Here is a 133,943-nt window from a genome sequence, read left to right on the forward strand (position 1 = left end):
TTTTTTTCCAAGTACCCAGTCTCTTTTCAAACTTTTCCACAATTGGATACCGGAACCGACTTTCTTTTGGGTTAGCTCCTGACGGAAGACCCAAGTAGGTTAAAGGCCAACGAGACATGGAACACTCTAGAGAACCTGCTACAGCCTCTACCTCCCAATCTTCCAAATTGATTACCGCCACTTAAAAAGAAATCTTTATTCAGTCTTTTTTTTTATCATAAAGGAGATCGTATTAAGGAAATTATAAGGATACATCAAGGTGGAAAAACTCCTCCCTGAGCTAACAAAAAATTACAATTTTGCCCAAAACAATTGATGCCTAAAAGCCCCTTGTTTAGCTAAAGTATCTGTCATTCCATTAGCAGCTCTCCTCACCCAATTAAAATTGACAGTTAGCACCCCTGCTATGCTTTCAATCTCCTGGATGGTGTGTCTATAGATCCAAGGGATTTGGGTGTTACTTCTTGTCCAAGAAATGACCACCTAAGAGTCCCCTTCCACCTCTAACTCTTTGAATTCAAGCTGCTTTGCAAGCTTTAGTAGGGAAGAATAAAATAGGTTTGTTCTCTACAAGACCTGTTGACTCCTACTTGTATTCAGACTTCAAAAAATAGAAACTTCCTACTTATAAAAAAAAAAAAAATGTTAACCTGATCCTGCAGGTAAGGATTGGGTAGGGAATGATTGTATAGGACTTAATTGTCACACATGTTTTAAGGGGTGATCATTCCCTGGTTATATCACTTACTTAATATTCTTGTTTATATAATGAAATGTTTTCTGAAACCTTTCAAAAAAATCTTCAAAATAGGATACTTCTATAACTTTCTAACTAGTCAGGACCCGTGTGATGCACAAGTTTTTTGGGGGATGGAAGGGGTAATGATGTATAGCTAAACATAGTTGTCAAAGTGTCTCCTAGGCAACAGGGCACCCATGGTGGGATTCCCAGACTTATCTTTAAAAAGGTGCCAATCTTGGTGATCTAGACAGGACAATCACAAGGTGAGTTTCTTATTTTAATAGTATTACTATAGGCTGCATCTTAATTGTATTTTGATAATTGTATCATATATTATAAATATTTCATATGTGTTGTTTATGGCTCTCTTGAAATATAGAAGGATAAATATTTCATTACTACTACTACTACTACATTAAAAATATAGGGCTCTTTTCCTTGCTTTCTATTTTAAATTTTTTTATATAAAATTATTACCTTCTTTAGGTTTTAATTAGACATGAAATTACTCTATTCAATACGTATTATACTATTGTGTTTACTTTTATATATTATTTTTTTTTTTGAAAAAATGAGATGATTCCAAAGCAAAGCCCACTGTGGTAGTTAACCACAGTTAACCAACACTAGAACAACCATTGCAATATTTACAACTCCCACCTTTGGAAACTAGTCTCCAATAGAAATGGTTTCTTGTTGCTCCTTGCTTAGCTAACAAATATGCCAAAGCATTTGCAGATCTTCTTACCCAAACTACTTTGTTACTTTTAAAACATTTTAAATTAATAGATTTGAAATGTTATTGTCTTTTAGATACGGTGATTTGCTACTGGGAGGAAGTTAATGTTATAGTAAAGAGCATTACTACTTTTTTCAATTTATGTTCATGCTGATTGTTATGTAAAATTATGGAACTAACCTAAAGCTTAACTTTCATTCTATAATTTAAGTCATGCCCAGTTCACTGTTGCCTTGAATTGCCTATATGCCTAAACAACCATGTAGCTTAGGTGAAAGATATCAGGTGCACATGAGAGAGAGAGAGGGTGGGAGGGAGGGAGGGAGGTAGGGAGAGAGAGGATTACATCTCTTAAACTATTTGAATATTTACCATAGTTTTCTTTGGCTTTATTTGTAGGTGACATTTCTTCATAAAGGATTCGATGAGACACGCCGGCTTGGTCTGCAAAGTGAAACGGAGCAGGTGCTTAGATATTACCTCCTCTTCTCTTTCTATTTTATTTGTTCTCATATATTTCCTTTTATGTTTCATTTTTTCAAAATTATTTATATGACCTTTTGTTTTAGAACAAGTATACTTGAATCATTTAAATGTTAATCTGAGGTTCATTTCCAAATTTTTCACTCATGTTAAGTTTTTTGTGGCTTACAGATGGTTAGGCATGCATCTCCTGCTGGTGAGACTGGAATGCTTGTTGTTGATTCTGTGGTGAGTGTTCCCTCTTCTGCATATTGGTTGTGGAGAGGGCTCCAAATCACTAAGTAAAATTCTATTAACTCAAGATGTTCATGTTCTGATGATTAAGGTGATATAGGCTTATCATTTTATCCACTGCCTTTATCCAAATAAAGGTTTCAATTTTTTTTTTTTTGAAGGAAAGCAAAATATTATTATTAAGAAACTATGCTTGAAGTACATGATCAGAGTAACAGGGACATATTTCTCCTACTACATTAAGGGGCTGCACAGAAGACCTCCAATATACACAGAAGACTGCATACTGCATAGAAAGCATGGGGATCAGGGATCCCCAATTACAGTGTAAATAGATTCTCTGTTTAAATCAGAGTGAACTGGAACATTATGAAAGCCTTCTCCAGTATTGCCCAAGAACAAATCCTTCCCACAATCTTTTTGAGGGTTTCTTTTTGTGAAATTTTCTTCTCAAAGATTCTTTTGTTCTTTCCATCCAAATAGACCACAAAATGTCAATGGGTATAGATGCCCAGATATACTTATCTCTACTACCAAACCTTTCACCCACCAAGATTCTGTTGTTTCACTTTTTAAATTTTGATCTATTTATTAATTAATCCTTTCTTTTTTTTCCAAGGGTGAAGGTTTTGCTTCTCCATAACTGCTTTACATTTTTTTTTTCAGGAGATTGAGCATTGTATTTCACGGATTTATGTACTTTTATAACTTCTGACCAAAATCTACCTTTTTTAGGTCCCAGGAGGCCCAGCACACAAGCATTTGGAGCCTGGTGATGTGCTTGTTCGGCTGAATGGGGAAGTAAGTTATTCTTTCAGAAAATGACAATGTATTTAAGCTCAATGATGCCTTTGTTCTGCTCTGGTGATCTTTGGCTTTATATTGTTTACTAATTTTGAAAACTATTACTTGGTATATGATTTCTCCATTTGTTTAGACTATCCTAGTTTAGGACTTAGGAATGCTTGATGTATGTGATGTTTATGTGGCCATTTATTGAATTAAAATATGCCAATCTAACTTTCAAAAGCATTTGTTGCTAATACTTGGCATATGCATGAAAAATCAATTACTTGCCTCATTTATAATAGCAAGTTTATTTCTGTACCCACATAGATAAACCTAAAGTTGTGCCCAGCTACTTGGTATGGGAAAATGATTGGATATGCTTAAAGTAACGTTATTATTAATTTTCACTATTAAAGTATTATATTTTTCGCATATTAGAGCAAAATAATAATACAATAAAATATTATAGTACTTTGCTTAGGAATCAGTAACAAGTTAGAAAAGAATTCATTTGCAAATAGATGTGATGAGAATAAAAACTCTACCCCCATTGGAATGGGCAAAAACAACCATGGGTTATGTACATATATTGAATGAAGTACCGTAGAACTACTAGCTTAACGATGCTTTCCCCCAAAATACAGATTCTACTACTCTTCATGCCAGGTTACTTGCAAATTTTAATTTTTACACAGAATTAGGTGTTTGTATAATTTAATTTTTTTACCTTTCTAAAACTATTTGAATAATTATAGTTCTTTAATCAAGAAGAAAAAAGAGAAACATCCTAGAGAAACAGATTTATGTTACCACAGTGTAGAATTTTAAAATCAGATAGTAGATCCCTCCAACCTCCATGCTGATTGTGAGATCAGGTTGGTCTCTGATTTTGTGAAGAGTTGAGGACTGGTTTTAAATTTCCATATAGTATATGAGTTTCTCATGATCTATTGTCATTTAATCTAGGTGATTACTCAGTTTCTGAAACTGGAGACTGTACTTGATGATAGCGTTGATCAGGAGATAGATTTGCTGATTGAAAGGGGTGGCACTTCCTTGACTGTTAAATTGCTGGTATTGTTTATCTTCCAGTATTCTGTTTTTCAATTAGGTTTATTTATAAATGAATGCTTCTTTTACTTAATGTTGGGTTAAATGATAATTGTCAAACGTTATAGAGATAAGAAATTGCCATGGTGGTTCTGTTTCTCAAGGTTTCAAAAATCAAATTTGCAGTGAGGTTGGTGGTTTGATAATTGGGAGTTAGGAGGAGGATGAAGAGGAAGGGGGGGATCTCATTTTTTCTTTATTTTTAATAAAAATCTTTTATATTAAGAATAATAAAGATGCAGAACATTAGTTGAAAGGGGGGTCATGTTGAAGCGGCCGAAGGGGCAGGGGGCAAACCACTTTCTTTCTCCTTATCTTTTCCTTTTTTTTTTCCTTTTCTCTTTTTTTCTTTTCTTTCTTTTTCTTTTTGTTCCCTTTCCTTTCCTTTCCTTTTTTTTCTGTCTTTTTATATCAGATGTGCATGAGGCACATGAGGCGTACGCCTCTAGCACGCGCCATGAGAAAAGCACAGGAGGCATATGGCTCAGAGGTGTCAGCGCCTCTGGCATACGCCTCAGGGCGTTTTGGGAGCGCCTCGCCTGGAGGCGCGCCTCCAGGCGTATGCTTCCCATGCCTTTTAAAACACTTGGGACAACCATCTTCTCCCTAAAAAAAGAAGGAAGGAATAAAAAAGAGAAGCAACAAAACTCCTTTAGTTTATGTATAGAAGAAAAAGGACCTCCCCTGCTTTTATACAAAGTAAACAGAGATGTTTTTATAGTCATACACTTTATAGGTTGTGAGAGACACAATCTATAAATAAATAATAAAGCCAAAAACAAAGTAACAGAGATGTTTTTAATAGTCATAAACTTTATTAATTATCAAAGTGTGTATGCAAGATGTCCTATATGTTGTGAAATCTGGTTGTCCAAGACTCCAAGTTGAAGAAATTCAACTAAATTGAGCTTGGGCCTCCTGGGTAAAATCTATGTCAGAGAATTTTTGAAGGAAAGAATAGGTGTAAGGAATTACTGATAGAAGGGATTATGATAAAAGTGATCTCATGGGTAAAATCTATGGGTTTATTCTCAAACTTTACTGTGGATGATATAATCAGGAACTAGAGGACTGTAGCATCCTCGTCATCAGCAAAAAAGGTGTTAAGAAGCTGGTATCCTCCTGAATCTGGATTCCTCAACTTAAACTTTGATGGGAGCAGCATTGGCAACCCGGGTGTGGCTGGAATTGGTGGGGGTCACAAGAGATGACATGGGGAAAGTAGTGGGGCTGTATTCGGGCCCTATCGGATGGGGAGACTCCATTACAGCTGAACTAAAAGCAGTGGTCTTTGGAATACAAAAAGCCATGGAAATAGGTGTGAGAAAGCTGGTTATAGAAGGCGACTCCAAAGTAATTATAAGCTGGCTAAAGCAGAACGGAAAGACTCCATGGGTGTTCAGAAATGAAACCTAAAAACTTAATCACATTACCAAGCACATGTAGTTATTATTTCAGTGGATTCCAAGAGCAGCAAATGGGTTTGTGGACCAGCTAGCGAAGCAAGGGGCTGATAGGGAATATTGTTTTTGGGCTCAGTTGTAAGGATGTAAAGCGAAACCTTAGGTGGAATTTTAAAGGATAATGGGGTAGCCAAGGCCACTCAATTTCTGTACTAATTCTCATATCATTTTCTTAATAAAATCACTTTTACTGATAAAAAAAAAGAGCTTGGGCCCCTTTAAATTTGGCAAATGCTCAACTCAACGCAACCCAAGTTGCACTCCAAGTCCTATATGAGTGGAAGATAATGGTCTCAACTGTAATGAATGAAAATTAGAATTCCCTGACCCAGAATAGGGATCAGTGGTAGTCTCCTACATGAGTTTAGCATATTAATGGTAAACCAATGCCATATGATGATCTCTTCTCCTGTAAAAGGCAATTGTCTTCGTCCACTTAGACTGTTACCAAAAAAAAAAGAAAAAAGAAAAAAAAAAAGAGTTGGCATTGCATTAAGACCTACCTGAACATGATGTTAATACTGTATGACAAGGTTCTTGCCTTCCCGGTTATGTATTATGTATTCCAGTGGCCTTAAGCATCCTTTTTGTTCTTGTATCCACCATAAAAGAATCTGTGGATTAGAGATGGGTCTGCATCCACCATAGGGATCAGTGGTGTCTGATGGGTCTGCATCCCCAATTACACTTTTAGTTCTGTTTGCAATGCAAATCTGAACCACTTGCAAATTCTGCATCTCATTCAGATTTGCATCTGTTAATCTGTAGCCACGATTTGCTCTCTTACCTGATGCAAAATTTGAACTCATTGGCACAGCAAATTTTGCATCCCAAAAACTAATGCAAAATTTCTACAACCTTCCTCCTACCTTACTTTTCCCTCGTATAAGGTGAGGAGTGAGGACCATATCATCATTTTACTTCTATTTTACTACTCTCAAACAAAGAACCTTCTCTGTACCTTCAATCTCTCTCATATAAAGTGGGGACAACTTCATTTTATTAATTACATTTGAATCTAGAGAATCTTTGATGATTACAGATTTATTACTAAGAAATAAATGATTAAAATAGTAGACAGTAAAAATATTTCAGCTGGACATGGACTGAATTTTCCTGAGATGTTAAAGGTCTTTGATCATTCAAATTTTAATTGGATCAGTGCTCAGCTTGAGATAAGGAATCATTATTCAGCTGACTTTCTTTATGTTTGCTTTGTATTTCTGATTATGACTTTGTCTGATGATGGTTCAGGTTCAGGATTTGCATTCGATAACTCCTAATTACTTCTTGGAAGTAAGTGGTGCAGTTATTCACCCTCTTTCCTACCAACAGGTAAGTTGTGTTTATTGTTGTTGTTTGTTCTGAGAACTAGTATTTTGTTGTACTAATAGGCAGAAGGTCAATTTGGTCTTTTCATCATTTTTTTAAAAACATACTTAATATAAAAGTGTTGTGGGGCAGCACCACATACCCAATGCTTTGCTTCTTTCTCGCTTGTGCTGTCTTCTTCCTTCTAGATCTTCTATAACAAATGAGATGGTATCAGAGCACCATCTGTCAAAGAGGAGATTAGATCTTTCTTTCCTCTTCTAACTGTCTTAATGAAGGAAGCATTCTGCACAAGGATTTGACAATCAGATCTGATGTTATGAGCCTTCTCTTCTTTTTATTCTATTCTTTCTGGGTCATAAGACCTAGGTTTATTTTTTCGGTTATTTGAACTGGTGATTGAAGCATGTAGGGCTTCATAGAGTGCTACGAAAGAAGCCTTCTGCTTGTGGAGGATGTCTGTGGCTGTGGTGATCTATAGTTTTGTAAACCTACTGCTGTGGCCCTAGGGACTGCAGGTAAGCATGGCGATCACTTCTATCCGTGCTGAGAAAAGTTGTTTGAATGAGCTGTTCCTGTTTGGGTGAAAGAAGTGGTTCTGTTTGGTAGTAAATGGTGTACAGAGGTACAACAGCAGTAGTAGTGTTGCATGTGTATATGACTGATTCCTCTTAATTTCTTATGTGGATTAGTGTTGATCCACCTAATACAGCAGTAATGCTGGAGTTGTGATCAGTTCCTTTCTTTTCAGTTGTGGGACTGTTAGTAGTTGAAAGGGAGTTTAACAGGTCTGTGTATGTGTTCTGTAATCATGGTTGAACATGTACAGAAGTGGCCAGCAGTGGTGTTGGGGTTGTTTACCATGACTTCAGAAGACTCAACTACTTTCATATTTTCTGGGATTCAGTCCCTAACTGGTGGTGGCATGGACAACATGCACTTCCTGTGAAGACACTTGATGCATTGTATTACTATAATCCCTACTGTCTTGTTCTTTTCTTATTCTTTGTGTGTGTGTGTGTGTGTATTGGCTCATTGGGGTGGGAGTAGTGTGTGCAAGGCGCAAAAAAAGCACAATGGCCAATTTGCATCCGAGGTGCAAGGCAAGGCACACACCTTTTTGAAGCAAGGCACAAAAATACAAAAAAAAAGTTAAAACATAAAAAAAGTCAGAAAATTAAAAAAACAAAAAATATCTAAAAAATGTAAAAAATAAAATATATTAAACATAATATTAAGAAAAATTATAAACTTAAATTTGAAAATAAATTTTTATAAAACCTATTATCTAAAATTAAAATACATAAACACAACATGTAAAGAGTATTCAAATGAAAATTTAAAAATAAAATAGAACATATAAATCATTTTCAAGCATGTAAAACTCACAATCTCTTTTTTTTTCTATAATTGTGTTACTTCAAGTAGCTAAAGTGATGTAAAACATATTGCATTCCTGATTCTACAAGCTGCCTTTGTACCATGCCCCTCGAGGCAAGCCCAAACAAGTCCATGTTAAGGTCTTCAATTCTTAATTCTCACATAAAAATACAATGATTTTATAACTTTAATTGCCTTTTAAGAATATATTTTATGAATTATGTGTGAATTAAGAATTTAAGACCCTAACATGGACTTGTTTGGGCTTTGCCTTGAGGGGGTGTGGTTAGGGGTCCGGGGGGCGAAGCCCTTAGCCCAGCCACTAGGTTCATACATAGAAAAAAATGCATGGAATTTTCAAAAGGTGCACGCCTCGACTGAGGGCAAGGCGCATCAGGCGCACGCATTGGAACACCAGGTGTGCGCTTTTTGAAAGGGTTGCGCCTAGTACCTTGGCGAGGTGCATACCCTAAATGCGCCTTGCCAGTGCACCTAGTTACGCCTTTTAAATCACTGGGTGGGGGTTGAGTATTCAGATTAGACACCCCTAAAACTCTTGCTCCTCTCTTCGAACTGATAGGTTGACACTTCCCTAATCCTTGTATCCATTGCTCATCTCTATTGTTCAAATTTCTTGGAATGGTCCAAGGATGTGAAGATGTTCATTGGAAGAGAGGGGAAAATTGGGGTATCTCACTAGGAAGATCAAGAAACCCATTGGTAACAGTGATGAAACACTGTGTTTTAAAAGCGCAAGGCGTAGGGGTCAATTTGTGCTTGAGGCGCAAGGCGCAAAAAAAAAGCTAAAAAATTAAAAAAAATGCCAAAAAAATTCAAAAAACATGCAAAAAAATAAAAAAATTATTAAACATAATATTAAGAAAAATATAAACTTAAATTTTAAAACATTTTCAAGCATATAAATTCGACAATCACTTTTTTTTTCAATTGCATTACTTCAAGTAGCTAATGTGATGTAAAACATATTACATTCCTGATTCTACGAGTCGCCTTTGTGCCACGCCCCTCGAGGCAAGCCCAAACAAATCCACATTAGGTCTTAAATTCTTAGTTCTCACAAAAAATAATGATTTTATAGTTTTAATTGCTTTTTAAGAAGATATTTTATTAGGATGCATGAATGAGAACAACATTACCAAAAAAAGCAAAAAAGCATCAAATTTTCAAAAGGCGCACGCCTGGGCTGAGGTGCAAGGCACACCAGGAGCACAAGGCATGCGCCTTTTGAAAGGGCTGTGCCTAGGACCTGGGCGAGGCGCCTACCCTAAAATGCACCTCACTTGTGCACCTAGGCGCACCTTTTAAATCACTGGATGAACATGAGAAGTGGGAAGAAGAAAATTATATGATTATGTCATCTACCCTTTGTTAAGAATTATTAAACCAAGGTAATGGAAGAGGTCACATTGATTTATCCCTTGGTCTCAAATTCTAAGTTTAATCCGGTTTGCACTCCTATTATTAGGTTTACATTGTATACATTTTGTTTTAATCCTGCAGAAAGTGTTAGAATGGTTTGGAAACCTCGATCTTTTAACAATCTGAAACATAACTTTGACGGTAGCTCATTGGGTAATCCAGGAAGGGCCGGGAATAGGAGGTGTTTTTAGAAACCACGAAGGAGTGGTGGTGGCATTATTTTCAGGGCCAATTGGGTTTGGAGGTTCAGTACAAGCTGAAGTGATGGCTCTCTTACATGGATTAAGGCTTGCTGTACAATTTGGAGTAAGGGAATTGGAAGTGGAAGGAGATTCTCAGTTAGTCATATCTTGGTCCAAGAATATGAGATCATCTACTTGGAAATACAGACATGCTTTTAGGGATAAGGTCTGCAAATGGAATGGCAGATATATTGGCAAAGCAAGGGGCTGATAGAGATGGCTTATTTTGGGCTAATTTGTAATCTGATGTATTTTGTGATGCTGGCAACTTATTGTCCTTTTTGGGATTTCTTTGTAACTGTAATTTGATAAGCTCTTGGGGATGTCATCCTTGTCATCATATCGTACTGCTACAGCTTTCTTTAAATCTAATAAAATAATTTCTTCTGCTGATAAAAAAAAAATTGTTTTAGTCCTACTTATTTTAAAACCTCTTGTTTCTAATGTACTTGTCGAGAAGCCTAATCTTGCATTTAATCCGTTGTTAGTTTCATCAATTAATACTATACCATCAGCAATGGAATGGATGATACCTTAGCCAAACAAGGAATTGACCAGGGACAGTTATATTGGGCACAATTATAAATCTCTTTGTTTTTCTTTGGAGAGGTAGCAGCTCACTCCTCTCCCGGGGATGCTTGTTCTATTGTATACATCTCTTTTACTCTATTTTAATGAAGTTTCTTTACAGTTGTCTAATAAAACAAAAAAAAAAGTCATCAGCAAACATCAAGCACCATGGGACCTCCTTTTGAATATAATATGGTCCCTTTCATATTGGATGTATTTAACAAAAGAAATTTGAGGACATCCTTTAAAGCACTAGAACATGGGACCAGTGGAAGGTTTACGATGTTGCCTATTAGCTCTGTGCCCCTTGGATCGCCAATTACTTGGTTGAGTACATCCAGTGCAATGTTTCTACCCAAGGATAGTACTCTCCTCTCTCACCTATGTTAGCCATCTCTCGTATTTTACCTAAACTAATACTTGCTTAATTCATATGTAATATGAAACAAGCAAAAATATCTTTAAGCTAGGGTGTATTTTTTTTTTGTCTCAAAGAATTGTTTTTGTATATTACTATTTAAATTAGCATTTGTTGTTGTTGTTGTTGTTTATTTTGCTTTAAATCTTAGCTGAGAAAGTTGTTGATCCCGTGAAGTTACGAGAACATTCAAGTCCTCAACTTTCTTCCATTTCAGTTCAAAATAGTGAGGTTAACAGATGATATGGTACTTAGGCCCTGTTTGGTTTGTGGGAATAGGGGTCTGGAATCAGAATCGGAATGGGCTATTCCGATTCCAACTGTTTGGTTGGGTGGAATGAGAATCCCATTCCCATTCCTGCTGGAATGGCATTCCCCCATTTGAGGGAATGGCCATTCCCTGCCCCTCCCTTGGGAATGAAATCCCATTCCTGTTGATTCTAATTCCCATTCCCATTCCTGTCTGAACCAAACGGATTATGGGAATGGACCATTTCGATTCCGATTCCAACTGCAAACCAAAAGGACCCTTATTTTTTCTTGCAAATATTAGTTGTTTGAGATAGAATGAGAGAATTGTATTAAATATACCACATGCATGATATAAGATATGGTGCATCTGTTGTCTTTTATACAGCTTCTTGAGCCTGAATAAAAGACCAACTCAAAATTGATACTGTTGTCATTTCTCAATTATTTGAACAAAAATGTGATGACTTATGTATGTTATTTTTCTCCTATTTAGTGCAAGAACCACTCCATTGTTATGTCTAATCTTAATTTTGTTTTAATCACCTGTTTATTTTCATTGTTTGAAATGCCTAATGCTTTTGGTTATTTTACACAGGCTAGAAATTTTCGATTCACCTGTGGTCTGGTATATGTAACGGAACCAGGGTTAGTGCACTCTAACTTACGTTGGAACTCATGAATAGTGTTTCTTGGATATCCATTTGTAGACCTGTTTGAATTTTATATAGTCAGCTATATGTGATCAATTAAATAACTAATTAATGTTTCTGTATGAGGGACTTGTTGGTAGTAAAACAGAAAACTCTATGCACATTGCTATAGACTGCATCCAACAAGTATGTGTTTTGAAGAATAAAAGAAAAAATTTATTGATAAAATAAAAAGCAGATTACAGCATTGACAGGGGTGTTAAGATAACACCCAAACCCAGTACCAACAACAGCAAGGCTTACAATGACACAAGACTAACCAAAAGAAAGACTGAGAAATCCCCCCATCCCCTCCTACATACAGCAAGGCTTACAAAGACATGAAACTAACAAAAAGAAAAAACTGAGACCCCCCCTTCATACATTGGCTAGTCTTCCGGCTCAAACGAGTCATCCTGCCCATCATCTTCCTCATTCCAAGCATTTTCTTCTTTCTGTCGCAGAATCTTCTTCAATTTCTCTTCCCTTTTACTCATTTCAAATTTTTCAAAAGCTCTTGTAACGAACTCTAAGCCTTCCCAAAAAGAATAGCCCTAAACTCTTGCCAATTCTAATCTCCCTGTCCACCAAGGTCTTAATCTCCACTTTCTCCCCCTCCTTGTCAGCTTGTTGAGACAAAGTAAGGCTACTTTCACCAGCTTGACCTCCCTCTTCCTTCTTATCCCCTGACCCTGGTCTAACCTCCAACCCTTCTTTTGTCAGGGTTGACTATCTCCCCTATGACAACTTGAAGCTCCTCCTCCCTCCTTTCATCACCCTTTTTCTTTGCATCTAAGCCTTTTAATCTCTTCCTTCTGTACACTCTTATATTTGTTAGAAGGACCTACCCCAATCGAACCATCTTTTAGCCTCGAGAAGACCTTAGACACATGGACATGGCACCACTTGCTTGTTTCTCTAGCCTTTTTCGCTCATATAGGTCCTAAGGCACCCTCCTTGTTTACAGTTCTTCTCCACCCTAGATGTACTCCAATCCTACCAGCTGAAATTTCAAACTTTTGATAATCCTCACAGTCTAGAGATGAGTCAGTTTTGTCATTCTTGTCAAAAGCCTCTTTCACAACCTCATCGCCGTGTTCAGTAGGAACACTCTTAGCATCATTCCCTCCACAGCCAGCCCTACCTAACTTTTCTTCCTTGTCCTCCCCTTCCCACCTCACTAACTCCTTCACTACTTCCCCAGAAACCACCCCCCTTCCTTCCTTATAGCCTTCTGAACAAATAACCACTTGAACCTCCTCCAGATTCCATGTCTGTGACGAAAAGGAAGAAAGCTCGACTACAAATTCACCAAAAGAGATAAACTTACCTGCTTGTTGATTAGGACTTGTCTTCTCCTTTTTCCTTTCATCGCAGTGTTCTCTTAGATTAAGAGGTTCAACGAATCTTCCACATTGGTCACTCTTCTGAAATACTTCATGAGCCATCTTGGCTCTCAGACTCCAAAGCCTCTTCCCAGAGTTTTCAAACTCAAATGTGCACCTAAAACTTTGAGATCACTTGAACTTTCTCTTGTTCGAAACCCTTAATTTGAAATGATGCTTCGTAGAGAACTCTCCAGCATTATTGATGATTGTCTTCAAAGCTTGGTCCACAATCGAACCTTCGCCTTCTTTTCCTGCCCGTGTCATCTCTCTGTCTTCTGAAATTCAACTTTTTCCTTTTCTTTCATCTCCCCATTTCTCTCCTTTCTTTCTACTTACACATGTCCCAGCCGATTCGCCTCACCACTTAAGTTCGCATGGGCTCCACCACTTTTATTTCTCTTTGGAACTCTACTTTCACTGTCCATTATGCAGCCCAAGGTAAAGACCCCAACTGAACCATAAATATTTTTGCTTCCTAAAATACCCTCGTCTACAACCTCATTCCCTTCCTCTTCTGTTTGACTATTCGTCTTTCCTCCATCATTGCCAGAACCCAACCTGATCTTCTGGGTCTCTTCTCACCACGATTCCATATTTTTGACCCATCTCGTTGGGTAAGGTCCTTCTATGACCAGTCTCAAGTTGAAAGATTCACTGGCAAAATGGAGGATATGAATTAGTCTCAAGTCAAAGAGGATGCAAGAATAATCTCTACTATAACTGTTGGCTTAGTAGAAATGGAGAAAAGAAGACACTAATGATATTCATGTCTTGGCAGAAAAACTAGAATGAATGTTGTCTTTATGAGACCTACCCATAAAATATAAAAGCAACAATTTCCTACTTGTATTTAGATTTTAATATAAACTTTGGAGATATCTGATAAAATTGGAATTTATATAGAAAATTTTAGCAGGACTCTGTGCAAAGGTGACACATGCAAATCAAGAAATGGTCCAAAAAAACCTCCTATTTCAAAGTAGGACAAATTTATAACTCTTTTAATTCTACTGAAACTAACTAAATACAAAGATAATATTAAAACTAATGTCACTATTTTAGAATAATATTAAAACTAACTAATTGAATAACCTTGAGTATTAACTGGTATCATGGCATGTTCGTAGTAAATTGAAACTAAACTCTCTAATTACTAAAGCAACATTGACCAAACTTGACACAAAAAACTATTACTATTGTGGATGATACAGCTGGTGGGGTGCTGATAAAAAAATGATACAGCTAGTGGGGTCCAATGGTCAAGCCATTCATTTTAACTTTGACCATAACCTGCAAAAGCTAAAAAATAGCCAACTAGAGGCCTTACTAAAGCACTATAAGTGTAATTTGTTCCCACTAAATTTCAGCCAAATCAATCAATGTTTGACTGGTCAAAGTCACTTCTTTTTTGGCTGGCAATGCATTCTGTAGGTCTGGCATCTGATGTCCTTTCTTCATTTCTTGCTTTGAATCCTCCCAAATGCAACTTTGGATCTCCCCAAACCAAAAAAAGGATGGACCAACTCAATCCAAAATGCCTGCTTCCCCCACAGATTGTTCCATAACTACTTTGCTCCACTTCCGTTCTTCTTGACCATTTTACCTTCCTACGGGGTGAGCATGGGTCGGTTCGGTTTGGTTCCATGGAAGAACCTGGAACCTACCCTGTTGGGGCTGGTTTCAGGGTCGGTTCTGGCCTTAGCAGGTCTAAGGTCGGTTCCAAGGCCTTGGAGTTTGTTTTAAGGAAAGTTTGGTTCCAAGGCCGGTTCCACAAGATAGGTTCCATCAAGGCCAACTAAGGCTAGGTTATTGGGTCTGTTCGGGTAGGGTAAACCCTTAGACCTTGGAACTGGCCTGGGTGGGGGCCGGTTCCAAGAATTTGGAATCAGACCCTATCATGTGATGGATTGGGTAGGGTCAGTTCAAGGCCGGTTCGAGGTTGGTTCCACTCGGTTCTGGGTAGAATTTACCCGTTTTCTCAACACTGAGTATGATGATCCTTCCAACTTTTGAATCTTTTTACTGCATTCTTCTCAAACATTTCATTTGCAGCCGTCTCACCCTCTTCTTCATCTGGACAAATCTTCTCACCTGCTAGTCTAGAGTATATAATTTCTCTGACTTGAAGGCTAATACTACATTCCTCATCTCCTTAATTTGTTTTCATTGGCTATCTCTCTTCCAACTATTTGAAAATTTTCCTAGTAGCCTCCTCTCCTCCCAGGGCGAGCAAACCCAACAACTTACTGACCTCAATATCTGTTTCCACCACATTTTCCAAATCAATTGTTTATTAATCAGGCGAGTTTTATCCATCTTTATTTCATCTGCTTGATCAGATTCATCTTCACTTGAACAAACCCCAGTGTCCACACACAATTCATCTGCCACTCTTTTATCCTCCTTTTCTATTGGAGGCCTGGTCTAAAGTTCCTCTTCCTGTTCTATACTTCAGAACTAGCTATGTCTTTTAAACTTTTTTGAGTTCCTTCTTTCTTTGCCTTCCCAACCCTCCCAAGCCCTACACCCTCCAAATGAAATTCTAAATATTTCTTGAAAGACCTCCCTTTTTTCAACAAAATTAACCTCCTGTACTGTTTCTTGAACGTAGTCTAATTCTCTTGGATCCCTCTCTAGACTTGTCTCCTTAGTTGATTTGCCCAAATTCCCTTCTTCAACTGTCGTCTGTGTCTCTTCTTTTCTTCAACTAGTTTTCCCCCTATCAACTCCCCTTTGTCTTCCATGGGAAGAAGCTTGTAACACTGGAGTCGAATCTTCAAATCATAGCTTCTTATCCTTGTCAGTTGTCAGTTGTCACGATTGAAATCTTCAATCACGACTCTAGATTCATGATCCCAATCCCTTCCTTTCCTTCTTTACTTGCATCATTCTTTTTCAGAACCTCAATGTCCTCTTCTAACTCTCCCATCTGACCCCTATAATCAGATCTGGTTGCTTGCCAAACACCAGTCATGTGCTCACTTAAGTGAGTCATGTGCCCCCCTTCGACAGGCTTAAAAATTTAGAGTGGGCTTTCATCAGTCACTAGCCCACCCCTTGTCCACTCCATATGACCTTTAAGGTAGTCATGCTCTCCAACTTGTCATGCCGGTTTGACCTGATTGGCCTGGTCTAAACCTCCTGCTTCATATGTCCTCTTGTATTCCTTGTGTCTATGCTTTCATTTAATGTGCTCGCCTGCTTGGTCAAATCACTTTGCCACAAATCACCACCCTCAGGCGTGCCTAGGCACATTTAAGGATATGCACCTTGCCTAGATACCAGGTGCATCACTTCAAAAAATGTATCCAGATACCGTAGATTCCTGTACAGTGGATAAGCAAATGATGGACCAACTCTTCCAGTTGACTGCATAAGCTACACCAGTTATCTACAGCCATACCTCTCAAAATCAAATGATCTGTAGTTAGAATTCTGTCTAGAATAACTGTCTACAGAAAAAAAGGTGATTTTAGATGGGAGACCCACTCTCCAAATCCACTTCCAATAGGGTTCAGCAGTCAATCATCTGGATTGGAAATTGTTGCAACTCACCCAGCAAAACCAGCAGCTTTTCTTCATCCCAGTCATGTATATTCCTTCCAAGTTTTATCTGCCCAAATGACCTGCTCCCCTATGATTTTGATATAATCCCTAATCAAGGCATTCTTGTCCACAGCTGCATTGAAAATTTGGGGGCAAAGCAGACTTAAAGGTCTTGGGCCACACCAGACGTCAAGCCAAAATTTCACCTGGTCCCCCTGCCCTGGTTTGAATGAGATGAATTGGGAGAAAGCTTCTTTAATCTTCATTATGCCCTTCCAAACACCAGTGCCTAGGAAATTTGGACAGCTGCAGTTTCCCATCCTAATGCTGCATCCCCATATTTATCATGGATCAGCATCCTCCACAAAGCTTCCCTCTCATTACCATAGCGCCACAGCCATTTCCCCAATAAAGCTGTATTTGTAGTGCTCAAAGATCTAACAATCAGGCTTCTTTTTGCATATCAATAACCAGATTCTGCTCTCAATCTTCCCAGTATTAACAGCCATTGTACATCTCCCTTTGGATTTCGCCACTGTCAGTAATTCCAGTAGGACTTCGTCCTTGACAGTTCTTCTCATTTGATCTTCTACCCTCTTTCTGGGCTCCACCAGGGATTCAAATGGATCGGATCAGATTCGAATTGGGTTATATCTGAATCTGATCCAATAATATAAATCGTAGATCCGATCCGATCTCGCAAAGATCGATTCAAATCCAAGTCCGTTAAGAATGTCAGATATCTGAATTTGATCCGATCTGATTTAATTTCTGAAAATTTTATTAAATTATTAAGAGGAAAAAATAACAGTTGATATAAAGCAAAACAAAAAATACAAGTATTTTTTCAACTATTTTCATCATATATATACATGTTTTTTATAGAAACATAAATAATATAAAATATTACAAAAATAGAATATAAATGATTGGATTGAATGGGGTGATCCTAATTTGATCTGATTTTTAATCGGATCCTATTATTCGATCTAATCCAAAAACCCGATAGGGGATATCTGAATATGACAAAATAGGATCAGATATCAGATTGGATTGAATCATGATCCGATCCATTTGCACCCCAAAATCGGATCCTATTATTTGATCTAATCCAAAAAACCAATCGGGGATATCCGAATCTGACAAAATAGGATCAGATATCGGATTGGATCATGGTCCGATCCATTTGCACCTCTAGTCTCCACTACCCATTCCTTCATATGTTCAAGAAACTCTTGCAAAAAGCCTGAAGACCTCCTTCCATCCTTTACTTCCTTTGTCTTTGAGGAAAACATGTTAGCTATTTTCTCCGGTTGCCGAAATGCTTTTAGAGAGCAATGAAATAGCCCTTCTCATTTCTCTTCCACATTCTGTCTTCAAGCTTTTTCATATGAACTTCCTATGAGCTGAAGCTGCATCATCTATACAATCCTTAAACCAAGCAATGACCTCACTTCCAAGGCTCCAACTTACAAAACCATTGTCACCTTCATTTCCTTGATTTCCCTGTGATTCTCATTTATTCAAGTAGTAAAAAATCTTTGATCTTCAACATCCTTCGTCAGCACAGTTAGATATTAGATTATATGTTCAGTTTTTCTAAGTGTTTTCAGGTTTGGCTGGGCCAAGGTCAGAACAAGCCCCACCTACATACATTGTATTGGGATGGCTGGATCCAGGAACACCAGCTGCACTTTTTATGTGGTTCTTTCTTTGGTTATTTCTACCACACATATGTAGCTATGAGCATTGAACCATAGATGTGCCTTAGTTATCCAATATGTCTACCACATGGTTTAGAGTGCAAAAGTGGATGCAATCTTGGATTTTATGTTAGGATAATATTTGGTTCCTAGTGGTTAGCCCAACTGGCCACCTACCACTATTTATGTTTGTTTTATTGGTTAATGCGCTCAATGGATGTAATCAATAAAGAAAAGTTTTGCTATGAATTTAAGTATTCATTAGCCAATGGATTGGATTACCTACAAATTGCAGATATATGCTCTCCAGAGCAGGAGTTCCTCGACATGCCATAATAAAGAAGTTTGCAGGAGAAGAGATATCTCAACTTGATGATTTTATATTAGTTCTCTCTAAGCTTTCTAGGGGTGCCCGGGTGCCTTTGGAATATATAAGCTACATGGATCGCCATCGTAGCAAGGTACGTGGTGCTTATACATCATTATTACCTTTCTAAATGCTACCAAATTCACTTTAATTTCTTTCCTTTTTTTGTGGATAACAGATAAAGAGACCTTAATAATGAAAGCAAAGAGACTGGATAAAATAGATGCAAATTTAGCTAAGCTGGGACCAGCCTCTTACACAAGTTGGCACTTGGCAACATAAGCCACTGATACAACACCAAACACTCTAGCTACCCCCCTCCCACAAAATAAATAAAGCTAATGAAACTGCTAGAGTTAGCAGACTTTTGTTTCCATCTAAGAGGTGTTCATGTTTGATGCCAAAGACCATTGCTCCCTAATGGGAAGAAGATGCAGCAATGGGACTGACCGACTGAGTTGTCCCCTTATCCACCCAATCACAACTTTAGAGATCCCCTTAGTTTTCAACCTGTCAAACCCCAAAAAACCTTCCAATCTCAGTCCTCATAGTGGGGATAATAATTTGGTGAGATGCAACAATAGGACTGAGTTTTCTCCTCGTCCACTCAATCACAACTTTAGAGTCCCCTTACATTTCTGATTTTCAAACTCAAAAGGACAAGCCAACTTCAATCCTAGTAGGGATAATGAAGATGGGTTGAGTTTCCCTTGCCAATGGTAGGAGCAAATAATAATTTTGAGCTAGCACATAAATAATGGGAAGTGAAGATTTCTTACAGCAATCAATCTAAGTAGATTGAGAGCAGAGAAATCAGTTCTCAGTAGCAGCCAACTAGAGAGAACAGTAGGAGAAGTTCAATTATTTTATTGCTGAAAATAGAAACACTTGAACAATAATATGTGAACAGTGGTGTAAACATTTTTAGGAGTCTTATGGTCTCCTAAAACCCTGCAAAATACCAATTAAACTGTCAATTTAATTCCCTAAAGTGCCCTCAATTTGACAAAACAAATAATAAAGACCAAACATGCCTTAAATTTCCCCAACTGAAACAACTACTATAAATCACTAACCACTGATCCAATTGACAAGAAACTTGACTACAATCTATGCTGGGAAGAGCCTAGATGTGGGGTCCATTGGTCAAATATTTGACTTTGACTTTGACCAAGTGTTGACAATCCCAGAAATCCAGCAACGATAATCTCCCTTGAAGAAAGACTTCCTGTAATCTTCTTAGCTTGAGATTTGGAGGGTCTCTTCTGAAATTTTTAACTTTAAAATGTAATAATTCCATCCTAAACCAATGGTCAGAATATAATAATTTAAGCTTAATAATTTTGCCATAGAATTACTGAAAACTGTCTGCATCAAGAATAGAGAACCAAGAGCTCACCTTCATGATTCTTCAAAGTTGATTCTATTAGCCAAATCTCCAGGATTTCCAATATTCTATTAGCCAAACCTTCCACTCATCAGTCAGCAGTCAGCATTTGTATAAATTCAGCTCTTTTTCATATCTCTTTTCCCTTATAACGTGCAGTTTTTTTCTTTTTTTTTCATGATTAATGAAATCTCGAAGATACATCTGGGTCATATGAAGTTGCAGAAGTTATTCTTCGTCATACAAAGATTATGAAGTTCTACAGTTTATAAAAGCATTTTATGGAAAAATCTTCAAGTGATGAAAAGTATCATCCTTTATGGTTTTAGCTTTTAAAAGTAATGATTTAACAAGAGCATATTGAAGGTTCACTGCTTTCTCTGTTAGGGTAATTTTTTGGGCCAATTTTTTCCAAGAGTACATAATTATGGATATAATGGGCCCAATATTATAATTCACAACATGTCTTGACTTTTTTATTGAAAACAGAAAGCTTTATAGAGTGCAGAATAGGCGAATACAATGCATGAGAAGAGCAGGTTTTCCTTCCTTATCACAGAGCATCCAGACCTTACAAAAACTGAGCAAAGAAAGTAAAAAGAAAGAATAAATGGAAATTACAGAAGGCAAGAAACTATATAGTGGAAGAGTACATGCTAAATCCTAAATATATGAAAAAGGAGCATTCTACACAACTGCACCTAATCTCCAAGGCATCCCTCATTCCTTCAGTAGCCAAAAATGTCTGTGAAAGAGTTGCCCCCATATGAAGCAGATGTTCACTAATCCCTTATTCCAAAATATCACCATAGATGGAATTTCATTACCAATAGGACCTGAAAATACAACAAAAATAACCCCCATCAAGAACTCCAACTCTGTAAGGCCCTAGATTCTAAGCCAGCAGATAGCAGAGATTGAAGTTGTACTTAACTACTCCCTGGGGAAGAGGGGGGTGAAGTCATCTGAACCATCTGCCCCCAATCAGATATGAGGGTGCTACATGGTCCACCTTCTGATAATGTCATCAATAGGGAAGCCCCAAGCTTCTCTCTACATTGTACCCAGTGGGCCATTCTATCTTCAAACTAATCAAAGAGAAGAAAACAAATTTGTGGGGTTGCTTTTCCTAAAAGCTATCTAGCATTCCTCTCTTCTCTTCTCGTCAGTGGGATCACTGCATATGGTCTTCCCTCTTTGATGTTAAGATGGTTGGGAGAGGAAGGCTGGCTCTGATAAATTTGCAATGGTTGCAAACTTGTAGGCAGCTACCATATAACCCCAAAAATGATAGGAAGTGACTCCACACTCAGATGCATAACGCAGGAGATAAGTAATGTGTGAATTCCCAATTTGTGTTACATAAGGAATTGTAAGGAATCGTGTTGATGTCAAGATGTCTAACATCCAGGATGTTGTGGCAAACCAGTTATTACACTTTGTTTTATGTAACTGTCACTTAGGCGTTCTATATGTTATTTTGATGGCTCCCCCCGCTTCTGTAGGTACATGTATTGCATGTACATGTATATGATCTATTTTGATGTTTACATTACATGACATAATTACCATGGAACATATCTGATGCTTTTGTACTGCTACTGCAGTCTGTCCTGGTGACAGTTGACTGCCATGAATGGTATGCGCCCCCTCAAATTTATACTCGTGAAGACAGTCCTGGTTTATGGACAGCAAAAGCTGCATTGCCTCCTGGATCGCTACTACTTTCAAGTGTCAATGGTGGAACAAATGACTTGGCATTCGAAACAGCTGAATCAACTACCAATGAAGTTGGTATTATAGAACATGTAAATCAAGGTAACAATAAAGAGTGGGCAGATGGCTGTACTAGCATGGAAACTAATTATGGCCATGCTACAGAGGAGCCACATTTTCAGGAAGAACTTTCTGTTAAAACAAAAAAACGAAGAGTGGAAGAGGATTCATCTGCTAATGGCATAATCATATCTGACTGTTCAATACATAAACTTGGAGAAGAAAAGTCCAAGGAGGAAAGAAGCTTGGAAAATACAGGCTTTAGTGAGGATCTAGGAACATCAGCTGCTAATGCTTCAGTTGCTGAGCAAGTAATAGAACCCACTCTTGTAATGTTTGAGGTAGGGGATCATTATCTTCAGAATTACGTTTTGCATTGTTACCTCATCATCTGGTAATATTTCTCTCAAATAGGTGTTGTTAAATGATATTATGCTATTTATTATTCTGGAATATAAGTATGTTTATTGGCTCAAGTCTTAGGTTTCTAACTCAGCTATGTGTTGCATGTGTCGTAGAAAGATTTTTGCTTTTTTATGTTAACAAGGGTCAAGTCATCATACAGAAGGGATCTATTGGTGAATCTGGATCTAGCAGGCATATTTTCTAGAAACTCTAGCTGTGCACATAATTAGTGTGTGACATCTGTCCTTCAAACATGCCTATCAGCCCACTGTGTGAAACTTAACCTGGTTATTTCTTTTTTGTGTTAAATTTTTTGAAAGTAAGACTGAAAACCCTAGACAAGTTTCTCTTTTCTCACCTCCAAGGCTCCAACCACAGCCTTGGTGGTTGTCCTCCCACTAGTGTCCTTGCCAGCCATTGATAAGATGCTTGAGAATTTTTGAACCAGAACCGAAGCTCTAATCCTGTTGCTATTTTCCCACTGGCTTCTACTTTGTCTCCCTGTTTGCAACAATGCAAGCTTTCCTTTCATTATACTAGTGAATGTGCACATCTTTGCACGTGGTAATTTTAGATAATAATGATAACAATAGTGATAACGTGTCCAATTTTTTCATATTTTTGTATTTCTGTGTATAAAAATAATTCTTTTTTATTACACATTTTTGTTTAATATGATGAATATATGTTATAATATTAAAGATGTGCCCAAATGTTTTCTACCAAATTTCAGTATTTTTTCATAGTATTTTAATATTTTAATATTTTAATATTTTATTATGCACTTGTGCCACCAAACAGTAAAACAATTTCATTTTTGGGGTTGCTTTTAAATTTTGTATTTCATTTCCATCGTCAAGAAAAACATTCTTATTTATTACACTTATTTTTGTTTGGCTTGATTAATATAAAATATTAGAGATGTGCCCAAATGGTTTCTATAAAATTTATGTTTTTTTATAATTTTTTGTGTTTTTATCTTTTCCAATTCTTATAATTTATCTATGAGCTTATGACATCGATTGTTAACGCATTTGACCCAAAAGGTTGAATTGTTGATTTGCTACCAAAGAAGTAAACAATTTGATTTTTGGGTTGGTTCTATATTTTGTATTTCATTTCCATCATCAATAAAAACAAGTCTTGTTCATCACAGTTATTTTTCTTTAATATGATTAATAGAAAATATTAGAGATGTGCCTGAATTTTGCTACAGTTTTACTTAAAAATTTTTGTTGTTTAACTATGAAATTGTTCCAACTTCAATAAAGGAAAAAGTGAAGAAAAGGATAGAAGAAAGAAAGAGAAGAAGATAGGAAGAGAAAGGAAAGGGAAAGAAGAATAGGAGAAGAAAAGAGGGAAGACAAGAAAGGAGAAATCTGTTCTCTTCTCCTTACTGTTGACCCAGGTTGTATTAACATTCTACTAAGGCTGAAATGACTACAATACCCTTAGAAAATTTACAGCAGATATAAGAGAGAAAGAATAACATGAAAATGACAATACTGCCCCTGTTAACTACTTCTAACAATTCTGACACTCCCCCTCAAGCTGGAGGATATATATCATAAAGTTCCAGCTTGTTACGTATATAGTCCATCCTTGAGCGACCCCCACTTTTAGTAAAAATATCAGCTACTTGGTCTTCAGATTTAACATAAGGTGTAACAACCTCTCCACTTGTCACTTTCTCTCTGACGAAATGGCAATCAACTTCAATGTGTTTAGTCCTTTCATGAAACGCTGGGTTAGAGGCAATATGTGTTGCAACTTGGTTGTCACAAAACAATTTAATGGGTTGACAAATTGTGATATTCATCTCCCGAAGAAGATCCTTCAACCAAACTAGCTCACAGGTAGCATGGGCTATTGCCCTATATTCAACTTCAGTGCTACTCCTAGCAATTGCGTTCTGCTTCTTGCTCTTCCAAGTAATGAGATTTCCTCACAAGAAAGTACAATAGCCTGTAGTAGACTTCCTGTCCATCAGAGACCCTGCCCAATTTGCATCTGAGTACCCTACCAGAGACATATCTCCCCCTTTCTTATACAAACGCCCTCGACCATGAGCACCCTTTAGATACTTCAGCACCCTCATAACACCATCCCAATGATCAATTGTTGGATTCTGCATGAATTGATTGAGGACTCCAACACTAAAGGAAATGTCAAGCCTAGTGATGGTAAGATAGATCAACTTGCCTACTAGTCTTCAATACTTTGTAGGGTCTTCTAATGGCTCCCCTTGACTATTAGTCATCTTCACATTGGGATCCATGGGAGTTTGAACTGGCTTGGATCCTAACAACCCAGTTTCATCCAACATATCTAAAACATACTTTCTTTGTGACAGAGAGATTCCCCACTTCGATCGAGCTACCTCAATTCCAAGAAAGTACTTCAAGGTTCCTAGATCTTTAGTTTGAAAGTGTTGTTGGATTCTGCATGTATCATTGTTAGTGAGAACAATATCATCAACATACATTGCTAGAATGATCTTCCCAGATGATGAGTCTCTACTAAACACAAAGTGATCAACACTACATTGTTTCAAGCCAAAATCTTGCACCACACTACTAAAATGACCGAACCATGCCGACTGTGATTACTTCAGCCCATAGATAGCCTTCTTCAATCGACACACCTTTCCTGACTCCCCCTGAGCAATATACCCAGGAGATGCTCCATATATACCTCCTCTTGAAGATCACCATGGAGAAACACCTTTTTGACATCAAGCTGAAATAGGGGCCAAGCAAGGGAGGCAACTAAAGAAATGAGCACTCGTACAAAACCTATTTTAGCCACAAGAGAGAAGGTTTTTGAATAGTCCACACCATAGGTCTAAGTTTACCCCTTTGCAACAAGTCGAGCTTTAAACCACTCAATATTGCCATCTTGACGGTGTTTAATTGTATATACCCATCGACAACCAACGGCCTGCTTCCCAGGTGGTAAGGAAGTGAGATCCTAAGTATTATTGAACTAAAGAGCATGAAATTCTCATCCATCGCCTTCTTCCAGTTAGGAGATGAGAGGGCTTCCTGTAGAGAACACGGTAGAGAAACAAAGGATAGAAGGGAAATGAAACGTTGATGTGAAGGAGACAAGTGAGCAAAGGAGACATACCGAGAAAGGGGGTGATCTGTGCAAGTATGCTTACCTTTAAGAAGGGCAATAGGAAGATCAAAGGAGTTGGATCAACTACTGGCGACAATTCTGGTTGTCTATCACGTCTAAAGTACACTCTGTGAGTAGATGATTGAATAGGCTCCTCCATAGTAGGCAAGGGAATAAAGACATCACCAAATTCTAAGGGAAGAGGAATAGAAGGAGAAGGTTCACGTCTAGAGAAATAGGGTAAACTCTCAAAGAAGGTAACATTCGGAGCAACAAAAGCTTTCCATAAAATAGGATCATAGCATTTATAACCTTTTCAAGTACGAGAGTAACCAAGAAAAACACATCTAATAGCTCTGGAGTCAAGTTTATCATGGCCTACACCCAATTTGTGAACAAAACACATACAACAAAACACACAAAGAGGAAGAGAGAAATGTGAGGTGGAAGGAAACAAGATAGAGAAAGGTGACTCGCCATCTAGGACTGAAGAAGGCATACGGTTTATGAGAAAACAAGAGGTGAGAACTGCATCACTCCAATAGATTTTAGGAACTGACATTTGAATCAACAAGGCCTGAATAGTTTCAATCACATGGCGATTTTTTTCTCTCAGCCACACCATTTTGTTGAGGAGTGTATGAACATGAGGACTGATGTATAATACCATGAGAGTCAAAATAAGACTAAAAATTATTATGAAAGTATTCCTTGGCATTATTTGAACGAAACGCTTTAGTGCACACACCAAATTGATTCCTTATCTTAGCATGAAAAGATAGAAAAATAGAGAACAATTCTGAACGATCCTTCATTAAGTAAATCCATGTCATTCTTGAATAGTCATCAATAGATGTTACAAAATATCTGAATCTATTATAAGGTGACACACAACTAGGATCCCAAACATCTAAGTGGACTAAAGCAAAAGGACTCAGAACTCTCTTATCATCCCTAAGAACAAAAGACACTCTATGATGTTTACTCAACTAACATAACTCACAATCTAGCTGAATTACAGACTCCAAGGTTGGGACTTGCTTTTTCAAAACACGCAGAGAAGGATGACCAAGACGACAATGCCATTGATGTGGTGTAAGAGAGGAATGAAGAGCCTTCTGAGGACCATGGTCATCCAAGTAGTATAGTCCTCTAACTTCATGACCACCACCAATCATCTTCCCCTTCTTGAGATTCTAAAAGACACAATATGAAGGATAAAATGTTACTAAACAATGATGGGTGTGAGCAAGCTTGCTTACAGAGAAGAGACTAAAGGGAAACTTAGGAACATAAAAAATCGAGTGTAAACTAAGGCCAAAACCAAGAGAGACATTACCGGTACCAGTAATAGCAGAAGAAGAACCATCAGCTAAGGTAACGGTTTGAGAGGTAGAAGGTGGTGACAAGGATACAAACATATCTGAGGAGCCAGTCATGTGGTTTGACACTTCAAAATCAATTACCCAAGGTGAAGGTGAAGAACTAGAAGCAAGACAAGCAGTACTTGACTTCACAAGTGTAGCAGTGGCAGAACTAGAAGAGGCAGATTGGCGAAGCTTTTCCTATTCCTTACGTGAGATAGAAATTGTGTCTTTATCCTTACCAACATTGGAAGTAGGAGCATCTTCAGTCACACTAAGACTCCCAAAATCACCTTCCACCATTGCTTGGTTAGTCCAGGAGGATGGAGGGCCATGAAGGTCATAACGAAAGTTGACTGTGTGACCTTCCCGTCCACAATGTGAGCACTCACAGGCTGAACCACGGTCACTGCCACTACGACCACTACCACCCCTTGCACCACCAAACTCTCTACGCCCTCCTTGTGCACCTCTAATCCCACAAACAAAACCCCTCACATTTCCTCCACCTCTACTACGCATATGTCTTACTAGGAAAACCTCCTCTGGAAACCACCATGGCTGATCTCTCTGAAGGTGGGGGATGATCACTGTGGATTTGAGGCTCTCCTTATGCGAGAGAAAACCTCAGACAAGGATGGAAGATCACTACTCCCTAAGATTTAGGCCGCACATTTTAAAGAAGCATAGTATTCTTCAACACTTTTATCTCCTTGTTAAAGAGAAAAATTGTCTTGGTACAACTGGTAAATTCTTGTAACATTGTCTTGTCCAGAGTACAATTGCTTGGCATGGTCCTAAATCTCCTTGGCTGTGTCTAGAAACATAAGGTTTACAATAATGTGATTTTCCATACTATTCCAAAGTGATGTCATAATTTAGGAATTCTCTTGTACCCATTCATTGTACCCTTCTAATTCACTTTTCAATGGACCCTCCTTAATGTACTTCAACTTGTCTCTTGCAATGAGAGGTACCTCAACCGACTTGGCCCATGGGATATAATTAGTACCATTGAGTTTCACCGTAGTTAATTGAGAAGTCATGAAATCCAATTGCACAACTACTGTAGGTTTAGTGCTACCATTTGATGAAGCCATGAGTGAGAGGAGATCACTGATTTGTCACCTAGGCAAACTGTCAAACAGCTAGTATACAACTACTGTAACACACCTTTTTCTTTAGGAAAAAGACCAAGAATCATCAGCCCTCTACTTTAGAAACACTTGGGAAAGATTGCATACTTACCACAAGGTATCACCACAACACAAACCACTACAAAATCACCACAATGAGGAGCACCTACCTCACAACTCAAAACATCACAAAGCTGCCCTCTTCGAACTTCCGAATAGAGGGCTTTTAGAAAAACACCACCAACTCACACAACACCGCAACTTGAGGCATTAAAGCCTCTTTTCTAAGTGGGCGATCAGTCCTCTTAAGTCCTTTTCCTTTCCAACAAAGAATAGAGAATATTCTCTATTCCTAGGGCACAAAAAGTTGGGACGTGAACAGTGCCGCGAACAGTACAGTCGACCTCAAGGCTTTGATGCCATGTTCCAACTTTAATAAAGTAATGAAAAAGCGAAGAAAAGGATAGAAGAAAGAGAAGAAGATAGGAAGAGAAAGGGAAGGAAAAGAGAAGAATAAGAGAAGAAAAGAGGGAAAACAAGAAAGGAGAAATCTGTTCTCTTCTCCTTACTGTCGACCCAGGTTGTATTAACATTCTACTAAGGCTGAAATGACTACAATACCCTTTTCTTCTCTTACAGCAGATATAAGAGAGAAAGAACAACATGAAAATGAATAGCAACCTTTCCCCATATAACCCATAACCATCACTTCTATCCCTCCAAAATAAATAGCAACCTTTCTAGGAACCCATTCAAAGGTCAACGAGATGTCACTTCATAAAATTCCTCTTCTCACCATTCTTTTCTTGTTCGGATTATTAAGTAAAACAAATTTTATTTGATGTGAAAAGAGTGCAAAGTATATGCAAGGTGCCAACTGGCTAGTTGGTAAGGTCTACGGATGGTTGTAGCAGAGACTTGGGATCTATCCTGCTTGCACCAGGGTTGGGGGTTATGCGGTTGGGGGATGGGCCACCCCTCATTGTGTAGCCCCATGGGGCCAATAAATCAGTTAAAAGATTATAAAATATACACAAACTCTAACAAAAAAGAAAAGAAAAAAATACAAAGTATATACGAAACTATTTATACTAGCATAACCCAACATCCCCTACATCATTTATCCCTCTCGTTTGTTATCAACAGTCCCCAAAAACAATTAGTTCGTACTCCATGGAACTAGGCAGTCTTCTCTTAACCACCTTATGATTTCCATTTTTTGATCTGTTACAAAATTTCTTTAATTAAAAACCAAATATGTACAAAGATTGACAAGCATTCAAGCAGTAGGCTAGAGATTCCTGCCTACACTTAAAAGTACTCTTATTAAGGCCACGCTTGCTAATTTACCTATCTTTTTTCTATCGATGTTTAAAATCCCAGTGAAGGTTGCTAATAGATTGGAGAAGTTAATGAGAGATTTCCTGTGGGAACCGGGAGAGGAAAAGAGGGATCATAGAGTTAGCTGGGAGATAGTTTGTAGGAGTAAGACATGTGGTGGTTTGGGGCTTGGGAATATTAGGAGAAGGAATATGACTCTATTGAGAAAGTGGTTGTGGAGATTCCCCTTGGAGAAGGAGAAGCTATGGTCTAGAATAGTGGCAAGTATTCATGGACTGGAGCATAAGTTTTCTCCTTGGAAAGCCATTCATGACCTGCTACCAGTTTTCTCCCCTAATATCAGGTATGATTTGAATTCCGGTAACTCCATAAAATTCTAGGAACAAACCTGGGTGGGGAGTGCCCCTCTAAAGGATCAGTTTCCTTCTTTGTTTGCTCTTTCTGATCTAAAAAATGAGCCAATCTCGTCTTTTACCACCCCGTCCTCTTCCACTTCTGGGATTGGGTGGAACTTGGGTCTAAGAAGGGATTTGAGGGACTCAGACTATGACAATATTTTGAGCCTTATTGCAATTCTTGATAACGTTGTCTTAGACCCCACTAGGGCGGATTCTAGAATTTGGACACCTTCTCCCAATGGCATTTTTTCTTGTGCTTCTTTCTTCAAAGTCTTAAGTCAGTCCACCAATCCTACCTTCCCTCCTTTTCCTGTTGATGAGGTTTGGTGCAGAGCAATACCTCCTAGGGTTGGTAGTTTTTGTTGGGAAGCCTATCTGGAAAGAATCAACACTGGTGATCTACTCCAAAAGAAGAGATCCAATACTTGTTTGTCACCTCAGTGGTGTGTTCTTTGTAAAGCGGATGGGGAGACTAGTTTTCACCTACTGGTGTCTTGTCATTTTGCAAGGTCAATTTGGGAATGGGCTTTGTCCCTATTTGGATGTAGTTGGAATACCCCATCAGACTTGCAAGGCCTTTTTTCCCCTTCTCTTTTTAGGTGGCGGATAAAAAGGGGAAGGACAATGTGGAGAGGACTAAGGGCTGCAGTATGTTGGACACTTTGGGAAGAAAGAAACTCTAGGATATTCTCAGAAGCTCAGAGAGGAGCAGCAGATCTGAGGGCTATCATTCATATTAGGGTGGTACAGTGGCTGAAATCTTTGGAGCTTTTCACAAATTACACTGTGGATGACATGTTGAGGAAGTGAGGTGAAATTGCAAATTGCACACAGACTAAGTCAATAATGAGGGTGGCTTGGACCCCTCCACCTAGTGGATTCGTGAAACTAAACTTTGATGGGTGTAGCAGGGGAAATCCGGGACAATCGGGGATTGGGGGTGTTTTTAGGGATGAAAATGGGGTCATTTCTGCTATGTTCTCAGGCCCAATTGAAGTGGGTGACTCCCTTAGAGCTGAGATCTTTGCAGTTATGGAAGGAGTACAAAAAGTTAAGGAGTTGAACATCAGGAAACTCTTAATTGAAGGGGATTCAGAGGTGGTGATAGGGTGGCTGATTAAAGATCACAATGGCTTATGGAAGTACAATAATGAGAGGAGGAAATTCAAATGGCTGGTGAGGGAGATGGGAAGTTAAGATACTTTGGGTTAAAAGATCGGCTAATTTCCTAGTTGACGGTTTAGCTAAACAAGGGGCAGAAAGGGATTCACTTTTTTGGGCTAAGCTATAACTATAGTGTGTTTTTTTTCTTTTTTTCTTTTCTTGAGGTTCTTTGTTGCTCTTGGAAGATAAGCGTGTTTGTCTTCCTATTGTAAATCTTCTTTTGATGAGTTAATGAAAGTGTTATTGATCAAAAAAAAAAAAAAACAATTATCCCCAAAATGACTGATCCCTGTTACCTCTTGCTAGCACATCAGCCAACCCATAGCCGATCTAGGAACCCATTTAAATGTAACCTCTAGGTTCCTAATCAGCCACCTAATTCCGTAACTTTTTGCTTGTATTTCTACAACCCCTGGTCATCATGCAGCAGTCAGCCTGTCACCACTCAGCTTTCATCATTACTCTCTCCGTGCTCATATATATATATATATATATAAGTGCTTCATTTTTTACTGTTTTTACTGTTCCATATATCCTAGAGGTTTTGATGCTTTCCCTGGAAGACTGCTATTTTGGTTGTAGAGGGTGGTATACTATAAAGAACTTTTTTGAAAAGATACTTGAATACATGGTTCTGGATATTGTAAATTGGAAAAATCATGTTATCTGTGTGAGTGTGGTTTGGTGGGGGGTATGTATTGCATAGTAGTGGATATTAATGTTTTAGTGACTTTTCATATTATGTTACTTTTGAAAGAAGATAGTTTAACTTTTTGTTGTTCTTGAGGCATTGCTTATCTCTTCTTGAACTTTTTTATTTTATTTTCTGCTTTATCTATCTCATCTTTTTCATTTACATGTAGGAGTAAAAAATTAGATGCCTTATCTTGTAATTATTACAAAAGGAAATACAATGCCTCTGGTGTCTGTAAGTACTATGGGCTGATTATAAATATATAAGCAATTATTAGACTTGCACATTAACATTATATTGACAACCCATTGCAAAGGGATATTCAAGTCTTCACTTTAATGCATTACTATGTTCTCAGAGTTGGCAGGTCATCATAATGTTGAAGTCTGTGGTTTTCTTGTTTATGATGATATTGTTAGGCTTGTAACTTATTAAGTTGATGGCCTGGCTTGCAGGTTCATGTTCCTCCATCATGTATGCTTGATGGAGTGCACTCACAACATTTCTTTGGGACTGGTGTTATTGTATACCATTCTCAAAGCATGGGATTGGTTGCAGTTGACAGGAATACAGTTGCCATATCTGTTTCTGATGTGATGCTTTCTTTTGCTGCATTTCCAGTGGAAATTCCTGGGGAGGTACATTGCTGAGACAATTTGGTTGTTATTTAAGATAAATATATCCACATGACCCATTTGAAACTGCAGGTAGTTTTCCTCCACCCTGTACACAATTATGCTCTTGTTGCATATGATCCCTCTGCTTTGGGAGTTGCTGGTGCCTCAGTTGTTCGTGCTGCTGAACTTCTTCCTGGTAAGTTTTATCCTTGACAGGACTGTTTGGTTTCCCCTTCTTGTCTCTCAGACTGGAGTTGGTATGTTTTTAATTTGGTATGAGCTTGTCTGTCAAACTTATTGTTTGTCAGATTTGAGCAGAAAGCTCTGAGATGTCAAGTGATACACAACTAATATATTAGAATTTCTCCAACCATGTTTTGGCATGCTTGACTTGGCAGCTAGGGAAATGTTTTTGGTTGGTAAGTTGATCATATTAGAAACATGATCTGATTATTAGCACTCCTTCAATTGCTTGTAGTACATTTCCCTATCTTGACGAGAAATTTTTTGTTGTTAATCATAAGAGTTATATTAAGTTGTATAAAAAGAAAAACAGTCATGTATGAGGCATAAATGTGCCTTGCACCTGACAGGCTTTATTCTAGCACTTGTTACCTGACCCTTTGGTATCTCTTTTATAACCAGTCAACCATAATCTCTCAGGTTGATAATCCCCCAAACACAGCTGATTCCCTATCTGTAACCATAATCTACCAAATTGTTATCTGATTATCTGGTCCATGTTAATGTGGTCCTTAACTCCTAGACAGTGGTAATCTGATTATGGTTTTACAATCAGTCAACCATAATCTACCAAATTGTTATCTGATTATCTGGTCCATGTGAATGTGGTCCTTAACTCCTAGCCAGTGGTCTCCTTCTCTCAATATGTCCCTATCATGCCATGTGCTTGGACTGTTAGTTTTGAGCCATCCAATTACTGTCCATGAGTCCCCTTCCACTATAATGTCTCAATAATTTAGAGATTTCCCCAATCTTAGCCCCTGGAGTTATTTGAAATATGAACTTCTTCCTAGCATCTTATTTCTTATCCACAGATATACATTTGAAAATGATGGATTTTTAATAATTGCTACCTAAATCAAACTATCTGTGAACTATCCCCCATCTCATGCATTATAAATTGCTAAGGTCTTTTTCCGTTTAGTTGGTTGGTTGATTATATGTATTTTTTTTAATTTGTTATTATCATACTAAATGTAAAGTTGTTAGAGGCACTCGATCCAGTCTGGTCCTATCTGTGGACAAATTTTTACATAATGGCGTTATTCTTATTTCATTTTCTATTGTTCTATCATAATAGGATAGGACTGTTGTACCATGATATGTTTAGTATATTGCCTCGAGGGCATTTTTGTAATTGTAAATAGTTTTTTTCCCTCCTAATGACGAATCCTTTTGTGGGCTGTGGAGTGGGGTGGGGGGATAGTTATTCGAAAACACATCCTAAACACTTCTTTGTTGCTTCTATGGAATCCTTGCAATAACAGTCACCTATGGTGAAACCATCTTTGTGGAACCGTTTATGCAACCTCTGAGAAAAGCAAGTTCTTTTTGTGCACAAGGCTTTTATGATTTTAGTGTTGCACATACTGGTTTTAACTTTTCCATATTGTTATTTTTATTTATGTTACAGTTATTGTTACCACTACTGTTGTTACTAAATACTAATACTATTTCTAGTATTATGATATCCTCCTAATGCAAATGCAGGAATTTCTATTTTGAAAAAATTGTGTAATAAGTTTTGTTCTTGCCTAATGCTAAAATCCATAGCATGTTTCTTCTCTCTTTTCTGATATACAGAGACCGTCGTATTTTTTAAAATGTTCTAGTTACATGTTTTCATTTACTATGCCAGAGCCTACTTTGCGTCGAGGAGATTCAGTCTATCTTGTGGGGTTAAGTAGAAGCATGCAGGCAACATCTAGGAAATCCATTGTGACCAATCCTTGTGCTGCTTTGAACATTGGCTCAGCTGATTGCCCACGGTACAGAGCAACAAATATGGAAGTGATTGAACTTGATACTGGTAATCAGAATTACATTACCCAAAGTAGATACTAATTGTGTAAATTGAATTTCTGGTTCTGTTGCATGGAACTTGTATTTAATAATGTTGGCAAGATCATATTCGTCTTTGTTCAGATTTTGGCAGTACATTTTCGGGTGTGCTAACTGATGAACATGGAAGAGTTCAAGCTATTTGGGGAAGCTTTTCCACTCAGGTTTGCATCAATGTCTTGAATCACTGTTGTGTGAGGTGAGGCATTTCAGTTACCGATTTGTGGCTTAATCCACAATGCATGTGGAATAAGCCTTAGGACCACGCACTTTATAATTAATAAATAAATAACAGAAATGGAAAACCATGAGAAAATAAACAACTAAATAATTGAAGCTTTCCTAATAGTTAACATCATCATACTTCTAAGTTATATACTTGAACATGCCCTATACTTGGATATTGGAGATTGGAAACTACACAGACAAATAAATACAGATATAAAGAGTTTCTGAGACAGAGTGATTGAGCACTGGGCTTATGTGAAACAACTATGCCCAATTGGTTCTGAGTACAAAACCAAGATGGTTCGTTTGATATTTCTAAAGACTCCCCTATTCCAAGTCTTCCTTGGTTACCCAAACTACACCTGTCAAAATTTAACTTAATGGAATTTGAGCTTGGGGGAATCAAAGGATGAGTGCAGGAGTCCTTTTCAAGGATGTTGTCAACACAAACTTATTTGTGATGATATAATTAATGGAGAAGGGGAGAAAGATTCCATGGACTTCAGTTCATCCAATGTGCCACCCTTACAGAATTATTTTCAATTAATGCTTCTTTAATATTTCTCTACTCTTTGGGCAATAAATGGGACTTATTCCATGCCCAAGCTTGAATAAAATTGAAACTTATATGTACACCAAACATAGTTTTAGTTCATTTTCCCCCAAAATCAGCAAGAACGGGATTTAAATAGGTCCCAGTAGTGAACCAAACAGGACTTAAAATGGAATTCAATAACCAATGAACTATTTTATAGGAAAGTGTCTTAGTATTTTATTGATAGAAAAATGATAGCAGAAAATCTCCTGTACATCTAGATAAAGGCACGTGCAGTATGGAATCATCCCATATACAAGTATAATCTTCTCAAGCTATGTACATTTTTTACGTTCAATCCTCTAAGGAGAACAAAAAATGATGTTTTCCCAATGATTACAAAATATGGGAGAAAGTCTATAAATTTAGCTAGGATTCATGATCAAGAATATGTTATACATTCCACCTTGCCAATGAGCTATGTTACAAGACACTTCAAAGTGGTTATTGCATACCCATGTCAGACATGTATGCATACAGTTGAAGGGATTCTTTTTTTATCAGAAAAAGATAATTTTATTAATTTAATTATATATGTGATTACAACTTGATGACCAATATGTCAACCCAAAGAACTGAAGGAGATTACAATGAAGCCCAAAAAAGATGTTGCCTTGTTGCCCCTTGCTTAGCAAGGGAATCAGCTAGCCCATTTGCAGTCCTTCTCACCCACTTGATTTCAGCACCTATATCTTTTGCAATCCCTTCCACTTCCCTGAGAACATGTTTGAGGTTCCACTTCCCTTCCACCTCTAGCTGTCTAAGGCCCAGTTGCTTAGCTAACCTCAGTCCTTGTAACAAAGCCATCAATTCAGCCTTCACAGAATTTGTGATGCCAAGTGGCCCTGAGGAAGGCCAAGATTCTTCTCTCAGAATTTCTGATTACACCTATACCTTCTGGGGGTTTCCATTCCATTTTGATTCTCTCCTTATCCCTCAAGGATCATGCTACTTCAGTCCAAGCTCTTGTAATATCATTGATTAAAAAATTCTGGAAGCAGTCCAAAGTCTTTACCCATAGTACAAAATCTTGGGGTAAAATCTAGACATGGATGGTTTGCACTAACTTATACATCTATGTTTTTTTCCTTTTTCAACAATTATCCCATCATTAATTTATATATTACATGAAAGACAAAAATCCTTAAAAAATGTAACTTAAAACTAAAGTATTGATGCTGAATCCCCAAACCTTATTTTTTGGGCTTGTCAAGTCCAACACCCCATATCCATGTTAGATTCTGATACTTGCACCAGTGTCCATGTAACATAGACGATGGTAGACAACACTTATTCCCAAAAAATTCTGTTGCATAGAAAAAGGTATCAAGTTCCAGAAGATATTTCCTACTTTCCATGCTTGCTAAAGCTTCTCATTGGCTATGTCTCAACTCTCAATTATGCAAGCAATGTCCCTTGGTATAACCCATTGTCTTCCAATTATGGAGTCCATGATTTGATGGCCAATTTTATTAATTATTTATTCTTTACTAATAAGTAAATGCATTTAGCCAAATTACTAAATTATAGCAAAGAAGATAATGAGGCTAACATTGGTATGTACTAAATATCCAACAACTAAGCAACCAATAAATATTTGTTGATGAAAAGAAAAGGGAATAAATAAGAAAGTACAATGATGATTAGGAGAAAGAAATTTTTCAAAAAAATGATGATTAGGAGAAAGAAAGAATGAATGAATGAATGAAAAACTATTCATTATTTTAAATTTTCTTTGTTGATTAAAAAACAGCAATAAACTTCTCAACCAACATACTGATAAAAGGAAGCTATTATGTTTAATTCTGTTTTGTATTAGTAGAGGAAAGCAAGAAGGAAAGAAAGAAGCAAAGAAATAAGGAAGAAATTAAAGGTATGAATCTTTGACATTTCATTTTAGAAAGCTACCTGATCTTAATTTTTTACTAATTTTGTTTTCTAAAAAATTCTTTTGTTTTTTCTTCTTGTTATAGGTTGGGGCAGAAGAAAGTAAAGGAAACAAAGGAAATTAGTAAGAACTGGAAGGAGGAATAGATGGAAAAAAAAGACCTCGGTTTTATGCTTTTGTAATGTTTTATTTGGAAGATATAAATAACCAAAAAAAGGAAAAAAGGGAACCAGAATTACATGCTGTTCTTTAAAAGCAGGAACAATGAGAAGGCCTATAAGAAAAGAATAGTACGAAGGGTTTTAGGGAAAATTATATGCATGGCGTTCTTGTGGAACAGAAAAGGGAAAGAAAAGAAGGATATAAAGATGGGGGACTAAATAATTGATTTATGTATACCAATTAAAATAAAGGACTTGTCTCTTCATTGGATCCTCTTCCTCTAACCTTGAAAATCTATCTTCTCTCTGTTCTTTGTCACTTCCCCCAAAACCCTTCTCTTAATAAAGTAAAAGAGTACATTTTGTCTAACAATTCTAGATCAAATAGTATAGTAACTACAGTAATACCTATAATGTGTTTATAACTAAAGATGTATAGCACATGCCACATGCTTACAACATGAAAACAATGTAGACATAAATGGCGAAGGTGAACCCCTTTTCCAGGGAACATTTTTATGCACTTCATGGTCCTTAAACACTTGTTCACAAGGCACTTTTCGAGGTGCATGTCTGTGAAGTTTGTTATTTAAAACATTGTTCTGTACTGTTGCTAATGTGCTGACCTGCACAACTGCAGCTGAAATATGGTTGTAGCACTTCTGAAGATCATCAATTTGTTAGAGGTATACCAATTTATGCAATTAGCCAAGTGCTTGAAAAGATCATTCAGGGTGCAGCAGGACCTCGACTACTCATAAATGGTGTCAAAAGGCCAATGCCTCTTGTGAGGATTTTAGAAGCTGAACTTTATCCAACTTTGCTTTCAAAAGCTAGAAGCTTTGGGTTGAGTGATAATTGGGTCCAAGTATGCTCCCTTCCTCTTGATATATTTGTATTTTTTTCATCTCTTTTGGAAAGTATGCTCCCTTCCTCTTTATCCAAGTAGGCCATTTCCCTTTTCTTTATCATCTACAATGCTACCAAGTTTGTCACATGGATTATGATATCTTCTCTGGTTTTAAACTATTTAGATAGCCTTATCTTATCAAATACTGTAGGACTATTATGTGCTATAACTTTTAACTATTCTAATCACTAGGATATTAAATTTTTCTAGTTTGATAGTGGATGTCAAGAACGCCTTTTTATAATGGCATCTAAAGGTGACATATATATATATATATATATATATATGAAGCCTCCTCTTGGCTATTCTAATGATTCCTCAGTTTATTGGCTGAAGAGATCTTTATATGGTCTTAAACAAGTGGAAAAAGGGTATGAACCAATAAGAAGTGTAATGGAGCTATCACCATCTATTGAGGTCAAGAATTGTGATGAAAGGTGTTTAAATCGAAAAGAAAAATCAATTTTGGACTAAAAGGGGCCATTACTTAGTGTAATGGTAAAATCTTGGGCTGGCAAGCATGAGAATGTGGGTTAAAGTCTGAGAGTAGCCACTTTGTGCAAAACAAAAATGCAAAAGGTTAGGACCATATCGAGTCTACCCCTCCCAAAACCCCAAGTAGCTGGGACCAACATTGGGTAATGGCTTTTGGACTATAGAAATTTCCTCAAGTCTAGTTTAATAGGTTTCATGGATGCAATTTGAAAGATTGACTTCACAAGCTCTCCCTCAGCCCCCCCCCCCCCTTCCAAATTCTAAAATCTTTACTGTTGAATAGTCAGAGAAATTCATACACTAGAAAATATTCTGTTTTTTTTTTTTTTGCATTTCTTCCTTTCTTTTTCTTAATGTTGGTTCTTTTCGCACATCTTCCATGGTTTTTTAAACATGTAGAGTGATACGCATGGTACTTTATACATCCAATCCAAGTTCACAAAAGGAAGTATGTGAAAGCATTTCATTTTATCATATTTTCTCATTTTGCAGATTGCAAATTGTATAAAGCAACATATATGGGTGCATACAATTCACATTGTAGAAATTTATTGGAAAAGTTGGTTATCATCTTAGTAATTTATTTGTTTACATATTTTAATTTTTTATTTTCTCATTTAATTTTTATTCTTTCTTCTATTCATATCTTTTTTCTGCCCTGAAAGTTTGTGATATTCATAATTAATGCTTAACAACCTGAAATTGAACCCTTATCTCTTGCAACTACTATACTGCATACCATTAATATTTTTCTTGTGTCTGTTTGTTTCATAATTTCTGTCACTAACAAAATCATTGATGCATTATTATTTGCAGGCTCTTGTCAAGAAAGATCCAATAAGACGTCAAGTATTGCGTGTTAAAGGTTGTTTGGCTGGATCAAAAGCTGAGCGCCTATTAGAACAAGGTGACATGCTCCTAGCAATCAACAACGAGCCTATAACATGCTTCCGGGACATAGAAAACGCTTGCCAAGAATTGGACAAATATGGTGATAGTGAGGGAGGACTTAATGTGACTATCTTTCGACAGGTAGACAAACTGCATATTCATTCTTTTTTTGTTTCCCCCTCCTCTCTTTTGTTTTCCATTTCCCAATGGCATGTCATTCAGCTTCAAATGAGAAGGAAGAATAGTTTGCATCATTTACTTTTCATTACTTTGTTCATGTTGTTTGGAAGGGGCGAGAAATGGAGCTTGTTGTGGGAACAGATATTAGAGATGGAAATGGCACAACACGCATGGTGAATTGGTGTGGATGTATTGTTCAAGATCCTCACTCAGCAGTGCGTGCCCTTGGTTTTCTTCCCGAGGAAGGGCATGGTGTGTATGTAGCAAGGTCAGTTTTTTTTTTTTTTTTGCTTGCTTAGGATTATAAAACAAGCAATGGGATGATATCATTAGTCATCTTAGAGGGATGTACACTTAGGGTGTCGAACTTCATTTAGTTGAACAGCTCAACTTAGTATGCTTGGCTCATCAGAACCCAAGCTGGTGCTCAGCCATGCGGCTTGCAGCCCATAACCATAGCCTGAAGACTAGGATGTGTCCATTGTCTAAGATAGTTTGACTTTATTTTAGGATGGTTGGGTTCCGTGAATGCTAATTAATTGTTAACAGTATTTTATAATGTTTACAAGTAACCATTTAATGTTAAGAAGAAATGAGGTGTAGTATGCTACTATCCAATTTCACCTTGGATATCGTAGTGTTATTAGTTATTACCAACACCCCTGGTTATCAATGCGATGATCTCCATACCCATGGATCATCTGGCTGGCAGGGTTTGAGTTCAAATGTTGCAGTTAGAAGAACTTCTCATGTGGCTGTGGGATTTTGGTGTTTGCAAACCATTTGTTGGGCAAAGTTCACTCTAGACGACCCTAATCACTCTTTCCAAGTTGACTTCCAGACAAACAATTCGTCATCTCTTTTTACCCTTTTCTTCCCTTGATATTTCATACTTCATTGTATAAGCTACCACATAAGTAATGCCACTTAATCTGATTGATGGATAGACTAGAAGCTGCACAAATTTTCTGTTGAGAACTGAATTAGTTGCAATTAATTATGGATAAACTACCTCTTCTTTCTTGTTAATTGCATAATTGGTTCTTGTAAAGTCTATAACGTAGAAAAATTACTGAATTAATCTAACCTGCAGATGGTGTCATGGGAGTCCAGTACATAGATATGGCCTGTATGCTCTCCAGTGGATAGTTGAAGTTAATGGGAACCTCACTCCAGATTTGGAAGCATTTGTTAATGTGGCAAAGGTATATGTACTATGTACTTTATTGTTACCTTTTTATGTCTTCACAATTTTAACTAATTGATTTCTTTAGCATCTTTCAAATATAGCAACTTACAACACAACATAATGCATTCTTGTCATCTTATGCTAACTGCACAAAGTGAGATAAGAACAAGAAACCTGCATGCCAGTTAACATAAAGAATTTATTGTATTTTCTATGAGCCTATGATCTATGATGGGTTATGCTGAATGTATGTCTGACTTGTTCTTGATAACTGAATTTTTTGTTGTTCTTTGTATAGTATACATGCCATGGGTTATGCTGAATATATGTCTGACTTGTTCTTGATAATCAAATGTTTAGTCCTAAGACTACATAATGCATAACCATGCAAAGGTTAACATGTAGACAACACATTTTCAAGACAACCATTTTAAGAGGACTGCAATTGATTCCTTTCCTGCATAATCCATAATGGAGAGAGATGCCACGGGCAGAGTTTCACCATTCCACGATTGAGTTTCTCATTCTCATACCAAATTTTGCTAATTTTCACAGTTGATACATGTAATATATGCCGCCTGGTACTACTAGAGCATTTGCCACCAGGTGGTATAACTATACAATTAGACCATTACCCATTCGGTTCTTTCCCTGTTTGTTTCGTCAATTTGCCTTGCACATTGGATGACTTTGACCCATCAGCATTTCTGTGTATACATTTTACCCTTGTTCTTTTTTTTATCAATAACCACAATGGAGTGCCTCATTTCATTTTTGGTTAATTTATTTCCCTCTTATTATATTCGTATTTTATTGATTAGAATCTTTTAAATAATCTGACAGGGCTTGGAACATGGGGAGTTTGTTCGAGTAAGAACAGTCCACTTGAATGGGAAGCCTCGGGTGCTAACATTGAAGCAGGATTTGCATTATTGGCCCACATGGGAGCTGAGATTTGATCCAGAGACTGCTACATGGCGCCGTAGAACCATCAAAGCATTGGACTGCAGTCTTGCATGAATAAACAATTTGAAAATATGACGGGAATCTAGAAGAAGCACCATGTTGGTACTTCAGCAGGACCTACTGGTCCTATTTATAATGGCGATTTTGTGTTAGATGAAATAGGCAGGCACAAATCATGTTTGGGAGAAATATACATGTAATTAATCTATATGTAAGTTAAACTGCTATTTGCAGATTGTAAATGACTATTATGTGGTTTAACACCTCTAAAATTTATTTACAAACATGTGTGGATTACTAAAAGAAAATTGTTTGCAATCATATTATTTTAGGCAAAGAAATTCCTTACATGCTATATGCAATTCAGACTCAGACCTCATGTATCAGCAGACAGAAGCAGAGTACCAGTGAAAGTGTAGGCACACCCGACTTGTGATATAAATTTTCTTATAATAATGGATGTTATCAAATGCTCGGTGTATGAAAGAACACTGAAATTTGCAGGATTTTTCCCTTCGCAATTGCAGCAAGTCCTGACTCTGAGATGCATCAATTTCTAATCATCCTTTGATTTTTCCCTTCAATTCATATCTCTACTCTTGTTATTGTTATTTCCTTTGCTCATTGCCTTGTTTAAGCTATTTTTAGCACAAATGTGTAGCATGACAAAGAGAAGGATTCCAAGGACAACAGAAGACTGGTGGTGCTTTAGAAAATCATTCTTATATAAAATACACATTTGAGGATCGACTGAGAGCTCAATGTGCTGGCCGAACCACACTTCCAGACTTCAAGAACTAATCAATTTCTTTGCCAAATTTAATTTGCATTGATGTAAATGCATGGAGGTAAAATGGGAAGTAAAATTTAGTCGCCACCTCATGTGACAGTGGGAGGGTTAGTAAGATATATAGTTAGATGATGATGTGGTACCCACTTTATATGAAACAACATAGCTAGAAGGAAGATGGTGCAAATTTTTCTCAGTTTTTGAAATGCAAAGTTTACACTGTAAATGAATGCAAATGAGAAAAAAAATGTATCAGAGCTCAAATCACAATTACAAAGGATGTAAAATTGAATTGGGTGCAAAATCCGTATTCAGTTCAGATTTGCACTGCAAAAAGCAGAACTATCAAAAAGGGCTCGACCTTGGCCCAAATGAAGCATATTTCTTCAATGCCTAATGTCTCAGCCATGACTCCACATGTCTATCTTGCCCACACTCGTAAAGCCTAACAGAGTTCCAGAAGGTGTTTCATCACTGATCTGCTAGTAATTCACCCAGTTTTGGTTTGGCATTTCTCAGGCAGATTGAAAAATTTAATAAATTAGTCCATTTAACGGAACTCTCCTCTCCCCTCTTCCTGAAACTCATGTAGAAGCTGGAAAGTTGACCTGATACCTACAATTTTTTTTATTGGAAAGACATTTTTTAGAGACTTATTTTGGAAAACCTTGGGATAGAATGGAATGGTTGGGATATCAGGATATGTATGGATATAATCGGGAAATCCATATAAACCTTGTAACTACATCATAATCGAACAAATTAATTGGCTATAAATAAAGTCATATCATGCAATCAACATATCAGACTTTGAACCAATTGTAACTTACATTTGTACATAAAGATACACGATTCCCCTGAAATTTTCTAAATTTTGGAGAAACTTACATTCCAAATTATATATATATATGAAATGACTACACTTGAAACCACCACTGTTGCAAATTAATATGCAAAAATATTAAAAAAACACATTATAAAATATAAATTTGTAATATATACATGAAAAGTGAAGGCTCATAAATCAAGTCATAATTCTTAAATTGGAATTAGGGCTGTTCACGGGTCGGGTTGGGTCGGTTTACTGAGGTTTTTCCAATCGATCTGACCTGGTCGAGTTACCTGAACTTGAAACCGAAACCGATCCAGTGTTAAGCAAAACCGACCTAGTCGGTTTGAGTCGGGTTGGGTCGGTTTGGGTCAGTTTCAGCTCTAAGTTCAACCATGTTTGACAGAAACTCAATTGCAATATATACGTGGGGACTATGGCACCACAGTATGTGAGGTAGTGAATGCGGGAAAAGCCTTGTTTTTGATATACAAGATATACCTCTAGTCCACAATTTGGACTTTGGAGAGGAGAAGAAGAGCAAAACCCATATATAATAACAGTAGGAACTAACTACTAACTAGGAAGTAGGAACTAACTACTAACTAAGTCGGTTCGGTTTGGTTCGGGTCGGTTTCGGTTTTCTTGTGTGAAAACCAAAACTGACCCGAACCATCGGTTTATGATGTTTTACAACCCAAAACCAACCGGTGCTGAAGATAACCCAGCCGACAGGTTGGGTCAGTCCGGGTTGGTCGGTTTGGTCGGGTTTGGCCTTCTTATGAACAGCCCTAATTGGCGATTTTTTAGAGGTGGATGCTTAATGGGCAAAGGTTCTCCGAGCCAAAAACCTGAGGCTGTGTTTGGTTACGGTGCAAATAAAGTTGCATTGATGCAAAACTATGGTAAGTGATTTGGATGCAAATAAAGCTGCATAATGTACCAGTTTTGGGTCGGACCTGTCTAAATCCAAATCAATTTGGATGGATTGAATGGACCAATAAGACATTGAATTGAATCAATTCAGACTTAATGGTCCAAACTCTAAAGTATTTATGGATTGGATTGGACATGATCCATCCGTAATGGATTTATATTGGATTGGGTCAGATTGAACCAATATCTGATCCATTGATAGAAGATAAGAATAGAAGCGTCGATGGATTAGGTTTGAGTTAGAACAAATCTAAATTAAAACCAATTTGAACAGATTGGACAGTCCAAACATTGAATTGGACTGGTCCAAAATTATTCAAAGTATTCATCAAATTGGATTGGACATGATCCATCTGTAATGGATTCATATTGGACCAAATCCGCTCCAATTGACACCCCTACGGCCCTACCCCGGGATAAGTTCACTTTTGCTTCTGGATATCGCCTTCTCATTTCAAACCAACCCAGCAAGCTCTAATCATCATCTCATTGAGGGGTTGTGTAACATGGTCCAAATTCTTGATGCTCCTTCTCCACTTTGTGATGATTGAACACTTATACCTACAATGCCCGATATCGAAGACAGTTTGGTTTGGATCTGACGCTAGTGCAATGGATTATGGATAGTTCATTGGGGGATGACCATGAGATATCAAATCTGACTATTAGTAAATATTTTTATTATTATTTGGCATTTGTAGAATGGTAGACAAAGCCTCTTGACTCGTTGAAGATTAATTTTGATGGTGTAACTCCAACCTCTAATCAGCCGTGGGCATTGTCATCAGAGATGAAAGAGGATCCTTTGTTGTTGCTCACGCTATCCCAATTGAAATTTTCAAGATTATTTTACCAAGAGTTGAGATCTTTTGCCAATAAAACATGTTTCAATGCATTACCAACATGATCTGACACTGCACATCTCACCATGAGATTGAGATTCATGGTAAAAATGGGACCTGTCATGTATGAGATATTCGGTGTCTGAACATGTTAGGAGGGTGTTGGAACGTGTTTTATTGGCAGGAGATCTCCGATTCTTTTATCATATCTTCCCAATTTTTCAGTTACTTTTGCTCCCAGGTCTTGTAACTGTACGTGCTGCTCATGGGGTAGCCAAGTTTGCTCTGCTCTATTTGAACTTGTCCACCATTTCTGCTTTCCTCTTGTGAACTCTGATGTAACTGAGACGCTTTGATGAATCCAAAGAGTACTATAAAAAACAATATTGAGATCCATACTGGGATATACATGGATCCATGAAAAACTAATATATTGATAAATAAATTATAAAAATTTAAATAAATCTTAAAAAAAATACATCAATAATACTAAATTTAAATAAATGATTATAAACAACACAGATACATATCATATAAGAAACTTTTCGTTTACATTTCATCATAGTGATACTGATTTTGGTGTAAGTATGAAACCACTAAAGGTGGGATCCATCCAATTATGGATTCTGATCCTCTGAACAAGAAACAGTTGGCAAGCCATCTGCAACTGAGTGTTGTGTAAACAAACGCTGTGTCAATAGGTTGTTGAGAGTTGGACACAGTATAAGACCTAGAGTCAAGTTGGATCCGATTGGTATGGGGTAATTGATTGAATCAATTCTGATTGGTTGCCTTAGAATAAAAACTTTGTTTCAATTTGAATATCATGTTAATTGATAAAATCAACTAGCTCCATTCTAATCCATGCAACGTCATTAAAAATTCAACAAAAGATGGCTTTCCCCACACTTCTTAATTTGTGGGATCGAATCTTAATTGAATCAAGTTGGAATAATTCTAGATTAAGTATGTATTTGATTTATTTTCTATTTATTGAGTAAATATTTTATACTTATGTGACTGTAAAACCGAGAAAAGCAATTAATGATGGTGTTTATAACACATAGGCACCATTAGACACCACATCAGCAAAGTGCCAATAAATGCTTATCCATTTCAGAAAGCTCCAAAATAAAGTTTCCTAAAACAAGAAAGGCATGCAAAAATCAATATTTTGCAAACATCAATTCGTACAAATGCACATAATGAGGCCTTTGCTGATGGGGCACTTATGTGGCAGTGTTTACTCAATAAACATAAATAAAACCAAACACATACTAATTCTCATAAAAAATTGATCCAACATTTTAGATCATGAACTGATCCATTGACAACCCCATACAAAATAAACCGCTCCCTCAATTTTGTACCTGAACAATTGGGGTTAACAGGGTTCATTCACTAATCCAGGTGGATCAGACCATCATCAGTAGTGCCCACTAGCCCACTATCGTATACTCCCCTAGGTGATCCACCCCCCCCCCCCCCCCCCCCCCTCTTTCTCTCTCTCTCATTATCCGTTACATCATGAATTAAATAAAAGTGAAGTTGGCAAGGTGGCACAGTCAAGAAATGGCATGGCCCGGATGCTATGCACTATAATATAACATGTCCACATCTCTCTCTCTCTCTAAAAGTTTATAAGGTTATGTTAGGTAAGAAAGCAAAAGGGTCCCACCCTCCCTGGCCATTCATTCAAACAGCTGCATGAACCATCACTATCTTTGTATTCTTCTGGACTGATAGGAGCCATAACTATCCGTTAGAATTTGATGCACACCGATGGGTTCCCACTGTGAAATACTTACTAATTGAAGGCTTTGACTGGATCTTGGATGTGTCTTCACAGTTCACATGGGTTGCCTTGTGCCTCAGTCAGCACGTGAGGACCGTCCCGCCACTTACCAGCTCACCTCACATGATTAATTTTCAATTTGTACAGCGCAATATCTGCTACATCTTTATTTTTTTTATATTTTATTTTACTTTTTTTAAAAATTTAGAATATTTTGATGCAAATTTGCCTCAATTTTCTCTCTAGTTTTGTGATTCTAGTCCTTTCATTAGAAACCTAGCTAGACCTACTGAGTGTACACAATTCTATCGTTACATTGGGAACATCTCTTATACTATTTATTGTCATTCAAGGAGAGATGTTCTCAATACGTGAATGTGATGTTATGTGCATATGGATGTGACGAGAGTATTGTGATCAGCATATCCATGTCTCCAATAACAACCAGCTAGAGACCTTACCAACTGAACTGAACCGGTTGGAACCTTCAAGGCCATTAGATTCCCCTGATTACTATAAGCCATAGTTTTTATCTGAAAATCGGAAATAATAAAACCTTTATTTTTAGGCTGAAAAGAAACAAATTCATCAGTACACCATGCTCCAATTACTTGTTATAGTTATATAAGTATGATTTTAACTTTTAGGAATTTTCTCTTCTTGGATGGTTGTTAATAAATGATTATTAAAATTTATATATTTATAAATATTAATACAAATTATATTGATTTTCTGAGAATTGTGATACACTCATATAGATAGATGTTTTAAAATGTGCATTTCTTTGGATTCAGATGCTTTGAACCTTGCTGAATTGTACATCTTTTAAATTTACAAAAATATACACAAAGAATTGAGGAAAGTTTAACCAATTAAACATATAAGTAAGGTGTAATAATAACTAATAATGTCTTTTTCAGTACCCTGCAGTTCATTCAAATAAAGGGCCCTTTTGGTTGTACCTATCTTCTAACTGATAGAGATTTAATTTTTTTTTTTTTCTTTAGTCTATCTGTTATCCATACAAATAAAGGACCCTTTTGCTTTTGATTGGCTATCCATAATTCCATACTAGTCCTATGGTCCACCATTTCAAAGGGGAATGCTTTAGTGGGGCCCACACATGCACCATATTCAAGGATAGTTTTTGACCCACCTCCATGGCTTGTATTGCTTGTCCCATGAAATAAGGGCCATGAGAAGTACAGTTGGGCCCCCAACCATTGTGCATGGTCAGTGGTCATCCAGGGCCATTTATATACATACACTTATCTAACTGCCTCCAATAGAATAAATATCCATGCATTAATTACATCTAATAAACTCAGCAAAGACTTCTTTCAGTTAATAATTAAGCCTTTTGGAGTCTGACTCTTTCTAAGTAAATCATGTCTCTTGGCACAAATCAATGCACATCCTTTTGTAATTTGGCATGTGTGCCTATAGAGTCCCCCCACCTAAGGGATTGATAATTACAATCTTGCTTTCGGTTGTAGACTTGTATCAGAGCTCCAAATCAAATTCGGCACCTAAAAAACAATGATCAGACGAATCAAATTCAGATAAACGGATATCAGGTTTGAAAAGATACAAGAATGGTAGTTAATTAGAAGCAGGTTTTGGGAATAACTGTGAAGAAATACCCGGCAAAAATTGAGCTTGATGGTATGGACCTCCATTGAAACTCATGCTGCAGTAAGAAAAAAAAGATAGAAGCTTGGAACCAAGAGCCAATGATCAATAACCACGGCCAAACGCCAACAGGTTAAGTGTCTTCCACGAAACATGATTCTAACAAACTAACAACCCAACAGCCTCTACCAAATCTACTTATACTTTAGTGATATTTGAGCCAATACCTAGAACGTATATGGTAAACATGCATATACATCCACCAAACTACTTTATTTTAATTTGGAGAACATTTGGTAACTCTTTTCTTCAAGTTCAAGCCAAAGCTTCCGTTGATAAGCAGCAGCACATTTCCTTGACCATAAGGCTATGTTTGGTTTGTAAAGGCTTCCCTGTCTTTGCCTTCTTTTTCCTATTTTTTCCTTCAAACCAAACATAGCCTAAGATTTGGCATATGGTTTTGTTGTGTGTGATGTGATGTTCATCATTGGCTCTTGAATCTTGATGTCAAGGGTCATCAAGAATCTCTCTCATTGCCTTCCAATTCCAAAGTGGGCCGGCATCAATGGATGAAAAGCATTTCTTTTGGATATGCAAAGGGAAGCCCCAGCGGCGGGCACCGCGGCTCCGCGGGTAGCACGTTCCCAAAAATTTAAGCAAGAAATTAATGTTAAAGGTCTCAAAATCAGCTCATTCAAAACAGAAAGTTCATGAGCTTTGTTAACTAACCAATTTGCAGTTATATTTGCTTCTCTGAAAAACATGTTCTTACTGAACTTTTCCTTCCAAGCTATTTCAATGATATTGCTTTAATCTCTACGGTGGTTTGGTCTTGTAGTTGAGGCAGTTGATGACAAGTTTTGAATCACCTTCAATAATGATGTACCTGTTTCTAAAATTGCTTGCTATATTGTGGGTCTCCCAAGTTGCCCAAGCTTCAATTAAGTTAACAGTGGTAAATCCGATTTTGTAGGCTTTTAGGTCAAGAATATTTCCCAAGTGATCCCTTGCAACACAACCTATAGAGCAGTGACCATTTACACACGAAGCGTCAAAATTTATTTTAATAGCATCTAAACATGGACTCATCCATCTTATCGGGATCCAACCTACTTGAACCAAGCATTGCAAAACTCAAACTTGACTCAACTAACTACTCAGCTCAAGTCAAATTCAAATACTTAGCAAACTAAACTCGAGTAGCTCGCAAGTAGCTCAGCTCACTTACACTCCTAATGTCAGCTAAGCAGAAAGTTAATAAGGTTAAATAAATTTTATATTATAGTTCTCGTACATTAGTTGAACTTACACTCCTAATGTCAGTTAAGTTAAGGGGGCGTTCTTTTTTTGGATTTTGAGAGGGGGAAAGTTAGTCAATGGAATTGACCAAGAAAGCCATGTTCTTTTTTCAGATTTATGTGGGGGGCAAGGAAAGTTTATTTTTCTGGGTATCACTTACCCGGGTAAATGATTCCCAATCTCGTAGGTGGATAGATAACTTTCCCACCTGAGAAGAAAATTGCTAATACTTGAAAGGAACAAAAAATGCCCTTTTAATAGTGAATTTTTATGGTTAAAATGATCATTGCCTTATTCACCTAGAAAAATAAAAAAATGTAGGTAAATGCAAACTAACTTACTGAAAGTAAATGAGGCCTAAGAAGAAAGACAATAAGATTAAATATTTTTTATTATAGTTCCAACACCCAAACCACTTTTGCTGCAGTGTGTTAAAACTATGAAAGCCTTTGAGGAATTAATCTAACCCTACCCTTGGTGAGGCCACAACTATACATGCAAGGCCCTTATTAAGCATTTGGGACTCTAGATCTACAATGAAATTTTTGGGGAATTTCGGGCAATAACTTTTAACAAGGTTTCCTTATTTCAATAATATTTTTAATATCTTATGATATTTTTATGTTATTTTTATTGATGTTGATAGAATAGAACCCTCTGAAATTTTGACAAAATAAAGATGAAATTGCAAATTTTCAGAAATTTGACTGAAATAAGCTCACCCGAAACTTTTCATATTTTATTTTAGTTTTCCATACTTGAAACTGAAATTATAATTCTCCATAGAAATTCAAGAACGCATTTCTAGTCTCACCTCTTGGGGGGAAAACACTTCATGACCAAAAATAGGTTTTATGTGCCTTTATTCTAAGAAAATATTGTTTCTTCAAGCCATATTTCTTTTCTATTTCTTGATGGGTAATTCAAACTATATTTCTTGAAATCACTAAAAAATACAATTTATGTTAGAGAATATCCCCTACATACTCTATAAAAGTCTTTCTAAGAAAACATTGTTCTTGGAAAGAGATGTAAACCCATTTTTTTGGAAATGCAACACTAAAAACTGGGAAGCTTACCAATGTTTTCTTAAAATCATCCAACCCCCATTTTTCCACCAATGTTTTCTTAAATCAAAATGAAATTTCTTAGTTCTTGATGAGGGCGGATTTGACCCTCCAATGACATTGTGACACCTGGCACCTCGTGACAACTAGGTGTAGCCTCATGACAGATAGGTGCAGCCCGGCACCTCGCAGGCAACTCACCACTAGGCAGCTCGCTTCCAAGTAGCCTGGCACTTACAAACAGCCTGCCACTTCACAAGTAGTTCGCCACAAGCAGCTCGGCACCTCACAGGCAACTCGCCATCATGCAGCCTGGCACCTTACAGACTGCTCGCCACCAAGCAGCTCGGCACCTCACAAGCAGCTCGCCACCAAGCAGCCTGGCACCTTACAGGCAACTCACTTCCCAGTCAGACTGACCGCCGCGTGATAATTCCAAGGATCTCACCACCGTGCCCCGCATTTTACGGGATTGTGACTTGTAACGGCTATATTAGCTCACCCACTCCCCAATTCAGGCGGGAATGGGTAACCTTACCAGTTGGTGGCATTATCCCCACCTAACACGAAAATAGGTCCCATCACAGCGGGAATCCAGAAACTACTCCATCAAACCCACGAGGACTCCAGTATATAAAGGCCTCACCCCCCAAAGGCGAAGGGATGATGAGAAAAAATGATGAAAGAGGAAAGTAGTCTCTGGCCTCTAGCTCTCCCATTCTCTATTATCATCTTCAGCTCACAACTAAGTGCTGATTTAGCCATCGGAGTGACCTCGCCGGGTAAACACCCCCAGGTTCTCTGATTCAGTTCTTACAGATCAACCAGGTCCGTCGTCTACAAAGATGAAGCAGATCATCTCTTGCAGGGAGCAGCCAAGTTGCGCTACACTAGAGAGCTCCACTTCAGCCTCTGAGTCATCGACCACCTAGGAGCAGACGAAATGACGAGGTAGTTAGCACAAAAAAATATGATACGTGACCAGAAATGATCCATCAATTCCAAAGATAAAATGATTTCTTGATTTCAAGATCCAAAATTTATGTTTTTGAAATTGGATAACCAGTTTCACTCTCTATAGTCTATACTGTTCACTACTGACTTTTCTGGATGTGTTTGGTTGCGGTGCAATGTTATTTGTATTGATGCAAAACTACGATAATGCAAATGATTTGGATGTAAATTCTGATTTATTTTTTGTTTCAAAGCTTTTATTTAAACAAAATTTAACTAAAATTTACATTCTTTTCATTTGCACTTCCATGCATTTGTATTAATGCAAATAAAATTACACTTCACCAAACGCAGGCTAATGAGAATCAACCCTAAGAAAACAGTACACATTGCAAAAAAGAAAAAAGAAAAACCTTAGCTTTGGAATCGGAAATCCAATGGACCATGTGGTCTGGTCCGAGTTAAATTAAAAAAAAAAAAGCACAAGTCACAGACCACAGGTCCACAGCTCACAAGTCACGAGACAAGCATAGCGTACCTTGTTCATCTGTATCTTTTTAAACAAAAGCTAGAGCTTTAGGTTGGCTTTATGTTGAAGCTGATTTACCTTTTATGCCAGACCTTTTGGGTGTCCTAGGTGGACCCAATTAATGATTTATGGGCCTGGACCTGGTAATTATAAACAACCTTTACAAAGAAAAACAAATGTTAAGCCCATTAATCATGGCCCCTTAATCATTGGATAATATTAACTTTGTTTTCACTATACTTGTTAGACCCATTAAAAGAGGTTGTCTAACACCATTACTCTTTGACCCTTTTTTTCCTTTACTAGGTAGGACCCACCACCACCTTGATTTCACATGCAAATGCAACACGGGTCGGGTCGGGTCCATATAGCCGCGTGTAGAGCCGATTATTTAGAAAAGAAACGAAACTTTGGGGTTGGGCTGATCCTAATTCCTAATATATGAGTATAGGCCCTTATTAATCGGGTCTTATAGGTAGTGCATTCGGGTACCCATTGAAGGATGGGTGCCTTTCACCTCTTTACTTCCACTACATTTTAAAGATCATGTTCTGTAACTAAGGTCTATAAAAGGAAGCCGTACAGTAATTCCTTGCCTTGGCAGCACGTTTTGCCTCCGCTTATCACTCACTCTAGCGAGTAAAGGAAGCTCCGAAGTCAGAGGGAGCGAAAGAAGAACCGACGAGGGAGAAAATGGGTGCCACGTGGGATCACACTAAGTGACAGTTTGTTCAGACGGTTTCCGTTAGAAACGCGGGCCACCTTCAACTCCAATCAGGATCTTGGAGCTAGCCAATGGATGCCGTCCGTATGATGGCTAACCATATTAACGGCGATTTGACGACACTTGACGGTGGAGAAGCAAGCTGTTCTCCCAGGATGAAGACAAGAGCAGGAGACAGCACAGAGCGGACCTATTAAGCATCTCGTTAGATTGGAAGTCTCATCTCACATGATAGAAAAATCTAAGTATTAAAGAGAAAAGAAAAACTCTTCATTCCTAGTCCAGTCTTACAAGCAGGCTTCAGATTCCCAAATTGTTTGATCTACACGCTTTTCTTGAGTCATTACAAGATCCCGAAGCTCTTTGATTCATACAGATCAAAGGAAGCTCTTGCATTCGAGCTCTGTATCGTCAGATACTGTCAGCTGCAGAGTGATTTATAAGAGATTTTCTTTTGTTGTTGCTCGATTTCACCATTGAACGCTTGGAGCGTTTCTTTTTGTTTTCCAAGTTTAGTTCGCTTTCTATGAGAGACAATGTCCTTGACTCAATACATTTGAAGGTATACTTCCTGTGAAACTGTAGTATTTGTTTTTTCGAAGAAGAAGAAAAAGAAATTGCATTACTTTTACGGTGAATTTTTTGTTTTTTATGGTACTTCTCTTGATCCGTGGGATTCCGCACTACTATGGGACTTGTAGGTGATGAGATGCGTAATTTAGACTATTGTTGCACTGAACCAAATAAACTTTGCAATGTCTGTTCTTGAGTTTTTTCATTTAATTCAGATTCATGACTTTGTTTGATGAATACCTTACGGAAGATTTGATTTTTAATGCTAAGAGGGGCTGGTCATAGGCTTGAGCTGATTAAGCTCAAAGATGTAAGAGTAAGACTATAATACTTGCAAAGTTTTCATTTCTATTTTTCTTGGTTTTGGGAGAAGTTTATGGCTCTTTTGAAGTAAAGGACCTGAGTGTCCAAGATTTGAAATCATTATTAAATAATATATTGCAAATGAAGTTTTTCAGCTAATAGAGTTGTTGAAGTTCTTAATTGGTGATTTTTTTCGTTGATTTAGTTGATAATTCCCGGGGATCTAAGGTCAAAAGTGATTTCTGAGAAGTTTGATTTGTTGTCGTGAATCTACAGGTATTTGGGGAATGTAAGAATTGATTTGGCCTCTCATGGCTGGAGAGATCGAAGAACCCATTAGCTTTAAGGTTTGGTCTTCACCCAAAGTAGGGATCTAATCACATTTCATTTCTAAACACTTGTGGTTAACGTTATTCTTAAATTGGTTGATTTATTATGTATTGAGTGGAGATGCTTTACGAGTATTTCAAGTCTTAAAAAGAACTACCTTGCTATTTGTATTGGAATCTTAGATATGTGATCTGGTTTGATCTTTATAGAGAGATTTAATGATTAAACTTGAGATTTTACAGGTTGAAATTGGCTTATGAATTAGTGATACAAAGCCATGATTTTTCCTGTACATTACTTTCTCTATATAAAACTTTCTTGCAAAGCCAAATTTATGTTATCATATGCAATCTGCAGTTACATTATTTCTTTTCTTTCAAAACTGGCAGGCAGGCTCTTTACATTCTGGTTCCATATCATTTGGAAGATTTGAAGGTGAATCCTTGGCTTGGGAAAGGAGATCCTCCTTCTCACATAATAGGTACCTTGAAGAGGTTGAAAAATACTCAACACCAGGTTCTGTCACTAAGAAGAAAGCCTACTTTGAAGCTCATTTTAAGAAGAAAGGTTTTCCACGGCAAATTTCATGTGGGACAGAGTACCAAAGTGATGAAAATGATGTCCTTGACCATGTGAGTTACATGGAAGAATTGGAGAATACTAATGAAGGAAGCTATTTTGCCCACTATGATGAAAGCCCACATGGTTCATATTACCATGGAGAATATGATGTGACGGGTTATGATGGAGAGGGTGAGGAATTTTCTCCTAAATTTCAGATGGAACTCTCTCTCACTGATGAAAATGCAGTGTTGGGTGGTAATAATCAAATTGTAGAACTTGACACAATGGAACAAAACCAATTTCTCAATAATGTCGATGAACCCTCAGATGATGGTCTACAACATGTAGAACCTGGTGAAACACATCAAATTAAATCCGAGATCACCACGCTTTTGGTCAAGGATGAACCAGAGATGGAAGTAAAATATATACTTGCTAGTGAAGTAGAAAATGTGGATACCTTACCTAAAAGCACCAACCCATCCACGACCAAAAGTAATTGCATGGTGGGGAAAGCTGATAGTCCTAGCTTGAAAATTTCACAAAAGTCATCTCTAAAGGTTAGATTCTTCACTGTAATTGTTCATACAAGGGCTAGTGTGTTGGTGTATCTTTATCTTTCTTACATGCCCATTTAACTGTACCAAGCATTCTGTGTAGGGATTTTCTAATAGGAACATAATTTCTATTATATGCTATGATTCTGTCATTTGCATTACTCTTATCGATAACTTGACCTAGGTAAAGGCCAGGGCAGAAACGAAAACTGTCAAACCCAAACCGAGGGCTCAGGTAACAGTAACTCAGGTTCCAAGAAAGATTTCAAGTGAAGTGTCAAAGCCTTCAAAGAATTCAAGGAGAATCGAAAAAGAGACTCCAGTAAGAATTAGAACAGATAAACATTCTCCCCAAAAGGTTTCACCAGCCATTGGTTCTCAAACCAGAACTTCAAAACGAGAGGTATCCATCTGGTGATATCAAGATTCCTCATTCTTTATTGTTTAAATCATGTTGTTGGCATTTAGTTAGTCACAGACAGTCAAAGCTGGAGTGAAACAATTCTAGGCCATAAACATTATTGAAGATGATCATTCATAGCTTACATTTCAGATAGAGATAAGTATACATGCATCCATATAACTAGAGTTTACCATAATAATGACAAGGCAAATCAAGGCATTGTCTTTTGAAGTCTAAGCACTTCCAAACATGCTTAATCAGATTTGCTGAATTAGCAACAGTTATCAAAAATTGAAGTTTCAGTATAACATTATTAATTCTTGTTATGGATTGGTGTTGCCTCATAGGATTCTGAAAACTTGAAGACAAAATTAAATCAAGAAAATAAAAGGTATGGCATCCTTTCAATTACTACCAAACTGTATCATATGTCATCAGTTACTGACTGGAATACTCACCTTGTTTTTGTAACAGTGAGAAAGATACAAGGGCAAAGAAAGTAGGCAGTAAGTCTCAACCTGCTGGTTCTGAGAAGGAAGAATGCCAGACTGCAAATAGGTTTGTGAGAAACATAATTGTAAAGAAAATATCTTTACTTTTTGGTCCTGAAAATAAATCGTTCAGTTTTGATCTTTTTGACTAAAATTTTGATAATGTAGGCCCAAGAGAACAGTAAATTCGTCTAAGACAAGCATAAAATCAAGTTCCGCAGTCTTTGTCTTCAAGAGTGATGAAAGAGCAGAAAGGAGAAAAGAGGCAAGTTAACATCTGGTCTGATTCATTTTAAATTTGTTTTAGCTATAAGGTATTAGACCTGAAAGAGTTACTCATCCTTTATTGTCCCTCACTTGATCCAGTTCTATATGAAGTTGGAGAAAAAAATGCATGCTAAAGAGGTTGAGATGAATGAAATCCAAGCAAGAACACAGGTATATGGAATGATTTCCATTGAAGTGTATATATTTGAACCTGGTGGGAGCCAAGTTTTCTGGATGAATTTTTAGACAATAAAACAAGAATTAATTTTCATAATATAGTATTTTACTCCTTGGTATTTCAATTACTATTCATGTAAAAGGAAATTCCAGTTTTCAGAAGTTCATCTGTGAGACACTGTACTCTGTAAGATTCTTGTGGCAGATACATGCCAAAATTTTTGCATATATATCTCATATTATACAAAATAAAGTAGATGCTTATGTTTGGTTCATCTGAATCACCCTGTCATTTCTAGTATGTAAATGATTTTTAAGTATTCCATCTTAGAGTTTTTCAGTTATTTATTATTAACCATAAAGAGACTAATTGTATTACTTACTGTATCTATAGGAGGAGACAGAAGCTGAGATAAAACAATTTCGCAGAAGTCTCAACTTCAAAGCAACACCCATGCCTTCTTTCTATCGTGGAGCTGCTTCACAAGGCTCTGATGCCAAAAAGGTACAATCCAAAAGTGTATATACCTTTATACAAGGAAAAGTCAAAGTTGACATGGACAACTTTATGTTCATAAGTTGGATATGTTAGATATTCATGTTGCACTCATGAACATCTTGGAACTCCCAGGAAAAACCTTGCAATTTTTATTCCTTATTTTGCCAAATATGAATATGACCTTAGTAATTTGCATTAAGCATTCCTTTTTAGACATGTTATGTTTACAACAGTTAACATTGCATGATCAGATATCTATTAAAATATGTGCTGCATGGGGATGGCTGACATATTCCTAGGGTCAGTGATGTTTGAAAGTTCTGACATGCACTGTCCAACAATGTTTACAATGTGATTATGAAAGGTCAAGTAATTGCTTAAAGGATCATAAGGCAGCCCAGTGCACGAGGGCTCCCACCAATTTCTTAAAGAATCATACGATAAATTTAAAAAGGCGGAAAAATTTGTTGTTCTTTTTATCCCTTGGTGGTGATTCTTACTTGCACTACCTTCTTAGGTTTGGCTAGTAAAAATGGTAACATGAGCTTACCTCAATCTCTTCCAAATTAAGTGTTCGGTTGTGGAAGTTTTGGACCTTGAGTTGGACTATTCTAGGAAACACAACCTTAATCCAAGATTAGGTTGACTTCCAGCTCGAAGCCCTGGTTCCTCAGCACAACCATAACCAGACAATTTATTCTGTATTACAGTTGTTATATTGATATTTCCTTTTACCCTGTTAACAGGGTAACTTTGGCGATGCTGTTTCAGTCTCATTGTGCACTTGTTAATTGCTTTTAGCTTGTATGATACCATAACCATGCCTTTCTGATCTAGCAAAACCAAACCATACTCAACCCAACCTGAACTGGGTTGGGTTCCATTTAAGAAAGAATCTCCTTGCCTTGAACTGAGAACGTTAGGTTAATTCATGGATTGGCTCAGGTTACTGTTCTGGCTAGCTATTTAGATTTTACTTTTGGATTAATTTCACCAACTTGGGCACATATCAACTTACTAGAAATGAATTTTATGGCTTTCCTGAAAATCCCAAAATTGTATTCCAACAGAGTTTTTAACTCCCATGTGCATAGACACAAAAATGCTTGTAACTGCTTGGTTTTCCTGAAGAATGGAAAGTTTGACCAGGCTAGAATATCTGTTTGAACTTTATTTGAAGTAAATCAGTTCTCACATCAACATGTAAACCATTTCTAGTTCCTTACAAGATTCCATTCCTCAATTTGCTCAATAAATATTAGGAAATAAAAGAATATGGGCCACTTACATTTATGTTTTAGTTTCATTTTATGTTGTATTAATAGTGTGTGTATGTGTGTGTGTGTGTGTGTGTGTTACCTTTTACCTGTATTTAGATGTAATTTATTTGACCAGGGGACATGAAGGCAAAAGCATGCATGCACCCCATAATCACTGGCAATTACCATCTCTAATCCCATCTTACCTTGGAGAGCTTGTCACTCCAAATAGATAAGTTTTCCTAATTGATTTCTACATATATGTCAAAATAGAATAATTTGTAGCAAAGAAAAAGAATCTTAGCAAACTCTCTTATGGTACTGACCGTTACTGATCTCTTCTTTCAGGCTGTATCAAATACTGTGAAACCAACTAAATCGCAAAGTAAGACCACGAGTCCAGTTAGTAGAACTGCATCCAGATCACAAGCATCTACAAAAGCAGGAAACCAGAACCTCTCTGCTAGTGAATCTGCAGATGCCACTGCTCAACCACAACCCTCGGAAGCAGCTGACTTTCCTACAATAGTGCCTACTGTAGTTGGTGGAAGCTCTCCAACTTCATCACCTATTAGAAACCATGCTCCACAAACTGGAAAGAGAACGGAGGCAGCAGGGAAGAAAGAAAAGGAGAAGGTGAAGGATCCTAATGTGCAGAAACAACAGGGATCAGAGACTGGTAAGGTGAAGAAAGAGAGACTCGAGCAGAGGCGGGTAGTGGAGGGAGTCGGGCGCAGCAGCAACAGCGATGTGGTAAGGAAGTCAATGAAGGGGGTTAGTATGGGTATGGGTGTCGGAGGGTCCGGAATTGGCCATCTAGTGGTAGATGTTGCATCCTAATCAAAACCCTTCCCCCCCGACCCCTAGGAGCCAACTTTGTATCTCTACTTGCAGTTGTGTTATTCTTCATTTTAATGCATCCAGTATGTATTGTACATGTAGTTGGAATAGAAAATAACGGTGGCTGATTCAGGGAGTTCTTGAAATGGGAACCTCCCTTACAGCTCCTTCAGTTCCCTCCTGTCCCATTATCTATGAAGCATTGTTTGGTCATCCCTATTCATTGAACAAGCTACCAGAGAAATGCGGGTCTCTGCTTATCATGTAAAGCATGCATTCACTGTGTCATAAAACAGGTACCTGTGGTCCATCGAACAAATTACCATTAATTTGGATGACTTTTAATTGCAGGATTTTCTATGGAAGTTTGATCTGTGGTCCATGCAACAGGTACCCTATTTAATTGAACAAGTTTCTATTGTGTGCCAGTATTTTGACCAGCATTTGCATCTTCTTCCATATTTTTCCAAGCAAATTGTACAAGTCGGACTGCTTATATTTCCTGCAAGCTGGCAACAGGAGGATAGTAGTCTCTGTTGCCAGCAGACTTCCCGCTGACAGGTAAACAATAACACATTATCAGAGGACCTAGTTCTGATAGATACACACCAGCATAAGTGCAAAGCGATAAATAAACCATTGATGACACAAATGCTGACATGGTGCATGCCATGTTGTAAATTTCATTTCAGCAGATCAAATGAGAACCTTCATAAATATTATGACACTATCAAAAGTTAGTTTTTAATCTTTTCCAAGGGCAGGCTGGAGTGTTAAAAAATTTTCCAAGTGCTTACTCAATGTGCTTGCCATCTGTGATTACCTGATCCCTAACTCCTCAAATGCTCAATTGGGTACCGCCGAATCTACCATAAATGGTCACAGGCCCCCAGTCAATAATGTTAGTTAATGCTTAATACTAGTTTTGAACTGAAAGAATCTCCCTCATGCACTATTTCTTCTAATGTAAAATGTATTAAAACATTAACAAAAAGAACCTCTGAATCCTTATATTAAGGTTTAGACTCCACAAGTGTACAAGGCAAAGTTTAGGCCATGTTTGGGATCATGGTTTTTTCAGGGGTGTAAACGAATCAAATTCGAATAGCATCAAATTCGGATCCAATTAAATATTTAAATATTCGATTTGATTCAAAATCAACTAATCAATTATTTCAGGTAATTAATAAATATATAAATAAATATTTATCGAATCAAATCAGGCCATATCCTAATTCAAATTCTATTAACTATTCAATATGAATAAAATATTCGAATTCAATCAATTAAATATTCGAATTATCTAAATCAAATTTTCAAATACCGTTGTAGACAGAAAATTTGGAACCATGATATTGTATTCCCAAAAATCCCATTTTGCCTTTTCATTCTTGTATCACATAGTCAATTTGAGTGGAATTCAGATACAAACGCCCCACAGCACATCCCATCTGCGCATTGAGAACTTCTCCCCCTGAATACGGGCGATGTTCCCAATGCACGGAGATGGACGTAACGTGGGGCGCGCCAGTGGGGAGCCCATTTGAAATTCATTTGAGTATCCGTCGTGCATATGGTGTTATCAATATTTGGAGGGACACGAGTGTTATCAATAGTTGTAGTTCTAAAAATTAACTACGACTAGGCAGCTACCGGCATAAAAAAAAAAAAAAAAAAAAAAAAAAAGACAGCTACCGGGCCATCGGTTACAAACATTGATAATGGTTAGAGACTTAAAACACCACAATTGTTACTTAAAACTACAGAAATGCCATCAAAGTGTTACTTTGTTTAAATGACCAGATTACCTTCCCTGCCCAGCCAGCCGCACCATACCTTAAAAAGGGTCTCGGTCAGAAAAGGGTGGAGAACAAGGAAGGATGCAGCGGCGCAAACCACGGAACCATCCTCCTTTATTTGGCAAACACAAATAAAAGAACAACGCAAAAACAGCGAAAGAATATAAAAGGAAGGAACCTTTTTCTGTGTTGCTCCTTTTTTTTTTTTGGTGACAGAGACCAACCGAACAACACTATATTCAATTATTCATCACTTTCTTGCATAAATAAACAAAACTTTGTTTTATTTATAATAAAAATATATCATTAATTTTCATGAATGAACACACACCCCACAAGACAAGGCCATCAACAAAAGTGCTGCCTCTGCTTCTTCTTTTCCTTCAAATTTCCTCCTCTGTAACATGTGTAGCGTTGTTCTCTTTCCCTCCACCTTGCTCTGCCTCTTTTCCATGGTGACGCCTCCGGCCATTTTAAGAATATTCAGTTCTCTTCTCCTCCTCTTCCTCTGTCTGATTCCACAAGCATTACACAACGACTGCAGCCCAACAATGGAAAAACAGATTCAGCACTTTTACGACGATGAACTTAGATACCCATAGGCTCAAGACGCAGGGGAAGAGAACATCTCAAAGGAGCAAAAACAGATTAAAAGATGGCTAACTGGGGTGAGAAATCAAAGCACAAACCCATTAAAAAGAAATGAATAAAAAGGTAGAAGCAGGTGAAGGAGTTAAACTGTTATAAAAGTACCTTAGGACCAGCAGGGCCACTTCTCCATAAAGGGGTCTTGGAGGTTTTGCAGTCGACGCAGACTCTTGAGATCACCATCTGGCCTTCTGTCGCATGTTTCTTCCCCCTCACAACCTTAGCCATCTCTCCCCCTTCTTCATCTTTCCTTGCCGGAATTTTTCTGGGTCTCTTCCGGTACAATCCCAACTTCAGCTCTTGAACTGGAAGTTGAAGGTGGTGGTCGTACTGCTGATCATCATCATGATCACGATGGGGTTGATCATCATAATAACAATAAGTATGATTGTGATGATGAGGATCCCACCCTGAGCTGCTGCGTTCTGCTGAAGAAAGCATGGCGCGCGCGCGCGAGAGAGAGAGAGAGAGAGAAAGTAGGGTTTCGGTCGTTTTGGTCGCACTTTACTTTATAAGCTTTCTTGGGAAACAAGGTGGTCGTTTTCCAGTAAAATCAATGGGGGGGTTATATAGAGCCAAAGACTATATTTATTTATTTTATTCTATTTTTTAGTGGGATTAACGGTTGGATTTACAGAGACCAAGCACTGCTGTGAAGTGTGAACTAATCAACAGAACATGATGTAAGGTTAGATTTCGGTAATCACGGGTTCTAATGTGGACCCACCAGGATGATTGTGGGGACAATCTTGTGGGGGCTGATTTGAACTCCCCATTCCACGTCTCCATATCCCATCCTACATTCCTACCCTTGCAAGTGTCCCAAATCCCAATGATGGTTAAGGGCAACAAGAACTGTGGGCCGTCGGATATTGTGGTGGAGAGAATTTAGATGGTAATAAATGAGAAGCCGTATAAACCAAACGTGGGGAAAGTGAACCGTCTCTGGTTTTCATTTTCTCAATTTCAGCGGGAAAAGATGTACCAAGAAAAATCTAAAACGGACGATTCATGGCCTTCTTGTGTTAAACAAAAAAAAAGGAAATTATTACAGGGAAAAGGATGAGAAAAGGCTGGAAAAAGAACCATCAAGAACCTTTTGTTCACGTAAAGAAGTGTCTTGGTTTTGTGGCTATGCCTTTGAGACCAGGAGAGGATTTAGGCGTAAAAAAAAAAAAAAAAATTCAACCACGTAGCGGGTGATAAGAAAATCGTGGCCCACCTAAAGTAATCAACAAGGATTTACAAATCGGACCGGACCCGAAACTGTTTTGACCATTAGTTTGTGGGTCAAATAGTCCGACTGTCTGTCTGGTTTGGATGGATGGCTTATTTTGATTTAAAAAGTAACAATAGTTAAAAAATATTGTTAAATTTGATGAGTCTACAGTTCGACTATTTGGGTAAGAGGATTATTGATCAAGTCAACAATTTTTAACCCAAAAACGATTTTAGGGTGAAACGAAACTGATTTACTGAACAATTCCCAAGTTTTCAAAACAAGTGGTTTTGGCCTTTTGGGGTTGCATTGCAACTCTTATAAAAATCAAAGAAATAATTCATAAAGCAGATGTGGTTATTATGATGAACTATGAAGGGTGTTTCAGTAATAATCAAGATATATAATATGTCTTTTCGAGACGAGAATGCGCTTAAGTCTCAAGATGCATTTGAGGTTTTGTCATCGGCCCACCTGGCTAAAAGGTTAGTGGTCCTTGGAAGTAATCTGTTGTGGCCATTAAAATGGCCAAAGGATTAAGGAGCCATTTATGGTTTGAAACCAGCCACGCGGAAAGAGGGGAATGCCAACAAATATATCAACTCATTCGGGCTGCAATCTGATCTAAGCTGGTGTGTACTTGTGCGTGCGCATTATTTGTCAATAGAGGCCAACTCACAACTGAGTCTCAGATTATCAATTAATAAAGTAATAAACCATATTGTACGGTGTTGTCAAATTCAGATCGGACCGGATGGTCGAAACAGTGACAGTGATCCGGTGATGTTGTTTTCAGGTCCCAATTGATTGGTATTTGATTTTTTTTTTTTTTTTTTTGTGGTTTGTGTGAGCTAATTGGCTGATTAACCGGTAAAACTAGTTTTCTGTCGAGTTCAAGTATAATAAAACGATGTTGTATCAAAACTGTAGGGAAAAAAATGCTATGAGCTCAGCTATTTTGGGAGGGATGGACTAATCACAGATCACACAGACTCTAATTCATGTTCTCATACTTGTGAGGCCGGAGATTTTATCATTGTATATATTGACATGTTTTTACCAGGCTGGGGAGTACTGTAGATACCTCCTGAAATAAAACGTACAAAACATCTACCTAAATAAAAATTCTTTGTGGTGGATGCCGAGTGCCTCCTTACTGTGGTACGGTTCCATGTTATGTTCAAATGTATATAATCTTCATACCATTTTCATAATCTTTTTATTTTTACAGACATGCATTGGCAACATTTTCGTATTTGTATGTTTTTAACTTTTTTACTTGTCAAAGGTAAATTCTTATATAAGAAAAAATTTTACGAATGGTAAATTTTTTAATTAAAAGTTTATTGGAAAAAGAAATTATTTAAAAAAATAAATAAATATTTATGGATAATATATTTAATTGATAAAATAAAAGATTAAATAAATAATCACGGCCATCGGGCAATAGAGTGAAAGAGGGAGAGATGACTTTTGTCATTGTAGTTTTGTTTTATATAGTGAAATAATTGGAAATAGTTAAATAATAATTAATTTAATTTAATAAATAAATGAGATGAGTAGATAATCAAGTGAGAGAGTATATATACACACACACAATTCTATGTCTTATTTTGCTAGCAATAATAATTTGTTAGATTATTAAATTATTAACTAGTTAAATAATTTAGTAAAATAAGTAAATAAATAAAACTTTATGTATTATCAATACAAGATTAATAAAGATTATCTCAAATTATTTAATTAATTAATTTAGCGTTGTTAAAGGGTCAGGCAGAACTACTGGGCTACCAAGCCCATGAATAGGCTTAGCCTGATCCGTGGCCTAGCCTGGCCTAAGACTTGGCCTGCGAACCAGCTTAGCTTGTGGCATGGCACGGGCCCATGCGGGATCAGGCTAAAATAAAAATGTTAACATCTTCTTTAATTTTTTGTCTAATTTTTTATTATTTTTTTCAAAATTTTAGAAAAAACATGGCTTCGTCCGGTTCGTGGCCTAGTCTAGACTAAGACTTGGCCCATAAACCAACCTGGCCCGTGGCACGGCATGGGCCCACACGGGCTCATGCCGTATATTATATATAATAACTATATAATATATTAATATATATATTTTTATTTTCAATTTTATTATATTATTTTCATTTTACTATTGCATATATAAACAATTGTACACATCAAAATTCATATAAAATAAAATTTTAAGATCTTTTTAAATTGTTTGACTATTTATTATAATTTATGTTAAAATTTTCATTATTTTTTTCAAAATAAAAAAAAAGCATGGCTTAGCCTGATTCATGGCCAAACCTGGCCTAAGACTTGCCCCGCAGACCAGCCCGGCCTGTGGCACAATACAAGCGGCCTATGCAGGCTTGGGCCAAGGGTTGTGCTGCGCCAACCCCCTAAAGTATTCTAGGGGAGGGAAACACATCCCGCATGGCACGACCCAATACGGCCCGATTATAAATAAAATGAGAGATAAAGACAATTTTTAACAAATATGAAAAAAGGTGGAAGTTTAGTAGCGTCATTTTAAATAATTATAGCAATGGTACCATTGTAAATAATTATATATTTAGTAGCAGATATATATGAGGAAGAAGAGAAATAACAAGTAATGATTTTTTTTTATTTTTGTTGTATCCAATGGTATCATTGAAATTAATTAAATTTGTAATGGTAATGATTAAAAGTATAAAAAGGGAAATTATAAGATTATAATATTTCATTTAGATTATATAGAAAATATTTCATTTGACAAATACATTCGGCCGTATAGACTTTTGTTTTTATGTTTTATATAGATAGATAGATAAATAGATAGATTGACGTGGAGATATTTCCAAGGAGATGTGCGTAAAGTAAAAGAACGCTTTTACGAGGACTGAATTCAAGTTACCCAATACTATAAATACCCACTTGTATCTTATAAAGAAAAGATTAGGTGAGAATGTGGAGTAGTTGAATAAAGTTGGAAGTCTTAGGAATATTTTGCAACAAGGGTTTTCTGTGAAGCCTTGTAAGAGTGAAAGGTTCTATATGTGAAAAAGTTATTCATCTTTGTATCTCTAGCATTTGTTTATATGATAAATTTTGTAATTTGTTATAACCAATAGACATAGGCTCCACACAAATCTTTTTGTGCTAATGTTAATATTTGTTTTTCTTTCCTTACTTCATATATACATTCTCAGCATGTCTATATTTTTGTTTGTTGGTTGCCATTGGAACTTGGTATTTCTCCTATGTTTAACACACTGAATTTGTGTCACTTAGATTTACCTGACAATTCTACTCTTCTGTTATTGCAAGTCACTTGGTCCACGATATCAACCCTATCTCAACTTTCAGCCAAGGAACAGCATGTGGTGTAGGGTCTTTATAACTTGTCAGATTGGTTGGGTCCCACTTGACACTTGGAGAGGAAGGCTTGCATCAACCAATGAACACGTAACCGACATTGTATGAAAACTGTTCTCTTTTTAGGTTGACATTCAAACATTGTATGTAAAGCAAAAAAATCCCTCTAATTAATGAAAAGTCTTTACATAAAGTTATGATTGGGATGTTAAATTAGTAGTCTGACACATGGAATGAGAGGGTGAGCTTTGGCACAACCATTGGATTTGTGACCGGTGTTCAAATCTTAGAAACAGCTTCTCGGATTGCTCCATTTCAATTTGGGTGATCAGAGTTCAAATCTTAGAAACAGCATTGTGTTCCTCTCCAGACCCCACATTTGTGGGAGCACTGGACTTTTACATATATGAAATTAATTGGCCATTCTTTTGGGTGTGGCGTTCTACACCTAACTCTGAAAATTCAAATGCTCAGAATTTACTTGGTTGTCGGGTTATTATACTTGCCTTGCACAGGGCTCGGATCTCTTGCCCACGAGTTGTTTCCAAATCTTTATCCACGGTACATTACAGTTGTGCATTAAGAATATCTTCTTTTTTGTTCATGGAGAGATTTTCTCAATACACGGTATTAGTGTTTTGTAGGTGGAGATATAAGAACAATTTGTGGGTAGTAAATCTGGATTGACTTGCATGAATACACAACACACCGAACAACAGGATTTATCTTTTTAATTATCCTCCAGTCAATAATGTAGCTTACATTTAAGCTATGTTTGATTTGAAGGAAAAGGTATGAAAAAGCAACTTGAACAAAGCAAAGGCCACCAATGGCCTAAAGCTTGAACCAATAATAGGGTCTGGGTGGTTAGGATTGGTTCTACATGTTTATATACATGCTACCTATAAACCGATTGGCTCTTTATCAGTTATAGACCCTATGAACTTGATTAATAATAGGATAGGTTATAGGTCTAGTATTTACAGACCTATGCAGTCTAAATTAGAAGTAGTTCTGTTTTTCCATTATCGGTAAGGGTGTAAGTACATGTAGTTCATTGCCATGGAATTCATGACAGAAACCGTAGATGAAAACTACATGAAAAAATCCCAGGTGTGAAGAATGCCACGGCCAAAATGAGTAGAACGATACACAATGTTCAGGGTACTAAAATGACTAATGAGCCTCTGTAGCAGCATCACAGCATTCTGTAGAGGCAATACAAGGCCCACATACTTGCGATGAGCATAAGGTATCATCCAAGGCTTGCGATGAGTACAAGGCATTGTCACACACTTGTGATAGACATAAAAGGTCTTCTAGAACTCGCGATGAGCACATGGACATCTCCTCGCAGTTGATTTACACTTTCTGAAAATCATTGTGAACCATGATGAGACATCTCGAAGATAACTGCCAACATGCCCAAACATGTCATCTAATCAAAGATCTCACTTTTGACACGTGGCCACAAAAAAACCCATGAAGGGATGTAGTCAGTACGTGCTATGCAAGAACCCTTGAAGAAAAAGAAACTTTATTCTTAAAGGATCTCGTTAGATATTTGGGGAAACCCCAGTGAAATTTGCTTGGTGGCAGACAAAAGAGTCAAGATTTCCTTCCCAAATGGGAAAAGTAGTACTCTTTTAGACTTTTCTCTTTATATCCTCAGGATCTCTAATCTCCTCTATAAAAAAGGAGGAGATGCAAGCCGCAGGGGACAGATCTTTGAACCCCCAGAATCTCCCAACCAAAATCCTCTAACCTTTCCCTCCAGAGAATTGAGTCCAACCCCAACTCCAATTCGGAACCGGCTCCATCTTCGTCCTTCAAGGAGATCATCCCCTCGTTGCCTTACTACCCACTTACAACGGGACCAGCTACCCTGATGCAACCTAAACTTTACCCATTGACATCCCTAAAGAGGGCCCAACAAAACACAAGGTCCCCCGCCTTATGTAGCCCCTTTTGTTTTATCAAAAAAAAAAAGTCAAAGGTCAGGTTGATTAAGTTAGAACCTAATGGAACTCGAATTGAGCACTTTCAAGTTTATTTAGGATGGTCTAGTTGGGTCAAGTTATACATTGATCATTTAGGCATTGGCCATAATCTTTTAAGACCTGCATTGGTGGGAGCCTTGTGCATTAGGCAGCTCGTAATCTTTTAAAGACCAGCCCAAACTGGAGGTCAAACCAGAAGGCAGTGGGTTCATGTTTCTAACAGCTCACTGTTCAATACATTTAGGTTGTGTTTGGTTTGAAGGAAAAGGTAGAAAACTTATACAAACTTTATATACGTTTCCTTCTCTGCCTTTTCCTTCAAACCAAGAACATCCTTAGGAAAGAGGTTGCAATAAAGAAAGAATGCATGTAAATAGTTTGTTGCAAGTTGCAACTGCAATCCCTCAACAATGCAAAACAAAAGAAGGTGGAGGGCTTGGAGGCGGCAATTGGCAAAGTCAGGCTCCAAGTTCCGGGATTTAATGAGATTACCTCATCTTTTCCCTTCTTTTGTGAAACACCATTATAACGTCACTATAAAGAATAGAAATCAAATTGTGTAAAGTTATGGGCTTGCCTGCGACCAGAGCACTCAATGATAGATACGTATGGGTCTGCCGCAAATTCACTACTCCCTAGAACACACACAATAGAAAGCACTAATAAAATAAAAGAGGTTTGGTCTTGTCCATGCTCACAAAAGCAATGAAAGTGAGGGACTGAGAGCGGAAGCTAAATAAAGAGGGAGAAAAAGTGGATAAAGCTTCCACCTATTCCATGTAGAGAAGATGGAGATTGGAAACCCCTCATTAAATGGGTCCCATGATATAAATATATATCATTAAAGAAAAATTTTGAGGGTAGACATTTTCGTCATTCCATTTATAAAAGAAGGATGCATTAGATAGAACACAATAAAGGTGTTTGGTATTTAGTTTACACAAAAAACTTTCAATCGGGCTTCGATTTGATTAGGCCTGATTAAGCTGTTCAAGCCACCATGTAGTAAGAAAGGAGTAGCAAAGATAAATTAAAGTGGGTGTTTCTCAATATAAAACAAATGCACTTCAGATGTAGAGTTGCAAAGGAGTTATAAGTCGATCAAAACTTTTATGCACACATGGGGGGTTTAGGGTGGATGTGGACCAAAGGAATGAAACCATGGTAGATCCCGACTCCCGAGGGGTCTTATCATATCAAATGGAGAAAATGGTTTGGTCCTTACATAACCATCCTCACATCCTTCTCATAGCCTCTTCTAGCTGTATTTTAGGAATATCTTCCTATAAATAAAAATATATAAGTAGGGAGATGTTCCCAATGCACGACTGCAATGGCAATTAGGTGAGGTTTTAGATTTGCCAATTAGGTGAGGTTGTCTAGCAAATTTCAAGGGTGTTTAACAATGTGAATGGTTTTGTTTTTGAAAATAAACACCTGCTATATCAATGGCAGTTGTCTTAATTTGTTTTAGAAAACAATATCATTCACATCGTTGAACATCCAGTAGAAAAAACAAATCAATTTTAATGCTTTCAAGTAACCCATGCTAAAATGTCTGTGGTTGTTTGCAATTTTCAAAGTATTGGTACGAGTGAATGACAGCCTCTCCAAAATCACATGTAAATGTAATTGTGAAATAGAGTCTCGTTCTGTTATTTACGGCATAGGATTATGATGACACACCGGTCCACTTTGCTAATAAATCACATGTAAAATTGATGGTCGTGCCAATAGAATCATCATATTACAATAAGATGGGCTTACTTGGACTTTGATACACTTGGACCCTTAAACCATGGATCATATCAAAACATAGACTTGGGCCCTGGGCCCATGGAGATTCATATTAATTTGGGAGGTGAGAGGAGTACCCTGTAAATTAAGGCGGTGTTCGACACCGTATTCATCTCATGGATCGTCTACAGGATGAACACTTGTTCAGTTGGCCCGTCCACAGTCTATTTTTAATTCCCTACTTCACACTCTCCCTGAAAAGTTGAAATCCTATTGTCTGTTTCACATTTTAATATTTCTATCAATAAAATATTAATTATTTTAATTATTTTAATTTTTAATAATAAAATAATACTTTTAAATATTTAAAATATGTTTTTTATTTTTAATTATTTTAATATTATTTTTATAAAAAATAATATTTATTGGCTAATATTAATTCATTGATGCATTTTTCAATATATTTATCATATAAAATCCAAAAATTAGATATTCATGATTAACTGTGTAGGTTATTCATAAAATGTATATGAGATACATTGAATAAAAAAGTGTGGTGTGGATTGATCCACATCATGCCTACAGAACGCCACTATAGGCAAGGTTCAAAGTATCGGAAAGGCGATTTTAAGAAACGTATTGGGATACGCCTTGGATAAGCATGCGTATCGGAAAAAAATTAAGATACACATAGATACGCTTGGAAACACTATAAATACTTTAATAAATCATAAAAATGCATCAATAAAACTAAATATAAAACCTTAATGAGGTGTATATACATTAAATTAATATATTTTAATGGTTTTATGAAGAAATATATTATAGTTAATTATGATCTCATTAAAAATCATATGCTTAACTATAATTTCTAAATTATAATTCTTAAGTTTTAATGTTTTATGGGATGGAAAATCCAACTCTCCTATCAACCATAAAACATGCATTGGCACAACTTCTAAGTGAAAATATAATCAATAATTATTTATTATTTATTTCCAAAAATTATAAAAAATAAATAAACATTATATAATATATTTAAAAAATAGTTATTAAAGAATAAATTTCAATTGCTTTGTGGATATGATAGATCATCCATAGAATTATAATATATTCAATCATTGTGATCAGATGATAAAATATAATTAATTAATTATTATTTTTTAATTCTAAAAATATAAAAATAAAAAATATTTATTAAATAAGAAATTTCAATTGGTTTGTGGATATGATAGATCATCCATAGAATTATAATATATTCAATTGTTGTGATCAAATGATAAAATATAATTAATTATTACTTATTTCTAATTTTAAAAATATAAAAAATCAAAAAAATACTAAAGAATAAACTTCAATTGCTCTATGGATATGACAGATAAATCCATAGATCTAAAGCATATTTAGTCGTTATAGGCAGAGGAAAATTACATTTTCAAAATTTTTATTAATTTATATTTCCCCAAATATCTTTATGAAATTTCCATAAACTTATTAATAACACAAAAAAATTATGATTTTGAACGTAAGAAATGTAGACCAACATAAATTTAAACATTCAAGAAAAAAGGAAGTCACAAGATATTTTAAAAAATTGAAAAAACTTACCTATTTTTGCTATACTTTTAAAATTTTGAAAAAAAAAACAATTCACACTTGTTTATTGCAAATCTAGCACTCTAGGAATGAAGTTTGGAGTTTTAGAGTCATTTGGGGGTGAAATAAAGCTTATTTTAGGGAAAAGAAGCTTGCTTTTCTCCTTTATTTTTTTTTTTCAGTTTTTGGCCATATTTTTTTTCATCGATACGTCCCGATATGGGTCCGATATGCATGAAAAAAGATGAGACGTCCGATTTCCATGCATATACCGTATCTGTTTTTCAAAGACATGATACGATACGCCCTATATCGAACATATCATATCGATATTTTATACCTTGACTGTGGGTGTGGCCTGGTTTAGTCTACACAAATTGTCCACAATTCAGAACAATTGTGGACTATGGTATGGTGTGGATTGGTCATTGCCACAGGATGTGGTGTGGACCAATCCACACCCACCAATTTCTCATGCACACTACAAACACCCCTTAAGCCCATTAGTCTCGGTTACAAATTCACATGTAGGGGTGGATTCGAGCCAAGCCAAGTCGAATAGTATGAGGCTCGAGCTTGGCTCGCCAAGGTAGTACAAGGCTCAAGCTTAGTTTGAGATGGAACCTTGAGCTTGAACTCACTCGAGTAAAAAACTCGTAAGCTTGAGCTCGATTTGAAAAAAAAAAAGTTTATAAAAATAAAAATTATATATAAAAAATATTTTTTATTTGATATTAAAAAAATTAAGAATTATAATATTTTTATTATATATACTCGACTCGTGAGTATATATAATAGAGCTCACGAGCGGAGCTCTATTTGGCTAGAGCTCGACTTGTTTATTAATTGAGCCCGTAAATTGGGCTCGAGCTCGGCTCAACTCAACTTGTCTATGCTCAGCTCGAGTAGCTTGTGAAGAGCTCAGCTCGTGGCCCCCCCACTGACTATTGACTTAAGGAAGAAGCGGTTTGACGCCCCGATCAATGCCAAACGCACTCAAATCTGGTTGGTGGGTAAGGGCTGACGTGGACGACTTGGCCAAGGGCTGATGTGGACGAGGGGACGCTGACGTGAGTTTGAATTTGTTACTGGCTCCGCTCAAAAATCAGCTACTCTCGGTAGCCCTGGGTTAAAACCGTGAATCACGGCCCTTGATGCATTGATGTGGTCCACCTTGAATTGGATGAAGTGACGTAAAGTAGGGCCACAGAAATACGTCGAAGGTCGTGATTTCACGGTTTTAGCCTAGCGCTACTCCAACGGGAGTAGCTGATTTGTTGAAGTCTCCAGGTAACGAGCTTGTAAGTGTTGGCGCCAGAATACATGGACATAGGGTTTCTCTGATTCTCCGACTCTGATTCACCATTGCTTCCTTTGCGATGGTGAGGAGTTCTATGGTTTTCTCTTGCTTTCGGCGATGGAGTGGAAGATTTAGTAACAGGTACGTCGCTACGTCGCTACGTCTTCTGTCAATGTCAACTAAGGAGACAACCTTCATGCCCTGTGCAACTCTTTCTCTGTCAGTGGAACTTATATCCTGCGTATTCTGTCCCTTCCAGATATCTTCTTTCTGAAAAGCAAGGCACACTATGGGGAAGATGCGATTTTTCTACAAGTTTTTCCGTTAACCACAGTACCCATAACAATAGGTGCGGGTTTTATTTAATCTTCTAGGATATTGTTGTGGGAAATTTGGCGTCAGACTATCAAGATTAGTTATATCTGATGCAATCTCTAGTGTTTCAATTTAGTCTTTGTTTACCTACTGTAAATTAATAAATAATTAAGGTCTTAGAAATTAAGGGCTCCTTCGTTTTGGTTTAATTAGCGTTTGAAATAAGTCCTATATAGGCTGCTGTCTGAGGCGCATGGATATGGGATTTGTTTTCCTTTGTAGATATAGACTCGTTGAAGAATAAAATGTCATTTTAGGGTCTGCATCAATTGAACTTACTTTTATCTCTGTTATCCTTTCTGTGGGTGAGTGTGATGAGACTTTCTTAAATGACATTCATATATCCATATCATGCAAAATGAAAATTTTGAGTGCCTTGTGCCTGGGTCTGCGAGACTTGCAGGTGTAGACGGAGGCCGCAGTTTGCATATCCAGAGGATCAAATATCCAACATTCCAACTATGAGCGTCTCCAGAGAAAGTAAAAAGCATATTTACTTAATTTTAATGGTTTAACCATCTAACTTAGATATTGTTTTTCTAAGTTATCTATAAATGGTAAAAATGAACAGTTGAGATCATATTTCAAGTTGATCCCACTTTCTAATCACGTCTGTCTTAATTGTGTGACAGTAGATAGTAATACTGGAGATCCTTTTTGGCTGTCCTCATCTTGTCCATGTATGAACTAGTGTTTTAAAAGCGCAAGGGGCATTTTGCGCCTCATGCCTTTTCGAAGCAAGGTGCAAAAATGCTAAAAAATTCAAAGAAATAAAAATGAAAAAAAAAACAAATGTTTAACATAATATTAATTAAAAATATGAACTTAGAATAAATGTTTTAAAAAAACCTATTATCTAAAATTAAAATACATAAACATAACATGTAAAACATATTTAAAATGATAATTTACAAATAATAAAGAAAAACATATAAAACATATTCAAGCATGTAAAACTCTCAATCTCTTTATTTTTTTGTTCCCAATTGCATTACTCCAAATAGCTAATGTGATGTTAAACATTATGCATTCTTCATTCTCTGAGTTGCTTTTGTATCAAGCCCCTTGAGGCAAGCCCAAACAAGCCCATGACAAAGTCTTAAATTCTTAATTCCTATAAAAAGGATTTTATAATTTTAATTGTCTTTTAAAAATATCTTTTAAGGTCATTTACTAAAACACCCCCCACAGTTTCATGAATTTACTAAAACCTACATAGTTTGTGTTTTACAAAAATATCCTCTATAGTTTGCAATCAATTTACTCAATCGACCTTCCATTAGATGAAAGTGGAAAATGACAGTTTTAACTCTAACGTCCATTCAAATAAATTTAATCAAAAGAAACTAAAAACAAAAATACCATTTTTTCCCTAGTAAAACATGGGCAACCACTCTATTTTTCTCTATTTGGTCAGTTTTGTTTTCTATACAAAAAAGTGTTAGGGGTACTTTTGGAATAAACAACCCTGGACCCATGCCCTTGAACATTTTCCACTTAGTTTAGGTGATCATGTTACTATTTTCAGATGGAAAAACATATAGTTCTTGATGAAAGGTCGATTAAATAAATAGGCTACAAACTATAAGGGGTATTTTATTAAAATACAAACTATAGTGTAGGTTTAAGTAAATCTGTGAAACTATAGGGGGTGTTCTAGTAAATGGCCCTATCTTTTATTATGATGAATGAATGAGCAACAGTATAGGGATTATGAATTTAAGACTCTGATATGGGCTTGTTTGGGCTTTACTTAAGGGGCTTGGTTGGGTCTAGGGGCGCTTGGGCTGAAACGCAGTGTGCACCAGGCGCGTGCCTTTTGAAAGTGCTGTGCCTGAGACCTCACCTGTGTGCAGGTGCACCTTTCAAATCACTCGTATGAACATTGAAGTTCCAATGTATTTTCAACTGGCATTACAACCATAGGTTTTTCTTGCTAGTTCCTGAAGAATAGAGTTTCTCCTCTCATAAACCTTAATTTGACCCCATAGAGAATACATATTAGTGGTGCATAAAATACCCAAAATATCGCTATATGGATACATTTCACATCTGGTTCACTTTGGGGACGCCACCCCCAAACCACCATAGGCTCCATGCACACACCTTTTTCTCCCAAAGTGGTATGTACAATACACCATTAGAATCAAAGACATCCATAAACATGTATCTTGATTCTCTCAAAATATAGGAATGTGAGAAGCCATAGGACCCTATACTGTTTTCTAGGTCTTGTAACCCCAAATCCAAGCTTGTGTTCCTTCTAAAATTGTCTCTGCTCCAATATTATATTAGGGATAGAGATAGTGCAGTTTGGGCAAGCGTCTTGCCTCAACGGCCTCTATTTGGGTTTGGGGCAGGTTTCACACACACTGAATAAGTTTAGTAACAGTTTTCTTCAGGACGTGAACTTGTCATAGGTTGGTTACTATGTTTAAAAAGATCACGTAACATAGTTAAGTATCTTTCATTCATTTCTCCTCTGTTTATTTTTTTGGTAATAAAAATAAAATTTATTAAACAGAAAAGTAGAGTATAGAAGGGGAGTGACCAGAAGTCAGTCAAGAGAGAAATGAAAAACACACTCATGTAACTATGAGGTTTTGTTAGGCCTAGGTAACTTACTAAAAAGAAATGAGGCTCTGCTGGGAAAGTTGCTATGGAGACTACCTATGGAGAAGGACAAGATTTGGGCTAAGATAGTGATTAGAATTCGTGGGTTTGCAGTTGACGGTTGGGATGTTGGAATTTTGGCTGGGGCTACATTGACTTGGAAAGCCATTATTGCTGTCCTTCTTTCCTGCTGTTTATCAGATATGATCTTTGTTCTGGTAACCTTATAAAATTTTGGGAACAGGTTCAGGTGGGTAATCTATCTTTGAAAAATAAATATCCCGTCATATTTGCCCTATCACAATATAAGGATAAACCTGTGTCATCCTTCTTGATTCCCTCAAGTTTAAGAACTGGTTTTGATTGGGATTTGGGTTTAAGGAGGGGTCTGAGTGATTCAGAATTTAACGAGGTCTTGGATTTGCTTCATATCCTTGATGGGGTTTACTTGGACTCCTCAAAACCTGATAGTTGCATTTGAACTCTTTCCTCCTCCGGTTCCTTCAATTTTCATGTGCTTCTTTCTTCAAGGCCCTCATTCAACCTATTGATTCTTCCGGAATTCCATTTCTAGTGGTTGAGGTTTGGGGTTTTTTGTTGGGAAGTCTTCCTGGAAAGAATTAATACTTGTGATTTACTCCAAAGGAAAAGAACAAATTGGTGCTTATCTCCTCACTAGTCTCCCCCGACTAATGTGCAAAGCTTGTTTGGTCCTCTTTCTTGAAGTAGCCAAAGAAAAGGATACGAGTCTTATGGAGATGTGTTAGGGCGGCTGTATGTTGGACCATATGGGAACTTGGGAAGAGAGGAATGCAAGATTGTTTTCAAAAAGGGAAAGAAGTAGAGAAGCTATCATAGAAACCATTATGGTGAGAGTGGTTAATTGGATTAAATCTATGGATATGTTTGCCAACTTCTCAACAGGTGATATCTTGAACTCATGGATGGAAGTGGCCAGTATGTCCTGTTTGGTCTCCTCCTACGTTTAACATCAAACTGAACTTTGATGGGAGTAGTGCTGGAAACCCAGGTCCTTATAGTATCAGAGGGTTTTTTAGAGATGGTGAAGTCAGAGTTATTGAATTATATTCGGGCCCTATTGGAGTAGGTGATTCTCTAAGGGCTGGGGTTATGGCTGTCATGGAAGGAGTGCAAAAGGCAAAGGAGCTGGATGTTAGGAAGTTGATGAAGGTTACTCAAAGTTAGTAGTGGAATGGTTGCAAAAGGAAGATAAGGGTTTCTGGATTTACAACAATGAGAGAAAGAGATTTAAATGGCTGACGAAAGATATGGAAGTGCAATTCAGCTGGGTTAAAAGGATCGCAAATGCCTTTGCTGATGTTTTAGCTAAGCAAGGCGTGGAAAGGAATCATTTGTTTTGGGATCTTTTGTAATTGCATAGTTGTTGTGGAGAGGCAAGACAGTTTACCTCTCCTAATCCTGTAATTATTTTTTATTAATCTAATGAAATTCAGTTATTGATAAAAAAAGAAAAAGAAAAACACACTCCAACTCATAAACAAGCAACCAACCCTGCCGAGCCACAAAATCACCAAACCCAAGAGCCCAAAAAACCACTAAACAAACACAAACTACAACAACCATAGACCAGGCAAAACTCAATAATGCAAAAACTCAACCTCAAAGACAGTACACTCAGAACACTTCAAAACCCATGAGAAACAACAGCCTCCCTTGAGTACCAACAGTAGACCCACCCTCAAACATTGCAGTCTCTAACCCACTAACCACTAAAAACTTTTAGAGGTTTCCTTGATCTTCAAGATCTTCTTGCTTGGTTTAATCCTAGACAGGCCTCCTTTTAGTCTAGCAAAATCCTTTGAGACGAGAACATCTCGATGTTTTCTCCTCTGTTTATTATTTGTCTTGCCTTGCCTTCCCCTCCTTATTTGTGGGCTAAAAGGTTCCAGTTGGCATTATTGGTCAGGCTTGGATGGTTGAATTGAAGCAAAGCCATTTATGCCTATGTATATGTTTATATTTTTTTACATGTCTCAAGCAAAGTTAGAATGAAATAGTTTCTATCGACACCAAGCTTTGGAGGAGGAAATAGTTAACAGAATATGTAGATCCCTTTTCTCATGGATAAGTTTCTTCCCATCTTTTAAAGGAATACCTTTTGAAAAGTTTTTTGATAGTGTTAATCTCTTTTTGTAAAGGCTGAAAGGTTTGTTCAGGCTCAGGGTACAGAATCTTGTGTACAGGGGCTATACATTGTGTCTCTTTTCTTGTACTAATTTCAATGAAATTATAATTATCTTTTTCCAGAAAAAAGGACTCAAGCACGGTTAGAATGAAACTCCATTCTAACCTTACTCTTAAACAAGATAGACCACTTTGAAATCATTGCTTCATCATATGTACACAGTACTCAAGGTGGTGACCATCTTATAAAGAAGCCACTATAGTGTCAATGCACTCCAATGTTTTAAAACACAGAGGTTTGATGCAAAGTGTTCAACTGTCCTAAGGTATGAGGCTTAAACTAGAATGTAAGAGGTGCAAACCTCTTGAGCATAAAATTTTAAATTAATAAATAATTATAAATAAAAAAATAAATAAAAAAGGAAAAATCATGAGAAATTAGAAATTTCATATTTGCAATTTATAACAATAAATTATAGAGAGAAATGAATTGTGCCGAAGGTTTGAGAACATGTGGCTAACACATCCGGACTTTGTGCCAAAGGTTGAGGAATAGTGGAGAGAAGAGATTAGAGGAATGGAGTGGAAAGGGGTGATGTTCCATAAGAAATTAAAAAGTTTGAGATCTAAACTAAAAGATTGGAATAGGGAGGAGTTTGGTAGGGTGGAAGAGCTCAAAGCTAAATTGTCAACTCAAATCGAGGATCTAGACTCAAAGGAGTATCAAAGGATCATGAGTGTACAAGACATAGAGTTGAGATGGAAGTTGAAGAAAGAATTAGAAGAGGTTCTTTTGAGGAGGAAATCTCCTGGAGGCAAAAATCTAGGCATAAGTGGATCAAGGAAGGGGATGGGAATACCAAGTTTTTCATGATATGGCCAATGGGAGGAGGAAAAATTTTGTGGCTAAGGTTGAGGTCGAGGAGGTGGAAATTGAGTCTCAAGAGGAGATAGCCAACTGTGTTGTAGCCCACTTTAAATCCATTTTGAGTAGACCTTTGGGGAGTCGGGTGAGAGTGGAGGATTTGGGTTGGCCAAGTTTATCTACCTTAGAGATGGGCTGGTTGGAAAGAAACTTTGAAGAAGAGGAGATAAGGAAAGCTATTTTCTCAATGAATAGATCCAAGGCGCCTGAACCTGATGGATTTACCATGGCCTTTTATCATGACTATTGGAACATTATCAAAGAAGACTTGTTTGAGGTTTTTAGGGAGTTTGAAAACAACCATGTTATTAGTCGGGGGATAAATGCTACCTTCCTAGCTCTTATCCCTAAGAGACTAGATGCAAAACATCCTAAAGATTTCAAGCCGATCAGTTTGGTGACCAACATATACAAGATTGTGGCAAAAGTGCTATCATTGAGACTCAAAAAGGTTCTTCCCTCTCTCATTACTCAAACTCAAGGAGCTTTTATACAGGGTAGACAAATTATAGATAAGATCCTCATAGCAAATTAATGTGTGGAGGAGATGAGGAGATCAGACATTCAAGGCTTTGTTTGTAAGTTGGATATTGAAAAAGCCTATGACATGGTGGACTGGAAATGTGGATTTGGGGACAGGTGGTGTAGTTGGGTGAATGGTTGTATAACCTCTTGTCATTTTTCAGTTCTAGTTAATGGAGGGGTCAAGGATTTTTTCCTAGCTTGTAGAGGGTTAAGACAAGGTGATCCACTTTCACCTTTCTTGTTTACACTTGGGGCAGATGTGTTTACCAGAATGATTTCTAAAGCAGACAAGGAGGAGCTAACAAGTGGTTGGAGGATAGGTAGAAATAATGTCCTGGTGACCCACCTTCAGTTTGCGGATGATATTATCATTTTTTTGTGAGGGGAGAGACCTAAGGAGAGTGAGGTACTTGAAATCTCTTATTAAATCCTTTGAGTTTGCCTCCAACTTGTCAATCAACCTTGATAAAAGCTGCACGGTGGGAATCAATTTGGAGGAGGGGGAGATAGAGGCTATTGCAGATTGCTTAGGATGTTCTATGTCCCATTGGCCTTTGACCTATTTAGGGCTTCCTCTAGGAGGTAACCCCAAAGAAAGTTGATTTTGGTATCCAATTGTGGAAAAGTTAGAAAAGAGATTGGCATCCTAGAAGAAGAGCTATATTTCCATAGGGGGTAGAGTGACATTGATTAGGGCTACACTTGCTAGTTTGCCTATTTATTTTCTATCGGTATTCAGGATACCCTCAAGGGAAGCTAAGAAGTTAGAAAAACTGATGAGGGATGTTTTGTGGGAGCTAGGGGAAGTGAAGAAAGACCATTTGATTAGGTGGGAGATAGTTAGCAGAAGCAAGAAAGAAGGGGGACTAGGACTAGGTAACTTAATTCATAAGAATGAAGCTCTACTAGGGAAGTGGTTATGGAGATGGCCTTTGGAGAGGGAGAGACTGTGGCACAAGGTAGTGACTAGAATTCATGGCTGTTTAGAGAATGGATGGGATGCTGGGATATCTCGACGGGCGACCTTTACAACACCATGGAAGGCTATACATGGGATTCTTCCCCATTTTCTCAGTCTAGTCAGGTATGATGTCTACTCTAGAAATAATGTTCTTTTTTGGGAAGACCTTTGGATGGGAAACCAACCCCTTAAAGGCTTTTTTCCATCTCTTTACTCTCTGTCCCGTTACAAGAAAGAGCCGATTTCCAAGTTTACCTCTTCCTCGGTTTCTCCTTTGGCATTGAATTGGGATTTTGGGTTTCGAAAAGGGTTAAGTGATGATGAATGTTCTCGTGTTTTGGAACTTTTGTCATCACTCGAGTCCACTTGTTTGGATCCCCCCAATTCTGATTTAAGAATTTGGACCCCTAACCCGAGAGGCCGTTTTACTTGCTCCTCCTTTTTCAAATCCCTTTGCTCTTCTTCTGTACCCTTGGCTTTCCCAGTTAAAGAAGTCTGGATCAGACCTATTCCCCCAAAGATTGCTGTTTTCTGTTGGGAAGTCTACTATTGGTAAGATTAATACCTTTGAAAACCTGCAGAGGAAGAGACCAAATAGGTGCTTATCTCTGAATTGGTGTCCTTTGTAAAGCTCAAAGTGAGGACTGTTACCACTTACTGATCTCTTGTTCCTTTGTTGCAGCTCTATGGGATTGGATTTTTGGGCTGTTTGGGAGTAGATGGAACCTACCATCTGATATTAGTTTGTTGTTTAGTCTGTCTACTTTTGAGTGGCACACAAAGAGAGGGAGAATTATGTGGAAGGTTATTAGAGCAGCAATCTTGTGGACTGTTTGGGAAGAAAGAAACACCAGATTTTTTTCTGAAAACGAAAGGAGCGTGCCAGAAGTTAAGGACTGTGTTTTAACAAGGGCAATTCAGCGGTTGAAAACATTAAACCTGTTTGATAGTTATTCCTTCGATGACCTGTGGAGGAACTGGTTAGCAGTAGCAAATACTTCTACCAGGAAAAATAGACTTTTAGTACAATGAGAGCTACCTAGGGAGGAGTTCGTTAAGCTGAATTTTGATGGGAGTAGCAGAGGTAACCCTGGACCCTCGGGTATAGGAGGAGTTTTGAGAAATAAAGACAGTATGATCATATCCTTATATTCAGGGCCTGTGGGTCTGGGCATAAGGGCTGAATTGCTTGCTGCGGTACAAGGTATCCAGCTTGCAAACCAGTTAGGGATAGAGCACTTGCTTATTGAAGGGGACTCTCAGGTGGTGGTGGAATGGCTGTTGAATCCGGACTCTGTGATTTGGGGCTATAGAGACCTCTTTAAAAAAGTCAAATGGATAACAAGAAATATGACAGTTAGAGTCCAGTGGGTAGGCAGATCAGCAAACTCTATGGCTGATTCACTTGCTAAATAGGGGGTTTCTTGGGACTCTTTATTTTGGACTACGGACTACCTTGTAATCATGTTCATCTGATCTTGTAATGCTGTAATTAATCTTAAAGGAAAGGTCACATCTCGTGCCTTTCCTTGGGTTGCCTGTAACTCTTATTTTCTGGGTTAATAAAATATTTATTCATTGATAAAAAAATAAAATCATCAAATACAATACAAATATTAAAATCATCACATTTAAATATGAAATTGAATTATGACACTCCATTATTATTTAAGTGTCATCAACCATTAGTACATCACTTGCAAAGTTGCAAATCACAATTTCAGAATTAGTAATTCACATAAATTGCATAATTGTCTCATCTCATATTCAAATATTCAAATGAATGTAAGAAGTTAATAGCAAGCATTTAGCAATTTTAGGTGAAGCATAAATTACAAGTACTAAGTACTAACCACTAACCTTACTAATATTTGAAGATAAAGAAGGGACAGAATCCTCTGTTGCTGACTTTCTGTGGCAGAAGCAGCAGTGGTGGCAGAAGAAGCAGAGGGGGGAACCACTATGTTTTGAAAGTAAATGTAGCAGAGGCAGCAGCAGTTGCTGCAGAAGAAGCTTATCTGAGAATGAGAAACTTTGATATACTTGAAGTTTCAAGCAAATAAAAGCCTTGATGTAAACTTTATATAATACATACTATAATAATATATAAGTTGGGTCTTTATGAGGCATATGGAGTGGATGTCATTCTTGATTCTCCATGAAAGAAGAAGAAATTTTGGTGTACTTGATGTATGGAGCAAATAAAAGCTTCAATATAAACTTTATATATTATATATGACAATAATATACAAGTTGGGCCTTGATGAGTCTTATTCCTCTTGTATAGAATGCAAGAAAAGTGTGCACTTAATACGAGGCATATGCTAGTCTACATTGAAGAAGAAGAAGCTTTGGTGTAATTTATCAAAAAAAAAAAAGAAGAAGCTTTGGTGCACTCAATGTATTGAGTAAATAAAAGCCTGGATATAAACTTTATATATTATATATGTTATAATAAATATAAGTTGGGCCTTTATAAGGTGTATGCCCCGAGTTTGTGAGCATTTCTCTTTTGTGCCTAAGAGCATTTTTTTGAAGATCAATAAAGAAAAAAAATTATTCAATCAGGCAGAAAATGCAATGATTTGGTGACAAGAAGTCATCCCAACTCTTACAAAACAGAAGCAGAGAAAAAGCAAAATTACAACTAGAGTTATACATTCAAAGTGTTCTAGAAGTTGTCTCCAAAGTTTCCTTTGCTTAAACCTCTGAATTCTGGCAGAACTAAGACCCACCCTACAATCCTTAAATTGGTGACTGTCCCTAACTCTCTATTGCTTCTCAATTTGCCTTCAAAAAATTCTCTTATTTCTTTCTTTCCAGACATCCCAACATACTGCAAATGGAACACAGCTCAAAATGATTTTTGTTTTGATGCTTCCATATCCTAGGCCCAAATACTCCTAATGTAACTGCAGCGTACGAGAAGGTGAAGAATAGACTCCTCTTTAGACAAACAAAGTGGGCATCTACTTGGAAATTGATGGCCTTTCTTTTTCAGATTGTCTTGAGTCAGGATACTTCCCATTGAAATGAGCCAAGCAAAAGCTTTCCCCCAAACTCCTTTAACTGAATCAGACTCCCTGATTTCTGGACAAAGCATTGTACAGAGATTCAACAGTAAATCTTCCATTTTTATTTTCTTTCCACTGTTTATCATCTGGAAATGAAGGACATACTTCCACTTCTTGAAGCTTCGCCAACAGCCCCATACATTCCTCTATTTCCCAATCCAACAAAGGTCTTCTGAATTTAGGACACCACACCACTGCCCCATTGTGGAATTCATAGCATTGAGAAATAGGTATACCCTTCTTGCTTAGACTGTAAAGCCTAGGACATAACTCACACAGCTTTCCAACCCCAATCCAGCCATCCTCCCAAAATCTCACACTTGAACCATTCCCCACCTTCCAATTTAAAAAAGGGAAAATTCCCGATAGGTACTCTATACTTTAGGTCGAGTGTCAATTTAGTACTCGAACTTTAAATTGCGACAATCTAGTACCCGAACTTTCGAAACGCGACAATTTAGTACCTAACGTTAATGGACCGTCAGTCATATATTTCACGTGACCTCATGTGCGATTTAATATTTTTGAAAATGTCAAAATTACCCTTAAAATAAAACACTGTTTATTATCTTCTTTCTCACGAAAATAAAACAGATCCCAAGCTCTAACAGTCCGGACAAAAACTCAAGAGCCTGTTCGCCTCTCGCTATCCTCCAAGAGCCCAAAATAAAGGAAGCAAAAAACCCAAACTTCTATTAGAGTCCGGATCTGCTACACTGTATGTAGATGATATATTCCACTTTGACCACATGGAAGAACCGCCCATCATGGGATCTGAGGGTCAAAGCTCCTATTCTTCTTCTACCTCCTGCACCACCTCTTCTTCTTTCTCTTCTTCTCACACTGCGAGCAAAGAATTCTCCATGATCTCATATTTGGCGAGATGCCACACAGAGTTAAAAGCAGGGCAGAACTAATCAAGCACGAATCGTTTTCCTTTGGGAGCCCTTGATTCAGCGGAGGCCCTACAATTTGATCTGGGATTGTACCGGAAGACTGAAAGGTAACAACAGTTCGTCTCGATTTCTGCTGTTGTTGCATATCGGTGGTGGAGATAGATAATCTTTAATTTTTTTCTCCTTTGTTTTTTAGAGTGAGACTGAAGATTGTTTTGTTGGCTGGGATCGATCCGTAAGAGTTGAGTTAATTCTTTTGGTTTGGCTTGGGAGTTCTGGGCAAAGGTGGGTGCATGTACAATGGTAGAAGAGATTTCAAGGATGATTTGGATTTATTGGACTGCTTTGTAATTGTATTTTGAAGTATAGATAGATTCTGAGATTTATTGGAATCAATAAATTGGTCTGCATCGGGACTTTGGTGGAAGTTTGTTAAGTTGGATCTTTATTTGGTGGTGATTCGGGAGTTGATTCTGTTCTGTGTAGAAAAGGCTTGAGAATTTTGAATGAGAGAGGATTCTGGAAGAAAAGGGAAATGAAAGATAAACTTGTGGTTTTGGAGGGACAATGACTGGAGGGTCATTGGGTCTACGTATAGGGAGTTATGGATCATTGCAACAACTTCAGAACAGTGTTGTGCTGCCGGTTTAGACTACACCCATCCTTGTTCGCAAGCCCCTGAAGATGCTCCTGTCTGGGTCTAGAGAGAAGGAAAAGTTTCTTCACCGGATCTGCAAATTTGCTGGTATGAGGGTTGGAATGCTGCTTCTGGTGGTCATTTCTGGTGTGGTTTTTATGTATGTTTTATCTGTGGTCAGCAAAGGTTTGGCTTCGACTTGCCCGACCTATTATTGGACCTTAGTAGTAATCAAATCAACAGGTTTGGCTTCTGTTCGCCTTTGCTTTTGTCGGGAGAAGCCGAAAGACCGGTCGAAGGACATGATCATAAGCGGCGGTGAGAACCTGAGCAGCGTGGAGGTGGAATCAGTGCTATACACAAATCCAACCGTGAAGGAAGTGGCAGTGGTAGCTTAGCCGGACGAGTTCTGGGGTGAGACTCCATGTGCTTTTATAAGCTCGAAACCTCAGATGCCAAGGCCGTCGGAGAAGGAGACCATAGAATATTGCCGTGGTCGGTTGCCACACTACATGGTTCCCAAGACGGTGGTGTTTAGAGACGAACTTCCCAAGACACCAGGAAAAATTCAGAAGTTTCTTCTTAGGGAGACATGGATGTGTTAAAAGGATTGGATTCGTTGCAGGAGTGATCATGTGTGAATATTGGTTTTGATTTTATGGATAGGTTGATAAAGAAAATTAGATGATATTTCAAGGGTAGTTTTGTCTTTTCACGTGCCATTTAACGACTAGTTAGCGGCAGGTACTAGATTGTCGCGTTTTGAAAGTTCGGGTACTAGATTGTTGCGTTTTAAAGTACGGGTACTAAATTGGCACTCGGCCTGGAGTACAGGGTACCTATTGGGAATTTTCCCTTTAAAAACGGTTGAATCAAAGAGTTAAACTTCATGATTCCTTTCCAGACACTCACCCCATACGTAGATAGGATTTACCTCACATCCCACCCAAAATTCACCACTCCATATTCGCAAGCCACCACCCTTCTCCATTGTGCTTCCCTCTCTCTACCAAACCGCCAAACTCATTTCCCCAACAAGGCCTTATTAAAAGTTCCCACCCTTCTCACTCCCAAACCCCCATCCCTCTTGGCCCTACAAACCAGGTCCCAACTCACCAAATGATAATTTCTTTCTCTCCACCTTTAGATTCCAGAGAAAATCTCTCAGTAACTTTTCAATTTCTTCTTGCACCAAAGCTGGAGCCTTCAGCAAGGACAAGCAGTAAATGGGTACATTATGTGGAACTGTACTTCCCACACCTTTTAAAATATTGATGCATTCTAACAGAAAGCTTTTTTGAGGGGTTAACCTTTTATTTAGAAGAATTCCATCTTATTTTGAAGATAATATATTAGTGTCCTCCTTAGACTCTCTTATCTATTATGTGTGCTGATCAAGAGAACTATCCTTGTTTTAAAAGATTGCTTTGTGGTTATCTTAGTTGGGATATGTTTTTTTTTCTGAGTTCAAGGAACTAATTGAAAATATCCCCTTGATTGGCCATCTCCTCATATGTGGTTTTTATGAACTGAGTTGATATACCCTAGATCCACTTAGAGGAATAGTGTTGAGATCATATTAGGAATCAAGAGAAAAGAACCAGATAGTTGAGCAGGGGACTATCGATTATCTGTGGAAATTGGAGTACTGGACATGATTTTCTTTTTCCTGATGCCAGTGGCTTGAGTTTCTTTATGCTGATTCTTACAATTTATATTATTTTCTTTTCTTCTCTCATTTTTTTTATTCTTAAACCTATTTATTCTAATTATTCTTAATCCTATTACTTGGTAATATCTCCAATCTCCCTTAGATTTGAAGGTTTTGACATCTTGTAAATTCTGCATGCTAGTTTAGTCTAAGCATTGAGTAATGCGTATCTAATTCCTGACTTATAATACTTTCTGCAGGTTTTTGACCCAAAGAATGGAGGTACCTTTCATTTTTCTTCACCTTATTTTACCAACTCTTACTGATGTTATTAATGCTGTCTCTGTAAATTTTTTGAATTCTTGAGGTGAAAAATATAAAAACAGTCAGCCTTGCAATCTATTCAGGTTAAGTTGACATAATGATTTTATTGTGTGATTTGTGTCCTTTAAAGATTCTACCTGGTTTTGATAATCTTGAATATCAAGAATTGCCACATATTACAAATAAAAGACCAGAAAGAACCTCTAGTGATTTTTGACTGCATGAGGGAAGTGTGGTACTGTGGTGTGGCTTCCAGAATTTGGAATGAATTTAGATGACTATGGGATGGACGCAATGGCGGAAATGTTACATATTAAAGCAGGAAAGTTCACAGTCAAATCATTCTACAATGCTTTGATCAGTACAGACGAGCAGCTAGTCCCTGCCAACATCATTCAGTAAAAGAATGTGCCTTCAAAAATTGCTTTTTTTTTTTTTGTTTGGACTGCTTGCCTAAACAGAATCATAACCATGGACAGCCTCTTGTGGAAGGGTCTGCTACTGGACTCATCAGATTGTGTTTTATGTGAAGGACACCTGAAATATGTGAATCACTGCATTGCAGCTTTTCTTATGAAATTTGGTCCAGAATTTTACAACCTTTTGAGGGCAAAGCTGCTATCCAAGCTCAGTAGCGGAGTTTATAATAGGTTGGAGGGTGAAGGCCTGAACAAAAGAGGAAAACTGATCTGAAATATAGTCCCAGTGGTGGTGTTTTGGTGCATATGGCAGGAGAGACACAAGGATTTTTTAAATCAAGATTAGCCTTACAGATGTTATTTTTCAGAAAATTTTGGGAAAGATGTTTTCATGGCTCTCTTGTCCTAAGATTTTCAAGAATATAGGCTTCAACTCCTTTTTTGTACATGGGAATTTTTTGTAAAGCAGGGTGGAGGGTATAGTGATGCCAGGGCAGTTTTTTGATCAGTCCCTATATACCTCATCAGATTGTACATGCTTTTTGTACTGGCGTGGCTAGTTGCATTATCCATTGGAGGGATGGTTTAATTATTCTAGTTTTGTGATGTATGCTTTGGTATACAAGGGATGGATTTTTGGGGTTATTTGTGGCATATTTCTATCCATGTATTCTCCATTTATTCCTTCCTTTCTTTTTATGTGGTTTTGTGTGTTTTACATGTAGAAATACATACATAAGTATGCATATGCATACATGCATTCATCTGAATGAATCAACTTGGAGTTAAATAAGATTAGCTTAATTTATGTGAGTTTCAACTGAATCAATGAGCTTTATCAAACTTGGCCATTCTTTACATGGATTGGTTTGCTTCATTATTTTTTCTGTGCATCTGCAGGTAGGTTGGATTACTCAATTAGGAATGATTAAACTGCCATTTGGGATTCCTAGCTACAGTACAACAGTACAAGGTCAAATACCCAATGATTGCAGCCGTGGAGCAATAATTTCATCAGAGGTTCTCCATATTAAAGAATGTTTTGATTTTTATATGTAACATATGCATGCTAGGATAAGCTTCAAGAAGTATTTAAAGAATATCCATCATGGGTGCCATTCATTTCTATAAACTAGTGGACATTTTCTTGCCAGAACTACATTAATTTGTTATTAAGAACTTCATTCAAGCCCATTGGTTAGTTTCTAAAGTTGTTATTCGGAACTGCATAAAGAAAGTAGCAAAGGATGTTTTAGGAGAATCTAAAAGGAAATGGAAAAGTGCTGAATAAACTTGGTGGTGGAACAAGATGTTCAAAATATAATTAGTTTAAATGAGCATGTTATAAATACTGGCAAGAATCTAAAAATAGAGAAAACTTGGAAAAATATTATACCATAAGAAAGTTAAAAAGAATGAAAGTGAAGTTAAATTTAAGGCATTCAGTGATCCAAACCCATGATTGTAAGTTAACGGAAACATAAGGCAAGGCAGCAAGGCTGCCCAGGGACTTTTGGGGTGCTGGGCACTTACATTATTTTATATAACTGCATTTTTTATCATCAATCAGTAAGCTGCCAAGTTACCAATAAAAAAAACCATCACCATTTTGGCCTTCTTTTTCCTTGTATAAAATTTCATTAAGGATTCTATTCATACCTAAGGTGCATTTCTCACGTTTGGAATCTATTATCAGATATGCTTATCTATATGTTGAAGAAACGCTGATAGATTATCCTTACTTTATGGGGTGTTTAAACTGAATTTGACTCTTTTTTTTTTCTCTCCAGGTACAGCTTGGCAATCAAACCAAGCATGAAGATTTAAGTGATGATAATTTACACATACACAAGTTTCAAATTGGTGAGAATGTCTCAAAGAAGGATAAGATTAAGTTCCTTGTTAACACAGTAAGTGTGAATTCTGAAGTTTTTCCTTTGAATTGGTAAATTGTGAAGTTTCTTATTTCTTCCTTCTTTAAATATAAGGTGTAAATTGTATGAAGGCCATTACCCACTATTGGTCCCATTTATCTGGGATCTTGGGACTGGATTCAGACCTAACCTTTGGCTTTTTGCATAGAGTGGCCACTCTCAGACTTGGACATGCATTCTCACGCTTGTCAGCCTGAGGTTTACCATTCCATCAAGCAATGACCCCCGAGGCGTAAATTGTATATGTAAATTATTTTCAGAAGCTGAGGTTGATGAACTTATTCAGATCTCAATGCATACAAAATGGAAGGACTCCTTTTATAAATATTGATAAAAAAAGTCTTTGTATAAACTTTTGGAATTGTAAAAGAAAGACATAATGTGTGGATAGACTAAAAAAAACCATAAAATGTTTCATAACAGTGAACAAAGTAAATTACTATGCTCTTACTAATAAAATGTATACTATAATTAACCAAGTTGTTGCTCCAAATAGTTAATTTGTATCACTTTAAATCTAAAACCATAAGCATTCTCCATAAATGATGCCTTACATTACAAATGGAGATGCAGCTTCTTTTGCTTTCCATTAACGTAGATCTCAATGTATATAAAATGGAAGAACTATTTGTGTAAACATTGATAAAAAAAAAGGAAATGTTTGTGTAAACAAAATAAATACATAATGTATGACTTTAGGAAAAAGCCAGAAAATGTTTCATAGAGTGAATCCAGTAACAATCTCTACTCATAACTTTGGTTCAGAAAAAAACCCTTAAAAATAATGATTATGGCATGTTCAGCATATATTTTGAAGGTTAATCCCCATATTTTATTCTTGGTTTGTTGGCAAAGTTTAATTTGATAAGTAACAATGTAAGGTATTGTGTATCAATTGTATGTTGTAACTAAAAAAAATATTGCATGTTGCAAGTTGTAACTGCACGATCCATATCCAAGTTTCTGACAATGATAACCTGAATTGTCAAATTTGACTGCAATAAATAGAATGCAAGAGATATCGAAGATCTCCAGCCCATATGATTCTCATCCACCAGTTCCAAGGGTCATGTCCTTGGCTTGTTTACAAGTGGATTGTGTATTTTGTTTCATTTTTGGTATTTACTGTAATGCGTCACAATTCAAAATTTCAGATTGGAAAACAAAGGCCTTATTCTTTGGGCATGGGGATCATTATCCCCACAGATCACTTTTGTTTTGTTTTGTTTTTTTTTTTTTTTTACTCTTATCGCACTCTATAATATACATGTTTGCCATATGTGGCTCTTTATATCCTTATGCCCATATATGGTGCTTAAAAAGCAAAATGCATAGATTAAAAAGGGAAATAAAAACCAAAGTCAGCCTAATGCAAAAATATATTTATTGAAAAATGACATCTTCTGCATCATCTGATAATAGGTTTTTCAAATATTTTTGGAGCTGATGTTAGATATAAATATTATTATTACATGTTTTTTCTGATAGGCTCTTCTATTTGTTAGAGGAAGCATTTTAACTGATGTATGATTTTGTTTCCGAAAAGTGTCTCTAGATGCTAGTTTTGGGTATGATGTTCCATTGATCGACAAACCCTCTCTTGATAGAGATTTGGTCTGAAAAGATTTTTCTATAATTGATGAAGAGATCCTTTTTTTTTATAAAGAGAAAATAAATTAGTGAACTAAAATACATCCTTACGGACTGTGTTTTGTTTTAATCATTTGAAACCCGCTTTTTTGGGGGGTCTTGATAATTTTACTTTTACATCTTTCTTTTTCTCAATAAATATTCAATTACCAAACCCAAAAATGTTGCATCAATTAACAGATAATTTGTTAGTGGTACATTTTTATTGGATATGTATAATTTCAATGTATCTGTATATACTCTATTGACTTGAGGTGTTAGTGGTTTGAATCCAATATCTACCCACATTTCTGTTTCTATTGCTGGTCTCATTAGTATATTTTATTGAGAAACCCCAAAATATTGCAGCTTTCTGACCTCAAGGATTCTAAAGAAGCAATTTATGGTGCTCTTGATGCATGGGTTGCATGGGAGCGAAACTTTCCTATTGCATCACTTAAACAAGTACTATTGGCTCTTGAAAAGGAGCAACAGTGGCATAGAGTCATTCAGGTACTTGGCATTTCTCTTTGTAGTTCTCCACTGCATGTCTGTTACTTGAATACTTTTTTTTTGATAAATGAATAATGATTCTACTAATGGTAAGAAAGGAAGTGTACATTCACCCTAAGAGGAGGCATGAGGTGTTACCTCCCCTGGAGGTGAGAGCATAAACAAACTTTTAACAGAATACAATCATAGAGTAGCAGAAAATAATTCAACCCTTGAGACCCCTTGTTTTTCCAAAGAACCAGCCCTGGCATTTGCCGATCTGCTGACCCACTGATAGGTGACTAACATATTCCTTGTGAGCCAATTAACTTTCTTAAGAAGATCCCTATAGCCCCATAGAACTGTTTCTGGACTCGACAACCAACCCACTACCACCTTAGAATCTCCCTCAACTATCAGATTTTCCACTCCTAGTTGGTTTGCAACCTGTATTCCTTGCACCGCAACCAGTATCTCAGCCCTTGTTGAATTGCCAACTCGCACTGGTCTTGAAAATAGGGATAGGATGTTTCTATCCTTATCTTTTAAGATCCCTCCTATACCCGAAGGCCCTAGGTTGCCTAGACCGCTTCCATCAAAGTTCTACTTTACCACACCCTCTCTAGGAGGTCTCCACTCTATCTGTAACCTATTCTTTTTGGGAGCTGTGGAGGCCACCTCTGCCCAACTTTTCTAGAGATCATCAAAAGAATAACCTCTGAACAAATCTGAAGTTTTTAGCCAATGAATTGTTCTTGTCAAAATGCACTTCTTTACTTTATCGATACTTCTTTTCTTTCTTTGAATATTCTAAAATTCCTTTCCTCCCAAATAATCCGCAAAATGGTTGCTCTGATGTACTTCCACATTAGTTTCCCTCTCCTTGTTGGCTGCCCAAAAGTAGATGGATCAAAAAGCAAGTTTACTTCAGAGGGCAAGATCCGCTTGCACCTAAACAACATAAAGGCCCAATTCCAAATATTATCAGCAAAAGCACAAGAAAATAGCAAATGGTGGTAATCCTCATTACGAGCTTTACACAAAATACACCAGTTTGGGGATATACAAGGAAATGGTCTCTTCTTTTATAGGTTATATCCATAGTATTGATCTTACCATAAAAGGCTTCCCAGTAGAAAACAACTACTTTAGGGGGAATGGGCCTTGACCAGATTTCTTTGACAGGGAACTCCAAAGAGAGAGGGGCATAGCAGAGGGACTTGAGATAAGAAGCAAAAGTAAAGGAACCATTAGGAGTTAGAGTCCAAATTCTTCTATCGGGTTTAGAGAGGTCCAAACAAACAAAGTCCAAAAGAAGCAAAAGCTCAGAGACACAAGCAGATTCCCCATCCCTTAAACCTCTATGAAACCTAAAATTCCAATTCAAAGTCAAGGGGAGAACTGGGGGAGAAAGACATCTTGAAACGTGGTCCTTTTTAAAGAGGGAGATAGAGTACAAGGAGGGGAAGCGATCTTTTAGAGGTCGAGAGCCCACTCAAATATCTTCCCAGAAAAGAACAAAATTACCAGAGTAGACATCATACCTTACATACCTGAGGAAATTAGGGAGGGTGCTTGAAATGGCCTTCCAAGGGGTTGTGAGTGAAGCCCATCAAGATACCCTTGCATCCCAACCAGTCTCAGAACAGCCATGAATGCTAGCCACTACCTCATGCCATAACCTCTCTCTTTCCAAGGGCCACCTCCAAAGCCACTTACCTATAAGAGCTTCGTTCTTCCTAGCTATCTGTCCTAGCCCTAACCCCCCTTCTTTTTTAATTCGGCTCACTACTTCCCAGCTGATCAAATGATCCTTTTTTTTCCTTCCACTGGCTCCCATAGGAAGTCCCTCATCAATTTTTCAATCCTCTTAGCTTCCCTGTTAGGTATCCTAAATGCTGACAGAAAGTAGATTGGCAGATTGGCAAGTGTAGCTTTTATTAAAGTCACTCTGCCCCCTAAAGAAATGTAGTTCCTCCTTCAAGCCGCCAATCTTTTCTCAAACTTTTCCCCCACGGGGTTCAAAAATCGACTTTGATCTATACCAGTTTGTTATTAAGTCCCTCTCCCCCCCCATCCAATATTTGTTTGCATGTTTCCATTACATGCAATGGGTAACTCTAAGACACAAGCAACTACATCATCTGTCATAATGTATGATTATGCATGATTTTAGTCCTAGAGTCATTTAAAGAGCTTTTTTAGGCATAAAAACTGGTTAAGGTGAAGGTTACATCTAACCTGGGGTTACTTTATGGATAGTTTCAAGCATCAATTGAAGCTGGAGGCCCTGCATCCAGGTAAGCAAATGCCTGGAGATGTGATTCAGTCCAATAAAATCAGAAAATAAATCTCAGATTATAGAGAGAAAAGAGAGAGAAATAGAAGAGAAACAGTAGTGAAGAAGAGGAAGAAGATGAAGAAGGGAGAAGGAAAAGATGCTTCAATGTTTCTCTCCTTACTCGACTAATCTTTTATTAATCTAATCTTGATAGAAACAATTATAATACTGCCCTTAATGGGGTGGCCAGCTCATAAACATGACTTAAAAGAAGTAAAAAGATGATTAATAGGCCCATAAGGACAAGGCCCATTAACAAGCATAACAAATAAGAGAAGATAAAGAACACAATAAGGCACTAGGGCCCATTCGGCCCAATCTCTCTACACCTGGTTTTGCAAAGTGACCTCCTTAAACATTTGTCATGTCTCGAGTGTTGGAAGTTGAAGGACAAGGTATGTAAATTCCATTACCCGTCAATTTTTAAAATCCTAGTAGGTGTAGCTAGGACTTCGGAAAAAGTGATGAGGGACTTTCTATGGGAGCCAGGGGAGGAGAAAAAGGATCATAGGGTGAGATGGGATTTGGTGACTACAAGTAAAAATTTTGGAGGGTTGGGTATTGGAAACATCCAGAAAAGAAATGTGGCTCTTTTAGGAAAATGGTTGTGGAGGCTTCCTTTGGAGAAGAACAACCTATGGGCCAAGGTAATTGTCAATATTCATGGGCTTGTGGCAAATGACTGGGATGCTAGAATATTGGCTAGGGGCTACGAGAGCCTCCCCCTGGAAGGCAATTCAAGCTATCCTACCTTTGTTCTTGCCTTGGATCAGGTATGATTTGTGTTCTGGTGATCATATTAAATCCTGGGAACATCATGGTTGGGGACTCCCCTCTGAAAGATCAATTTCCTTCTTTGTTTTCCCTCTCCAACTACAAAAATGAATTTGTTTCTTCTTTTCTAGTTCCTTCCATTTCCAGATCTGGGTATGGGTGGGACTTGGGCCTCAAATGAGCTGTTAGGGATACCGAGTTAAACAACTTATGAGTGTTGATTGATATTCTTGATAAAACTTTCCTAGACCCTGATAACTTTGATAGCCGAATTTTGGACCCCTTTGCCCTCTAGTATGTTCTCTCGTACCTTTTTTTTTTTTCAGATCCTTAACTCAACCTACTAATAGTGGTGGACATTCTTTCCCTGTGAAAGAGGTTTGAAATAGGCCTATTCCTCCTAGGGTTGGGAGTCTATGCTGGGAAGTCTTCTTTGAAAGAATCAATTCATGTGACTTGCTTCAAAGAAAGAGACCTAACAACTGCTTATCCTCTCATTGGTGCATTCTCTGTAAGGCTGATGGTGAGACCAGTTGTGACTGATTAGTCTCTTGCACTTTTACTGAAAGTATTTGGCTCTGGTTTCTTTCTTGGTTTGGGTGCAGGTGGTTCCCTCCATCGAATGTGCAAAGCTTATTTGCCTCTACAGCTTTTAGTTGGCCAAAGAAGAGAGGTCAGGTAATGTAGATATGTGTAAGGGCTGCAATAATTTGGACCATTTGGGAAGAAAGGAACTCAAGGCTATTTTCAGATAAAGAGAGAAGCAGAGAAGCTGTCATTGAGGTGCGCAACTAATGGGTTTGTAAAACCGAGTTTTGATGGGAGTAGTGTTGGAAACCCAGGGCAATTGGGTAATTGGTAGAGTTTTTCGGGATGAGGAAAGAAATATAATCGCTCTGTTCTCAGGTCCAATTTGGGTGCGCAATTCATTGAAGGAACTGAACATTAGAAAGTTGTGGAAGGGGCTAAGAGAGCAAAGGAACTGAACATTAGAAAGTTGATTATCGAGGGAGACTCAAAGCTGGTGGTGGACTGGATAAAGAAGAAAACCAATGGTTTTTGGAACTACAACAACGAAAGGAAGCAGTTCAAATGGCTAACAAAAGACATTGAAGTCAAGGTGTCTTGGGTCAGAAGAAGTTCCAACTTCTTTGCTGATGGGCTAGCAAAGCAAGGGGTGAATAGAACCTCCTTTTTTTGGGCTCAATTGTAATCATTTCTTCTCATTGTTGTGGCTTTGGTTAGTTCCATGAGGGTGGTATAAGAAAGTTTATCCCCCTCTGCATTGTACTTGGCTCTTTCTTCTAATAAAGTTTACTCGTTATGATAAAAAAAAAGGTATGCAAATTCCTTAACTATTTCAGACTTAATTCTCAAACACCCCAACCATCAAAATGTTCACCAAACAGCCAACATCATTGTTATGATTACTTATGCACAGTCACTGACACCATTCCATCAGAACTGGTCGCTTTTAGGAGAAATGATCAGATTGTCCAAGTTCTTTAATTTATGGTTTAATGGCAAGGGTGACAAGCATGAAAAAACTGGTTTAAGTCTGAGAGTAGCCAGGGTGACGAGCATGAAAAAACTGGTTTAAGTCTGAGAGTGGCCACTTTGTGCAAGAAAATGCTAAAGATTATGTCCATATCCAGTCCACCCCTCCAAAGAACCCAGATAGCTGGGACCAACATTGGGTAATGGCCTTTTTTCGGAGCCATTGATTGGTGTAGTCAAGGTTCAAAATTTAGATACATACCGTATAATATCGGTAGCTCCCTGAAAGTCGAAACCTCAAATAAGGAGTGTTTTGAAATTTGGCCACTTTCAGGGGGCAGGCAAGCCTAAAATCGACCCCTTGAAACAATATTGAAAAAAAAACTAAAAAAAGTTATGAAGTATCGAAATACCCGATATGCCTGTTCGTGCATATTGGATGTATTGATACTTAAAACCATTGGTGTAGTGGTAAAATTTCATGCTGACAAGCATGAGAAAGTAGGTTCGAGTCTGAGAGTGGCCACTTGTTAAATTTTTTGGTGTTATGGTAAAATCTTGGGCAGGAAATTGTGTGAACACATGTTCTTTTCCAAGAGGTTAAGTTCATATTTCCAGTCCACCCCTCCCAAGATCCTAGACAGAAGGGACCAACATTGGGGAATGGCTTTTTTTATTCTCTTTCTTAAAGTATCTATTTGATAAATTGTGATGTCCATATATGGATACCAACACAGACATGAATACCAGAAATGGAGATACAACTCTCCATTACATAAGATCCTGGTGATAGTTACAGGGGTGGTGTCCCATTAAGTATACTTATATCATGGCATCATGCTTTTATATGTAGTTTTTGAAGCTAAATGCCATCTCTAAATTACTTTCTAAATTTAATTAAACTTCAAAGTAAAAATAAAGAAAATTGATAGCCTGATTGGCTAAAAGCACTGCATTACATAGTGTCCATGCAGTATCTGTTGTTGTTTTAGGTATATATCATGCCCAACACTGGTATGCTATGCATGTATAGGTAACTAGATATCATGTGATAAATTTGATGTGTGTAAATTCTTATTTAGTTAATTGCATATAACTTAGAAAAGAAAGAAGAAACCACTAGAGTAACCTGAATTGACGTAAAAGATGTTATCTACTAGTCTTGAGGTCCTCTTTTAATTTTACCATTAATAAGTAAGTTAACTGTATAAGATATGAAAGATATACCCGGTTAAGTGGAACAAATGAAGGCAATAGACATAATTTTCAAGGTGCCAAAGTGAACCTAGGTGACAAGGGAGCACTTAGTTGCCTAGGTGCCCGCCTCAGTGTCGCTTAGTATCTCAGAATAGAAAGAAAACAAGAGGCTGTGAGCCCCTATCATATGACAGGGTAAGCTCCTGTCATATGATTATTTGCCCCAAAGTCAATGATCCAAACATGAGACTGAGACAATAACCAAAAAACTCGCCAAATCAGCCAATAGCAAAAAAGGTAAGGAAATAGCGAAGGATACAATTCATAAAAAAAATAGTGAAGGATACCGGTTGTTTTATTTTTTCATCCATAGATGCAGAAGGTTCACCCTTAACAGAGGAATCACCCTTGGTAGAGGAAATGCTAGTGGTTTGTCCCTTAGTCATCTAATACTCACGTGGCTGGTTCTTTTGAGCACCCTTAGATGGTCTAACTAAACAATTTGGAATGATATGACCTTGTTGCTTACAAAAAGTGAAAACATTCCTTTTCTTGCAGTGAGAAGGAATGTGTCTAAACCCCTTGCACTCGTAACACTGAGTTTTGAGAAATCCTTAGCACTTGACTTTTCACTTCCTTGAACAATAAAAGTAGTGTCAGCCCCAACAGTTAGGAGTCTAGTCTCCTCCCTCGTAGTTCACCCATCATTGAATCCAAATCTGGAAGAGTTCCTCTAGTCAAAACATTAGACCTAATTATCTCATATTCAAGTCTAAGTCTTCACCTTTCTTTTCTCAAAATGTTGTTGGAGATACTTACACATTCTACAGTGTTTGAAGGATCTATATGGACAAGTTCATATTCTGCCAACAAGTCAAGAAAAATGGCATAGTATTCCTAAATCTTCCTGTCTCCCTGACAATAAGTAAAAATCTCAAACTCAATCCGATACTGTCTTGACATATTAGATTAGTGGTAAACTTTCTTCAAGTATGCATACATCTCATAGGCAGTTTGCATTCTCCTCATGGATACTACAATATGAGATACTATTGAACTAAATATCCAGGAAACTATTTTCCCATTATCCAACTTCCATTATGAATAAGCCTTGTATCATTTTCATCCAGTTTAGTAACTTTTCCATTCAAATATCCTCCCAGACCTTTTCCTTCAACAAAGAAATCAAATCGGAACTTCCACATGTTGTAGTTAGTTTTGTCAAACTTCACAGGAATGACAATAGGCTGATTGGATCAGCCGATTTGAAGAAATCAAAAGAATACTAACCTTCTGGCATCTTTTCCAACAAAAAAAACCTATCACTTTCGGCTGATTAGAACAACCTTCAAACGGACTTCAAACAGGGCTTGATGATAGTCAAAAGACTTCCCAAAAAATCCTTTTAACAACCAAAGAATCAAATTGAATCAATAGCCGGTAGAATTCCCGATAGGTACCCTGTACTTTAGGCCGGGTGCCAATTTAGTACCCGAACTTTAAAACGCGACAATCTAGTACCCGAACTTTCATTTTGCGACAATCTAGTACCCGGCGTTAACCAGCTATTAAATAGCATGACAAAAATGCCCTTCAAGTGTAAACTCCCAGGGCTGCACGACACGTTGACTGCAACAAGTTGAAATGCGGTAGCAGTGGCAGCAAGGGTGGTGCTACTCCTTTCCCTGCACCGGGAGCAATGACATGCCGCAACCCCCACCGCCAAGTTCGGCCCACTCGCCTAGATTCTTCAAGCCTCCTCCGCCATAGTCAACCATGTCGAAAGGAGCGCCACCGAAGACAAAGCATCCTATTATTACCACAACCTCCATCTCCACATCCAACTAACCAGACTAAGCAAAAGCCTCCTATTAGACATTACCTTCCATCACCACCAACCCATCATTATCCTTACGCATCACCACCACCACCACCAACTCATCATTCTGGTTATGCCTCACCTCCTCCCCATCTTCTCCTCCAACCCATCACCTTTATACACCACCATCGCCACCTCCACCACATATTGGGGTGCCGCCACCAACCCATCATTATACAACGCCTCCACCCCTAGAAGAATTCTACCCACCTCCAACCAGTGCTCCGCCACCACAAGTTTCTATTTCTCTCTCACCTCCATTTGGGTGCATCATAGAATCACCTCCTTTGTCACCAAGTCATGCTTCTCGACCACCATCACCACCACCAGAAGCCTGGCCCGAGTTGCCTTATGTAACCGGTGAACATGGGAGTAAGTAGGATTCTGGAAGTGATTTCAAATTGCCGAGATCAGCTAGGATCGATCCGTTGAATTCGTTTGTTACCGAAGAGAACAAGCCTCTTCAACGAATCGAGGACAATAGCTTACCCAGCTTCTCTTTTAAGCAGAAGCCGCAAATGCCACCTGGATTGTTTTTGTAAGGATGGTCACTGCACTGCATCCCCTCCCTTGTGTCGTCCACTGCTCCTCCACCACCACCACCCTTGTCCATCACTATCATCTTAATCCCAATCTCGGCAGCTAAAACACTACCGCCAGTACAACTCCAGTAAACATATTGTAAGCCACGTTGAACTGCTCCAAGCTCTTCATCTACCCAATGGTGGGCGGAAGCAGGCCTTGGGGATGTAACCGCTGAGGTTGTTGTTGGACAACAAGATGACAGAGATGGGGGAGTTTTCGAGGTTGTTCAAAATGCCAAATCGGAAGCGGTTGTTCAAGTCCTTATCAAAGAGCCAGATCCGCAAAAATGGTATCTGGGAAGATGCCGCAGAAACGGTTGGAGTTGAGGTGGAAAAGAGCCGGTCAGCCAGATCCGTTAAGATGCCAAGCTTGGGTATGAGATACCCAGCAATGTCAGTGTGGTTGAGATCGATGTCGGAGACTTATTGTTTATGGTGTAAGTTGCTAAGGCAACAGGGAGCCACCTACGCACTCAGCCATTGCTGCAAGCATTCTTCGGTGCGGCGAAGAACGTTTGGTTGGTGGTGGATGGAGGCTTCACCTCCATCAAGAGATTTGGGTTCCTAGAACCTGATCTTCATTTTCTTGAGAAAGAAGATGATGAATAGTGTGTTTGGGCTCTATTTCATTTTCTTGAGAAAGAAGATGATGAATAGTGTCCAAGGGTAATTTTGACATTTTTAAGTCTTAAATCGCACATGAGGTCACGTGATATACATAACTGACGGTTCATTAATGGTAGGTACTAGATTGTCGCAAAATGAAAGTTTAGGTACTAGTTTGTCGCGTTTTAAAGTTCAGGTACTAAATTGGCACTTGGCCTAAAGTACAGGGCACCTATCGGGAGTTTTCCCAAAAAAAATAAGACTATTAGTACAACAGGGACTATAGTACTACAATACATCAAGAGTCTCGACACGTCCAACACCTCTAACCACAGCCATAGCTGACCTATCCCCATGAGTAGTAGCAATGACATTTGTACTCATTGGAGGAGCTCTCCTAACTTGAGAAAATACATTTATCATAGGGAGTTCACTGCTTCCTAAATTTGTGCTTGAATAGGTTCGAACTCTACCTTGAGTCCAAACAAAAACCTTGCCATTATCAGATGATCATGATCCTATTGTTGCCTTGCTAAATTAAGTGTAAGTAGGGGTGTCAATGAACCGGTTTTGGGTTGGACCCTGTCCAAATCAAAATCAATTTGAACATCTTAGATGGACCAACAAAATATATTGAATTGGACCAGTCCAGAGTTAATGGTCCAAAGTATTTATTGCATTGGATTGGACCTGATCCATCCATAATGGATTTATATTGGATTGGGTCAGATTAAGCCAATATCTGATCCATTGATAGAAGATAAGAGTATAAGTGTCAATGGACCAGATTCGGATTGGAACAAATCTAAATTAAAACCAATTTGAGCAGATTGGACGGTCCAAACATTGAATTGGACCAGTCCAAAATGGTCTAAAATATTCATCAGATTGGATTGGACCTTGTCCATTTGTAAGACTTATATTGGACCGGATTGGATTGGACCAAATCTGGTCCAGTCGACACCCCTAAGTGTAAGGGGCTGATTATTCATCTAATTCTGAATATTTTTGAGAGTGGAATGGTACTTTACGCTTTCACCTTCTTGCTGTAATTGGAAGTAATCTCGATAAAGTTAATAAATTCGGGGAACATTTTTTGTCCTGAATACAACTATTTACAGTGATTCCATATATCCTTTATTGTGTCTAAGAACTTAAGATTGGTACTAATCTTGACCTCCATACTGTTCCATAACCAGGTCAATTATTTGGGCATTTTCCAGTATCCATTCACTGTACTTAGATGAGGTTGAATCTGGTTTGTCTTCAAGGATATATTTGTCTGTCATTAGCAGTGAAAAAAACCTCAACTGAGTTTGACCAAGGGGCATAATTCTCTCCATTTAGTTTAATAGAAGTCATTTGTCCTATGAACATTGATGAACTGATAACCAGTCCAGATTTAGCCTCACCACTTGGATGTTGTCATTGCCAAAGACTCTGATTGACACAAGCTCCAAGAATATTGCTGGCTGAAACAAACACCTTCAATTCAAGGAAACGCTACAAGACTGCTACTGCTGATAACAATATCACTTACTCAAATAAAAACATAGACCTATTACCAAAAAAATAAAAATAAAAACATAGACCAAGATTCTCACAGCCCCAAACACAAAACATACCATTCATATCAACCAAAAAACAGCACGGGTTTAAGGACCTGCCTTGTTGGAAACCTTCTTTGAATTCTCAATAGAGGGTGCTCAATCACAAACACACCACCACCATACATAGCCACAAGATGTGGCCATAAACAACTGAAACCAAGGCTGAGAAAAACCCCTACCTGCTGTGATTCAAGAAATATGAGAGAGATTACGACAAAATAATAAGAGACAACACTTGAAACCTTAATTGTCCTCTTGAGTCTTCCCTAAATATGCTATGATACCATGTGAATAGTATCAGTTATTAGAGAGGAAGAGAAGAATAAAGAATGAGAATAGAGAAGAGGAGAAGAGAACTGGAAATCAAACTGACCTAGGGAGAGAAAAAGAAGAGAATCAATCCCCAGTCCTGTCAACTAACAGAGTACTTAAGGTGCAAAAAAAGGAGAGGTAAACTCAAAATCTTAAACAAAGTTACAATTATTCCCCCGATCACAATAATAGTGTCCTTATAACAAAGATTAAAATGACATAATTGTCCAGCTGCTCAAATACTTAAAGAATAAAGAGCAATTCCAACACCCCTCACACCATAAGGTGCTTCTCTACCTTCCTTGGAGCCCAGTGTAACAGCTGAGGCTCTTTTTTATTTTTTATTTTTTTATCTCAGCTGCTTAGTATATATGCAGAAGTGATGTTACAGAAAAATAGTCTAGTATTCAGAAATTTTGTCTGGAGCTTTCTACTTGATTCAGACTTGGGTTATCTATGAGCCTAGCTTCTCCCATACCCAGCAAAAATGGAAAAATAAGGAAAAGAGAAAAAGAGTAATCATCTAGAAAATAACCCGGTACCAGTGGAATTCATGTAAAAAATTGTGATACAGATAAGGGACCTTGGTTATGAAGGGAATGATGTAGAGGTCTACCCTTTTAATTACTATTTCAATATGCCTGATTCTGAGCTGTCTAATTGCATTATCTACTTGTGCTTAACTATGCCTTTTGGGACTCTGCAGGTTATAAAATGGATGTTAAGCAAAGGCCAAGGGAACACATTGGGAACATATAGACAGTTGATACGTGCTCTAGATATGGACCACAGGGCAGAAGAAGCACACAACTTTTGGATGAAGAAAATTGGTACTGATCTACATTCAGTACCATGGCAATTATGCAGTCTGATGATATCTATATATTATCGGAATAACATGCTGGATAGGCTTGTAAAGGTACTCGTATTGCACTATCTTGTGTAAGGATATCTGAGTTGTACATTTCATTTTCCTTTCCTCATCATTGAAATGCTTCTTTGTCTGCAACCTGCATTTCCAAGAAAAATGATTTTTGTTTCATTTTCCTTTTATGGTCATAGCGGCTAAAGAATAATCATAAATGATATTTAAAATTCACTCAAACAACCAAGACAAAGGAGTTGCTTTAGTTAGTACTTCCTAGCCTCTTAAGGCAATTGGGTTTAGTTGAAAATTAGAAAAAAAATGTATTAATGTATCCAAATGAGAGAAGGAAAGAAAATAGAAAAGAAAGGGAGAAAGAAAAGAAAAGAAAGATTTTTTTTAGGAGAGTGTTGAGCCATTGCATCCTCTCTACTGTTTTCTCTACCTTTCAGGAAAAAAATAAAAGAGATCAAAGGGAAAATTTACACTCTTTGCCTTAACTTTTGATTTCCTATGTTATTCAAACTAAGAAATGAACTTTATTTTAGATTTTTTTTTCCTTCTTCCATTTTTCTTACATCAAAGTGCAACATAAATTTCTGAGTTTATGCTTATGCTTCTCAGTTTTTTTAATCTATAAAGTGAATTCAATTGGCAACTTAGTAAGGTTTTAAGGTCTTGAGATTAATGTACAACAAAATTTGAAATTTTATAAAGACCATAGATTTAAAAAAAAAGGGCTATTACCCAATATTTGGGAGGACTGGATACAGACCTGAGTTTTGGCATTTTTTGCACAAAGTTGCTGCTCTCAGATTTGAACCTGTGTTCTTATGCATCTGTCCAATATTTTACCATTACACCAATTTTTTTTCACAAAGATCATAGGTTTCTGCAAAATATTTAGTCTTATTACTTTAATGTCTGCTATTTTTATATACAATTATGATGTATGCTAACAATTAAAAAAAATTATGATGTATAGGTTCAAAGTAGATAAGCCCTATGCCAAACAAATAACTCATTAGTGCGGATAAAATTAGAGTTAAGGATAATTTGGTGAAATTCTTTGATTACGGTGATAGAATATTCCCAAGACTTAAATGTTTCTGTTGGTATAAGTTACAGGGTTCTGAATGATTTGGGTTTGGATGATGCTAAGTCAGTTAAAGAATATCTAGCCCAGGGAAATCCTCAATCTGCTAAAATGGGGAATGGAGATACAGTACAAGCTAATATCAAGAGATCAAGGAGCAGAAGTTTGGTTGAGCTTTCAAGATTGTTTGGTGGTGGGATGGAAGTTTTTTTTTGATAGATAACATTGGTGGTGGGATGCAGTTAGGTTCATCTGTCCTGTTGTCTGCTTTAAGGTTCTATTTGGTGGCTTTTGTGCTCATGTTGGAATCATGGGGGTGGGAATCTCAGTGCATTGGGCCCTTTTTTTTCCTGTAAGGTTGGTTTAGATGTCTTAACTTGAGAGGCTTCACCTCGTAACTTTGGAGGTTGTGTTAGGGTTTGTGATTGATCTGAGTCTCTCTTGCCTGATTCATGTATATTTTATTGCAGTAATGTTTCTTTTATTGCTTTTGTTTTCATTGATTTTTTCTTCTCCTAAAATAGATAACTATGGAAGTATATTAAAGGAGAAAAAGGAAGAAGGTAGACAAGAGGCATACAGGGGCAAAAACCTAAAGCAAAAAAGTAGCAAAAGAAATTACCATGCCTTGCAAACCAAAAACTTTTCATGGAACTTTAATAAGTGCATCCCAACAAGAAAGAAGAAATATTGAGCCAATAAACAAGAGCATCCAATAAAGACTTCATCAACAAGCAGTTCGTTACACTCTTACTTTGTTGACAATAAATCCTTCAGAAATATCTACACTATCTTCAGAAATTGGACTTAGTTGGACTCCAAGTGCTAATCACCTGGTGGATGGCTTGGCAAAATCTGGGGTACATGGAAATTTCTTTTATTGGGGTACAATACCAATACAAGTGAAAGGGGGGAGGGGGTTAGCTAAGACTAGCTAATTGAAGATGGGTGCATGGCACTTTAAATTGTAATGTAATTCTTTTCTATAAAGTAATAGAATTTGTTGTTTCCAATAGGCAATCCACCTCACTTTGTCAGCAACCAATCCTCAAAACTGTCATGGACTTTACTGCCAACACACCAGGCAAGGCAACAACCATAGTGTCTCTACAATCATCAAATAGTGCTCCCTTCCTCCTTAGTTTGGGCACAGTGTCCCCAACTCTTAGTCATCAGCCCAATAGGACCCCAACAATGATCTGAAACAAAATGTTCCAGTCAGAAAATCCTTTCCTCCCCTTGGATGTTGACATTTAGCATAAGGTATTCATCCATATAAGGGTGCTTTCTCCTCTAAAACTCACTTTTGCTCAACTTAAGCATCCATTGCTGCTAGCATCAATTACCTCTACTATGATCCCTAGTACCAGCTTTAGCTAAATTTATGATTTTTTTTTTAATTGAAAATGTTTTCATTAATCAAGAGAAATAAGACTTTACAAGAATCCCTTGGAGTACTAATTGATTTCATCCTTCTAATTTTCTTGATATGTCTTTAACTCCAATCCCTAGTACCAAGTATGGCTGCATATTGTTATTGGAGCTGATAGCATTTCCAGAAACTACTATATTTGGTTTATCATTCTAGATTTGTTTCTTAGAATCCAAATATGTTAGACACATGTTCACCTCCAATTTGTGATTGCTGACCTTTGCACATGATTTTATTACCCAATATGGATTCTGAAGCTTTTCAAGGGTCTTGAAGCATTTGATCGGAAACCACCGGAAAAAGCAATAGTGCAGAAAGTGGCAGATGCTTATGAGATTTTAGGTCGACCAGAAGAGAAAGAGAGAATATTGGACAAGTACAACCATCTTTTTACTGAGACATGGAAGGGAAAGCCCAAGCGATCTCAGAAGGCCTCACAGAAAAAGACAAGGAAATCGGGTATGCTTTCTGCCTTCATGGTAGTTTGAAATCTGGGTTGGACCCTCTAATACCTATAAAATTAAAAATAAATAAATAAAAAGGGATGCCCATTTGATTGTATCGGGTGTACCGATATTTTAATACTTGAATGTATCCAAGCATATCTGTCTTTCCACTGTATCCATGTGTTTTCAAAGCATATCTGTATCCGTATTGGAATCCAAACTTACTAATATAATACTCAATACTGACATTTTGAACCTTCCACTGAAGGCAATTTTGTGCTAGGTTTGGGTGAGAAGGTCCATTAATGTGGTTAGCGGAATAAGATAGAACAATAGGATGAAAAATCGAAGTAGCATCTTCTGATTTGGATTACTTTACAGGTGAGAGAAAGAATACAGATACTTCAGACAATTTAAAGCCTGCTGTGGATGACCTACAAGCAAGTTGATAATAATGAGACCAACATGGTAAATATTTTCCTTTTCTACAAAATAACTAGATATTGTAACTGTTTTCTTGTATCTTCCATTGGATGGCTTATGTTTTTTGTAGTAAAATTGTACAAGCAAGGGAAATGAATGTTATCCTTTACTTCCAAAATATTATGTCTTCAAATCAATTGTCTTTATTTTCTAGCATTGCAGGCAGAGTGCTTTGGGAAGCAATCCTGGTCTATGTAGCCTCAGTTGTCACAAATGAGAACTCTTTCCTTCCCAATTTTCATTGGTGATGCATGCATGCCATATCATGTTTGAAAAGGTTCAGGAGAAGATTGAAGGGTTATTGCTTTCAAAAGGATTGAATCTTTTTGCTTTATGTCCTTGTCAGATTCTGTTGTTACCCGGCTTACAAGCAGATAGTGGGTGGGGCAGGGAAAGGATCTTGGAATTTGTAATTGTTGCTTATTCTGTTTGTCATTCATTCAGCATCTCATAGAAGTAAACAATTGAAGAGAGTGACCGTGCACCTGCAGACATGGGAGAACACTTGAGCTTGCATTTCTTATTGAGTTTGACGGATTGGAAGCAATAAGCGAGATGATGCACGCGAGGAGATGCTTGGTCGTGATTTTGGGGGAAGGAATTGCCTTAAACATTGTGAAGAAGGTATACAAGGGTACTGGGAGCACTGGCTGTATTTGGATCTCTGGAATGAATTTCGAAGCATGCCTTTCAATTCTTCAAAATTCAAATGACTAGTCTCCCCTACACATTTTCAATTCATTTCCAGTTCTGTAAAAACGTAGAATTAAAATGCTTTAAATGTTACAGGATCTAGGGGTGCAACTTGGGCGGGCCCAATCTGCAATTTTGCACGGGCTGGGCTTGAATTTTCAGTCCTTGGGCCCAAGAGTTTGGGCTTTTTTATTTTTCAAACTGGGTTCAGGCTTAGCCCTTAACCTGAGCCTGGTTCAACCTTATTCCAGTTCAAGTCTAACCTGACTATGTACATGCATTAATGCATATATACATATGTATGCATACTTTTGGTAAACCATGCATGATGCATACGTATACATTTATATCAAATTTTAGTTTGGACTGATTGATCAACATGACCCCAGCCCGGGCCCAATACCAATTCGAGTGCATCAAATTTCAATATGGATTAGGCCCGGATTTGACTGGGCCTGAGTCTTAGGTCTAATTCTTAGGATTGGGCCTGGATTGAGCTTAAACCTATCCTAGCCCACCTGGCAATTAGCTCCCCAAACTTTCATTTGTGACAAAGTCCCTTAACTTTCAGATTCCAGCACTTTGCACCTACCGTATACCAGATGGTATACTATTTTCTGTTAATAATTATTTAATTATGATAATGATTTGAGTTTTGACCCAAAAATGATTTGGGCATACCACGCCAAGGGTGATTTAATTTGATATGGCCACACCACATTTTGCATCTCCATATGTGCATAGGGTATTGATGGAAACATGAAAATTTTATTATTTGGGGTAGAGCTGCAAATGGATGAAGACTTTATTGTATAGGTAGACCCAAATTTAATTGCTTAATATTCAAAATTGAATAAGGTCTTATCTACATTGTGATTACAACCCAAGAAAAACTCCTTTCTTCTTAATGTAATCATCTAAAGGGATAGCTCTATGCATAAAACGCCAAATAAAAAAAAGAGTTTAGTAGGCAGTTTAGAATCCCAAAACGTTCGAGATGATCCTATAAGCTCTCAAGCTGTACTAGTGCTAGAATCACTACTCACTATTACTACTATACCTCCATTAATCCTCATGTTGATCCAAAGATACATTTGAACTAAGCGCCAAATCCTTGATAAAAGCTGGAATTACTTCAATGGGCTCAAAGTTCCACGTTCCATCTTGTCTTGAGATTTGGTTTAAATGAACATTGGATCAATTCTGGAGATTGATTCCTGATTTCCTGTTGCTTCCCTCAGAACGAACCATAGAAACAAGTGAGCTAAGCTAATATGGATATTTATAGATGAATCATAATGTGCCTGGGCTAATATATAAGAACACTCATCTGGGGTTCAAACCACAGTTTTCCATAACCTTTTTACATCTGTATTTCAAGATGTGCTATGAGATGATTGCACCCAGCTTCAAAAGAGGTGATGATTCACCTAGTTATGCTTTAGGGGGTGTTCTTTTCTTGGATTTGGAGGGGGGGGGGGGAAGTTGGTCAATGGGATTTTGGTTCCCATTGACCAAGAATTCTATGTTCTTTTTTCAGCTTTATGTGGAGACTAGGGAAACTTTATTTTCCTGGGTATCACTTACACAGGAAAGTGATAACCATCTCCTAGGTGGGTAAATAATTTTTTCACATAAGAAGAAAGTTTCCAACACTTGAATGGGACAAAAGTGTCCATTTTAATAATGTATTTCTATGGCTAAAATGGTCATTGCCTTATTTACCTGAGAAATAAAAGAACATGGGTAAATGCACTTACCTGGATAAGTGTTTCTCAAGAAAAACGAACATGGGTAAATGCACTTACCTGGATAAGTGTTTCTCAGGAAAAACTTACACAGGTAATTGCATTTACCCAGATAAGTAACTTACTGAAAAGCGAATGGGGCCTTAGAGTAGGTGTGGGCATGATTATGAGCTCACGTGAGGATGGGCACGAGTATGGGCTCACATAGGTGTAGACAGCATGTGTGATTGGTTGGTCTAGTTGTAGTGATTAGTAATATAAACTTTCATTTATAAACATCAGTGCAAGATTTTTAGTGCTTTGATTGATAACAGGGCACTTGTAAAAAAATTGAAAATTTATAAAGGTTATATGCTACTGTATATAGAGGAATACTTATCTTTGCCTTGAAATTTCATTTGAGAAATGTTTGTTAAAATCTCCAATCGAAGGTGTTTTCTAAGGGCTATAGATCACTTTTTTTTTGGGTATTTAACACAACACACCAACTTTTCAACATAGATAGAAATAGCGGGACTCGAATCTACGTTTTGGCAAGGGCTATGAATCACTGACGGGTCCAAACGGCCAGAAAAGGGTTGGAGTTTGTCATGAGAACAGAGGCAAATGTAAGGTTCTCTTGAGGTTTTGGTTTCCCCTGCGGTTCTCCCATCATTTTAACTCGATCAAATTCAGAATCAAGACTTCATTAGTAGGATTGGATCAGACGTTGCCGAATCCGACCCAATTATAGACCTACTCCACAATTCCATATCTTTATTCAACACCTACATGCTACAATGTAAGCCTACCTACAATGACAAAAGAAAGACTCCTCCGCCCTAATAGTCTTCTCGTCTAACTAGTCAATGGACTCAATACTCGTGTTATGCATGGCTTCTAACTCCTAAGCTGCTAAATAGTATTTTCTCATTGTTAGAATACCATTATTACACGTAGAGGCTGAGTAATAACAGAGCCTGTGATTGATAGAGAGGGAGAGAGATTATAAGGGTCCATTTGGTTTGTGGGAATAGGGGGTATAGAATTGAGCCGTTAATTAATTAGTTGGGTGGAATGGAATTCTAATAGATCATGTTGGCATATCAGTGTTTTGGACAACCCTTGGATTGAAGGGTGGACCCAGAAATGGTTAGGGATTGAGGCCGGTGTTAACCCCAATTATCGAGTATCACACCTCACCTATTAGTCCACACCACCTTCTACGAATTGTCGATTATGTAAATAATAATAATAATTATTATTATTATTTTGTACTAGTCATGATTGAAGTTATATTATTTTTTTAATATTTGTATTGTTTAAAAAACACAATAGTCTTATTCTTAATTAACAACATAGATCATCTCACATATTATAGATGAGATGCATGGAATCAAAACACAAAATGTGGGATAAACTACACCACACCTTACATAATGCCTATGGGGTGTGTGTGGTTTAATTCATCCATTTTGTCATGACAACTTTGCTACTATGGCATGCTGTGGGTTCATCTATGACACAGGTGTAGTGTGGATGAGAACACACCACCTAGTTTCTCATCCATACTATATAACACCCTCTTAATGAGTGAGAATTGAATGGAGTGAAAAGTAATAGTTCAAATTATATTTTTGCCCTCATAGTTTAAAATGACTAAATTCAAAGGGTGTTTTAGTTAAGAAAAAGTATATGAATATCTTTCATTTAATATATCTTAAATAGATGATTTAATGAGAGGGAATTAGAGTTAATACCTTAATTAAATATAGGGCTTAGTGGCAAGAATTGTAATAAACTTAAAAGTAGTTGTTCAAATTACAATTTTTACCCTCATAATAAAGAATGAACAAATTCAAAGATAGGGGTATTTTGGTAAAGAAAAAATAGAATCTAGACCTTATCCTCACTTTTAATAGTAGTATAGATATAAATATGAATTTTTAGAAAATTTTCACTATAATAAAATCCCAATCAGATATCCACGAAAATTGTCAATTGAATTCTAACAGTTTAAAAATCCATCGCTTTCTCATCAAATTCAAATTTCTTATGATCAAATCTGAATATAGCGCTATCCTAATTCTATTCAATCCATTTGCTTCCCTTACATCTTTGTCCGTATGTGATTTAGGCCATGTTTGGGAGTGCTTAAGTAAAAAATAAGTGCTTAAAAACAAGTGCTTATTTAAATAAGTACTTATTTGCATTTAGCACCTAACTTTTTCAAGTGCTTATTTTTTTTTTTTATATTGGGTGTTTGGTAGTCTTTTTCTCTAATGAGCACTTAAATAAGCATTTCTGACTATTTGTCCTTCATTTTATTTCAAACTTTCAAAATATACCATTTGAAAGCGCTTTTATAAAAGTACTTTTATGAAAGCACTTTATAAAAGTTTTATAAAGTGGTCATAAAAGTGCTTACGTAAAAGCACTTTTATAACAAGTGCTTTAGTAAAAGCACTTTCATAAAAATACCTTTATAAAATTCAATAGAGGATAATTTTATAAGTGGTATTTAAAATTCAACTAGGGATAATTTTGGAAGAAAAATTTTAAACAAGTGCTTATTGTATAAGCACTTAAAAAAGGCTGGAAATTTGGGCTTAAAAAATAATCCCTTATTTTTAAAATAAACACTTATTTTGGGCTTATTTCCCAAATACCAATAAGTGCTTAATGACTCAAATAAGCACTTATTTTTAAGTACTCCCAAACATGACCTTAAAGGTTCCATGATGGAAAAGCTGGTGACTAGTATATTTTATTAGGGATGCAACTTGGGTGGGCTCGACCCAATCATGGACCAAGTACAACAAAAGAAAAAAAAAAAGAAAGAAAATATGCCTGGACTGACCCAACCCATAATTTTATATATGTTGGGTTTGGACTTTCAATCCTTAGGTTGGACTTAAAGATGACAATTTGACCTGTCGATCTCAGGGGTTCAGCCCCACCTCTACCTGGTTGGGGTAGGTTTTTGACCACTGATCAGGTTTGGGGCAGGTTTCGAGAAAACCCAAAACTTTGAGGAGAGGGGTGGGATGGACAAAAGTGTATTTGTGTGTCTTTATATATAATATAGTTATAAGTAGGTTTCAAACAAAAAAATAATTATAATAATAATTTGGAAATAGGAATGATTGGGGTAATGCAAGGCAAATTCAACAATCCCCGTTCCTCGTGGGGATGAGGATGAGATTGGGATTTCTAGTCCCAATGGGATATAGTATACAAGGCAGTGTATTTGAGTTGAGGATCCGGGACAAGGCATATAAAATGCCGCCCCACCCCATTGCCATTTCTAATTGGACTGGGTCAAAGATTTCAGCTTTTCTTTTTATTTTTTGGGCTGAGCCTGGGCCTAGCCTTTAGGTAGGTCAAACCCTGATTGACACTATCCCAATTCGAACCCATTTTAAGTACATTTAAACATACACCCAGAGATATATATTTGCGTAAATACACACATTCATGCATACGTATGATCAATATTTTGGAAAGAACAGACTTGACCTTGGGATCGATCCGGACTCGGGCCATAGGCTACGTTGTCCATAAATCCGGCCCAGCCCGCCCGAGTTGCACCCCTTACTTTTGTTTGACCAACTGACCAAGGCAGAGGGCGAGACGGCGAGTGGCTCTGTGGCGGGAACTGCAGTCCTACCGTTATTTTTTTCCCGCTCAAAATCCTGCGTAACGTGGTTTCACTTTGTTTTCTTCTCGGTTGCTGGTGAAGTTGCATCTTTTCTGAGTTCATCAATCCATAGAAATGCCGAGTCTAGTCGGAAATGGGTACTCTGAAATATACAGTGATTCTAATTTTGCTGGTAGAAACAAAAACAAAGAAAAGAAATCTGTGAAGGTGGAGAAAACTGATGAGATTCGATCAGGGGGATATTCCACACCTCGGAAAAGGCGATTGAGATCTGGAACTAGCCATGACAGTCCAGTCTCAATTCCTTCCACTTCCTGCTCGCCGGATAAATGGAAATCGCCTCGTAGATGCATCGATAGCAGCCCAAATAGCGTTTCAAACGTGAGTTCCAATTGATGGTTCTATATAACTACATTTGGATTTTATTGATTTTCAACTTCTAATCTAATTTTCTCCTTCATTAACGTTGGCATTATCTCTAATTATTTCAGGAAATTCGCAAAAAATCTGGTAATAAGCTAGTCTAATTACAGAAAACTGGCAAAGGATCTGATAATAAGCTTGCCGAATCACCCAAAACTGTCAAAGGGTCCGGTGATAAGCTTGCTGGATCACACAAATCCACTCGGAGAAGATTGTATGATAGTCTTCCTCAGATACCAACATGGAATCCCAAAGGTAAGCTTTTAATTTTTGTAGATATTCTACTAATACCCTACTTAAAAATAAAGTAGGATCTGGCTTGAGTTCATTAAGAGTATCTGTAAATGATCTTGATTTGTTCTCTTCTCATTACCCCTCTTAGAAACCCGAATTGCTTTAGGATGTTTTTTTTCTTCTTGGTGTTGATTCTAATCTGTGGTGCATGTTGAGTTGATCTTGATCCAATTTTATACTTTGATCTATATCAAGATTCTGAGCAGATGAGTGCCGTGAAAAAAGCATTGCATGTATCAACAGCACCTTGTGCTATCGTGTGCCGGGAGGAGGAACAGAAAAGGATATTGGATTTCTGCAAATCATGCATAGACCAGAAGAAAGCTGGGAATTTGTATATCTCTGGGTGTCCAGGGACGGGAAAAACATTAACAATAAACAAAGTTAAAGAGCAACTGGTTGAATGGACAAAAGAGGTATTCTATACATTTTTCATTTGGTTGTTTAGGCTGTGGAGACGCTGATAGCTATCATCTTGGAAACTAAATATGAATTAAATTTGCTGGGACTCTTGCCCAAAAAAAAATGCTGGGTCAGGCTTTTCTTTCTTTTTTTTTTCTTTGATCAACAACAGAACCTTTTATTAAGAAATTTAAGAGAAAAATACAAAGGAAAGCAAAGGGAAGAGGTAAATTCTCTTAACCCTCCCCGGGCAAAACATAAAAAACAAAATTACAACACAGAACATTTGGTCCAATTCCCACCCCTTGTAGAGCAAGAGCATCCGCAAAGGAGTTAGCACTTCTCTTTACCCATTGCATCTGAATCTCTACATCCTGAGTTAACCATCTGAACTTTCTCTTTTCCTTGGCAAACTTCCATAATCCATTTTCCTCCTTTTGCAACCACCCTATAACCAATTTTGAGTCTCCTTCAACAATTGACTTTCTAATATTTAATTCTTTAGCCTTCTTTAACCCTTCCATTACTGCCATAACCTCAGCTCTAAGTGACTCACCTACACCAATAGGACCAGAAAATACAGCAATAACCTTCCCTTCCTCATCTCTGAAAGTTCCTCCAATGCCTGAAGGCCCCAGATTACTTTCACTGCTTCCATCAAAGTTCAACTTAATAAATCCAGAAGCTGGTGGAGACCAGAGGGGACTAATTTTCATGGGGCTAAATGTTATGGACGCATTCCTCGGAAAGACGTACCATCGCCGCCGGCAGCAACAGGAACCTGACCCACCGCCAGATTAGATTAGATCATCTTGCTTGTTCTTATCTTATTCTATTGCTCTTATCTTATCTTGTTAGTAAGTTATCAGATTAGGATTAGTTTATCTTATTATCAGATTAGGATTAGTTTATCTTGTTATCAGATTAGGATTAGTTTATCTTGCTATCAGATTAGGATTAGTTTATCTTATTATCAGATTAGGATTAGCTTATTTTATCCTTAGCAAGATAGAATTGGAAGTCTCCCTATTCAGCAAGGAGACTCCCTAAGATTAGGACTCTTGTAATCTCCTATTTAAGGAGACACCATTATTGAATGAGGATATCGAATATTCGGCCAAGCAAGAGAGTAAAGGAGAGTTAGGTGATCTCTTGAACAAATCACCATTAGGGCGCCTAGATAGGTCCATCAAGAGCAGGGAGGAACAAGGAAAACAGAGGGTTTTCCCCGTGGGCCGACCCGTGACGAGATCTTATTCCCGGGCCCATAACATTTGGTATCAGAGCCGGTCGTCATGGGAGATCTGTAGCAGCTATCATCCAAGGTCCACGAACTGGAGCATAGGCTCGTAGAAACCAGCAGGGAGGTTCGTGAGGTCAAAGACGATGTCCGGGAGCTGCGACGCTTGCTGGAATCGTATTTCTCTAACAGGGAGAGGAATCCAGAAGGGGCTGTAACCACAAACAGCCTCCGACCAGACTTGACGGAGCCGTCCGACGAACAACATCAGCAGCAACAGACTCTTCTTGGTCCACAGCAGCAGCAACACCCTCAGCCACAGGAGCCAGACAACCAACAACAGCAACAACTGCAGCAGCAGAAGCAACAACATGATCAACAACAGCAACAACAGCTTCTCCGAGCAGCTATTACTAGTCCTAGTATAGTTGCCCCGAAACTGGCCCCTAAGTCCTATGGGCCCTTCAAGGTTCTACGACGGATTGGCAGTGTGGCCTACCAGCTGGAACTGCCAGAGACCAGCCGGATTCATGATGTCTTCCACATCGCCTTGCTGAAACCATTTACGGGTGTTCCTCCGGACCAAGTCCCCTCCCTGCCACCCCTGCAAGATGGCAAACTGATTCCCCAACCTAAAGCTGTCATCCGCTCTTGTTTCAATCAAGGAGTTCTTGAAGTCTTGGTGAAATGGTGTAGCTTACCATCGGCCGAAGCCACATGGATCCCATTGGCAGAGTTCCAAGCCACATATCCGGAGTTCGAGCTTGAGGACAAGCTCGTAGTCCAAGAGAGGAGTAATGTTATGGACACATTCCTCGGAAAGACGTACCATCGCCGCCGGCAGCAACAGGAACCTGACCCACCGCTAGATTAGATTAGATCATCTTGCTTGTTCTTATCTTATTCTATTGCTCTTATCTTGTCTTGTTAGTAAGTTATCAGATTAGGATTAGTTTATCTTATTATCAGATTAGGATTAGTTTATCTTGTTATCAGATTAGGATTAGTTTATCTTGCTATCAGATTAGGATTAGTTTATCTTACTATCAGATTAGGATTAGCTTATCTTATCCTTAACAAGATAGAATTGGAAGTCTCCCTATTCAGCAAGGAGACTCCCTAAGATTAGGACTCTTGTAATCTCCTATTTAAGGAGACACCATTATTGAATGAGGATATCGAATATTCAGTCAAGAAAGAGAGTAAAAGAGAATTAGGTGATCTCTTGAACAAATCACCATTAGGGCGCCTAGATAGGTCCATCAAGAGCAGGGAGGAAGAAGGAAAACAGAGGGTTTTCCCCGTGGACCGACCCGTGACGAGATCCTATTCCCGGGCCCATAACACTAAATTAGCCACTTCCTTCCAATTCCTCAACAACATATCTGTAGTGACACCCTCAAACAAATATCCACAGACTTCACCCAATGTACCACCCTAATGGCAACTACTTCAATGATGGCATCTTTACTCCTTTCCTTTTCAGACAAGATGTGTGAATTTATTTCTTCCCAAATTTCCCAGCAGACAGCAACTCTAGCACATCTCCACATAATTGATGACTTCTTAATATTCGTTTCTTCTTCTGTCTTTGTGTGAGGTATGGGAGGTGTGTTTTCCATGTACTCTGACAGCCCAAGAGTACATAATTGATTGGATAATTAAGGTTATCCAATGGTCAGATTTTATCCTTGACTTATAAGACATCTCCATTAAAATGGACCAATTAATTGTGAGTCTCAATGCCCAGCTATGTCAGATGTGTATGCATAGGTCCTTCTAGATGAAAGTTGGGTGCTTTGTGCATGTATATGTTTCTCCTGCTCCATTATGTTCTAAATTCCTTTTTAGACTAAACCAGGTTCCTATGTTGACTTCATTGCCAGGCAGGATTTCAACTACCAGATGTATTGAGTATAAATTGTACTTCTCTTACAAACACAAGTGAAATTTTCCTTAAGGCACACATACCATGACTTGTTCCTATGTATTATGGAAACCTACATGTTGAATGTACTAATTTTCTGTGGCTGCCTTAGATATTTGAAAAGCTTCATTCCCGGAAGAAGACAAATGGAACTTCACCACTTCAGCACCTCCATAGATTGTTTTCTAACAAGCAGTCATCCTGTGAAAATGTTTTATATAGATCCTGTGATTTTATTAGTATCAAACTTTTGTGCATGTTTTATATAGATTCTATGGTTAACAAATAACATAACAGACTTGTGATTGTTTGCAAATATTGATTAGGTTGAGGTCGAGTTTGTTCCTTGAATTTTGAGTGAAATTTTTTGTACCATGCTTCTCAGCTTCTGTTTTGTATTGTCTTTCTTTTTCATTTCTAGTGTAATTTACCTTTTCCAAAGAATTATATAAGGAGCAAAAAGAACTTCTCCAGTATTACCTGACTTTTTTTTGCTGTTTTATTAGGCTCTTCCATATGATGTCTTTCAACCTCAAGCATTGGAGATTTGTGCAAGAGTATGTCCAGTTTCACTTCTAATGCTTCTTCTTTTCTCTCCTATGCATGCTTGTCTGTATTTGAAGACTTGATTGCTAAGTTCATATTGGATCTTTTGCATTGGATACATGATAAAACCATGACCCCTCCTATCTCTCTCATGCATACACTGCCCTTGCCCCTTCATTATGTCGATCTCATGGTTGAAGTGCAATAGTTCAAACACAGACCAGATGACGGTCCATGACTTACCATTTTAGATGGTATCATTGGTCTCATCATATCATTCTGAAGTAATACAACCTAGCAATTTATTTCAATATAGTTAAAATTTGTAATATTTTGGATTGCATTGTTCAAAAGATCAAATACCTTAATAAAGTGGGTCATGGATTTCTTGACTTACTCTCATATGTGTTTTTCCGTATGTGATATATTAAGTAGGATTTTGTATATCGTGGATTTCTTGATTTGATTCCAGCCTGCATATGAAAAAAAATACCAGTTATCTTTGGAGTATAGGCCTTAAAATTTGTGACTTGAATGGTAAAATCTTCAGTATAGAAATTTCTTCAATGGTATAGGATTTCTTTTTTTTTTTTTTTACTTTTCTTATATAACCAAGCGAAGCCTTATAACTTGTCTTCTGCTGGTAACTTCTTTACACCATTGAAGTAATTACACTTTATAATATTGCATTTTATTTTGAAAAGTTTCTAACTATATTGCCATATGATAAGAGAGTTGCAGCTGCATCTGGAGATATGAGGAAAGCTCTCTGTGTTTGTAGGTCAGTGTTCTATTGTAATTGATGCATTGTTGGCATTTGTGGTTGCACCAATTTTCATTGCTGCATTCTATATTGTTTTCTCTCTTTTCTCTTGGCTTTTTGTTTTCTTCTTTTATCTCCATCCTGTAAGCATGAGTAAATTGGTTCAACTTTTCTGAGTCTCAATGTTTCTTATTTCCATTTCATAATCTTTTCTGTAATTGGAAAAGTTTTTGAAAGATCATACGAAAATTGCATGTAACATCAATGTTAGGACATGATTAAGTTTTATGTACATTGATTTTCAACCTTCAGCATATAGATGCATGCCTACATTTGGAGAAACATCTAAAAAACCACGTCTGCCCTAGGAAAAGCATTTCCTGGTGCAGTAGTTGAATCAAATAGAATATTCCTGTCATTTCACTTGAAATCATGTTGCTCAAATGGTGCCAAAGTTAAGGTTCCGTTGTGCTTCAGGAATGCAATTGAGATGCTAGAAGAAGAGTTGAAAAATCAAAGTGGTAGTACAGGATTGTTACAGGTTGAGCAGGCATCACCTCATCAACTGATATCTCCTGTAGCAGAATTATTGAAGCAAGAAATTAACATTGTAAGTGATCAATCTTCTAGTACTTTATTATCTCATCAAGTTGACATTATTATATCTCTAGACACTTATCCTTTTTCATCTCAATCAAGTCTTCAAATAATGAAAACTTAAAAGGGAATGCCACCAGAACTTTAATATTATTGACTTTTATAATGGTTATAATAACTATTTAAATGTTGGGTACTCCCAAATTGTTAAACTATCTTGGCATGTTCTTATACTAGAACCTGGTATACACACACACACACATTTGATCTGGAAAATTAGTTTCATTAATAGTATTAGAGTGTTATAATGCTTCAAACTGACTGGTAAATCGTTGTGATGGACACAGTGGCTGTTATGAAGAGAATTATTTACTTATTGAATCTAGTAGTTCATGGTCCTCTATGCCAATGATGTCCTTTGTTGGGAACCATTATCTTAGTCATTTTAAACACATGTAGGTGAGGGTTGATTATATGGCCATTGCTTTATCAAGGGCATTCAAATCAGCAATAGTGGACACTATACAGTCTCTTCCACAGCATCAACAGGTAAGTTAAAATTGGACTCCGGGGTGATCAATCCCAGCTAAAATTTCAACACTAGAACTTTTCAATGGCTATCAGTTGCTTGGAATATTTAGCTATTTTAAGTTGTTGGTTTCTATTGGCTTAGAAACCTTGATTTAATGTAGAATTTTTGCACCCTGCCAGATTCTGCATTAAAAAATATCTATTTATAACTAAACTTGAGAAAATAAGACTTGTCATTTGACAGAAAAATGATGCCATATATATCTTCTATTCATAGCCTTAGTACCTTTCTTAAGGAAGGGTTGAATTCTTATACATCAATTTAAAACTGTTGTACTGCAGATGATACTTTGCTCTTTGGTGAAACTTTTCCGCAAGGGAAAGAAAGATACTACTATTGGAGATGTATGTTCCCTTCCCCCAAGTTTTATATTTAGATAATTAAGAAGCTGTCTTAAATATGTTCACAGCTGATGGTTCAAGTTGTTTATCTGGTGCAGCTGAATAAATCTTACTCCGAGATCTGTAAATCAGCACTAATCCCCCATTCTGGCATTCCGGAATTCTCAAATATGTGTAAAGTGCTCGGTGACCAGGTCAAAAATACAATAGCTCTAAAGCTCTATTTGAGTTAATTTTCTTTTTCCAAATAATTAACAAGTACTCTCTTGCAATCTTACCAGTTTAATTATTAAAATGACCTGTAGAGCAAGTTAGGGCTGACAGACTTTGATCTATTTCATAATGCAGGGTCTTCTCAAACTTGGCCAATCTCGAGAGGATAGATTAAGGAGAGTAATATTAAAAATTGATGCAGATATTACTTTTGCCTTGCAGGTGCAGACATGAGATTTGAATATTTGCATTTCATTTCCAGGTTTCCCTCTCTCGAGTCCAGATCTCCTGCCCACACAAACTCTGCCCACATCTACCCACATAACATCACAGCCATACATGGAGAATATCTCATCCTCCTGCATAGTATTATGCACGGGGAGATGTTCCCAATTCATGGGGGTAGTGTGTTGTGGGTAGACATTGGCAGAGTTCTCGTGGGCAGGAGATCCAGAGTCCTCTCGCTCTCTGGTACAACTTTGTATCCTTAATGGAATCTTTGTTTGGTACAGGGGATACGATTCTTTCGGAATTGTCTTCAACAATGCTAGTCCTAAGACTAAGCAGAAGGAAAAACCAGATTCTAGTAAGTAGTAATCTAGCATACAAGCAGTCGAAGTTTCTCAACTGAATAAGGGTTCGAGCAGTTGTTCCCCAAGTAATTGAAAATGTTCTTCTGCCTCCTAAATCCTAATTGTTGTTTATTATAATTATCATTCATTGTTTATTAAATGAAATTTACATTTTCCATCATGGAAATATGTAGCCTTTGAATAATTGAATTTCAAAGTTGCTTTCAGGAGGCTGCACTGTCCAAGCATGAAGCATCGATTGTTACAAAACAAAAATACTCCAAGTCCAAGCAAAGTCAAAGCCCTAATAGTCAATGCAAGCATAAGCTTGAGTAAAACCTAACATCAATTGGGCTGGGCTTGGTCTTATAAATTGCTTGGGTTTAGAATCCCTCTTACTCATAGGGATGGCAATTTTTCCCGTCCCTGACAAGTACCCGGGCTCTCTGATCCGGTGGGGTCAGGTATGGGAGTGCTTTGGTGGGGTCGGGGATGGGGCTAAAACTGAATCCCTGATCGGGTTCGGGAACAGGGATGGGGAATGCGGCATTGGTGCATTATATTATAATGTAAAAAAGAGTATAATATAATAATATTATAATATTATTATATTATAATTATAATATTATTATATTATAATTACACAAATAACAAAAACTAAAAAAGAGTAAAAGACAAACTTAAAACTCTCAACTCTCGAGAGTCACTCTCTTCTACTACCTAGACACTCAACAAACAAAGAAGAAAGAACAGAGGGTGGCGCCTGAAACTCAAAACCCTACCCTTCTTCTGTTCTTCGTCTATCCTATCGTCTTCAGTATCAGTGGTCGCCGTCGGTGCCCTCTTTCTCTCTCAGGTGAGACAACGTCGCAAGCCCGCAACGGTCCTTTCTCTTTCTCTCAACTCAGTGTTCACAAGTTACAGATTTAAAACTTTGCAACTCGTCTCTTTCTCTTTCTCTCAACTCAGTGCTCACAAGTTGCAGATTTAAAACTTTGCAATTCGTCTCTTTCTCTTTCTCTCAACTCAGTGCTCACAAGTTGCAGATCTGACACTTTGCAACTCATCTCTTTCTCTTTCTCTCAACTCAGTGCTCACAAGTTGCAGATTTGAAACTTTGCAACTTGTGTGAATCAATGTGAATCGCAGTCATGGCCATCACCTAATCAATGTGAATCAATCTGAAACTTTGCAACTCGTGGCCATCACCTAATCAATGTGAATCTCAGATGCAGATCTGAGATGGAGGAGCTTTCCTTTCTTTGATGGGGAACTCAAAAACAATCTGGGATCTGGGTCTTCAACGAGGAACTCATCCTAGGTGGGGTTGGGCATGGAGGAGCATTTCTTTCCCGGACGGAGATCGGGGATGGGGATGGGAAATGATTTGGAAATCAGGGTCGGAGAAATGTAAGCCCTGCCCCAAACCTGTCCCGTTGCCATTCCTACTTATTCGTTCTCTCTTTTCCTCTTTTTCTTCAACCCAAACCTCTTAATTGAGCCACATGGCAAAACTCTAATTACCACTAACCCAAATCATGTTAAAGTGGAAAACTTACTCCTTAACTCTCTCTCTCTCCCCCTTCATCATTCCTAAATACCTCTTTAACTCACGTCATTATCCTCTCCTTGCTCCTTGCAACTATTTAACGTCAATCTTCTTAGGTAAAAGACTTAAACCTCCCTGTGGTTTGTGATAAACACTTGTACCTCCCTCTAATATTTTATAGGACTTAAATCTCCCCTATTAGAAGAATATACCTTTATATTTGGCCGAATCCATTAAAAGACATTTTTACCCTCCATCACTCCTTAAATTTTCAAATAAAACCACATAAACCATAAACTCAGGGAAGAAATAGGATAGGATGCCTTGCAAGCTATCTACCATTCTTTGCAAATCCTGCGTAATTTCCAAAAGACAATCATTTTGAAGGCACCTCTCTCGAAAAGAAACAAACTTGTAAGTTTTAATTAATTACAAACGATACAAGAGAAGCCCTAACTTTCAACTTCCTAGGTTTGAACTCCTACTCATTTATTTAATGGAGGAAGCTCTCAAACCATCCAATTAAAACCCAACAGATTTTTAAAACTGGAGAGAAAGTGAATCCGCTACTTCTTGATAACTCATCGGTTATGAAGTGGATTGACAATGCTTGTGGTTGTTTTATTCTATTTCGCAGAGGCATCATGACCAATATTTCTTCCCAAACCATATTTATAGAATCTCCTGTAGTTGAAGCTAGTTTTCCTACATATCTTGACTCATGAGGAAAACAAAGATTATCACTAATAAACTAATTTAAAACAAAACACAACACAAATACTGAATAAGGAGTAATGGAAAGGGATTTTTTTCTGGTCATAAGGTGGATCATACTAGATTTGTTCGAGGAGGGGAGGTTTTCGTCCAATGATCTCACCCAATAAGGAGGTCTTAATCCAATTTCAAAACAGGGGAGGTTTCAGTATTTATGAGAAATGTGAAGGGAGGTTTAAGTCTTTAACCCATCTTCTTACGATAACTATTCCATTTTCCTAAGAACAAAGGCATGCCACGAATTCAGTTATCTTCTTTAAAAGGCATGCTGAATCTAGAATATTTGGTTTTCAATGAATGGATTGGTGTTCCATCAATAACTTAATTAATTATATTATAATTTTAATTGAACATAATATAATCTAATTAAATTATAAAATCAGTTTATTTAATTAAAATTTCCACTACGAAACTAATATTAAAAATTAACTTGCTTCTTGATAAAATTAATAAAAAATGATAAAATAATACAAGTTAGTATTTTTTTAGTTTTAATGTTTATTTTCAATAAATTGGAACCTTTAAATAATTAAGATGAAAAAAATTAAAAATTACAATTAAGTACAAAACTACTAAATATAAAAAATGAATAATTATAATAAAAGTAATAAAATCCGTTTCTCTTAACAAACATTTAAGCTAATAATTTTAAATTAAGTAGAATTTCAAAGTATAATTAATAAAATGTAAAAAATAAAATTAATAGAATAACCCTGAGAATCAATAAACCTTAATTAAATTAAATTAATTAACCAAGGTTAATTAATTATTTATTAGCTTCCAAGCCTTAGCTAGTTCTTATTGCATCGACGGGACAGGTTTGGGAAGGGTCTTGTAAATTCTAGACTCTATTCGCCTTCCTAAATCTCTTAACTCACACCCACTCCAAAACCCATAGTGGATTGGATTTTGAGAATTCAAATCCTTCCCATACATGAAAATGCAAAACCCTCCCTAACCATACCCTCTCCGTATTCAAGGGTAGGGGCAGATTGGGTTTAGAATCCATTCACATCTAATTTCCTATTATTTCTTGTAATATATAAGCAATAAATAAGTAAAATAACACAAAGAAATAACAAATTTTCCAATTATTTGATTAAGATATGTAAAAAAGCACATAAACCACCAATTATCACATAAAATTCAAAATATTATTAAATTCAACTCTTAATACATAAAATTTATATGCTTTACAACAATATGTGGATTGGGGAGCTAGGGTTTAGTCTAATACCGTATCCTACTCCATACCCATACAGGTTGTAGAATCCCAAAACCTATACCCACTCCAAAACCCGTTCTTTAAGCAAAACAGAAAAAAAAGAGCCCCGTCATAACTCACTAAATAGAGTAGAAATTAACATCCCTATGCATAGAACATGCAAACAGATTCACTTGGATCAGCCAACAACTCAGCTAAGGCCTATTTGGGAGGAGTAGGACTGAACTGAAGATTTAGCTAAGATGGGTCAGCAGCTTTCAAGCGCTTCAAATAAGCTATATTCAAAGGGGGCGAAGTAGACAGCTCTTCAAATGACTGATTATTGATAGTTGACCTGGGATTTTCAGCAAACATGACTTATAGGCTGTTTGTGTGGCGCCTATCTCAGAAAATGAGAAGCGTGAGCACTTCAGCCCTAATAAACAATCTTTAAGCTATATTTGGTGAGAAATCTGGAAAATCCAAATTGGCTGTCAGTCGGTCATTTTTTGATACATCCACTTTAGCCTCTTCATATAGCTTATCCAGAGTGACTCAAAGTAGCTAAACCAGCCTAATTCAACTCAGGCCTCCCAAGCACGCAGTCAATTAAGCTGGCTCATCTGTTTTGAAGTTCTCCGGATAAGCTAGGGACATACTCCCGCCCGTTTACAAGAAAATTGATTAATACAAATACATCAATTTGGGGTAGGGAGCAATGTATTAAAAAACGACTCAGAATTGGAACCGTTCTGACCACTAGTTTCTAGGTCAATGGTACGATTATCTGGTCTGAATGGGTGGCCTGTTCTGACAAAATAAATTTTAAAAAATAATTATTTTAAAAACAGCCAAAAAACCGTTGAACGAGTTGATGGTTTGACCACCCGAGTCAATGGATCATTGATTGATTCAACAATTTTTGGCCAGGGATCGAATTTGGGGTAAAATGAAATTGATTGCCTGAATGACTTCTGGGCCAAATGGTCTGATTGTCCGAGTAAACAACAGTTTAAAAACCATGATAAGAAATATAACAAATGTATAGGGTTTGGATTTTGCTGGTTAATTGACCAGAAAAGATAGCTAGGTGTCAGGAATCTTCCACATGTGGAAGTTCAGGTGGCAGTCCAAAAGAGGTCCATGCATTGCATTCCCTACATCCCGTTGTTCTCGTGGTAACACTCATTGTTTTGAACCCACCGTTGACCTAGCCCTGCCGAACTGTTCAAATTGCCACTCTGCCCTGATTTTGAATTCAGTTCTACTATAACCTGGGAATTGGTCAAAAGTCATTCGATCCAAGCAGTTAGACAGTTGATCCATTTGATTCGGTGATCAGGTCACGGGTTGCATATTAAATATGTATGTAAATTTTTAGAGTCTATAACTTTACAGTCAGATGTCTGATTAAAATGATTTTTTTTTTTTGAATTTTGAATAACCTTTCAAGATTTGCCCCTTACCCCATTATACCCGAAAACCAATACCTCATTAATCCATGCAATGGATATCTAGCATGAGTTATTGATGTTGTGGTATTGATATACCATTTGAACCTTACGGACTGTTCAGTCCATTTGATTTTATTGGATATTTTAATCTGTTAACACTTAACAGTGGTATAGGTTTAGGGTGTTTGGCTTATTTAATGGCAAGTGTTTAATTTTTAATTGGCTAAACCGGTTGTGTATGATGAGGAGCTTAGGCTCGGCTTGGAAAGAATATAATACAAATATATACCATGAAAATGCATACAAAATAATATAAAATATAAGATTTTGCACTGTATTCTTCTATTCTTCCAAACTGAGCCTTAACTTCTATTCTTCTTTATAAATGTACAAGGTCGTAAGTAGATTATCCTCTGCTAACGAAAAGATTACAGTACATGGACTTATAAATCCCTGGATATTGTTTTTTTTTTTTTAATAATAATTTAGATGTTATCTCATTTCAGTGAATGACTTAACTTCTGTTGGATAATTTCCGTCTTATTTTATCTAATGTTTCCTTAAATTCTTATGGTCGTAGTTTGTGATTACATTTTAGGCCATTTATTAAATCCCATCTTGTTACTGAACAATGATCTTACGATATAAACTTGGTTTCAAGTAATGTTTATCGTTTCCATGACAATTGATTTGAATATTTCTCTTTTCGCATTGATTAATTAAATAATTCTCTTATTTTCTATTCAATATTTTTAAATTGATAAATCTCATGCATTTGTATTTGTCTCGGATTTTTCCCTCATGTGGGCCCCATTTATTGAAATGGTATAAGTACTTTATATCATTATGTCTGGATTGGTCCAATTCAATATGTCTTGTTTGTACCTCCCATCTGTTCAAATTGTTTTTGGATTGGACGAGTTCAAACCAAAACCAGTCCATTGACACTCCTACTTCAGCCCTGTAAGTCTCCCACTCTATTAGTAAGACTCTGAAAACTAGGTGCTTCCTCCGGTCAGGGAGTCCTTGAATATCTCCTCCTTAGCTTCAAGGATGTCAAGCAAAGCCAAAAATTGATCAACCACGGACTTCCCTATCATCTTCTTTCTTTGTTCCGCCATGGTCACTTCTAAAGCCTAGCTTCGAGGGACAGGCCCAAAACACTCATAAGGCTGTGTTTGAAATCAATGTAAAATATCATCAGTGTAAATATTTATGCCAATTTGATTTTGTCGGCATTTGGAAAGAGAGTACAATAGTAATCGATACAAAGCTCCACTCCGATTCAGTTTTGTGTATATTTGGATGCAGTGGAGTTTTACATTATAAATCGATATAAAAGTTCATTAAAACAAAGTTTTACATCGATTTTACATCTTTTATCATGCACATTTTCGAAATTCAAATGGTTACTTTTTAATGGATCGATGTATACACCGATGACGTTTTACATCAGTTCCAAACACAGCCTAAGGAACAAGGGAAACTATCCTAAGGCTCAGTTCGGTAAAAGTACAAACACAAAAATATATAGAGTGCAAAGCTATGTATTTTGTATCATTTTGTATGTATTTGCACTTTATATCTGTATTTGTACTCTTTCCAAATTGAACCTAAGGCTGAGTTTGGAAGGAGTACAAATGCAAATATGCAGAGTGAAAAACCTTATATTTTGTATGCATTTACACTGTACACATTTGCATTTGTACTCTTTCCAAACTGAGACTAGAGCTGTATTTGATTGCAATGCAAATAAATTTGCATTGATGCAAAACTATGGCAGTGCAAATGATTTGAGTATAAATTCTGACTTATTTCTATTTCCAAATTTAGCTTATTTTGTTTGATTGCAATGCAAATGAAGTAAATTAAGACATGAAGCAGAACAAAGTAAAAACCAAAACAAAATTAAACAAAAATTTACATTTCTTTCATTTGCACTCCCATGCATTTGTACTAGTATAAATAAAATTGCACTTCAACAAAAAACGCAGCATAAGGCTCAGTTTAAAAGGAGTATAAATACAAATTTATAGTGTAAAACCTTGTATTTTATATTATTTTGTATGTATTTGCACTAAACGTATTTATATTTGTACTCTTTCCAAACTGAGCCTAAATTCCAAATATGAATCTCCAAATTGACTCTCCAATACTATTTGCGATGCCAATACTTCGAAGCCTGGTAAGGTATAAAACCTTGGCTAAAATTTATACTCTTCTACTAAAGATAATTTATATAAATTGCTTACACATAAACCCCAAAAAGGATATGCACAAATTTAAATATAAAACATTTGTATCAATCAATTGTTGAGCCACCACCCTCAGGCCTCAGCCCCAAAAGGATACATCTTAATTGGCCCATATCAGCCATATCGTGTGCATACTTGAATCTTGAATCTTGGGAATAGTCTCTACCAACGTTCTAAAAACCGATTTAGGGGCCGAACTGTTTTTGTCTTTGGGTTGTGGGTTATCGGTTCGATTGGTCGGGTCGAATGATTTAGACCATGTCATGTTTTCGCATATATATGTGTGTGTAGATATATATTTTAGTAATAAATAATGTTTTAGATATGTTGTATTTAATTTATTTATAAAAATATTAAATATTGCATTTTGAGGTCAATAGGTTTTTTTTCGCAAAAATAGCGGGGCAAGGTGCCTACTGCCCCTTGGGACGCATAGATCTTGAAAAGTCACCAAAAAAAAAAAACACCCCAATCGGATATTGGAGTGCAAAGTTATGGCCTTTGAAAGTTTGTATGCATTGAATATGCAACCTGTGACCTGGTCACCGGGTTGAACGGATCAATGGTTGAATCAACCAGACTGAACGATTCTTAACCAAGTCAATGATTTTTGACCATCTGATGGGTCTTGACTGAACTGAACCCAAAATCCTAACTTAATGATGAGTCAAACGGTTCAACCAACCGAATCAACAATGAATTAAAAACATTGATGTCTACAAGTAACTAAATGAAGTAAACCAAAGATTGTTTATATTTAATAATGTAAATAAAAGGTCAACTATGGAAACATATAAGTTACCATAATCAAATATTAAATCTAGAAAAATACAGAATGAAATGACAAACAGAGATTCATGTAGTTGGCTTCACATAATTGGGCAAGCTTAGATCTGCTAATGCTATCAACACCTTACCCCCACAAGACACTACAGATACACATCGGGGACACCTCGTGTATTTTGTATGTTGATATCATAATGATTTGACCCAGCTTTCTTGATTCCCAAATTATGTTAGTCATGAATATATTATCAGCTTCTTGAGCAACTGATGGTGGTTCAGTTGATAATGCAAATTGGGATCAAATCCTGCTGTCACTATATTTGAGAGTGATAGATCTGAGAGATATACTTTTCGTGTAGTCTCATGAGCCTCCTGCCACCCCCTCCCAAAAAAATAATAAGATACTATGATAAACATAATGTAGCTATGACTAAGGTTCAAAGTATCGATATTGGCCGATATGTCGGTAGGGTATATCGGCCTTTTTTTTTAACTTTTATTTTATTTTTTTGATTTTGATTCAGAGGGGCCGGTTTAAGTCCTAGCTATCTTCTGAATCAGGCCTTGGCCTGATACAACCCCTGTAGGGGCGTATCAGGAAGGGCCTGATATGATACGTATCGATCGATATAGGTCAATACATAACAATTTTTTGAACCTTGGCTATGATTATATTATCTTTATTTGATCAGCACCATACTAGCTCTCACATTATGTTTGAAGTTTTTTCCCCTTGGTTTAAAGAACCATCATCGATGGAAATTACTCTTTGCACATTACAATGGTTAGAATTCGAATTCTACACCATGGTATAAAGTATAAACAATGGAATTTGGAAACGTGCTGAATTAGGCCATTTTATTATATATCTTTTTACCCCCAAATCCCCTAAGGGGGCGTTCTTTTGTCAGATTTTGAGAGGGGAGAAAGTTGGTCAATATGATTTTGGTTTCCATTGACCTAGAATCTCATGTTCTTTTTTCAGATTTATGTGGGGATTGGGGAAAGTTTATTTGCATGAGTAAGTGATACTCATCTCCTAGGTGGGTAAATAACTTTCCCTGTTCCCCACATAAATCTGAAAAAAAAACATGAAGTGATACCCATTTCCTAGGTGGGAACCCACCTAGGGGAAGTTGCCAATATTTCAATGGGACAAAAATGCCCCTTTTAATAATAGATTTTTATGGCTAAAATGGTTATTACCTTATTTACATGAAAAATAAAAGAACATGGGTAAATGCACTTACCTGGGCAAGTATTTCCTAGGAAAAACTTACTCATGTAAACTGCATTTACCCGGGTAAATAACTTACCGAAAAGAAAACGGGGCCTAAATGTTATGGCCAGACGCCCGGGTGGATAAGCAACCTTGTTTCTCCTGCCTGCCCAGTTAGGTTCATATGGTTGAGAATGTGATTGTTAAGTCGTCTGAATATTCTGGTCCGATCTAGGGCCTTGCCTCTATTAAAAATGAAGCGTTACCTTTGTTTATTTGAATCGAATACAGACTCCAAGAATAGGAATGGTCTATTTTCATAGTGTGTTTAGTTCAGATGGGAATCAAAATGAGAATTAAAATCAATTAGATTGAGATTTCATTCCTAAGAGAGGGGTGAGGAAAGCCACTCCACCAAGAATAGGAATGGGATTCTGATTTTACTCAACCAAATAATTCAAATGGGAATAGCCTATTCTAATTCCGATTCCAAACTCTATTCCAGTGAACCACACAGGCCTTTATTAACTATTAAGCGTAAGAGATTCAGAAATAGTGAATTTTGTCTTGATGATTGGCCAATCTATCACAACCGACATGGTTAACAGTTTAGCTTGGGGTAAGTCCTTTGTACTACAAAGACTTCCTATTTCCATCAAGCTGCCTCGGCCTAGCGATCCATTCAAACAATTTGCTGGTCCTGACTCTTAATTGGAATCAACCAAAACAAATCTGTCCCTCAATCAGTCCCTTTTGTTTGTATTTTCAGCTGGATCAAATGTGTAATGCATTTAGGGTCTGTTTGATTTGCTGTCAGAATTAAAATTGGAATCAGAATCAAAATTCGGAATCAGTTGGAATAGAATTTTATTCTCAAGGAAGGGGAGGGAATGAGATTCCAATTCCGCCCAATCAAATAATTTATTCAGACTCCAATTCAAGACTCCAGTTCCCACGAACCGAACAGGACCTTAAAAGCCTATAAGTTGTATTCACGGTTCATCAAGGGAGCCCTAAGGAGGGGAACTCGAACTACCCAGCAAATCAAGTGATGGGATCTTTTTAAAGCAAAAACCCTGTAAATATTCTTGAAGCATAGCATCCATCCACATACCGTCAATATCTTCCCATGAATTTAGGATACTTGTACGAGAGATATTCCCAATGTGTTGTTGGTTTCGATGTTATAGAGTTTTTTCTTGCAAATCAAGCCGCTGAAACTTCAACGATTTATTTGGGTACATGGATCTTCTACTTTAAGATGTAGGGGTTCAATTTGTGTGGGCTCAGATTCGGCTTATGTCAAAATCTGAATGAACCTGGTCGAAAGCCCAGGCTCGAAGCAGTGTAAAAGGCTAATTTGGCCCAATCCGAGTTTCACCCCTAAGAGGCTAAGAGGTTAAAGCCCCATTCGATTCTTGGGAATAGGGGTCTAGAATCGGAATTGAAATCCCATTCCCATTTTCATTTTTGCTGGAATGACATTCTCCCATTTGAAGGAATGGCCATTCCCTGCCCCTTGGAAATGAAATCCCAGAATCCGTTTGGTTCATAGTCAGAATCTGAATCGGACTGGTCCATTCTCATAGTCTGTTTGGTTCAGACAGGAATGAGAATGAAAATTAAAATCTGCAGGAATGGGATTTCATTCCCAAGGGAGGGGCAGGGAATGGCCATTCCCTCAAATGGGGGAATGCCATTACAGCAGGAATGGGAATGGGATTTTAATTCCGCCCAACCAAACAGTTGGAATGGGAATAGCCCATTCCGATTCCGATTCCGATTCTAGACCCCTATTCCTACAAATCAAACAAACCCCCATTCCTGCTGATTTTAATTCTCATTCTCATTCCTGTCTGAGCCAAACAAACTATGGGAATAGACCATTCTAATTCCGATTATAAAAAATTTAAATTCTAATTCCGGTTCCAATTCTGACTGCAATCCAAACAGACCGTGAGACCTATTTCATAGAAAAGCTTTATCATCTTCATTTCCTGACTGGCTGGCTTCACATGGGTTTACTATACAAGACAAGACAATGCCGTCTACTAAAACCCACAACTTATTAAAATTTAAATCTCTTACATGACTCAAACAACTGACTTTTTCTTTCATTGGTTTCTGCCCTGCCCCAGCGGGTAGAATGTCAACGTCGAGCATTTAAACTAATTAACCATTAGAACATAGACTAGTAAACAGACCACAAATCCCTAGAAATATTTGGTGGGTTTCTTTGTTCCAGATGAATGTTTCTGAGAACTATGAAGTTCATTCAGGTTGGCCTTAGTTAAACTTTTAAGGCATGCTCTGCACTGAAAACAGACGTGATCATCATTCATCAGTCCCTAGGACACCTCAACCGTCCAGTTCTTTCCTTTGATTTGTCAGCATATAAGCATTACTAGAGGCAAATTTGAGGCACGAATGACTAGGGTTGATGATCCATATGTTAGAGATGGTACAGTTCTTGAACTTTGAGACATTCAAATTGATGGTCCATATGCTGAATGTGCATGTATGTACCCAATGCATATCACATGTGCATGTGCATGGTGATGTAATCAAAGGGGCTAGAAAATTGACAACTCTTTGAGCCTTCATCCAGAAATTAAGATGAAACTAGCAAAGTACATTACCCAGCTCAACTAACAAGAGAAAAAGGAGGAAAAAAGGGTACATTACCTAATAAATATTGTTGGCAGTATGAATATATGATATTATGATTCTTACACTGTTGATCTTTTTAAGTTCTGAATCTGACCTGACTTTTTTTTCTCTTCATCAACATTGATATCTCTTTCTGCAACTTGTACAAAGCAAAGCATCTGTAGATTCTTACTATAGTTCCTAACTCCTCCAACTAATGAATCACATTGAAGAAATGATAACTAAGGAACAAACCCAACAAAATCTGGTTCACAACCAAGATCGTGGAGCCTCTCAGACTCAGAGTGGTTGCCAAATTGTAATTTGGCGGAAGAGGGTGTCTGAAATAAAATGGGAAATAGGGTAAAATTGGGTCAGGAGGGGGAGGGGCATAGTAATTAACGTACGGGGGAGGGAAAGGAAAGATTCCGGCAGGTGGAGGATAGACCCCAGTTGGAGGTGGATAGGAGCCTGGCCCAGAAGGTGGGGATTGAGTTTCTGGTGGTGCTGGTGGTGGTGGGCAGTTGGTGGAAGGGGTGGTGGGGGTGGAAGGGGGTAATGGTGGAGGAAGACAAGGATAGGGGCACACAGAAGGATAGTTTGGAATTTGATCGGAAATTGTGGTCTCCGGCATTACCGTCCCCGGAAACTTCATCATGACTATGGTGGCAAAAAGAAGAACACATAGAATCTGGCTGAACTTTCCGGCCATTCTCCGAGAAATTGCCTGAAGATGAAGAGGAAAATAGAGATAAAGAAGGGAATAGGAAGACGAAAGGACGGAGAGAATGGATGGGTATGAACTGTGAAGTGTGTGAGTGTGACGAACTGGGGGCGGGGATGACCTATTAGAAGACCTGGAATAATTGAATTATTGAAGAAATGAAGACTTCTCAAATCAACGTCAAGTCTCTATATTTTTCTAAACCACAAAAGGGGTGTCGTAAATTGTAATTGTAAATGCTCTTTCAAAAAATTAAAATTAAAAAAAAAAAAACTAAAACATTTTTTGGGAGTACTACAGGATGGGCTTATTTGGCCCATGGGCACATCAATGTGAGCTTTTGATTGGAGGAGATGGGCCGGAGCAAGATGACATTAGGGTGATTTAATTTGTCAT

The 133,943-nt window shown here is 37.3% G+C and overlaps 5 protein-coding genes across 16 annotated transcripts in view; 4 read left to right on the forward strand and 1 right to left on the reverse strand.

Annotated features, from left to right (window-relative positions):
- The window catches only part of DEG7 (DegP protease 7), an 83,464-nt gene extending 41,279 nt beyond the window's left edge, over positions 1–42,185 (forward strand). The window contains exons 9-26 of one of the 2 annotated variants that reach the window (XM_010276349.3): positions 1,881–1,946; positions 2,136–2,192; positions 2,934–2,999; positions 3,954–4,061; positions 6,815–6,895; positions 11,790–11,839; positions 18,816–18,981; positions 21,882–22,391; positions 32,128–32,310; positions 32,380–32,485; positions 34,172–34,342; positions 34,459–34,538; positions 37,020–37,070; positions 37,887–38,114; positions 39,468–39,683; positions 39,833–39,990; positions 40,816–40,927; positions 41,755–42,185. In XM_010276349.3, coding sequence (XP_010274651.1) covers positions 1,881–1,946; positions 2,136–2,192; positions 2,934–2,999; positions 3,954–4,061; positions 6,815–6,895; positions 11,790–11,839; positions 18,816–18,981; positions 21,882–22,391; positions 32,128–32,310; positions 32,380–32,485; positions 34,172–34,342; positions 34,459–34,538; positions 37,020–37,070; positions 37,887–38,114; positions 39,468–39,683; positions 39,833–39,990; positions 40,816–40,927; positions 41,755–41,931 — 2,586 coding nt within the window. In that variant the 3' untranslated portion in view covers positions 41,932–42,185. The remainder of the gene's footprint in view (positions 1–1,880; positions 1,947–2,135; positions 2,193–2,933; positions 3,000–3,953; positions 4,062–6,814; positions 6,896–11,789; positions 11,840–18,815; positions 18,982–21,881; positions 22,392–32,127; positions 32,311–32,379; positions 32,486–34,171; positions 34,343–34,458; positions 34,539–37,019; positions 37,071–37,886; positions 38,115–39,467; positions 39,684–39,832; positions 39,991–40,815; positions 40,928–41,754) is intronic. The other variant, XM_088902582.1, reaches the window with a different exon arrangement.
- Positions 42,186–53,405: 11,220 nt separating this feature from the next.
- Positions 53,406–59,965, forward strand: LOC104609923 (protein WVD2-like 7). Of its 3 annotated transcripts, none has more exons than XM_010276351.3 (10): positions 53,406–53,836; positions 54,427–54,497; positions 54,870–55,604; positions 55,786–56,004; positions 56,352–56,395; positions 56,479–56,562; positions 56,664–56,760; positions 56,862–56,933; positions 57,334–57,444; positions 59,046–59,965. In XM_010276351.3, the coding sequence occupies exons 2-10, from the start codon at positions 54,462–54,464 to the stop codon at positions 59,535–59,537; spliced, it is 1,890 nt and encodes a 629-aa protein (XP_010274653.1). In that variant the 5' UTR covers positions 53,406–53,836; positions 54,427–54,461; the 3' UTR covers positions 59,538–59,965. The 3 variants fall into 3 exon arrangements, with proteins under 3 accessions (XP_010274653.1, XP_088759194.1, XP_010274654.1); XM_088903068.1 differs by having other exon boundaries at positions 53,496–53,836; positions 55,792–56,004; XM_010276352.3 differs by lacking the exon at positions 55,786–56,004 and having other exon boundaries at positions 53,496–53,836.
- Positions 59,966–61,500: 1,535 nt separating this feature from the next.
- On the reverse strand, positions 61,501–62,533 carry LOC104609924 (uncharacterized). Its single transcript, XM_010276354.3, has 2 exons — positions 62,090–62,533; positions 61,501–61,874 (listed from the first exon to the last, which is right to left on the reverse strand). Exons 1-2 carry the CDS (start codon positions 62,423–62,425, stop codon positions 61,650–61,652), a joined length of 561 nt encoding a protein of 186 aa, XP_010274656.1. The 5' UTR covers positions 62,426–62,533; the 3' UTR covers positions 61,501–61,649.
- Positions 62,534–73,145: 10,612 nt separating this feature from the next.
- Positions 73,146–107,954, forward strand: LOC104609925 (PPR containing-like protein). Of its 8 annotated transcripts, none has more exons than XM_010276355.3 (10): positions 73,146–73,340; positions 73,459–73,548; positions 87,283–87,304; positions 88,666–88,785; positions 89,556–89,675; positions 91,698–91,841; positions 103,327–103,539; positions 106,271–106,472; positions 106,841–106,927; positions 107,097–107,954. In XM_010276355.3, exons 1-9 carry the CDS (start codon positions 73,279–73,281, stop codon positions 106,906–106,908), a joined length of 1,041 nt encoding a protein of 346 aa, XP_010274657.1. In that variant the 5' UTR covers positions 73,146–73,278; the 3' UTR covers positions 106,909–106,927; positions 107,097–107,954. The 8 variants fall into 8 exon arrangements, with proteins under 8 accessions (XP_010274657.1, XP_010274658.1, XP_010274661.1 ...); XM_010276356.3 differs by having other exon boundaries at positions 73,147–73,340; positions 107,105–107,954; XM_010276359.3 differs by having other exon boundaries at positions 73,147–73,340; positions 107,434–107,954.
- Positions 107,955–113,002: 5,048 nt separating this feature from the next.
- On the forward strand, positions 113,003–121,093 carry LOC104609927 (DNA replication factor CDC6B-like). Of its 2 annotated transcripts, XM_088902767.1 has the most exons (11): positions 113,003–113,404; positions 113,557–113,701; positions 113,936–114,156; positions 117,816–117,866; positions 118,587–118,636; positions 119,096–119,228; positions 119,675–119,764; positions 120,089–120,151; positions 120,247–120,342; positions 120,497–120,583; positions 120,874–121,093. In XM_088902767.1, exons 1-11 carry the CDS (start codon positions 113,138–113,140, stop codon positions 120,910–120,912), a joined length of 1,242 nt encoding a protein of 413 aa, XP_088758893.1. In that variant the 5' UTR covers positions 113,003–113,137; the 3' UTR covers positions 120,913–121,093. The 2 variants fall into 2 exon arrangements, with proteins under 2 accessions (XP_088758893.1, XP_088758894.1); XM_088902768.1 differs by lacking the exon at positions 113,936–114,156 and having other exon boundaries at positions 113,156–113,404.
- Positions 121,094–133,943: the final 12,850 nt, after the last annotated feature.

Source organism: Nelumbo nucifera, chromosome 4 (genome assembly GCF_055504915.1).
Source record: "Nelumbo nucifera cultivar China Antique chromosome 4, China Antique-T2T, whole genome shotgun sequence".
In the NCBI taxonomy this organism is placed as follows: domain Eukaryota; kingdom Viridiplantae; phylum Streptophyta; class Magnoliopsida; order Proteales; family Nelumbonaceae; genus Nelumbo; species Nelumbo nucifera.

What these genes read in the sequence shown, in the direction of transcription:
- LOC104609923 (XM_010276351.3), top strand. Translation starts at nt 54,462, where the DNA reads ATGGCTGGAGAGATCGAAGAACCCATTAGCTTTAAG. An exon ending in CACAAAAGTCATCTCTAAAG is followed by an intron (nt 55,605 to 55,785) that starts GTTAGATTCTTC and finishes AACTTGACCTAG; the next exon opens with GTAAAGGCCAGGGCAGAAAC. An exon ending in GAGCAGAAAGGAGAAAAGAG is followed by an intron (nt 56,761 to 56,861) that starts GCAAGTTAACAT and finishes CACTTGATCCAG; the next exon opens with TTCTATATGAAGTTGGAGAA.
- LOC104609924 (XM_010276354.3), bottom strand. Translation starts at nt 62,425, where the DNA reads ATGCTTTCTTCAGCAGAACGCAGCAGCTCAGGGTGGGATCCTCATCAT. An exon ending in GTGGCCCTGCTGGTCCTAAG is followed by an intron (nt 61,875 to 62,089) that starts GTACTTTTATAA and finishes GTTGGGCTGCAG; the next exon opens with TCGTTGTGTAATGCTTGTGG.
- LOC104609925 (XM_010276355.3), top strand. Translation starts at nt 73,279, where the DNA reads ATGGTGAGGAGTTCTATGGTTTTCTCTTGCTTTCGGCGATGGAGTGGA. An exon ending in TTTTGACCCAAAGAATGGAG is followed by an intron (nt 87,305 to 88,665) that starts GTACCTTTCATT and finishes GTGCATCTGCAG; the next exon opens with GTAGGTTGGATTACTCAATT. An exon ending in GAAAAAGACAAGGAAATCGG is followed by an intron (nt 106,473 to 106,840) that starts GTATGCTTTCTG and finishes ATTACTTTACAG; the next exon opens with GTGAGAGAAAGAATACAGAT.
- LOC104609927 (XM_088902767.1), top strand. Translation starts at nt 113,138, where the DNA reads ATGCCGAGTCTAGTCGGAAATGGGTACTCTGAAATATACAGTGATTCT. An exon ending in GCCCAAATAGCGTTTCAAAC is followed by an intron (nt 113,405 to 113,556) that starts GTGAGTTCCAAT and finishes GTCTAATTACAG; the next exon opens with AAAACTGGCAAAGGATCTGA. An exon ending in AAGATACTACTATTGGAGAT is followed by an intron (nt 120,152 to 120,246) that starts GTATGTTCCCTT and finishes TATCTGGTGCAG; the next exon opens with CTGAATAAATCTTACTCCGA.